This window comes from Triturus cristatus, chromosome 2_2 (genome assembly GCF_964204655.1).
Source record: "Triturus cristatus chromosome 2_2, aTriCri1.1, whole genome shotgun sequence".
NCBI classification, from domain to species: domain Eukaryota; kingdom Metazoa; phylum Chordata; class Amphibia; order Caudata; family Salamandridae; genus Triturus; species Triturus cristatus.
Genome location: NC_140582.1, coordinates 840669693 through 840813871, shown reverse-complemented (window position 1 = coordinate 840813871; position 144179 = coordinate 840669693). Strand labels below are relative to the sequence as shown.

General features: G+C 44.9%; 1 protein-coding gene across 1 annotated transcript; it reads left to right on the top strand.

The window, feature by feature from the left end:
• Positions 1-42203: 42203 nt before the first annotated feature.
• Positions 42204-112184, top strand: SHISA3 (shisa family member 3). Its single transcript, XM_085643315.1, has 2 exons — positions 42204-42927; positions 111150-112184. The coding sequence occupies exons 1-2, from the start codon at positions 42654-42656 to the stop codon at positions 111590-111592; spliced, it is 717 nt and encodes a 238-aa protein (XP_085499441.1). The 5' UTR covers positions 42204-42653; the 3' UTR covers positions 111593-112184.
• The last annotated feature ends 31995 nt before the right edge of the window (positions 112185-144179 follow it).

The window sequence follows — 144179 nt, the reverse complement described above, 5'->3', positions numbered from 1 at the left end:
ACCTAAGTCTCAGGAGTGGCTAAGATAGAGTCATGCTTCATGTATGCTGTGCGTACGTTTGGGGTGAGACGTCGCCCCTTCTTTGACATATAAGATAGGGTTGAGACATGTTTGGGGGGCCATGGTGAGTTTGGTGTGAGAGGAGGGTAGCATTTGGTGGCTGGTGGTTGGGACCTCCCCCATGTTTGGTGGTGAGTGGGTGGTCAGTTGTGGCTCGTGGTCATTTTGTTCACCATGTGGGGGGGCAACGATTCTGGTTAGAACAGCTTGGGTCCATAGCCCTTCTTGGCAGGCAGCCCTGGTGTGATCTGTGATTATATATGGACTGGTGCCTCGTTCATGCCCCTGGGCCACACTCAGACCGAGTTCAATCATCACCTGCTGAATCACAGACCGCAGGCGAAAGTTCCTGTCCATACACAGCTTAATTATGCTCACCTCAAGATCTCTTTGCTTCGACACCTACTCTTCACACAATAATACTATCATATATTATCTTTCATAATCACGTGGCGGCAAATTCAATCATTAATTTCAATTTTAAATTACACGTGGTTGTTTAACACCCATAAATCATCGTAGCAGCTGGAAATAGTGGGCAATGAGAACTTGAAGCTCACTTCTGCTTCAGCACACACTCTGGATCAAAACCAAATTAGGAAGCAGATAAACAATAGAAACTACTTAAAACAGTAAAGAAATCAGCTCAAATACCAATCATTTGAGCCTTTTTATGGGCAAAATGAGGATCAACCAAGATATACAAAGGAATCCCCTCCCTGCAAAAAATAAGGATAAAATAGATAAAGAATTCACTACTAATTTATGCTAACAAAGTCAGCACCATAACCCACGATAGAATGCCCAGCGGCAGCTATTCTGACCGGCTGTCTGCAGAGATCACTTAGCGATAGTGCAATAAGTACCTTCGATGATCAGCTCCCTAATTAGGCATGGACTTCTCAATGCTTTCAATTCCAAGACAATTCCAAGACAGAAATACCCAAAAAACCACCAGCTCTCTTAATACGCAGTCACCCGACCTGAGAGTAAACCCAATTGGAGCAAAAACGGACCAACCCGCAGCTAATAAATCTGGGTCTGACAGCGCATATGTTGCATAAACACGATGGATAATAGTAACCCTAAGCCGTCTACCGAAACTGCACCCCCTCGGTGGCCCTCTCAGCCCACAAATAACAATAAAGCGACGAGGGGACCACACTGTGTTCCCTGCCGAAGTACAAACATCTGAGTTAACTAGGAAAACACAGATGTTCGTTAAATCAGTTTCCCTTCTCTGGAACCCCAGGAGGTAGCCCCCCCAGCAGGTGGGGTGAAAATGCTCAGCTTTCTACAGCTTAGACATGCTCTTCAACCTTATATGTCTGGCACAGAGGAGGTCCCTGAATGTAGCCCTTTGAATCCTGGATGCTTCTTACTCCATCCATCAGACATAAGCTTTCATTCATATATAATTTGCTAGTTATCAATACACCAACTCTTTTTGGGCCCTAAGGGTGACATGGACATGGGATCTCAAACAGCTTAATGATGACGACTGGCGAGAGGCCTTGGATTCCCCGAGAGAAGCAGTCCTTGCGGCACAATACCACCTCAAACAGTTCAAACATCTCCACAGAGCCTACCTTACATGTTTCCAATCATGGCGCTTGAGCGTGATTGTCTCCCCAACTTCCTTACACTGCTCTATCCTTCAGGGTGATTTTCTTCATACAGTGTGGGAATGCCCAGACCTTTTCCATTTCTGGGATGGCATTCTGGTCTGTCTTGTAGGAGTCCTGGTGTGGTCCATCCCACGCAATCCCAAATTGGTTCTGCTCCATGTCACAGAGGAAACTGAGGGCAACACATAGAAGAAAGCACTACTGTGGATCGGTGTGGTGGCGGCGAAGAGGGACATAGCCAGGCAGTGGAAGATGGATGTAGCCACACCCCTGGTGGAGTGGAAAAAAGATTGACAGATGCATATAGCTTGCTGGCCCATGGTAATGGGGACCTGGGGTGGGATACATGCAGCAGTCATTCATTTTCTTTCTTTAGTAATTCACTCAGCAGTCTGGAACACCATGGCTTGGAACGGTGTCTATTTCTGGACAGGGTATTATTGATTTTGCTCGTGTGGAAATGTGTAGGAAAGTAAGATCTGCTTTTATGGTTACCCTCACTTTTTGCCTGGTGCTATGCTGTTTCTGACTAGTCTGACTGGGATCCTGCTAATCAGGACCCCAGTCTCTGTGCTTTCTCCCCTAAATTGGTTATGGTAAGTACTTAGGTACATCCCAGATTGGAAACTTGTGTGACCTTATCAGTCCCTAGTATATGGTACTGAGGTACCCATGGCATAGGTACACCAGGGGTCCGCCATAGACTGAATCATGTATTATGCTTCCCATGGACGCCACTCAAACTGTAACTACAGGCCTGCCACTGCAGCTTGTGTGAGCTGGTGCTAGCACCACTTACGAAAGATATCGGTTTCCTTATGTCTAAGGTCACTGCACTTAAACCTATAAGTCACCCCTAAAGCAGGCCTTTCAATCCTGAAGGCAGTGTGCTCGGTTCTAAGTGTGAGGGTCCCCCGGCATGTACCTACAACCTTCAGACTTCATTCTCCTGGGTTGTAAGTGCATCAGCCATTATGATACATAGAGTGGCCATGCGTCATCACGCGATGAGCATCTCTAAACTGATATCAACCATGTTGGAATTATACTGCCACAGTGTGGGAGGTATGCACTGTAAATCTTCCCCTGGAGGCCCTCAGTGCTACCGGTACCAGTCTTCTAGACCCGGAGAGCACAACATGTCTGCTGCCGACCAGAGAAAAAATTACAAGCAGACCACTTCTGAAAACATTCTTACTTAGTAGATCTTTCCTCAACCTTGGATGAAGTAAGAGCTTTTCCACCTAACATTGCTGACCAAATATTTCATGATTTCTTAAACTTTTGAGAAAGGCCTGTAGAGACTTAGGGCCGGAATTAGATTACGACAGACGACAAAAGTGACGGATATCCCATCTGCCGAAATATAAATCCCATAATATTCTAAAGGATTTATATTTCAGCGGATGGGACATCAGTCACCATTGTGACGGAGTAACCCGTCCCTCTAATTCTAAATCAGGCCCTTTGATTTTATTGAACAGTTTTAATGGCCAACATCCTCTTTATGGCTGGCATAGTATTTGCACAATGTCTAGGCACCCATACTTACCAACTATCCTGACCAGCTGCCCAGTTCCACATTCCACTGACTTCCTACGAGAAACTAACTTTAAATCTTGATTTGGTTTTTGACCGACTTCTGTCTATGTTTACATACATTTGCGTTTATTGAGCACACACCATTTTGCTGAAGGACCTTTACTATTCTGGTCTGCATCTGATGTATAAGAGAGAGATGTTAATATTTCTGTGTTTAATATTGCTTCAATGTATTTCTGAAAGCTTGCTTTTAGTGTGATTTTAGCGTGGTTTGCCTAATGCACTTTAACTAAATCATGACTTGCTCCTTTTAGAAAATACTTTTACAACTGAAGATCTTATTTTTATAACTGCTTGGTTGCAATAGACATTGCAATGCAAAGTGGGCACTTTAGTAATGCCTACAGAGGAAGCCGCCTTTAACCATCTAGAGTAGTCATGGGAAGCAATGAGGAGTGTATTACATCACAAGTAAAACATTCCATAGAACTTAGAAAAACAACATGGCGACAACGTAACTATGCATCATCCTCTTAAGGCTGCGACAAAAAGTTAATCCCATCTGTTTTATCCTGTAGTATTGGTGATACTGTCTGATGAGAATAGAAACTTCACAGTGATAAATTATCTGGAAAAAATTGAGAAAAACGGGTGATATCGACTTATAAGGATGTGTAATTAAGTTATCAGAGTAAGAGTTATACAAGCAAAATAAAGCTATACATTTCAGAAAATACGAGAAGACATGCATAGATAACATTGTGATATAACAAATGTATATACAACTCTAAAGATGTTTATCTTCTTACTCCACATGGGTATGGAGGATGGGATATGATAGCCTTCGTTGTCTTTAATGAAATCAAAATACTCTCTGTATGTTAATTGGAGAATTGCCATTTCATTACAAAACAGGAGGCTAGCATTATACAAGTTTAAAGCTATTTAATGCCACACTGCTCACGTGCTCCACCGGTCTAAAGTAGAAAGTTGCAAAGGTAGAAGCACTGGACCAGTCTGCAGCTATATATCTGAAGTACCTCAGCCCAAAACACTTTGCTGGACATCGCACCTCGCGAAGAATGTGCTCAGAATTTTGTTCAATTCCCTCCTGCTTCTAACATCATTGTTCTTACCCATCTAGAGATAGTAGCTGTAGATATTGCTTTATATGATTTGACAAACGATATCAACAATTGATTCTCATCAACTGGTCTAACATCAGATGTGCTACTTTCGTAAGCTTTGAAACAACTTACCACACAAAGTGTTTTACAATCATTAAAATAAGGATAAATAATACTCTCTGACATTGTTTTGGTTCTTTTCCAAATCTCAAAATTTACTCCGTCTGGAGAGTAGTATCTATTGTAGATTTCTAATGCTCTAACATCTGATACTCTTCTAAAAGATATAAGGCAGAGTAGAGCAGCTAGCTTCATAGACAAGAGTTTTTTCAACAGGTATGGGTTGTCAGGCCAAGACATAAATAAATCAAAGATAAGGTTAACGTTCCATAGAGACTGATATTTAACCCTGGGAGGATGTTAAAGTCTTGTCCCTTTCCTTACTCTGCGGATCAAAGGGTCACTACCAACAGAGAACTCACTTATTAGTGAGTGTCCTGCCGAAATCCCTGATCTATAGCAGTTAACAGTTTTATAACATAAGCCTGGTCTAAATAATTCTGCCAAGAAATTGGCTATGTCGATTATAGGAGCATCCACGGGATCCAAATCCCGTTCCAGGCACCAACTAGACCATTTTATCCATACACCTGTGCATCCTTTCCTTGTTCCTGGTGCCCATGACTTATCCAGTAAGCTTTTGGCCTCTCCTGAAAGACCGGAGTATCTGCTTGATCTCCTGAAATTCTCCAAACAAGAAGGTTCAAGTTTCCTTTTTGTAAGAGAGGATGTTGCTCCCCTTCTTGTCCTAGGAGAAGGTCTAAATTCCCTGGAATTAAATGTGGGATGTCTACTGCTAGTTCCAAGACCCCCGGGAACCATACTTGTATCCCAAAAGGGAGTTAGTTACCAGTATGACATTGTATCTCTCTCTCTGTTCTTTCAGTAATACTCTCTGGATTAGAGCGAATGGGGGAAAGGCATAGCAGCTCTTTGTGTCCCAGGATTGGAGCAGGGCATCCACTCCCATAGCTTTGGTATATGGTCTCCAGCTGAAATATTGTTTCACTTGATTAGTTAATCTGCTGGCACACAGATCCACCTGAATGGGCCTCCAAAGAGTCGGAATTTTTGGGAAGGTTTTGGGGTTTAGTTTCCATTCACTTGAGTCCCTTAGAAACCTTGAGTTCCAATCTGCCCTTATGTTTTGGTGACCAGGAATTAATTCTGCTTTCAATAAAAAAAAATGGGTCCAACACAAATACCAAATGTCCTTGGCCATGTCTGCGAGTACTTTTGACCTTGAGCCTCCTAAGCGATTGATATAGTACACGGCTGTGAAGTTGTCTAGTCTTAATAGTACTACACTGTTCCTTATGGAGGACTTGAAACTCATCAGTGTGTTCAAGCCAGCCATTATCTCTAGACAATTTATGTGAAATAAACATTCCTCTTGAGACCACTTCCCTCCTGTCTCTGTCATATCTAGTCTTACACCCCATCCCGGGTTGCTTGCGTCTGATTCCACTATGTAATCTGGGACATTCCCGAAGATTGCCTTCCCATTCCAACTGTCCAGGTTGCTCTACCACCACAGGAGGTCCTCTCATGCCTCTTGAGACAAGGAATCTTGTCTGAATACCACAGACCCTTCCTCAAACCCAAGGATGTTAGTAAATCAGTAGTCAAACACCCCTTTTTCTTAAAAAGGCTACTACAGGTCTTAGCATCTAGGTCAAGCACCAAGGGGCTGATGAGAGGCCAAACAGAAGACAACAGAATTGATAAATTGTCTCCTTCCCAGTGAAACGTGATTATTTTTGTGAGTGGTAATCCATAGGAATTGTGAAATATGCATCTTTGAGGTCCAATTTCACCAGTCTTTTTAAAAGTTGTTTTAAGTTTATTACGGGCCGCCAGCCCTTATCCTTTTTCTTTACTAAAAAGATTGAACTCACAAACCCATCGTTTGGTTCTAGGGCTTGGCGAATGGCCACTCTTTGTAACATTTGAGTCAAGTCTGATTCCAAAAAAGCCGGCTTTTCTTGATCTAAGATCAGTTCTCTGGCTTGGTATTTTTGGTAGGGTGTGTGGGTGAATTCTATTTTGAACCCTTTTATGGTGTTAAGAACCCAAGGGTCCTTTGTTATCAGGCACCAATTTTTGCTGGAAAGATGAAGTCTTCCTCCTACCTTTAAAAAGGGAGAACCAGAAGGGGTTAGGAGTCTTACCTTGATGTCCAGCTCCTTGGAATCTGTCTCTGCCGCCTCGAGCACAGGGGCCTTGACCTCTATGTGGAAAGAAGTTATTATTTCCACTGGATTTGTCTTCCAGAACTTCGTTGATTATATTGGTAGTAGTGGTACCTCTATTGCCCGCAGCTGACAGCCAGTCCCATCCTTTCAGCCCTTCCGAAAATCCTACTGCCAAACATGCGTCTCTGATTAGACTGAGCTTTGCTACAGGCTGAAAATGTAGAAACATATTTTCCCAAGATTTTAATGAAATTCTCTCCAAAAAGTAAACCATTTGGGTCACCCTTTGTATTTTAGAAAGCCAAAACTCCCAACTTAAGGTTTATTCTCATTAGAATGGCTCTTCTACGCTCTGCCGTCAGGCCAGTGTTAGCGTTTTCCAGGAGGCATAGTGCACGTTGGCTCCAACTGCGCAGTAGATCAACATCTACATGGGCGCCCTTGAGTGAGGCTTCCTCAGCCAGATCTAATATTCTGGAAAGAGGGCCCAGGATATCTAGAACTTTATCCTGGCACTGTTTGAGGCAATGCTCAAGCCCTTTTCTGGGATCCCTTCTAGTTTTAAATAAAAAGGTCATTAGTTCTGGGTCTAAGTTTGGTGTCATCCCAGTTTTGTTGTCCAAGAAGGGTCTAGGTCATTCAGCCTACATTAAGTTTCACATTTCCGTTGCCAGGGAATTGCGGATCCAAAATTTTATGAATTTTAATACGTGGTCCATGGGCCACCAATCGGACCCTCTTGGGTGTGTGATTTGGTTTGTATCAAACATTTCTACCCCTGTCGGGTCTTTAATGGCCTTAGAGTTAGAAGGCTGGTCAAGGGCCTCATCAAGGAGGTCATTAGCTAGAGTATCAAGAGGATCGAAGATATACTCGTCCTCCTCATCCTCAGGGTATATATCATAGGAGTAGGCTTCATTTCCAGTGTGTACACTGGGGTCCTTTGTGCCATGAAGGAAACTTGATCATTTCTGTCACGGTGGACACCTGAACTAATTGCACCAATAATGCTGCTCTTGCTTGTTGTGCCGCTATGGGTACCAAGGTCATTTATAGCACACAGGCTAACCAGAGTTTGTTCTTTCTCTTTAGTAGTGCACTGGCTACCATTATTGGTAATAACATTAGTTAAATGCTTCATTTTTTTCAGTCCCTTACCTCCTTTTCTAGTGGAAGTCTCTTCTTCAGAGAGTGATATTAAATCTTCCTCATAGTATTCTCTTTTTCTTTTGCTAAGGGCAGCCTCAACTGCCTTTCAGTGAGGACTTCAATTCTTTTTGAAAATTATTAATTAGCATACTTTCATTGAGGGGTATGCTTGTACTCCCCTCTACCTCGTTGTCTGACATCTTTTAGTCAGAAGTGTAACACAAAATGGTTTTATCCCTTGCTTTCACTTCCCCTTGTTTTCGTTTTTTTTGTTAAATGGTTGCCAACTAATAAACTAAGAGACTCCTTCGCTTGTTGCCTGCCTCGAAGGACGAATGTTAGTAAATTTGCGTTAAGCCCGTTGTCATGGCAACACAATGTTTGCTATCGTTATAGTAAGAGTCCTCTTCTTAGTTTTGTTGCCGTGCTCATGCGTCATTCCCCCCTCAGCTCACAACTTAGTACGGGTGTCTCTGTGGGACACAGTCCAATGACTTGGCTCCGCTTGTGCGTTCGCTCTCAGGCGTCAGCGGAGCCAATACTCAGGTTTCCCCATCTAGAATGTTCGGGGACATGAGTCGGGGAGCGTTTGGTCGGCTAGCAGTCGGGTTGTGAGAGACTGCATTGGGAGGGCCGCTCGGCGAGCAGTCGGGTTTTTGAGGAAGGGACTGAATTCCGAGGACCGGATCAGGGGCGATCTCCGTGCTTCAGCGGAAATCAAACGGAAAGCAGGCAAGTGCTTCAAAAGCCCCAAGAACGGGCGAAAGTTATTATTAAGTTAAAACGACAATGCTTGTTTATCAATTAATTAATGAGCATAAAGCTGGGTTATAATTTATGAGGTAATGTTTCCCTGCAAAGGTATAAAAGGAAATAGGAGAGGAGGAACCCAACCAAAAATTGGGAGGGTAATTGCTTTAAAGAGAAGAAACAAACCAGATTCACTTACCTTGTGTGGCCTGTTATAGGAAAAGGTTTCAGGTAAAGTTAGATGTAATCAATTTGAAAAAAAAGAGCCACCTAGTGGGAATACTTAAGTGTTGAGGAGCAGCAAACAAAAGAGGATGATGCATAGTTACGTTGTCGCTATGTTGTTTTTCTAAGTTCTATGGAATGTTTTACTTGTGATGTAATGCATGTTCTTTAAAGGGCTGCATATTGGGGCAGCAATAAAAGTTATTGCATAATGGTAGCCTCTGGTCTTCTAATGAAATCAAACATATGTAAATCAATGCCTGGAAAATGTTACATAAGACAAGGAAAGTTACAAGGTGTCCTTCACATATCATCCTTACTGGTAGGCATTATACGTTAAGGGTGCATGATTGAGAGAAACACAAAGTCAAGATTTAAAACATAGTACAGTTAGGGGGGTCTCTGAACTAATAAGACTTTACTACTACCCAAAGGAACCCTATTTAGCAACTCTATTTTAGGTTCTAAACTCATGCCTTGCAATTTGCATGTAGCTTCTTGATGCCGGTTCAAAGCTCCCTGTGCTATATTCAAAATCGTACTGCATGTAACAAAAAGATCTCTGTGTCAAACCCAGTAACCCCCTTACCCATCTAGATAAAATACAAATGTGTGATCTGCATGTTATACAATGTGCTAGGCAGCAGGAACATTAACCCTCTATGCTACTTTATGAGTCAAAAGTCTTGTTTGGGTTTGTAATGACGGAACTTGTGTGGCTCCTGATGGATTGAATAGAACTGTGATATAAACATTTAGAGCGTAATGAAGTGAATGCAGGTTTAGAATGTTGAGTTTACAGTAACACGCAGAAAAATAAAGACGTTCTACTAAGCTCCATGTGTGGTATAGTCATTGGTGAGTACCCGGACTGGGGAGGATACTACAACTGGCGACGAAATAGGGGATAAGTAACCTGAAGATCAACATTGCTCTCCCAGAGAATCTGCTGTAGTCCAGCCAATTGCTTGTGCGTGCCATGTGTGCCTTCGTCAAAGTGTGAAATCTATGTCTGGCTTATGTGGTGTTAAAGTGCAGCCCCATTTCCGTGTAAAGCATTTGAAGATAATGAAAGCTTCATTGCAAAGTCTACACATAAGCGGCTGAGAACCTGTTTTGAAGGCTGCACAAGAGGTACTGCACTACTACCCAACTCAATTTTGTACATTCATATGGAGTTTTAACGCTAGATGCGAATGCAACCAGGTTTAGAAAGAGCCGCTAAGTGCAAAATAACACTGCGAGCAAAAGCGCTGAGAGTCAGAGATCAACCAGGTGTCAATCAGCATAAAAAGACACGCAAAGCCAAGCGAAGCAAGAAACATAACATGTCCTTACCAGTACTGAGTAAAGAGAGTCATCATGCCAAAGCGCTGGAGGGAGTGACCTCAGAGAAAGTGCCCGGGTTGTACTTGCAGAGCTATCCATACCCGAAGTGGCCAATCATCAAAGCTGCAGAGTGGGGCTCAGAACAACTCCGAAGGTCTTCAAAGTGGCAAAAGCAGGGATTGGAATAGTGAAAATTTGCTTTTACAATGGAGGTCAAGAAAGGAGTCACGTTTCCTGTCATTATCAAAGATGACCCAACGATCAGCATGTTTCAAGGCCTCAGAGATGGTTTGCATAAATATGATCACCAAGCAGCGTCAGATAAAACTATACTCTCCACGTCAGTGAGTTCCACCAATGGTTACACTACTGCTGTTTTCTTGAAATCACCACCGCCTTTTGATACCATCAAAAAGTTGAATATTGACAACTGATGGACTGCCTGTATAGAGATATTTGATGATTTCATTGATGCGATTAGAGAGGCTGATAAAAGGATTATCAAATACCTCAAAAACCTAGCTGGTGAAGGTGCAAAAGAAGTTATAAAAGAAAATGCCACAAGCTGACAATATTGTATAGTCAAATCAAGGCAGCCTTGAACCTCAAGTTCAATCCAATGCCAAATGAGAATTACGAAAGGTACATCTTCGTTCAAGAATGACAGAAAGTTGGTGAGACCATCGATTAATTTGTTGAGAGACTGGATACGCTCATTAAACACTGCAAGTTCAATTAATTTAATGATGAGGAAGCTACACGCCTCAGAGTGATTGACAGATGCTTGTCGGATTTGTTCAGACAATGAATGCTGAGAGAAACCCTTATTCTGGGCAAGTTCTTACGGCTGCCAGAGCTGAAGAGCGTGCTGATCGACAAGCTGCTGATATGGAGGCTGGAGGTGTCCAGAGTGAGTCAGTCATGAATGTAAGAAATAAGCTAAAGCACAAGGCCAAGGGACACCAAGTAAATTCTCCACAGAAATAGAAGTTCTGCATCAGATGTGGATTTTCATTTCTATAGGAAGGTAGATGTGCTACCATTGGGCAGATCTGCAAAGGCTGTGGAAAGGAGAACCATTTTGTGATGGTGTGCAAGGTGAAGGAAAAAGTAAGTGCGTCATGGGGCGAAGACAAAATTGGCTCCCAAATATTCCCGAGGTGACATTCGACGCACGCCCATAAGACCAAGCGACTGCATCAGCTGAGGCAATTCGATACCAAACGAAGTTGATTGAATCTAAATCTTTGTCAAATAGCTCTTCTGTATCAATGTCCAGTGAAAGTAAAGAAGATTGTTGGGCTATGTCGATGTTTACCTCAGCACAGCATCCTCCTGTTGGACAGGCCGCATGTGAAGAAAAAAACTGGTCCATAAGAAATCGACAAGTCAAAGCACCAAAGTCAAATAAACTTTGTGCAAAGATCACATTGAAAGTCAATGGTTATTCAAAACCTTTCATTATTGATAGTGGTGCGTCAATAAATATTATGCCTGAGGAGAAATATAATGAACTGTCTTCATTGCCCCAACTTACGCCATCGAAAATGAAAGTGTATACATAGGCTGCATCGAAGCCACTAAAAAGTCAAGGTTCCTTTGTAGCAATGATGAAGCATAAGAAAACACAAGCACCCATTCATGTGCTTCAAGGTGCAGAATCAAGTGTCTGCATACTCAGCTTCAGCACAGCTGCTGATATGGGACTGATATTGATGAACTATTCCATTGGTAATCAATCCTTTACCACGCAACCATTACAACGCGGTATGGTTACATCGTGGTTTTTACAACGAAAGTCGTTACACCGACTTGCACTGGAGGGCGCTCTAGACTGAGGAATAGTGTGAATTACTATTCAAACACCTTCCCTACTGTACGTAGACTGGAGTTGGAATAGTAATTCACACTATTCCTAAATCCAGCGCCCTCCAACGCAAGTCGATGTAACGACTTGCGTTGTCAAAACCGCGATGTAACATACCGCGTTGTGATGGTACGCGTTGTATCATCATACATCCATACCATTAATGCTCCTCACAAAATAGTAAGACAATTCCCTCTGTTGTTTCGTGGTTGGAAAAACTCAAGACTATGAAAGCTCAATTACACATTAATGAGGATGTCTGACCCATTGCTCAAAGACACAGTCTAATTGCCTTTCACTTATAGGAAGCTGCTGAAAAAGAACTTGAATCCTATCATCGAGCATTCCACTGCTTCAACTCCATGGGTTTCTCCCATAGTGCTAGTACCCAAAAAGGACAGTGAAGGAGCTGTACGCATCTGTGTGAATATGCAGCAAGCGAATAAGACAATTGAAAGAGAACAACATCCAGGTCTGCACATAACGACATGATAACACAATTGAATGGTGTGAAGGTATTCTCTCGCCTGGATTTGAATAAAGGATATCATTGGTTGGAACTTGAGGAGAATTGCAGGTAAATTACAACCTTTTGTACATATATTGGTCTGTTCCATTACAAAAGACTACATTTTGGTATGTCATCAGCTGCAGAACTATTCCAAGATGTCATTCGAAGTATCATACAGCCTGTCATGAATGCTTTCAATTATAGTGATGACATTGGTTTTCGGAGCTACACAGAAGGAGCATGACAAAGCTCTCACGCAAGTGTGTCAGTTGCTTTCTGAGGCCGGCATAACTTTGAATGCCAAAAAATGTGAGTTCCATGAGACAAAGTAAAAATTATTTGCCCATATCTTTTCTGATGGGGGCAGGACATCCGATCCAGCTAAAACACAAGTGCTGTCAACTGCAATCTCCCACAAGATGTATCCATGTTACGATCATTCCTTGGCATGGCCAGCTATTGCTCGAGATACATACCAGACTTTGCCACTTTCAGTGCACCATTAAGAGACTTGGCAAAAAATAATATTTTATTTCTATAGTCACATGAATGAGAGCAAAGCTTCAATAAGATCAAGCAAGCTATTGAGAATGCCACTGAAATCGAATACTTTGATCCAAAGCTTCATACTGAGGTTGTTTTTGATGCTGGACCTGTTGGGTTGGGTGCCATTCTTGCACAGCAGACACACAAATGCTTGAATGCAAGCCAAAGCATGTCCCAAACTGAATGTGCATATTCCCAACCTGAGACAGCAAGCTTAGTAGTGGTGTTAGCTTGTGAACATTTCCATGTATTCTTGTATGGAAAGCCTTTCACGTTTGTGACAGATCATTAAGCATTATTGACTATATTTGGGTATCCAAAAGCATAAATGCATCTACGCATTGAACGATGGGGTCTACAATTGCAAAAGTACAACTACCCCATAATGCATTGTCCAAGGAAAGATCAGCACTTTGCCGACTACATCACACATGTGACTCTAGAATGTTCTGACACCCGTTCTAAAACGGCAGTCGCTTACATAAATTTCACCGTGAAATCAAGTGCCCCAGCTGCCATTTTGTTGGAACAAATGGCCACTGCCACAAGTCAAGACAGTGACATGCTGAAACTGAAAGACATTATTACAAATCAGTCTTGGTACCAGCATCCTCGACCTTTTACCAGGGACAGTGAATATCAAAACTTTAAGAATGTCAAAGAGGAACTGTCCATTACTCAAGAAGGCATTATCCTGAGAAGTTTGAGAATTGTCATTCCAGGGAGTCTGTGACAAAAGATGATTGAAGTGGGCCATGAAAGACATTGTGAAATTGCTGCGACTAAAAGATCCAAGATTCCTTGCTCCATCAAGACCAAGTCTGGTTCCCACATCTCGGTGAGAGAGTTGAAAGAGAATCAAAGGCCTGTCATCTGTGCAACTGCCTGTCCTCAAAAACTACTCAACACCTGTTAAATATGTCAGAGTTGCCCGTGCATGCATGGTAAATAATTGTAGTGGACTTCTTCGTTCCTCTTGACAACAGACATCACCTGCTTGTGATCATTGATGAATATTCCCATTTTCTATTGAACGAAGTTCTTTCATCTAACACTCAAGAACGTGTCATTGAGAGACTAGATAGCATCTTCACGACCTTGTATGTTCCTGCAATCTTAAAGTCTGACAATGGCCCACCTTTCAACAGTCAAGAATTCAGAGAGTTTTTCAGTCACTTTAATGTGAAGTATCAGGAGAGCACCCCTCTTTGGCAACAGGCTAGTGGCCTTATTGAGCGTTTCATGAGTACTCTAAAAAAAAAAGCTGTCCAGCGTGATGTGTTAGTGAGGCTCGACCTTAAAGCTGTCTTAAACTCCACTCTTTGAGCTTATCGTTTAACCCCTCACTCGACCACAGGTCAAAGCCTTGCCACCTTGATGTTTGGACGAGCCAAGTTACCTCAATGGACCAACAGAGGAGCAAATACCCAGGAAGAAACGTGCATGAAAGCCTTGGATCATACCTCAATGGACCAACAGAAGAGCAAATAGCGAGAAAGAAACATGCATGAAAGACTTGGATCACCAAAAGCAAAAACTGAAACTCCACTGAACAGGCGACGCATACATAAGCGACCCCAGGGCACAAATAAGCGCAAACTCTAAAATATGTTGATTTGCTGTGGGGGACACCGGAGTAGGGGTAGGGAACTCTTCAAGATATAGACACTAAAACGGAATTTTAATGAATCAGGTCTGTTGGCTTGTTGAAATATGTTTACATTAGTGTTAACATTGTATTGTTCCAATCCACATACTACTGGCAATACAGGCCCAGTGAAACCTATTGATGTACAGTCACCAAATATGTTTGTCATGTCACAATGATGCGAAAAGACTGTGGAGTTCTTCTCTACTCTCTGCTAATCACAACCACAAATTGTAGCAGGCCTCAGTACATCAAGAAGTTTAGAAATGACCTAGTACTATTAATGCATCAAAACTGTTAAGCCTATAAAGCTATGACTACAAGCCAAAACTAGACACTCATCTGTAAAGTATATATTGTGGACACTGTATTTATATATACTGAAAATGCAAATAAAGAAATTTAAACAAAAAATGAAACACTTGGATCATAAGAAAATAATGAAAGACTATGTGGATAAGTGTTGATATGCCATAAATGGCACGTTTACTAGAGGAGATCGAGTGCTTGCTCATCAGCAGGGAAAATATAAGTCTGATGATCCTTTTGATGCTGAACTATTTCATGTTGTGACCAGCAAAGGACACGTGGTGACTGCCCAACATGGTGGGAAGTCCATTATGCGAGACTCCTTGCATTTCCGTCATGTGGCTCATTACTCGCGAGACACTGATGTCATTGCAGAGAGTGGGTCTGAACGGACAATTGAAGGATCCCTGAATGCTGCTATTTCTCCATCATCAATGCCAGTCATGGACATTTCCACTGCCTGCCCCCAACTTCTAAAGACACACTCGGTACATGTGATTTAAGCACCACAAAGGCTAATTGAAGAGCTCTAATTGTATATATTCGTAAAAGAAATTACATTTTTTATTTAACAGAGGGGCGATGTAATATTGTGTGGGTTTGAAATGACGTAAGCATTTAGAGCGCAGTGAAGCAGATGCAGGTTTAGAAAGTTGAGTTCATGGTTACACTCAGAAGAATAAAGATGTGTTATACTAAGCACCATGTGTGGCATAGTCACTGGCGAGTACCCGGGCGTTTAAAAGACGCTACAAGTGGGTCTACACATAACACAGATTTCTCCAGCACGTACATTGACCACTAAAGTTATTCTACCATTATTAGTACCCCCTGAAAATTGATGTGCACACAAAGATCTCTACAGCTGTGCCTTAACCTCATAAAATATTTTCAAATGCAGCCTATTTCTTGCTAATTAGGCAAGCCACAACAGATTTATTGTCATACTGGTGCCAATTTCTTTGTGGCTATGTTTTTAAACAATAAATGAACAAGTTGACCATCAGACTCCACGTTTTATGGCTGCTTCACTCATGACTTCAGCCCCTTCCACCAACCACACCTTGACCCCCAATTTATGGGAGGGGGGGGAAGGAAGTGGAGTCCAGTGATACGCTTCGCAAAAAGACTTAAGGTGCACAGGAAGACGTTTGGGGAATGCCTACAAGATATACAACTTTATTTCCCAATTCAAAGTCACAAACAGTAAAATTAATTTTGTGAAGCAGTCATTAATCTAACAGAAGGAGAACTTCCATTTAGTATCTTAAAAACATATGCTTGCATGCTGATATCAAGCAATAACATGAATTCTTCAGTATGTCGTATGGAATGTGGACTTCTGTTTTAGGGTGCTGTGTATGTGGTGGAAACTAATTTACAAAAATAAATATGCTTTACTTTTCAGTGTGCTTCTTTCAAGGCAGTTGTGATGCGTCTATGGAGAGGGAGCATTTTGGTGAGACATTAGTAATCTTGTTTATTAGGTCTGACCTAGAGACAGCTTTAGCTTTATCGCCAGCCTCATGTATTTTCCAAAAATAAATAGATCATATTGATAGTAGTAACACATACATACAGGGGCCATAAGCCAGCCTCCTGCAGACATTGGTCTGCTGCAGTGTCATTCAAACATTGGGTTAACCCACAGGAAAGCATACATCCAGTGGAGATTGAGCCCACCTCCGAAAACCATTGGCTTTATTGCCGATGTCATTTATTCTTTGAGTCAGTCCCCTTGGACAGCCATTCGGCATCTGAGGCATCAGTAACTGAGAGTGATTGTATTTTGCCCATTTACTCTCAAGTCCCAATGTGGAGATGTGCACTTCAAAGAAACTAAAAAATTGAGGGGCATATTATCAAGAAACGGCGTTAAAATTATCGCCGCTTTAGGGGCAGAAAACTGCTGCTAAAGCGGCGATAATGGGCTTGATAATATGCCCTGGAGAATTCCCATAGAAGCCCATGTTCTGGTGTCAAAATGAGCTTCTATTGGAATTCTCTGCGGCATATTATCAAGCCCATTATCGCCGCTTTAGCGGCTGTTTTCTGCCGTTAAAGCGGCAATAATTTTAACACCGTGCTTGATAATATGCCCCTGAGTTCCTATGCCCACAGCGCATCAAACACTAGTTCTTTATTTATTTAGCTGTTATTTGCACACAGAGGGTGGGGAGATGTCAGCCAGCAGTGCTGCCTTCACCCATCCACAACATCATTTTAGGTGCTTATTGGGGTTCTAGCAGAAAACGTCAGCATAGCTTCCATTTCGTGTAATTTTAAATCACCCAATCCAAAATGTCCACCATAGTCAAAGTGGCGTCTCTTGTCAGGCTTCGGGCCATGAGCCTAAGAGGAAGGCAGCCACGTGCTTGCTTTTGCACTGCATCTCAGCTCTCTCAGCACACCTTAAAAATCTCATGAGAGTATGTTGGTCTTAAAATGTAGTTCAGCAACACCTCTGTACTTTATTTCTATATTTTTCTTCAAAATACCACCAAATAAAGAAGAAATCCTCTAGAAAAGCATGTTATTACAAATGGTTTTCAAAGCTGCCCCTCACCTTGCTGTTTTTCCCCGGTATTGAGCAAAAATTGTTGCAATGTACTGATAGCTTTTATTTTAATATAGCCACTACACACGCAGCACTTGGTGTGTTGCCTTGTCACACGGAGGAGGATATTCACAAGAACTTATCTCCGATTTATCACCACCTTAACACATCAAAAGTGGAGATAGATTTAACACCCCATTCGCAAGCTGGTGCAAACTGCAGACCATGCCAGTATTCCCGCGATAACTGCCCCAAAATTTATCTCCACGGTGGACACCACCAATTAACCCTAATGAGATGCAGAGTAGGCGTTCCTGTGCAAAAACACACGAAAAAACCACAACACCACTTTCACAACGAACTGCCAGATCTGCGATGCGAGTCAAAATCGAGCAATAAGCCGCGGTAGCAGCAGGTATTTAACACCTGCCTCCTGCAGGTGTAAAGCCGGACGATTACCTGCAGTAGGCAACGGAGCCCCGCACACAATCAATCAATCAATCATTAAATCATTTGTAAAGCACACTACATACCCGCGAGGGTCTCAAGGCGCTGGGGGGTAGGGGGCACTACTGATCGAACAGCCAGGTCTTGAGTATCCTCCTGAAGGTCAGCAGGTCTTGGGTCTGTCGTAGGCTCAGTGGGAGGGTGTTCCATGTCTTGGCGGGGAGGTGAGAGAAGGATCTCCCGCTCGGTGGTTGTTCTTCGGATGCGTGGGATGGTGGCGAGTGAGAGGTCGGCGTAGCGTAGCTGGCGGTTGGGGATGTAGAAGGAGAGCCGTCTGTTGAGGTAGGATGGGCCAGTCTTGTGGAGTGCTTTGTGTGCATGGATGAGGAGCTTGAAGGATATCCTCTTGTTGACGGGGAGCCAGTGCAGGTTTCTCAAGTGGGGGGTGATGTAGTCGAGTCGTGGTACGTCGAGGATCAGTCGTGCCGAGGCGTTTTGGATGCGTTATAGTCGTTTGATGAGCTTGGTCGGGGCTCCCGCATAGAGGGCGTTTCCGTAGTCGAGTCTGCTGCTGACGAGGGCTTGGGTTACTGTCTTTCCTGTATCTGTCGGGATCCATCTGTAGATCTTGCAGAGCATGCGGAGGGTGTTGAAGCAGGAGGAGGAGATGGCGTTGACTTGCTTGGTCATTGAGAGCGTTGAGTTGAGGATGATTCCCTGGTTGCGTGTATGGTCGGTGGGTGTTGGGGCTGCCCCCAGTGCCGTCGGCCACCAGGAGTCATCCCATGCTGAAGAGTTGGAGCCGAGAATGAGGACCTCCGTCTTGTCCGAGTTCAGCTTCAGACGGCTGATCTTCATCCAGTCGGCGGCAGCCTTCATTCCTTCGTGGAGATTGTCTTTGGCGGTGATGGGGTCCTTGGTGAGGGACAGGATCAGTTGAGTGTCGTCGGTGTAGGAGATTATGTTGAGGTTGTGCTGTCGTGCGACGTGTGCAAGCGGGGCCATGTTAATGTTGAACAGTGTCGGGCTGAGGGAGGACCCCTGGGGTACGCCGCAGATGATCTCGGAGGCTTTGGAATGGAATGGAATGGGGGGAGGCGGACGCTCTGGGTTCGGCCGGAGAGGAAGGAGGTGGTCCATTCCAGAGCCTTGTCGCGGATCCCTGCGGCGTGCACGTAGTGTGCGGTGGCAGACGTTGTCGAAGGCGGCGGAGAGGTCTAGGAGGATAAGTGCGGCGGTCTCACCGTTGTCCAGCAGGGTCCTGATGTCATCGGTGGTGGCGATGAGGGCAGTCTCAGTGCTGTGGTTGCTGCAGAACCCTGACTAGGAAGGGTCCAGGATTCTGTTTTCTTCGAGGTATCGGGTTAGCTGTCTGTTGACGATTTTCTCGATGACCTTGGCCGGGAAGGGGAGCAGAGAGATGGGCTAGAAGTTCTTGAGGTCTCTTGGGTCTGCCTTAGGTTTTTTGAGTAGGGCGTTTATCTCGGCGTGTTTCCAGCTCTCTGGGAAGGTCGCGGTCTCGAGGGAGAGGTTGATGACGTTGCGCAGGTGGGGTGCAATGGAGCTGCTTGCTTTGTCGAAGACGTGGTGCGGGAATGGGTCTGACGGGGAGCCGGAGTGGATTGTGCTCATGGTCTTGATGGTGTCATCGACGCTCACGCTGGCCCAGGCTAGCGGGGGTCATGGTCGATGGTGTGCGGAGGGTCTGTTGTGTTGCTGTCGATTGGGGCTGTCTGGGTGTTGAAGCTGTCGTGGATGTCTGCTATCTTGCGGTGGAAGAAGGTGGCGAGGGAGTCGCACAGGGCTTGCGACGGCGGGATGTCGTTGGTGTTGGAGCTGGGGTTGGAGAGTTCCTTCACGATGTTGAAGAGCTCCTTGCAATTGTATGCGTTGTTGTCGAGGCGGTCTTTGAAGGAGGTCCTTTTGGCCACCCTGATGAGGTGGTGGTGGTTGCGGATGGTGTCCTTGTGTGCTGCGTGGCTGTCCGGAGTTTGTTCACTGTGCCATTCCTTCTCTAGTTTCCGGCAGGCTTGCTTGGAGGCAAGGAGTTCTGGGGTGAACCAGCTGGCCCTCTTGCTGGTGTCTCTGTGGGGGGGGTTTCTTCAGCGGGGCGAGGGTGTTGGCGCAGTCCTCGATCCAGCATCTGAGGCTGTGGGCAGCGTCGTCGGTGTTGGAGGGTTCGGTGGGTGGGCTGAGAGCGAGGTTTGCATGTAGTTGGTCTTCGGTGATTTTGCTCCAGCAGCAGCGGGGGATCTGTTGGGTGCGGTGGTGTGTGGTGGGTTTCTGGTAAGCGAAGTGGATGCAGCGGTGGCCGGTCCAGAGGAGTTCGGTGGTGTGGCTGATAGAGACGTGTGGGCTTGAGGAGAAGACGGGGTCGAGCGTGTGGCCGGCGGAGTGGGTGGGCATTGTGACGAGTTGCTTCAGTCCGAGGTTGGCGAGGTTATCGATCAGGGTTGTGGAGTTGTTGTCGTTGATGTTCTCAAGGTGAAAGTTCAGGTCTCCGAGGAGGATGTAGTCAGTGGAGGTCAGGGTGTGCGTGCTGATGAAGTCAGTGATGGAGTCGCTGAACTCGGGACAGGGTCCGGGGGGTCGGTAGACGAGGGTGCCTCTGAGGGTGGAGTTAGGGTCTGTGTAGATCTGGAAGTGCATGTGTTCGGCGGTGCTGCACGCGTCATCGGTGCTAGTCGAGACCCTAATGCTGTTCTTGTGGACGATGGCGATAAGTCCTCCGACTCCGTTGGTGAGGTCTCTGCGGGTGATCTTGTAGCCGTCTGGGATGGCTATGGTGATGTCGGGTGCGGAGGAGTCGTTCAGCCAGGTCTCTGTCAGGAAGGCGACGTCCGGGGATGTTGTGTTGAGCAGGTCTCAGAGCTCGACAGCGTGTTTGCGTGCGGGGTGGGTGTTCAGTAGTATGCATCGGAGGTGGTTGGGGTCTTTCTTGGTGGGTGGTTCGTCGGCTCTGAGGCTGGTGTAGCTGCAGTTCCGGCAGGTGAAGGGACCGTGTGTGCGTTTCGGGGCGGCTTTGAAGCAGGTGTGGGTCCGTCCGGAGTTGAGAGCGTGCAGAGTGCTGGCGTCGTAGTGGCGCCGGTCATCGTGGCGGGGGTCAGGGGTTCTGGCGCTGGGCGCGGTCCAAGCGCAAATGGGCTTGCCTTAGGCGCACCTTTGGTGCGCCAGTGGTGCGGCCGTACAGGGGCTGGCATATATGGGGAGGTGGGAGGGAGGAGCAGCTGGGAGGCGGAAGGTGGGGGCAGCGAATGGGCAGTGGGCAGTCAGGGGGGCGGGCCGCAGGGGACGCTGCAGCGAGGGGCGGTGAGGGACGATAAAGGGAACAGAAGGCAAAAGGGCACAAAAAACGAGGGAAAACGAGTGGCACAGAAGGCAAAAAGGGCACAGAAATACAGGAAAAACGAGTGGCACAGAAGGCAAGAGGGCACAGAAATACAAAGGAAAAACAAGTGTCACAGAAGGCAAAAGGGGCACAGGAATACAGGAAAAACGAGTGTCACGGAGGCAAGAGGGCACAGAAATAAAGGGAAAAATCGAGTGGCACAGAAGGCAAAAAGGGCACAGAAATATAGGAAAAACGAGTGTCACAGAAGCAAGAGGGCACAGAAATACAGGGAAAAAGCGAGTGGTACAGAAGGCAAAAAGGGCACAGAAATACAGGAAAAACGAGTGTCACAGAAGGCAAACAGGGCACAAGAATACAGGGGCAGCTGAGAAACAGAAGGCAAAAACGGGCGGAGAGGCACGGGTGCAGCGAGGGGTACAGAAGGAAAAACCGAGCAGAGACACAGGGGCAGCGAGGGGTACAGAAGGAGAAACTGGGCAGAGACACGGGGGCAGCGTGGGGTACAGAAGGAAAAACCGGGCTGAGAGACACGGGGACAGCGAGGGGAACAGAGGGAAGAAAACGGGCATGGACCACGAACAGGCAGCAGGAGAAGACAGAACAACAGCAGTCACAGACACAACAATGAAATACAGGCAATACAATAAAACAATAGAGCGAAGATGAACAAACCTACCGCCTACCACTGGCCACCAGGGATGAGGCGCAGGTGGTAGCCTGCGGGTGGTGGAGGGCCTCGAACTTCCTCAGCGGCAGCTGGGGCAGGGACACACAGGCGGTGCTGTACGGAGGGGGAGCGACCTACCTGGAGGGGTCAAGGGTCGCTCCCACACCCACACCCGAAGAACAAACAACGCCATGGAGCTACTCATCATGCAGCTCGGAGGCCCAACAGGGCCACAACACCCACCGCCACCACCACCGGGACCGCCACCACCCCCAGGACACGGACCCGCCCCCCCCCGGACCACCACAGAGGCAGCGCAGAGTAAGACAGCGGACCTACCGAAACGCACCAGTCTCACAGACCTAACGCCCGAGGAAGTCATTGCCCACTACAGGCTCAAAAGGACAACCATCATCCGCATCATGACCCACAACGGCCACAGGTTGACGGTCCCAACACAGCGGAGAACCAACATCCCTCAACAGACAAATCTGCTGGCTGTGCTGCACCTGTTGGCCTCTGGTACCTTCCAACCAACAACTGCCAGGGTCAGAGGGGTCTCACAGTCAGCCTTATCAAAGTTCATCACACCTGTCCTGGATGCCATCCTTAGCTTCATACCTCAGTACCTTCACTTCCCCCATACTGCGCAGGAACAGCAGGAGACCAAGCAAGGCTTCTACGCCATAGCTGGATTCCCAGCCGTGTTGGGGGCAATAGACTGCACACATGTCCCACTTGTGCCCCCTGCGGATACTGCACACCACTACTGCAACAGAAAGCTCACGCATTCAATCAATGTGCAGGCAATAGTGGACTACTGGGGAATGTTCACCAATGTCGTCGCAATCTACCCCGGCAGTGTGCACGATTCCTACATCTTCCGACAGTCCATCATCAACCAGCGCTTCCAGGATGGCACATATAGAACTGGACTGCTTGTTGGTAAGTGCCAAATCAACACACCACACACCTCAAAGCCACCGTCACACAACGCACAACTGTGGGAATGCACACGTGACCAAACCACATACAACATGTCAATCAACATGCCCACCTACCAGACACGACAACACTACTCCATGGTGATCCTGGGTTACCCCTGCACACAATACAGCTATATCATGGCACTACGGCCACACAACAGCTGAACGTGTGTAGATGCGGAATGCAGCCATGTGCGAAGGATGCAAGTGACCCATGAATGGGAATGTACACAACGACAAGTGAGGCGTGGATGTGCAGGACAGACATGGGTATGCAAACCACAGATATGTCCATACAGACCACAACTGCTGGTGACTGGAGAGTAGTGAACAGTGGACGCAACCATGTCACCCCAGGCCATGGGTAAGATAGGGGAAATGTCGCTCGCTGAGTCCCCCCCTGTGTGCGTGAGGGTAGTGGGTTGGCCCAGAGTACGCCAGGGCTGCGCAGGGGTGTGGACAAAAACCATGTGGTGCAGAGCGTGGTTCTCTCCCAAAGAGGCCAACGTCTCTGGCGGCGCCTCGCAGTCTGCCATGAAGCCAACGCTATGAGCAGCGGTGCCTACGACCCTGTGCGCCTGCTGCAACCCAGGACACTGATACCCAGACCAGGCCTGCCCGCCCCAGCGCCCCATGACCGCACTGCTCACCTGCCGACAATGTCGTGTGTCAAAGAAGGCCCACCACGTGCCGAGGCAAGCTCCAAGCTCCAGTCCCGCGACCTCTGCACCCTCCACAGACCATTGCTGGCACCCACGACGCTGGCCCACATCAATCCTTTCTCATTGACATACTCCACCGGCGTCCTCTTCACACCAGTAGGTCCCACATGTGGAACTGTGTCCTGAGTCCTGAATGGCAGTGACCCCAAGTTCGTGGCAGCGGCCACAGCACCAGACTCCCTTTGATCAGTGAGGCATAATTCCATATTGCAGGCCTGAATCACGTGGTGCCACTAACCGTGTTCAATGAAAGCCTGCAACATGTGGTGCCACTAACCCTGTTCAACGCAAGCCTGCGACACGTGGTGCCACTAACCCTGTTCAACGCAAGCCTGTGACACGTGGTGCCACTAACCCTGTGCGCCGTGTGTGACTGTCAGCCTCCGGCAGAACATTGTTGGTGTCTGAGCCTGTGGCCTGGGGGTTGTCATCAGCAACGGGCAGGAACGGACTTGGTGTCTGGCATGAGTCTGTGGCATTCATATCTGCCATGTTGCCGGACACAGCTGGCATGTGCCCTCTGCATCATGCCCTGGGGGTAGACCTCCCATTCTCCCCCGTGACACTCCGTGGAAGGCACCTATGACACATACGAGACCCTGCTATGCTCTCATGACCCTACCCCAGTCTCCCGCAGGTCAGCGTCCCGTGGCAGTGGGCCCGTGTCGGCCGCTGTGCATCCAGGGCCACTAACCCTGTGCGACTCAAGTCATCCCCCCTTGCTGTTCTGACATTGCATTTCTGTGTGCCTGATGATTGCTGGAGTTGTTGGCAGCACCAGCTACTCCCCGAGGGCTGGCTTACACTCACCCCACACACAGTCAGCACAGGTGTCACTGGATTAGTGAGCCTGCCATCACATCCTGCCGAACCAAATATTGACTCTTTTCTCCCAGCACTGTCACAGGTGATCAAGGATATGCACTCTGCCCTTGGATGATGACACCCCTCCGAGACCCGAACACACCCGCCCAGAGGCAGTACAATGCGGCCAACATACGCACCAGGGCATCGTTGAACGCACATTTGTCGTGTTGAAGTCACGTTTCAGGTGCCTGGACGGCACAGGTGGAAAGCTCCTGTACAGCCCAGACATCGTGTGCAAGATGATCGTTGCATGTTGTGTGTTGCACAACATCTGTGTACGCACCAATGTCCCATGGGTCCCAGTTCCAGAAGTACCGGACGATGATGGGGACGATGGGGAAGGTGGCCCACATCCCACTGCAGCTGCGGCAGGAATAGCCCGTAGGAACATCATCGTTGACAATTACTTCTCATGAGCATGTGACAATGTGGCCGTCCCTGGCAATCATGGGACAGTACTAAATGTCTATAGGCATAGGTGAATAAAACATATTTGCAGGTTACAGGTTGTACTTGTACATTGTCATGTCACAGTTTCCTGCTGTGCCAGATGTGATTTGCCATGTTGTGCACATTTGCGGCACCAGTTGTGTCATGTGCTCCATTGTGGAGGTGTTGCTGTTTGTACTGGGATGTTGTCAATGTCGAGGTGCACTTATACTTATGTTCGTATTCTGCACGGTGGGTGATTCGCTCCTGCGGCTCTGATTTGTCTGTCACTCGTCCCTTTCATGCAGTGTGCCTGTCAGTTTTGTGCTTCCACGGTGCTGAGGTGTTGCAGACTTGGCTCACTTGGGCTCTTTGTCGAGTTGTGACCATTGGGCATGGTTTGTCCACAAATGAGTCGTTGACGTCAGGGGTTGTTTGTGCAGGTGGTTGTGTCCGAGTGTGACCTGCTCCTTTCCGGTTGTGGTCCGCACTCAGCCACCTCAGTGTTGTGCCGTGTACATTGTCATGGTGATTGGACTGCAGCCATGCTACTCATCATGTGGTGTCTCTTGCATTGTCAGTGTGGCTGACGTATATGCATGTTTGCTGTGTTTCACATGTGTGCATGTGTTGGTTGTGTGCTTGTTGATGTGTTGTGTGGGTGCCCCTTTGGGCACATGGTGTACGTGGGACTACTTGGTGTTTGTGTGTTTGCTGATCAGATCAGGGACATGATCCTGAGTGATTGTGGGTGTGCAGTGTGCTCTGCTTAATTGTGCATGTGTGCCATTGGGCCCATCTCCCCCGTCCCCCCACTCCCTGGTCTGTGCGCACCCTGTTGATGTGGTGTCGGGTCATGTTGGACAGTGTCCGGATCCCCGATTCCTGTCACCGTCTCCCGACTGGTGACTGTGGCCACCATATTCTCCATGTCATTCAGCTCCTGGTGTTCTGCTGGCCCCCCTCCTCCGGGGTGCGTTGCTTCTTTCGTGTTGACAGTGAGTTTCTGCTTGGTTTTTGCCATTCACATCAGTCCAGGGCCTCTTGTGCTCTTCCATTGTCCTCCTCTGCCATGCGGCGGCATTCACATGGTCCGAGGTGGTGTGCCATCTTTGCCTCTTTGTTGCCAATGACACGTTGGTGGTGACGTGCAGTTGGTGGTGGTGTTCTGGCTCATCCAGTTGGTGGCGGTGTTCTGGCTCATCCGTGGCGATAATCGGGTTTTCCTGGCGACTGTACCCCGTCTTACTCTTCCTCTTTTCATTGGCCTTCCACAGGCCCTGTATTCCTGGGTGTTCCTCCGTGGGGATTGTGGGGTTCTTGTTGTCCTCTGCAGTCGGTCAGGGTGTATCCGTGGTACTCTGCAGTTGATGTTGTTTTTTAGTGGCATTTTCCGTATGCTGTTCTTGTGCTTTTTCCCACATTACGCGTGGGTATTGCTGGTCTCTCGCTGGTTGTCACTGTTTTCTTATCGCGTTTGGGCACATCACATGTTTTTTCGCGTTGAGGTTTGTGTTTTTATCTCCGTCGAGGTGGTTGTATCGTGGACATTGGCCGTGTTTTCGGCGGACTATCACATGGTACTGCCGTGTTGTGAATTCCACGTTGACACGGGGTTATTTTCCCGCGATAGGCTGCGATGTGTAAAATTGCGTTAACATTTTTTGGAGATGTTTAGCACACGTTCTTGTGAATATACCCCAGGAAGTTATCGGTGTGAAAATTAGGAGAGGAGCAAGTGCTCCAGTGAGGCCAGCAGCACCACTGAGGGAAACTTCGCAACAATCACAGGCGCCCATTCGCTGAAAGTACAAGATTTGAGGGGGTAGAGTCCTGCAAATGTGTTTTATGAGATATCCCGGTACTCTCGGCTGGGGTAAGGGTTCATTGTTTAATATTTTACATTGGTTGTAGTGTGTGTTTCATCACCGGTAGGCCGTTTTACACAGGTGGCGAGGGCCGAGACTCACGTGGGTTGTGCCAGGGGCAGGTGCTGATCAATCATGTTTAAATAGGCCTTAATAAAACAGCTTCCTGTTTATGCTAATGAACTCCCCACCCAAGTAGTTCATCCGTGACATCGGGTGCAAAGGCCTAATTTTACAACAGACAATCGAGCTTAATAAAACGTCTATTTCTAATTGTGAGCACTGAAGCCTTCATTAAAGGGCTTATGGAATTATTAAGTGAGTCGTTGGGGTTCCAATACATGATATAACATAACAACTAGTGAGAGCATGTAGGTCGTTGGACCCGGCTTATTCTGTTTGAATTCTCTTACTTCAAAAGAGGGAGTGCGAGCTGTGCAGTAGGCAAGCAAGCATATGCCATATACCAGAGAATCCTATGCCACGTGCCTGGGATGGGTTCCAACCCTTACTGCAAGCATATCCATTGTCAGTCTGTGGGCTGAATGAATTGACTGGTGCAGTGCAAGGGGCTCCTTAAAATACGTTTCCATTGTACTGTTGTGCATCAGAACCCAGTTTACGATAGTGTTCTGCATTTCTGCATTCTGTCGTGTACTTCAGGGGTCGCAGGAGCATATTTGACAGTATCTTGAAACAGGAAAGAGGGAGATACTAAAAAACTGATGGACTATATTTTCCCGAATTGACTGATATTGAAATCGAGGCAATTTTGGACGAGAGGCTGCTAGAATTAAGAAAGACATTTTAACTTTAGAAGTCGGGAGTCTCTCGCCAGAATCGGGTCTGATGGCATGTATGCGGGTACACTTCGGGCTATGTCTTTTATTATTCTTTTTATTCCTGCTGCTCACAGGTGAGGTCCTGGCCGCTGATAGATTGTCCCTTTCCCTGTCTCTCCAGCAAAGCTGATGGCTCCAGGCTTTTAGAGTGGCTGAGTGGCATGCAGGTGCCAAAAGATGGATTCATGACCACTGGGGGACTACTCATTTCTTCCTCTCTCTACTCCTTACTTCCCGTCACTTTTGAAATTCCTTCCATTTCTCCATGCCATCTTTCATTCCTTTCTCTCTACCTTTGATTTTCTCCTTCCTTTTCTTCCTCCCTTCTTCTTTAGGACACATTGTCCACCCCCTCTTCCTCAAACCCTCAGTTTATTCCTTCTCTCTGTCCTTTCCTAATCTCTCTCCCCCTTCTCCCTGCCATCTTTACTCCATTCTTTCATCACCTCTGCTCCATATTTTCCCTACTCTCGCCCTTTCCTCTGACTTTTCACTTTATTACCCTTCTCCTCCATATGTTTATATATTTACACACTCCCTCTTCCTTGCTGTGTATTGATGTCTTTCTTTTACTGGTGTCTTTCCCCTCTCTGCCCCTCTCTCTCACGTCCTAATATACTTCCTCCTCCCTCGCTTTTTTCACTTCATTCCCCACTCTGCCATCATTTCACCCCCTGCATGTTCTATCAGCTGTCCTCCTCCCTTCCCTCTCCATTCTCTGATATTTAGTGTAACACTTCTCTAGACAATCGATGTATGCCTGTAGTCTCATCTTTAAATACATTACATTCATTAATTTACGATACTGCACTGGGACAAACCAACCCTCCTCGAAATGATTTCCTATACACGTGTATTACATGTACTTATATATCTTATATTGTATTTGCTTGTGAGGAACATGCAGCCATGACTGCAGACACGTCACTGCAGCGCGCGAGGATGTTAGATGGTTCAAATGGTCTGTTAAAAAGGTAGCTCCCTGTGCAAGAGGGCAAAATAATGACTATCATTGTCAGAGTACAGAAATGTATTAACGTAGGGTAATATTCTATTAGAAGATGATTCTCTCGTGTTCTGAATGATTTACAGTAATAATAGTGACTATGAAGAAAGTAAATGCCAGAATTTAAACTGCCTTTAGCAGGCTTTAATATTAGGTGCTGGTTATTGATATTAAATCAAGTAGCAGCTAGCAGTCCCTTGAACTCACATATATTAAAAACAATGTAAATTTATGAAGATAGTCACTGTACTCAAAATTAAGTTAATCAACCATGTACATTTATTTTATAAAAACATATTTTTGATCACATTTAAAAACATACCTATATATTCATTGCTTTTCCAATATACATCCTAAATCTAATCACATACAATATTTCATGACTGACCTGTATATACAAAGAATTTCAAACTGAATAGCACATTTATCTTACACATAACAAATAATAAAACCTATACACGCCCCTATTTTACACCCACATCACAGAGAGAATACAACATAAAAAAGACGAGTTTTGGTGTGTCTGGGCAAGATTCTGGATTTTTTTATGATTGATATAAATATCCAATTGATGCAAGTATATCAAGCGATGCCGGTGAAAAGTTTGTGCTTTTATTTGTTTGGCAGAAAAGAAAAGGGATGGCACAGCCAACACGTGTTTCGCCCTCTAAACGGCCATCAGGCCTAGGGCTTCTTCAGGGCTGAGCAGAGATAGAGTAGCCATAAGGATTCATAACACCCAGTCAAGTGGATCATGTAGTTTAGTACATGCGGGTGTGTTAGGTGGGAATAGAGGTGAAGGGGTGAGGAAGTGAGCAAGTTGTGTAAAGGAAACCAATGAAAGACCAGAAAAAGGGAAGGAAGAGAACATAGTTAGGGTATGAGCGAAGGGCAAGGGTTATTCCCGAAAAAAGGGTGTAGTTGTAAGGAGAGGTATACGTGTGGGTTAGTGTATGACAGAAGTTATGTGGGGGTTAATGTAAGTGTTTGCGGTGGTCAAGCAAGGAGCGGTTAGGTGGTTTTGGAAAGTGGGGGGATGTGAATTCGGTATTTTGATCATTTAGATTGTGAAAGAGAGATAGTTTAGAAAGGTAGAAGAAGATAGGTTGGCATTTAACGGAGGAACATTATATACAATTGGGACATATGCATGAATATTTTATGTTAAGTCAAATGCAAATTGAAAGACAAGTGTAATGATAGAAGGTGAGTAAGTTACAAGGTAATTAAAACACAAAAATAACAAGTAACGGTGGTGCGCGTATGTAAAAAGACATTTCAGAGCAAAAAGCGAATGATAATGTACAGTTTGTAAAGATTTCATAATAACAGTATTTATGAGAGCGTTTGTGTCCAGAACAGGAGTGGGGCAGAGACCCGTTATGTCATGCATTATTGTAATATCGTAAGGTGACGAGGCATTATTTAAATATACAGATTCAAGCGGATATTTAAAATGCCAGGCGAGGAGAGAGCATGTCATGCAAGAAGTCGGGTATTCAGCGCGATTAATAGTAAAGGTACAATATACGGTAGAAAAGTAAAGACACGGTCAAGAAACGTCAAGAAATAGTATAAAAGGTGAATACGATACAGTTTAGTCACAAAGAAACAACGGTAAGATTATAGGTTAAATCAGATGGTAGAAACACAGTAAAATAGTTACAAAGATATTTGGAGTTCAGCGTCAAGGCGGTCCGGTCAGGTATGAGAGGAAGAGAAAGAGGTTGACTTTAGTCACATTATTAGGAGGTTGCGTCAAAAAGGTGAGGCGGTGACAGTTGCTGGCCGCCGGTCGAGTGTGTCATGCGTTCACAAATAAAGTGGTTGGGAAAATTGCAGTATCATGCATATATTCATCATTATTGATCTTGTGATGTCATTAAGCGTGGCAATAGTCATGGGCATTGCGGGAATAACGTGGAGTGTGGCTAGTTTCACGATTTCTAGTGGTGCTCATACGCGCTAGATCTAGGTAAAAAGCGTCGGAATCGTACGTAAATGCCAACCGTGGTGTGATACTGGTGTGTTGTTTTACAGGAGTGTCGGAATTGTGAAACGTACGGATGCACTCGGCGTTTTAAGGTGAGCAAAGCCTTGTGAGGTGCTCAAGGAGATCGAGATTCCCTTACCGGGAGGTCAGGTAATGGGATATCAGTTTGGTTGCGAGGGTTTGTCAACCCGAAGATTCTAGAGGGGGATCAAAACAAAGCAAAACATTATGAGATACGGGTAAGAGGCCGACGTCCAGTCGGACATAGCGGCGGTGATTAGTTGATTCTTACCTATTGTCTTGGCTAATGCCGGTGGCGAAGGGTTTCTCAGGTCGTGGCGCGATGTGAAGCCGGTTAGTTTGCGCGAAGATAAGGTGATCGTGACTAGGGACTTCCGGGTGAACAGGAAGTGACGGTGAGCTGACGACTGGCGCCATATTGGAGCGGGGTGTTTGGAAAGGAGTAAGTGGCCAATTAGAGAGTTGGAAGAAAGGCGGTCGCCATTTTGGATTGGGGAAAGGAAATAGGCACAGATAGACATAGCAATTGGACATATATACGAGGGCATGTTAGTGAAAACATAAATACATTAGTTATTTTGTGGATTTAGTTTTTCCTGTGTGTTCCGTATTATAAGTAGAGGAAGAAACGAGATTTAGGTTCGCAAATGAATATTAGGTTTTGCATGGTGGCACAAGGTTGGTTCTTAGAGAATTCAGGTGCAGTTTCTGTCAGTAGGTAAATGCTGCGTATTCTCTAGTAGTATAGACAGTACACATCTGTGGAGTTTTTTGTTAGGAGAGGCATCGTAGTAAAGTCATTAGGATCAGAGCTACAGATGGACCCATAGGGGAGGGAAGGAGAAGCAGTTAGTCATCTCCTAGCCATACGTGCATTTCCGCATCTTTGTTAAGTCCCAAAGTTGTGGTTTTGTAGTTCAGGATGAGTTCACTCTCGCGTCTTCGCAGTTTCAATTCGCGATTTCCCCCTCGTTTGGTTTGGTGTATAATTTCCAACCCAAAGAATTGAAAGTCCTTTTTGTGGGGGTGAGTGCTATCAAAATGTTCAGTGAGTGGGTGACCGGTAGAGTGTTTGTGGATGTTGCGGTAGTGTTCCTGAATCCTGATCCGTAGTGGTCTGATTGTGCTGCCAATGTATGGAAGGTTGCAGGGGCAGATTATCACATATATACAGAATTTGCTATTACAATCAATCCATTCCTTTATGGTGAATTCCCTTCCTTGTGTTATTGGTACTCTTTTAGTTTTGCTGCAGCTTAGTTTGCAGATGCTGCAATTTTTGCATGTGTGGAATCCTGGAGGTCTATCTAGGAACGTAGTGACTGTGTTGCGTTTGTCTTCAAATTCCGATTTACAGAGCATGTCCTTTAGGTTTGGTGCACGTCTGAATGTGATTTCTGGGTATGTTTTGAGGTCTTGACTAATGTTAGGTGTTTGTTTTAATAGATGCCAATGTTTTTTCAGGCTTTGTCTGATTTGATGATGGCCAATATTATAATCAGTAATGAAACGTAGTGCCGAATCTTTCTTGTTGTCTACCTTTTCAGTATTTTTTCTGAACATCTGTTTCCTCTCCACTTTGGCCACTGAGGTCAGTGTGTTCTGCAGCATTGAGTGGTCATATCCTCGTTGTGTGAGTCTAGATATAACTTCCTCGCCTTTTGTTTTAAAGACGTCATCCTCACTGCAATTTCTGCGTGTTCTCAGCAGTTCACCTTTAGGAATGTTTCTTATGTTGTGTCGTGGGTGGAAGCTGTCAGCGCGTAGGATGGAATTGGCCGCTGTTTCCTTCCGATATAGTTTGCTTTGCAGGGTGTTATCTTTGACATAAAGTGTTACATCAAGAAAGTTGATCTCTTTTTTGGAGAAGGTGTGAGTTGTTTTTATTCCCCAGGGGTTTTGGTCTAGTTGTTTCAGGAACCTTTTGAGCGATGTTTCATCTCCTTGCCAGATGCATAGGATATCATCTATGTACCGTCGCCACATTATAATGTGGGGTGTGAACTCTGAAAATTCTGGGTCCCATAGCCAGAATTTCTCCACGTGACTCATTAGGATACAGGCGTACGGCGGCGCAAATTTGGCTCCCATGGCCGTACCGCGTGTTTGCCGGTATATCTTTCCATTGAAGCTGAAAACATTGTTGTTTAGGCAGAAGTTCAGCATTTCCAGGATCATTTTGTTACTTTCAAGTAGGTTTGCCGATTGTGTCCATAGTGAAGATTGTACTGCATTCAGTCCGTCTTTATGTTGGATAGAAGTGTATAGGCTTACGATGTCTATGCAGACCAATATGAAGTCTGGTTCCCAGGCGATGTCTTGAAGTTTATCCAGGATGTCTTTTGTATCCTGGACGAAGGATGGTATTTCCTTCATCAGTCCTTGTAGTTTCCTATCAACATATTCGCCTAATCTAGAGCATGGTGAATTTATACCTGCTATGATAGGTCTTCCTGGTGGGGGGTGAATACCCTTATGGATCTTAGGGAGGAGGTATAGGGTGGGCATAGTAGGGTACGGAATATATAGGAAAGATTTTTCCGATTCTGATATGAGTCCTGACGTGTACCATTTGTCCAGCATAATGCTGATTGATGTGAGTATATCTTTTGTTGGATCTTTGGTGAGGTGTTCGTAGCAGGATTTGTCCGCAAGTTGTTGGGTCGCCTCATGGATGTAGTCATCTATATGTAGTGTGACGGGGTTTCCACCTTTGTCTGCCTCCTTGATGATTAGATCTTTTCTTTCTTTGAGGTTTGTAATGGCCTTCCTCTCCTCTTGTGTAATGTTTTGAGGGAGGTATTTAGATTTTTTTCGGTATTTGGTGTACTCATGTTCCAGATCATGTGTGACTGCTAGATGGAAAGCATCAATGCTATTACCGGCAGGTAATTGCGGTAGGAAGGTAGACTTTTTAGTGAGTCTACTGTCAATTGTAAGGTTCGTGTCAATTCCAAGTTCAAGTGCCGTTCTGGTCAATGTATCACGGTCGTCATTTGCCTCACTGAGATTGGTCAGAAGGTCCACATGTTCTAGTTCTTGAATTGATAGATCGGACGTGAGAGTTGTTATGGTGGGCTCAGGCCTTGTGTATTGATCTGCAAAGAAAGCCTTGAGTTTCAATCTGCGGATGAATTTAAACAGATCTATCTGTGTTTTGATAAGATTCCATGGGGCCGTGGGGCAAAAGGATAGTCCTTTGTTCAGAATGTTTGTTTCCTGGTTAGAAAGTTGAATATGTGATAGGTTCTTGACTAGGTTTAGTGGTGTTACATCTTTCTTTCCATCTCCTTTTTTCGGGATCTCGTAGTGACGCCTATTGTTGGTGTCTGTTGGCGTCCAAATTGTTGGGAACCTCCCATGGTTGTAGTATTTGTGGTGTTTGATGTTTTGATACCTAGTCGATAACGTAGTACCTCCTCTAAAAAATTGACCTTGCATCTTGAGTTCTCTCCCTCAGGTGCAGGTGCTGGTGAGTCGATATCAGAGCTGGTGGTTCCTCCAGATGGTTCTTCTACGGTCTCGGTGTTGGATGTATCCTGAGGTTTGGCGTCGTATTTTTTAGCGAAGGTATATACTCTTCCAAATTGGTAATCCAAATGATCCCTTCTAAATTTGCGATTTTTTCTTTTAATGATATCTTCTTCGAATTCGTCAATTATTGAGTTAAGTATCTCGTAGTTCTTCTTTGTGAGATCTCCCCAGTTCGAATCTTCTATGTGTTTGCTGAGTTTGTCCACTTCAGTTTTAGCAAGGTTGTATTCTTCTTGGGAATGATCGATTAGTTGTCTAATCATATTATTAGAACATTCCTTGAGGTTCTCTTCCCATTTGCTTATGTATTGGGGGTTAGTGGAGTCAGATGGGGGGAAGATAAGTATTCTGAGTCCCCGTGGAATTCGATCTGCTTCAAGGTATTTCTTGAGGGATTCTGCTTCCCACCATTTGCTTGTTTCTCTCTTGACTGCACGTTCCAAGTTCTGGAAGGTGCTTCGTGCAGATGTTGGATTGGATTTAGAGTTTGTGCTTTTATTGGTTACTGGTTCACTGGAAAAAGTTTCTTCGACCCTTGTTGATCGTTGTGCTCTTCGATCTTGGCAGAAAGCCATGAGGTCAGAGTTGGATTCTTAGTTCTTAGTCTTTGTAGAGGAGTTATCTTTCCTTATGAAGTTCGTTGTTAGATTCAGGCTTGCTGATTTTTCGGGGATGTGACCTTAGTGTTTGTTGCGTTTTAGGTGAGGGGAAAAAGATCCACATCCCTTACTCATCATATAATAAGCATATGTTGTCTTCTGTTTATTCTGGCCCAGAGACAGGGGGAGAAACCCCTATCCCCCTAAAATGAAGTAGAACGAGTTTTGGTGTGTCTGGGCAAGATTCTGGATTTTTTTATGATTGATATAAATATCCAATTGATGCAAGTATATCAAGCGATGCCGGTGAAAAGTTTGTGCTTTTATTTGTTTGGCAGAAAAGAAAAGGGATGGCACAGCCAACACGTGTTTCGCCCTCTAAACGGCCATCAGGCCTAGGGCTTCTTCAGGGCTGAGCAGAGATAGAGTAGCCATAAGGATTCATAACACCCAGTCAAGTGGATCATGTAGTTTAGTACATGCGGGTGTGTTAGGTGGGAATAGAGGTGAAGGGGTGAGGAAGTGAGCAAGTTGTGTAAAGGAAACCAATGAAAGACCAGAAAAAGGGAAGGAAGAGAACATAGTTAGGGTATGAGCGAAGGGCAAGGGTTATTCCCGAAAAAAGGGTGTAGTTGTAAGGAGAGGTATACGTGTGGGTTAGTGTATGACAGAAGTTATGTGGGGGTTAATGTAAGTGTTTGCGGTGGTCAAGCAAGGAGCGGTTAGGTGGTTTTGGAAAGTGGGGGGATGTGAATTCGGTATTTTGATCATTTAGATTGTGAAAGAGAGATAGTTTAGAAAGGTAGAAGAGGATAGGTTGGCATTTAACGGAGGAACATTATATACAATTGGGACATATGCATGAATATTTTATGTTAAGTCAAATGCAAATTGAAAGACAAGTGTAATGATAGAAGGTGAGTAAGTTACAAGGTAATTAAAACACAAAAATAACAAGTAACGGTGGTGCGCGTATGTAAAAAGACATTTCAGAGCAAAAAGCGAATGATAATGTACAGTTTGTAAAGATTTCATAATAACAGTATTTATGAGAGCGTTTGTGTCCAGAACAGGAGTGGGGCAGAGACCCGTTATGTCATGCATTATTGTAATATCGTAAGGTGACGAGGCATTATTTAAATATACAGATTCAAGCGGATATTTAAAATGCCAGGCGAGGAGAGAGCATGTCATGCAAGAAGTCGGGTATTCAGCGCGATTAATAGTAAAGGTACAATATACGGTAGAAAAGTAAAGACACGGTCAAGAAACGTCAAGAAATAGTATAAAAGGTGAATACGATACAGTTTAGTCACAAAGAAACAACGGTAAGATTATAGGTTAAATCAGATGGTAGAAACACAGTAAAATAGTTACAAAGATATTTGGAGTTCAGCGTCAAGGCGGTCCGGTCAGGTATGAGAGGAAGAGAAAGAGGTTGACTTTAGTCACATTATTAGGAGGTTGCGTCAAAAAGGTGAGGCGGTGACAGTTGCTGGCCGCCGGTCGAGTGTGTCATGCGTTCACAAATAAAGTGGTTGGGAAAATTGCAGTATCATGCATATATTCATCATTATTGATCTTGTGATGTCATTAAGCGTGGCAATAGTCATGGGCATTGCGGGAATAACGTGGAGTGTGGCTAGTTTCACGATTTCTAGTGGTGCTCATACGCGCTAGATCTAGGTAAAAAGCGTCGGAATCGTACGTAAATGCCAACCGTGGTGTGATACTGGTGTGTTGTTTTACAGGAGTGTCGGAATTGTGAAACGTACGGATGCACTCGGCGTTTTAAGGTGAGCAAAGCCTTGTGAGGTGCTCAAGGAGATCGAGATTCCCTTACCGGGAGGTCAGGTAATGGGATATCAGTTTGGTTGCGAGGGTTTGTCAACCCGAAGATTCTAGAGGGGGATCAAAACAAAGCAAAACATTATGAGATACGGGTAAGAGGCCGACGTCCAGTCGGACATAGCGGCGGTGATTAGTTGATTCTTACCTATTGTCTTGGCTAATGCCGGTGGCGAAGGGTTTCTCAGGTCGTGGCGCGATGTGAAGCCGGTTAGTTTGCGCGAAGATAAGGTGATCGTGACTAGGGACTTCCGGGTGAACAGGAAGTGACGGTGAGCTGACGACTGGCGCCATATTGGAGCGGGGTGTTTGGAAAGGAGTAAGTGGCCAATTAGAGAGTTGGAAGAAAGGCGGTCGCCATTTTGGATTGGGGAAAGGAAATAGGCACAGATAGACATAGCAATTGGACATATATACGAGGGCATGTTAGTGAAAACATAAATACATTAGTTATTTTGTGGATTTAGTTTTTCCTGTGTGTTCCGTATTATAAGTAGAGGAAGAAACGAGATTTAGGTTCGCAAATGAATATTAGGTTTTGCATGGTGGCACAAGGTTGGTTCTTAGAGAATTCAGGTGCAGTTTCTGTCAGTAGGTAAATGCTGCGTATTCTCTAGTAGTATAGACAGTACACATCTGTGGAGTTTTTTGTTAGGAGAGGCATCGTAGTAAAGTCATTAGGATCAGAGCTACAGATGGACCCATAGGGGAGGGAAGGAGAAGCAGTTAGTCATCTCCTAGCCATACGTGCATTTCCGCATCTTTGTTAAGTCCCAAAGTTGTGGTTTTGTAGTTCAGGATGAGTTCACTCTCGCGTCTTCGCAGTTTCAATTCGCGATTTCCCCCTCGTTTGGTTTGGTGTATAATTTCCAACCCAAAGAATTGAAAGTCCTTTTTGTGGGGGTGAGTGCTATCAAAATGTTCAGTGAGTGGGTGACCGGTAGAGTGTTTGTGGATGTTGCGGTAGTGTTCCTGAATCCTGATCCGTAGTGGTCTGATTGTGCTGCCAATGTATGGAAGGTTGCAGGGGCAGATTATCACATATATACAGAATTTGCTATTACAATCAATCCATTCCTTTATGGTGAATTCCCTTCCTTGTGTTATTGGTACTCTTTTAGTTTTGCTGCAGCTTAGTTTGCAGATGCTGCAATTTTTGCATGTGTGGAATCCTGGAGGTCTATCTAGGAACGTAGTGACTGTGTTGCGTTTGTCTTCAAATTCCGATTTACAGAGCATGTCCTTTAGGTTTGGTGCACGTCTGAATGTGATTTCTGGGTATGTTTTGAGGTCTTGACTAATGTTAGGTGTTTGTTTTAATAGATGCCAATGTTTTTTCAGGCTTTGTCTGATTTGATGATGGCCAATATTATAATCAGTAATGAAACGTAGTGCCGAATCTTTCTTGTTGTCTACCTTTTCAGTATTTTTTCTGAACATCTGTTTCCTCTCCACTTTGGCCACTGAGGTCAGTGTGTTCTGCAGCATTGAGTGGTCATATCCTCGTTGTGTGAGTCTAGATATAACTTCCTCGCCTTTTGTTTTAAAGACGTCATCCTCACTGCAATTTCTGCGTGTTCTCAGCAGTTCACCTTTAGGAATGTTTCTTATGTTGTGTCGTGGGTGGAAGCTGTCAGCGCGTAGGATGGAATTGGCCGCTGTTTCCTTCCGATATAGTTTGCTTTGCAGGGTGTTATCTTTGACATAAAGTGTTACATCAAGAAAGTTGATCTCTTTTTTGGAGAAGGTGTGAGTTGTTTTTATTCCCCAGGGGTTTTGGTCTAGTTGTTTCAGGAACCTTTTGAGCGATGTTTCATCTCCTTGCCAGATGCATAGGATATCATCTATGTACCGTCGCCACATTATAATGTGGGGTGTGAACTCTGAAAATTCTGGGTCCCATAGCCAGAATTTCTCCACGTGACTCATTAGGATACAGGCGTACGGCGGCGCAAATTTGGCTCCCATGGCCGTACCGCGTGTTTGCCGGTATATCTTTCCATTGAAGCTGAAAACATTGTTGTTTAGGCAGAAGTTCAGCATTTCCAGGATCATTTTGTTACTTTCAAGTAGGTTTGCCGATTGTGTCCATAGTGAAGATTGTACTGCATTCAGTCCGTCTTTATGTTGGATAGAAGTGTATAGGCTTACGATGTCTATGCAGACCAATATGAAGTCTGGTTCCCAGGCGATGTCTTGAAGTTTATCCAGGATGTCTTTTGTATCCTGGACGAAGGATGGTATTTCCTTCATCAGTCCTTGTAGTTTAGCAAGGACTGATGCCGATAACAAGCGTCCATGCGGGGGTCCTTCCCCCGCATGGACGCTTGTTATCGGCATTGCTAAGGGAAGTGTAAAACAGGGAGGACGCTTCAGTAATTTCCGGACCTCGTAATAGCCGCAATTGTATCCACTTACAAGTCGAAGCAAAAATAATTACATGCGGGCCAAACCACAAAGGGAAGAAAAAGATCGACAACAATAACGGGGCCAAACGAACAAGAGCTAGAACCGTAGCCTGTTTCCGGAATAAGACGAGCAGTTCTAAATAAATCTATCGATCATATATAGCCTAAAGAAGAAGGAGGATTAATAATTGCTGCTACACAAGAAGTATCATCCAACCATCTGCAAGAGGTTGCGCGAAAAAGAAACTAGGAGCAATATACTCAGAGTTGAACATAAATCCAACACTGAATGAGAGAAAAAAACATTGATCATGGGTCTTGATAAAGATAGTGGCAGAAAGTAAGCCCATCGAAACGCGTCGACGCATAGAACAAATACAATCCAAAGAAACGGATATCCACTTGATAGGATAAACGGGTCAAGATCTTACAAGTGTTTAATCCTCTCAATTGTCCTAAATTGGATGTATACTGTATGACAAAGTAGAGTGTCTTTTTTATGTTGTATTCTCTCTGTGATGTGGGTGTAAAATAGGGGCGTGTATAGGTTTTATTATTTGTTATGTGTAAGATAAATGTGCTATTCAGTTTGAAATTCTTTGTATATACAGGTCAGTCATGAAATATTGTATGTGATTAGATTTAGGATGTATATTGGAAAAGCAATGAATATATAGGTATGTTTTTAAATGTGATCAAAAATATGTTTTTATAAAATAAATGTACATGGTTGATTAACTTAATTTTGAGTACAGTGACTATCTTCATAAATTTACATTGTTTTTAATATATGTGAGTTCAAGGGACTGCTAGCTGCTACTTGGAAAAGTACCCTATTCCCTTGAATTTGACAAGGGGTCTCTCTCTATCTTTAAACACTTATTGATATTAAATCACCACCAATATTACCGCTATCACAGTCATCCCCACTACTGCTACCACTGTCTCTCAAACATCATTGTCAACACCATCACAACTTCTGCACCACCACTGTATCCACTGCTATACTCACCACCATTTCAATCATTTCCCCTATTACCAGCATCACCTGTACCACCACTAAAAGCACCACTATCTCCACCACTTGCCAACAGCACTAATCACCATGACTACAATCACCAGCACAGCTGCCACCCTCACTTCCACTACTACACCACTACTGTCGCAACTGCTGCACTCAGTACCTTATCAAACATCTCCACCACTAAAACCACCACTATCTCCACCACTTGCCAACAGCACTAATCACCATGACTACAATCACCAGCACAGCTGCCACCATCACTTCCACTACTACACCACTACTGTCGCAACTGCTGCACACAGTACCTTAACAACCATCTCCACCACTAAAAGCACCATTATCTCCACCACTTGCCAACAGCACTAATCACCATGACTACAATCACCAGCACAGCTGCCACCCTCACTTCCACTACTACACCACTACTGTCGCAACTGCTGCACTCAGTACCTTATCAAACATCTCCACCACTAAAACCACCACTATCTCCACCACTTGCCAACAGCACTAATCACCATGACTACAATCACCAGCACAGCTGCCACCATCACTTCCACTACTACACCACTACTGTTGCAACTGCTGCACTCAGTACCTTATCAAACATCTCCACCACTAAAACCACCACTATCTCCACCACTTGCCAACAGCACTAATCACCATGACTACAATCACTAGCACAGCTGCCACCATCACTTCCACTACTACACCACTACTGTCGCAACTGCTGCACTCAGTACCTTAACAAACATCTCCACCACTAAAAGCACCACTATCTCCACCACTTGCCAACAGCACTAATCACCATGACTACAATCACCAGCACAGCTGCCACCATCACTTCCACTACTACACCACTACTGTTGCAACTGCTGCACTCAGTACCTTATCAAACATCTCCACCACTAAAACCACCACTATCTCCACCACTTGCCAACAGCACTAATCACCATGACTACAATCACCAGCACAGCTGCCACCATCACTTCCACTACTACACCACTACTGTCGCAACTGCTGTACTCAGTACCTTAACAACCATCTCCACCACTAAAAGCACCACTATCTTCACCACTCGCCAACAACACTAATCACCATGACTACAATCACAAGCACAGCTACCACCATCACTTCCACTACTACACCACTACTGTCGCAACTGCTGCACTCAGTACCTTAACAACCATCTCCACCACTAAAAGCACCACTATCTCCACCACTTGCCAACAGCACTAACCACCATAAATACTCCAATTACCACCACAACCACCGTCATCGTTTTCACTACTGCACCACCACTGCCTCCACTGCTATCTTCACCATGATAATAATTATCTGCACCATAACAGCCTCACCCGTACCACCACTAAAAGCACCATTAGCTTCACCCCTCTCCAAAAGCACTAATCACCATGACAACTATAATCACCACCACAACTACCACCATAACGCCCGCTACTGAAAACCATCACCAAGATGTTCTTTTGGACTGTGCATGGGTGTTTATAGAGAAAGAGCAATGCGGCCTAGTGAGAGAGATATTATGTGTATGTTGTAAATGAGAGAATAAAGGCCAGACCTTTGCCAATGCTTGAACTGTATAGCGCACATATAGAACTGCTTCTAAGCGCTTTCAGAAAATAAAGGAATGCGCAGTGAGATAGTATTGATCAAGCAGAAAGCCATAGTTGGACTTTAAGAACTTTCATTAAAGTACAGGTCTGCGTGTTCGACTGAAGCGAAAACTGGAACTTTGAAATATTAAAACAAAAACGCTGAAGATGATGTTTAAGCAGCAAGAGAGCGAAAAAGTTGCAAACTTTACAAGAAGTAGCCTAGACGTTGGGCAGAGTTACGCAAAATAATGGACAATGACAAGCTTGGGCTGGATTGACATGAATGAGATATTAAAAATAGACCCCTGGGCGTTTGTGGGCAGGAAAGCCACAGCAGACCATAGGCTAAGATGCTACGTAAAGCAGCAGGAGGTTTGGGGAGAGAACGAGGGGGGCTGGGCAGAGACGGGCCGGGAGTCTGTGATTAGCTGCCTTGTGACCCAGGCTCTCTGTGAGAGGGCACACTGACAGCCAAAGTCAAGGCGAGCGAGGAGGGAGCGCAGCCGAAGCACGGTCTGTGAGCACATGGCCAGCAGGCAGCGCTGAAGTAACAGCACAGCCTAGCGCCTGCTCCCGGGCGCTTCCTCTTCAGTGCGCACCTCCTCGTTCACACAAGCAGCGCGATAGGGGACGGAACTCAACCGCATTGTGTGCATCCTCAGTTTCAATACACTGCTGGACTCGGGCGCCCTACGAGAGCAGAGCTGAATTTAAAGGATTTTGGCGGAAACCGGCTGCGTTTCGCTCCGCGGAGGATGGCGCTCCCTGTCTGACTGAGATCTCACACCGACCCAGAGCAGTGACTGAAAACTCCGAACTGTAGCGGCTGGGAGGTTCGCCTCTGCGGGGGCTCCTGTGCAGCCCTCTGCCCCATGCACCTCTTGACCGCAGTCCGGGGCTCTAGAGGGACCCGCTGAGGCCATGCAGGCGCCGCCGCTGTTGTTCCTGCTGCTCCTGCGCTGGCGGGCGGCGGACGCCCAGGGCGAGTACTGCCACGGCTGGCTGGACAGCGGCGCCCGCTACCACGAGGGCTTCCAGTGCCCCGAGGCCTTTGACACCGCCGACGCCACCGTCTGCTGTGGCTCCTGTGTCCTGCGCTACTGCTGCGCCTCCGTGGATGCTCGCCTGCAGCAGGGCAGCTGCACCAACGACCGACCGCCGGGCGAGGAGGAAAGTCTAGCCGCACCCGCTGCCCGTGAGTACCGTGCGCGCATCCTGCCAACGCCTGCCAGAACCCTGTGCGCGCAATTCAGCGGAACCGCGCACTCCCACCACAAATCCCCCAACACCCAACTTCTGCAGACTTCCTCCACCCTCGGTACAAACACTAACCAGAGTGCACCCTGCCCACAGCCATCACCTGAACACATCATGACCCGCACACACGAGGGCGCATCCGATCCGACCCACAGCCATTACCTGCACATATCATGACAAGCACACACGAGGGCGCATCTGGCTCAAGCCCCCAGCAACTGCTTTACCCAGCCCCACTTCCAGGGGTAGATCTTGCTCTCACCCACCAGCACCCTAGAGACACCCTTCTTAGACACTGATCCATAGGTCACATCCTGCTCACAAGGACGTGACCCACGTTTCTAAGGCACATCGTGCTCACATCCAAGAGCACTATACACACAGCCTGCGCAAAAAAAAGCACCCCATAGGGCTCATCCTCTTCACATCCACCAGCCCCGGTTGACCCACACAGACAGCACATGCTCCTATAACCCTACTCACACAGTGAGCCACACCTATAGGATACATCCTGCTCACACTCTCTACACATACTTTGCTCGCACACTGACCCACACACCCGCTCAAACAGTGACCCACAGCCATAGGACACATCCTGCTCACATTCACCCGCATTCTATATACCCGCCCTCCTCATACACTGACACACACACATCCTCCTCACACAGTGGACCAAACCCATGGGGACATCCTACTCACACTCGCCCACACTCTACACACACTCAGCTCACACACTTACTCTCACACACACACTCCTAAAACCCTGCTCACAGTGACCCACAGCCATAGGACAAATCCTACTCACACTCGCCCACACTCTATACACACACCCAGCTCACACACACATCCTCCTAACACCCTCCTCACACAGTGACCCACATCCATAGGGCAGATTCTGCTCACATTCACCTGCACTCTATACACCCACCCGCCTCATATACTGGCACACACACATCTTCCTAACAGCCTCCTCACACAGTGACCCACACCCATAGGACACATTCTGTTCACACTCACCCGTATTCTATACACACACCCTGACCCACACCAATAAGATGCATTCTGCTCACGCCTGTCAGCACCCTACACGCATCTTGCTCAAACATCGACTCACACTCATGTGTACCCCCCCCCCCCCCAGCCCCCACCCGTAAACCCACAAGCATCGTGACCCGACACACCAGTGGAACATCTTCCTTACAACTACCTCAACCCTTTGTACACCGTATTTTCGGACTGACCCAGACGCACGTAGTGTTCACACCTGCTTCATGATGAGCACATCCTAGTCTTAGCCCCAGCTCTGCACACTCACCATCACCCCGTTAACACCAACAGACGCGTATGCACAACAATAATACCATGTGCACACTCCCCAGAATCCTGTTCATACCGCCAGTACACTGTACCCCTCACCCCCACCCTGTTCACTCCCTCAGCACCATGTGCACAAGCACCAGCGCTCTGCTCACACTCTATGACACAACCGCCCACGTCCCCTCACCTTCTCATTGGGGTTGTACATGCACTGCTCACAACCTTCGCACCTGACCTGTTCACAGCCGCCATCACCCTGTGCAGTGTACGCAGCCTGCTCACATCTCTGAAGCACGTAGCGTGTGTGTTGTGAACTTCCAGCGTTATGTGCGATGCTACAACATATTGTAGGCACTTCACGAGCAGCGTAGGCTCTCCAGCACCTGCAGTGTTCGTACCCAGCCCACACTATGGATACGCACTACGCACATCCTCCAGATGTGTCTGCATGCCTTCACACCGCCCAGTACCCCCTTCACACCCAACTCAAATCAAAAGGTGAGCAACACACCATCCAGAACTCTCTGCAAAGCCTCCTCACACCATCTAAAGCCATATGTATACCCTCTCACACACCAGAGGAGTACAGCCCCCAGAAGCTTGTGCACGCCCCTCACACCTTCCAGTGCCCTGTGCACGCCCTCTTACACACCCAACAAGGGATACAGCCCCCAGAACCCCATGCGCACCCTGTTCACACTATCTAGTGCCCTTTGCGCGCGCGCGCACACGCACACTAGACCTGGGGCACAGCCCTCAGAACCCTTTGCATGGCCTACTCACACCATCTAGTGACATGCGCACACACACCAGACGAGGGGCAAAGCCTCAAGAACTCACACCATAGGGCACCCTGTGCACACCCTCTCACGCCAGATGAGGGATAGTAGGCCTTCAGTGATAGTACCAACACAACTACTAACCACCACGCTCTTGCAAGTGTGACAATTCGGACTATTCCGGGTCCCCAAAGCTGTAAGAATGGCTTGGGTGGCAGGTATTAGTTATTTCTTGGGTCTTTTGAAATAAGAAACAACTTGTGCTCATCTCTAAATTAGACAAGGAGCGCTGCCATGAAGTGCCCATGTCGAGCACTGGAAACTACTGGCTCAAATTAAGCACTGGGGATATAGCCTCCAGAACCAGGTGCATGCCCTACTCACTCCAACCAGTGCCCTGTGCACATCCTCTCATACACCAAATAAGTGAAACAACATTTTGCACGCCCTCTCACACCGTCTATTGCCATGTGCACACCCTCTCACATAGCAGACAACAGATGCAACCCTCACAACCCTTTGCACGTCCTACTCACACTGTCAGGTGCCATGTGCGCACCCTCATATACACACCCCAAACAAGGGACACAGCCACAAGTACTCACGCCATCCAGTAAATTGTGCATAGCCTACTCATGCACGGCGTCACACACACATACATCTACCAGACGTCCCTAAAGTAAACATGAAACGTGCCTACTCTGAACGGAGAACATATGACACCTTTGGCGTCCAATCCAATTAAACTTACTTCCTGCAGTGGCCTGTGTGGGAAGTAGCCTGCTACGCCAGATTCCTTGTTGTCAAAATGGCCACGCTTTAGAACTGCCCCACAGCGTGACTACGCAGCCGACGTGCTGATGACGTAAAGATCACAGACTCCAATAAACTGGCTCAGTTCAACCACAGGACCCCTGCCTGTCACGTTCCGATGATTGTACTTCCTCGGGGAGCGTTCTTCTCCCTTGCAGATATGCCACTGTCGCCTGCACGCATAGTCCTCCTCACCCATGAGAGATGCCACACTGCCCTGCATAAAGTCCTCTTCGCCAATTAAAGATTCCACACTGCCCTCTAGGCAATTTCCTCCTCAGCCATTAGAGATGCCACACCGCCCTCTAGATATCTTCATCCTCACACAGTAGAGATGTCACTGCCCTGCATGCACAGTCCTCTTCACCCGTTAGAGATGTCACTGCCCTGCATGCACAGTTCTCTTCACCCGTTAGAGATGCCACTGCCCTGCATGCACAGTTCTCACCCGTTAGAGATGTCCCTCCCCTGCATGCACAGTTCTCTTCACCCGTTAGAGATGTCACTGCCCTGCATGCACAGTTCTCACCTGTTAGAGATGTCACTGCCCTGCATGCACAGTTCTCTTCACCCGTTAGAGATGTCCCTGCCCTGCATGCACAGTTCTCTTCACCTGTTAGAGATGTCCCTGCCCTGCATGCACAGTTCTCTTCACCCGTTAGAGATGTCCCTCCCCTGCATGCACAGTTCTCTTCACCTGTTAGAGATGTCCCTGCCCTGCATGCACAGTTCTCTTCACCTGTTAGAGATGTCACTGCCCTGCATGCACAGTTCTCTTCACCCGTTAGAGATGTCCCTGCTCTGCATGCACAGTTCTCTTCACCCGTTAGAGATGTCACTGCCCTGCATGCACAGTTCTCACCTGTTAGAGATGTCCCTGCCGTGCATGCACAGTTCTCTTCACCCGTTAGAGATGTCCCTGCCCTGCATGCACAGTTCTCTTCACCCGTTAGAGATGTCACTGCCCTGCATGCACAGTTCTCACCTGTTAGAGATGTCACTGCCCTGCATGCACAGTTCTCTTCACCCGTTAGAGATGTCCCTGCCCTGCAAGCACAGTTCTCACCTGTTAGAGATGTCACGCCGCCATCTAGGGACCTTCCTCCTCACAGACTAGAGATGGCATACCGACCAGCAAGCACCTTGCTATTGACTTCTAGAAATCTCGCCCTGTCCTGCAGAAACCTTTCAACTCATGGATAAAAAAATCGCACTGATCTGCAGGATGCTTGTTACTCGCTCATAAAGATTCTACTCATCCATATAGATGTTACACTACACAGCAGCAAATTTTTGCCCACCCTTAGATATGAAATACTGTCCTGCATAACGTTCTGCTCACCCACAGAGATGCCATATGCACTAAGTGAAGAAGTCCAAATTGTAGGCAAGGTGGTAGGTTCCAAGATGTAATTTATTATATTAAGTTCCAGGTAGTAGATAGATGGTAGATTGTAGTAAGATGGTAAATACTAGTAATAGCTGTAATAGTAGCCCCACCAGGAGCAGCCTCCTTCTGCTCAGCCTCACATCTCCGACACTCTCAACCAGTCCCCACACCAGCATTCCATGACATCATACAACATTCTCCAGTCATGCAGGCTGAACAGAAGGAAGGGTATTGGCGTAAAGAAATAAGTGAAGAAATACTGTCCTGAAACAACTTTCTGCTCACCCACAAAGATGTCCTGTCCTGCTGCAACTTTCTGCTTACCCACTGAAATGCCATACTGTCCTGACGCAACTTTCTGCTCATCCACTGAGATGTCATACTGTCCTGACTCAACTTTCTGCTCACCCACTGAGATGCCATAGTGTCTTGACGCAACTTTCTGCTCACCCACTGAGATGCCATACTGTCCTGACGCAACTTTCTGCTTACCCACTGAGATGCCATACTGTCCTGCAGCAATTTATGCTCATCCAGAAAGTGGTCATTCTATATTGCATACTGCCCCATGGAGACGCCCCGTCGGCCTGTAGGCGTCTTCACACTTATCCATAGAAACGTTACTCTGCCCTTCCTACTCACTTAGAGATATCCGGCTGCCCTGCAGAGTCACATTTCTGTTTACCAACAGAGATGCAGCTCTTCCCTGCAGGCAGCTTCGCCCTCGCCCATTAGAGAGGTCACATTCCCCCAGTTCAGATTTGTAATTGCCCGTCTGGGAGACGCACTTACCAGCATGTCTGCCCGATGCACTAACGAGAACACGGGCGCCTGTAAACAAACAAACACATGGCTCGCGAGAAAACCATGTGACTCCACTTAAATCTTGAACTTCCTCAAGTTAGCCTTACCTTTTAAAAATGATTTATAGTTATTAAAGCGTTTATGTCAGTAGCTCTTGTGACCTGTTGGACATGACCCTTGTTCCCGCATTCCGACCCCCCCCCCCCCCACCACCACCCTCTCCCTCCAAGCACCTCTCCGGAGCTCTACAATTTCTACTCGAAAGTAACCCTCTCTCCCTGTCCTGTGGGACATCTCCTGAAATCCGGCGGGCTGGGAAAGGGATGCCGGAACACGTCTTGGGTCTCTCTACTCGTGTGGCCTGTACTACTCCATCCACCGCCCCCCCCACTGTGTGACCCCACAAGTGCCGTATGTTGATGCTCTCTAGTCACGCACTGTGTGATCTTGTCTGTGAGCAATGGAGCTAACTCCAGGCTCAGCGGGGGCCTTTGTGCCTGTCAAGAGAGGTTTTCTGTGGGGTCTCGGGAGCAAGGCCTCCACTGAAACAGACGGGAGGGGAGGGGGCGGGGGTACGGGTGATAAACGAAGCAGCCTTTGGGACAGACTTCAGTCAAAACATCACTCTGCGCTCAACATCACATTAGCAGCACAGCTCGCGCTCCCACTTCTCACAGGCAGAGTAATACTCATCAAAACACACACACCGTGTGCGCGTGAAGGGGCTACGTCACAGAGGCTTAAAAGAAACTCTTCCCGAAGTGTAAGCTGCACGCATTTCCTCATTCGTATATAGTCCACCAAGATTTGCAAGTAAAACCCGTAGTAAACGCTCACGCATAAAGTAATGTAATTTCAAAACTTTCATTTTGACCCCAATCCTGCCGAAAACCTCGCGCACTCGGCCAAGTAAACGAACGCTGACTTTCCCTCAATGGTTTCTGAAAGAGACACACTTCTCCGTTTCAAATGTAGGAACATCGGGCAATTTTAGCTTCCCGACTGACAAAGAAAACCTTTTATGTACAAAAGTGGACCTATTCAATAGGAGGGAACGTTCTCGTTCAGGAAAAAAATGAAAAATATTTTTATGTCTCAAATGCTGAGGTAAACCTCATGACGTAGACCAGGATGAAACGAATGCTTCTGAATTTTGTGAATGAGCTAACCTGACTTTAGATTTGTTCCTTAAATATGCGCAGACCATGCGTCAGTTTCCTGCCCGGAGCCATGCACTGGGCTCGCTCCTGGTTACACCCACTTTATCTTAATTTAGGTTTATGTTAAGAATGAGACGTTCAAAATTGCACGTCATTTGCATTTCTGTTTACTTTTGAGAGTCGGCAAGCGCGAGTCTTGTGCAAATGACTCATAGATATAGAACTTTTATCATTTTTGTAATCCGGGGAGTAAGTATTTATTTTGTGGTTGAGCCAAAAATGATCCTGTTTCAATTTTCGAAGAACAGGTGAGTTTTAACAATCATATATTCCGCAATGGCAGTTTGCAAAGTTCTGCTGAAGGGTAACAGTAACACGTATAGCTTGCTTTCGCTACTGAGAGGAAAGTTTTATGGATATATTTATATTTACAAGACTCTCAATAGACCTAATGTGTTGCCTTTGGGCCACACCAGTACACCCCAGTTCACAATTTTATTCCTTCATAAATCTCTGATTTTCTTCAAGCTGGAGCGCACTGACGTGAACAGGTGATGTGTTGGCACTATATAAAATCAATAATATGATATCTTACATCGATATAAATACATACGTGAATGCACGTGCCGAGTAGGTAAGGGGTGGGCTGGGACTGTCTCTGGTTGAGGTGGTGGCGTGCCCTTGTGAGGCTAGGGTGAGTGCCAGGTGGATGAAGAGTCAGGCAACCGACCTCTGCAGTCAGGACAGTGGCTCGAGCCTCTTCCTTGGGACCTTTCAGAGGAGAGGGGATGCTGGCAGGCTTGATGTTCACATGTGGAAGGTGCGACTCATTTTGAGCCTGAATCAATCTGAATTTCTTAATATGTAAACAGCAAAGGTCAAAATAAGCTTGCTCTATTTTGCCTTAGCGAAAAAAGAATATATGTATTTAATGTGAATTAGAGCCTAATTTGTATACTACCTCCCGTATAACAAAAGCAGGAAAACAGTGTAACATATAATTACTTCTTTTTTGAATTGGTGCTAAATTGATATAATATGACTAGTTTCTGATGCGTTGCACTGGGATTGTCTGCAAGGTTGCACGACACTGCTGTACACAGACGTGACTCGTCTACTTGTACATTATTATTTATGGGAGAAGAGGCCATATTTCCTTGTCAACTGTCAAAACAAGAATCCTTACTTCTAGCTGTGCTTTCTCCACCTCACCACATCGCGCGATCCAGGAAAATCCCCTTCTCCACCTGTGCATTAGTGTATTTAGCTGCCACAAAACCCCGAGATTTGAATATCAATTATCCTCTGGCACAGAAGCCCTCCTGGCCTCCTTTCCAGGATGGGGCATGCTTTAAATAACCCATTTCCCAAAGAGTGAAGAATCTTTTAAAAGAGGTTTTAACAGTAATGTCTGTCCTCTGCACATTGCTGCATATACCCAGAGCCACTAGAATTATGTGGCATGGGAGAAACAAATTATGTGGGAGGGATGGCTATATTATGTGGCAAGAAAAGGCAAATTATGCAGAGTAATGGGGCACATTTTGTAATAGTATCACTTCATTTTTTATGATAAACAATTTTTATTCGTATTTTTCCACAATTGAACAAGATAAACCCTAGCACATCATGATAAGCATCACCCAGCGCACATATGAGGATCATTACAGCATTACATGGTCTCTCCATTCGGTACATCAAGCTGCTCCATGCCATAGTAGCTAAACCATTTGCCTTAGATCCCTATAGATAGGCTCCTCCAGCTTGGCACGCCAGTCCATGCCCACGTGCCACTTGTAGAGGGTCGGCAAGGCTGTGGATCGCCATCTCCAAGCAATATCTCGCTTATCGGCCACTGTTGCCATCCCAATCAGGGAGCAGTCTTCCCGGCATTCACCCTCCTCGCCGAGGACCCTAGTGATGCTTGTTTCGGGGTAAGGTCAATAGAAGTTCCCAGAATCCGTGTCACGGCATGCATGATACGGCACCGATAGGCCACAATTGGAGGGCATTGCCAAACCACATTATTTTGTCATTTTTATTACTAATAGTAACTGCCACTGTCTGAGCAAATATTTCACCCAATTAATACCAGTTTAACAACCAAATACAGCAATAAGCAACTGAAAGATGACCAGTCAACTTTTGCAAATGGCTTTTCATGCGCAGGAAGGCATCGCAACAGTTTTAGTAGCTTTGGTCCGCTTGAAAAAAAACGTTGAAGTTACAATCTGCAGATTATACAGTAGATGATGGATTATGTGGCATATGCAGCCAATCCATAATTATCTGGAAACACCTGGCTGCAGAATCGCATAATTCCGGTGGCTCTGCATATACCCCTTCACACCAAGGGAATCAGAAAGCCCCATATTTGGTCTGTAGAACCATACAACTGCTGTAGGAGAGTGGAGACCTTAACACACCAGATACTATGGGTTTGAACCTCTGTCAAAACAGAGCAAACCGTTTTGCTCCATTAAGCTTGTATTGCAATAGGACATGGAGTAAACGGCCACGGTATGAACAACATTGCATCAGGGGAAAAAGAGGAGCAAAATGATTCTCAATTCATAGAGCACGAGCCATTCATTTTCCTGTAAACAGTTAAAGAAAACGAACCTGCACTTTTATGCTGCTTTGAGTACCATTGGATTTACAGCCCATTACTTAGCAGGACAAGAAAAACAGACTGACCAAGTCTGAAATCGTGATTTCAGATTGGAGCAGATTAATTTCTTCTCTCAATAAACAGATGGGACTAAAATCGTCTGCAGCCTTTCCCCTGTTCCAGTATGTGTCAAAGAATCAAATTATGAGAGACAACAACCACTTTGCTAATCATAATCCCGAATTCTGCTGCCAGCCACCTTTGGCTAGCATTGCATTGCACTGCAGCCTATCACAGGTTCTGCAATTTTAGGGTCGATTCGAGGGTCGTTTCTCCCCAAAAATGCACCCAGCCAGAAGCATCCTGGCTGTCACATTAAAATTGAAGCATAAAGTTTGTGTTGATAATGTGTCGTTCCCTAGCAATTTTAAAATATGACTCTGAATGAAATTGTTTTATTTTACAAACAATGAAAAATATAGTTAACAAACCACAGAGGAGTGTAATTAAAAATTCACGGTTTATTAAAGTATGTACTTTTAATACTAAATAATAAAGTAAAGGACAAACTTTATCCACAGCACAAAACTGCTAAACTTTTTTGTACAACAAATTGAAACTTACGGGATCCAAAAAGTGATTGTCAATATACATTTTTCACACCCTGATTCAGAAAAACAGGGATTGGTGGAACATCTCTGTGATAAGATGCTCCAGTGAAGGTGAAAACCCACTAGTAGGGCGAAATCTCCCTTTTCTGAGAAAATTGCAGAAGCACATTTTGAAAAGTTAGATTACCAAGGCAGATGCTGGATTGCTATAGATTTCTAGGAACACCCTTGGCATTATTTGTGAATTCCCACAAAGGCAGAAATCCTCTACAATTCTAGAAGTAAACTAGTGGAAGCAGATTGCAAACATTTTGTAGCCTGCCTTAGTGAATTGGCCTATACATATGAAAGTACAGTTCTTGTCATAAAAGTAATTTTACATTTTAGCTCCCAACTGTTTGTATCTGTAATAGATCTGTTGCAGTGGGAGCGCACAACTAATTATGTATCGAAAATGGCAGGCAAAATTGGGAAAGAGTTAGTGCAAATTATTGGCTGAAACAGCTTGCCCGAGCTGGGCCAGTGCAGGAGTGAGACACAGTATTTCTTATTGCCTGCACATTTCTGTCCTGCCATCTGTTTTCCCTATTAATGCACCAAGTGCTGGGTAGAGGGGCCTTTCCCTTTCATTGTTTATGATGTGGAGGTGTTTTCTCCCCTCCACTCTCTCCTTGACGTAGTGGTCACAGTAACTGGCTGTGAAGCCATCCTCCAGGCAGCAGTGAATCACACTGCTTCTGCCCCACAGAGGAGGCAGGCAGTGAATTCTCGTGGACAGCTCGCCCCTGTGTTGTGGAACCCAACAGCCCAAGGCATGAAATGAGCACAGGGTACATTAGCAGAACCTACTCGTGATCCTTGTGAGAACTTATAAGTTAGCTCTGCTTTGTTCTCTTCTGACAGCAGTCCTGTTCATTGAAAACAAATGCGCCTTTTAAAACCCAGTCAAATCTGAATAACCAAGACCTTTTAGTAGTATATACCTCATGGCGCCCCAGACTTACTTTAAATGTACTCTGCACGAGTTAAAGGTTATGTTTGGATTTCTACACCATGCATTCAAATGCATTTCATACCCACAGCAAAACAATTGAACACGCTCACATTAACGATTCTTTCCCTAACAGAGATTCCCCCTTATACTTATACGTACTGAACTGAATTTCATAATTGATTCATAGGAGAATTTTCATATTTGATCGATTTACTCTTGTAACCTGTTACCGTTACCAATTAAACAGCTTTTTCAACATAGATTGCAACAGTATAGTTATAAACCAAATTATTTTGTATCGAAAAGATATATAGGATAATGTACCTCCTACCATATGTTATCAGGATATTGCATATCACTGACGAGTTGAATGACATACATAAGTATAAAGTTAAGGGCCCAGTTACTTGGCAAGTTAATGGAACGTTGAGGTGACTTTTAATAGCTCTTTTACATGTGGACGTGGGTTCCCAATTCTTTGCAATGTATGGAGACAGTCCTGCTTCCTTGTGAGATGATGACTGTAGCCCATCAGGGAATGGACGTTCACACAAGAAGATTTTCTGAACAGTCATCACTTTAATCAGGCGCTCCCTGGCAGATGGCATTGATCATTGAAAGCTCCTATCAAGATTCTGCTGGCTCTGTGTGCAAACATCCTGTTCTTGTACCCAGTCAAAGGATAGGCTTCCTATTTACTCATACCAGTTATATATTTATTACCCAGGCTAATGACCAGCTGTAAAAATACCTTTTACCACGTGCAACTTAATTCTGGCTCTACTGGGAGCAAGGAACCTTTTTGATTACTTTTATGACTTCGCCCTTGCTTGGTCGCTTTAAACAACAATCCAAACCAGCTTCCAGTGTTTAAGTGGTAATGTTTTAAATTCTTTCCTAGTTATTAGGAGATTTACCAAGTACTCCCTATAAAAACAGCAATAACCCTGCAAAAGTAATACCAATTGCAAAGGACTGCCTTCAATAAGCACGCACGTGCAACTCATCCTGGATAGCGACGCTGTAGCCTGGCTGCTTTATTGTTCTATTCGGAAAATATATCACTTTTTACATGCTATTGTGCAGTGAAATGTTATGTTTTCTCTTGGTCCCACACAACGTGTTTCTTTTTCTTCTTTCTTGAGAAAACTCTTATTGGCAGCAGGGCAGGAAATAATTGATGACTTTATTATATTGCAAAGTGAGGCTTTCCTTTAAAAACTGGTTTGTTCTTGCAACTTAGGATCAATACCAAGGGAGTCACATGTTTTTGCAGGCTTTCTCTGAAATGGGGCTCCACATAAAACACTTTCACTTTCAAAGAGCCAAGAAAATGTGCTTTAATGATAACTGTTTTAATTTTGATTTTTTTTCTAACTGCCCTGAAGAAGTTAAATAGGTAAATATTATCCCAAAGGGAAACCTGTGGTGACTGAAACATTTATGAATATAACAACCAGGATGAGATTAACAATACATTCACAAACAAATGGAATAATCAGCATAATTGCCTCAATGTATTCATTTCAAGGTGCAGTTTTTTAATGATCCAATTGGCAGACTAATGTTTTTATGATTAATAATGATAGATGACATTGATAAATAATATCCTAAAACCATGAGTGATTGTAGGCACAAAAAATGGTAAAAGAGCCTATTGATACCAGTAATGAAGCAGTAAAATGACTATTATATGGTATGAGAGATTTTGGCAATGAAACAATAAAATGCATGAAATATTTATCACATGTGACTGAAGACAAAGAGTGCTTACTTCCAGCACAGACTTGTAATTCAATTAAAACTTGGTAGGAAGGCCATTCCCAGAGGGGTCTTGGCATTTTTCTTGAAATACTAAAACACGGAAACAGCACATTTCAACTGTCTCACGGCTAGTCTAGTGCTTACAAGCCTCTTTCTGTAGCACACCCACTTTATTTGCATCTACTGAATAGATCATGCATATTAGTGTTATATCCTTCCTTTAGAAACAATAAAACAACAAGAAGCAAAGTGAAGAAAATAATCACATTTCGTTTCTTGGAAATGAAATCAAGATAGGTCACAAAAATCATATTAGATAAGTAAATGCATTCTTAGTTCACAATATTAATCAAATAGCATTCTAGGATATTAAGATCAACAAGATCAAATAAAATGATAAGAGATAAATGATTCCTCTCTAGTTCACTTAAGAACATATAGCATAAATAATTGTGTTCTTCATATAGAAGGGTAATGAAACATGTAAGGTCACATAACAAAAATTGCACATGTTTCAGGCAGGATGCAATCAAAACAGATTGCAAATGTTTCAGGGAAAATGCAATCACAACACTTACCCAGTACACTCTGAAGAACACCACAACACACCCATCTCCCTCTGCCAAAGAACATGAAAAGAAAAAAACAAATTGCACATGTTCCAGCATGGATGTAATAACGCACAATAAATGACATGCGAGGGAGAACAAAAATGAAATGCACACCGAACATTACAGCTTAAATAGCTAGTGCACTACCAACGCAACCTTGACATGCGAGGCAAAAGATAAAAATAATGCACACGACAATTACAACACTAACTCATGAGTACTCTGCCAATGCAACCCTGACGTGCGAGGCAAAGCACCTTCCCAACCCAACCCTGACGTGTGAGGGACATTCCCCACGCAACCTTGAACTGCAAGGAATATTGCCAGCGCAACCTTGACGTGCGAGGCAAAGCACATTTCCAACACAACCCTGATGTGTGAAGGACACTCCCAATGCAACCATGACGTGCAAGGGACACTGCCAACGCAACCTTGACATGCGAGGCAGAGCACATTCCCATCACAACCCCGACGTGTGAGAGACATTCCCAACGCAACCCTGACGTGCGAGGGACACTGCCAACGCAACCTTGACATGCGAGGCAGAGCACATTCCCATCACAACCCTGACTTGTGAGAGACATTCCCAACGCAACCCTGACGTGCGAAGGACACTGCCAACGCAACCTTGACGTGCGAGGCAAAGCACATTCCCAACACAACCCTGACGTGTGAGGGATATTCCCAACGCAACCCTGACATGCGAGGGAAAAGCAAAAAAAATACAACACGGGGTACACGACCCACAAAACATGCTTAGACAAAACACGGTACATACCCCCAGGCCACGTATAGAAAATCTCAGCATGTAAATAACAGTAGTTGCTAAAATAATATATAAGTACATTCACATTAAATTTTGGTTGAAGGGTCTTGCATAACATTACCACAGTACAACATGCATTAACTGTGCAGGTAAAATATGTAAATTTCTTCTTGCTTGTTTAGCAGATTTTTACAAAAACAATAAACTAAAACAACACAAAAGTAGTCACCGTTGTCGTCAATTCAAGAGTAGTTTGAACACCATCCCAACTAGTTGGCGATTTTTTAAATAATGTAGAGGAAATCGTTGGTCCACTGTTTTCATAATCATGCCATGCACCGATGAGGAACTCAGCATGCGGAAACAGAAACCTCTTAAAGAGCAGCCCTCAAGACAAGTCTTAGTAAGTTATTCATCAGATGCAGCAATATCGTGGGCAAATCGAGTTAAAAGTTGAAGAGCACACAAGGCTGGACTGTAACAACAATGCTTCCAAAACTTTACTGTCCTTGACAACCTAAAAAAAACGTGGTTGGCAAAAATACGTAGGGCACAAAGGAAATCAATGACTGCAGGCCTCCACAAGATGGCGGCATGTTACAAACGCAGAGGCGGAGGGCTCACGGCACAAACGTGCATTCACTGTCCCTGCACAACGATGCAGACGTCACAAGGAGACAATAACGCAGGAGGCACACTGGAGCAAGGTGAAGGTCAGTGGTGCGTGCACCGAGTCCCTCTCGGATTCAAAAGGAAATAGTACTGTTTAAATGCCGCAAAGAGAAAATGTTAGAGCATAGGCAACTTCGTTTAAGGAAAATAAACATACTCGTTGTAAACAAGACTGAGGACACAAGCACTCCTCAAAGTACTTAGCAGTTGCTTCCCCACATTTTTCTCCATATTGCCTGCACTAATTTTGCACAAATCTACACGTGTCTCCCACGCAGTAGACCAACCTCGCAGCCAACTTCCCCATGTGCCTGTCTTAACTGCACATCCCCCGGTTGAAAAATGCTCGACAGTCTCTTGGTTGCGCTCTTGATGCTGAGTAGGAAAACCCCTTCAAATGCCGCTCCTTCTCACTTATATTACCCCACGTTTCATATCTACTCTCCATTTACACTGACTTGGCCAGCATCACGTGAACAAACATATGGCCCACACTGTGCTCCGCTCGCCCATAGTTTTCACTATTTCAGTTATTGCTTTACTTGAAACAGGTGGCACAGCTGTTAGACTAGAAATCTGCTTCCTTCACAGCAGATATGACATGCAGGTTGGCTGCACCGGGTCAAACTGTGCACAGCACAAAAAAATTCACACTTTGAGCATCGGCAAAGGACTTTAACTTTATGTAACGGCATTTGGCTGTAAATCCTCATCCAAGTTGTACTGCCAAATAGTCGAACTGGACACAGATCACCCTACACCAAAACATATTTATCTGAGGAATCATATTACAGCAGCTCCCTATAAGAATAAAACGATCCATTTCTTATCAGCTAGTTTCAGGCATCCGGTCATATTAAAATTAGATGGCTAAACTCTAATGTGTAAGCAGACTATAAAGTGGCCAAACAGGATCAGTTGTCCAAAATATTCAAAGTTAGCAGTCTGTGAGTAGGCAGGTTCCAAGCCACTCCAGCCAGATAATGTCCAACGCCCAACACATACCTCTGTGGACTGTCTGTTGGAAAAGACACCGGTGGGGCATCCAAGGCGTTGCACAGGCTTAGTTTCCAGGCTTCTTTTCAGGCTCTGGCCATCTGCTCTAGTTCACTGTGCAATCTCACTGCTCTTCACGCGTGATTCTTTTCAAAATCGTCGCCATTTTTGTAATTGATGAAAGTGTTGTTGTGATATGTAGACCAGGAGCCAGAGATGTAGTTAAGTAGATTTATTGGTTCAGGTAAGTTGGTACAAGGTGCCCCACCTGGAGCATCATCCTGCTGATCAGCCCCACTCAATCTAACTGATCACTCATTCCAAGCATGCACACACACCCAACATTCTATGACATCACACTCATGCAGGCTGAGCAGCCAGGACTAAGAAGCATAGGATATAACAATTAGCTTCAAGTATATGTTTTTTGATGTACAGTACAAAAGTCTAATAGTACATGCATTACTTGAATTCTGTAGGAAGACCTATATGAGAGACTAAAGCTGCAAGAGATGGTTTCAATACAAGTGTAAAAGGGTCAGACTTGAGTAGAAAATCACAGTGTAAGAGCACATTTATGAAAATGAAAAAAAAAACTGTTTGGGAGCATTGGTTGGGCTCATTTTAAGACAATTATTGAGAGAAACAACCTACTTGAATTATGAAGTACTGAACACAGTTATCGCACAATTTAAAGACTATTTAATAACACAATTTAAAGACTATTTAATTAAAACACTCAGCACTCACAAGCAACTTCAGAAGTTAACTCTTTGCAAAGTACACACAGAAACCAATCAGATCAGATAAACTGGCCGATTTCTCAGAGGAGGTATAACCTTACAGACTCTGCAACTGTCTTGGGAAAGACATTTAGTATTGGAACAAAATTAGACTTGGAAAGAGACAGGAAAAGGCAAACCGAAGAAACTCAAACATGAGTCATGCAAAGCTCAACAAGCCATGGCTAAGCCTTTAGAGCTGGCTGGTCTATAAATGAAAGGGCTTCTTTTTTGATTGGCAAGTATGAGTATGCGCTTGTACGGGCAGCAATTTGGTAAATGTGGGAGTGAGACGATTATTTGATAGGCTAGTATGTAGATGGATTAATGTGAGTGAGAGGTTAAAGGCAAGGATAACAATTGGATGAATGAGTGCACAGATGAATGGTTGAATAAGTGAAATGATGAATGTCTAGGTGACTGAATGAACGCATACATCATAGAAGATGTGGCATCACACAGCAGAAGTGATAACATCAAATCAAAAATACTTTATTTAGACAATCAAGTCCATTAAAGTGCAAAAGTGCCAAGTAGAGACAAAAGAATGATCAATACCTAATTTTTGCATTATTATGTAGATGATTTGTCAAAAAGATAAAAATGTCAATCACATAGGTTCAATCAATGTAAGTAAAGTGAATATTTTGAAATTAATTTCGGTATGCAGCTTGTGATTTAGTAATGTGGACATTTCATAGTTTTATTGCGCTGTTCATATTACGGCCATGTGGTTTAAGATAAAAATAATAAAATCTTCAAAATTAGACCATGTAAAAGCTAGTTATTTCTGTTCATGCTGCACTAATAAATATCGGTGATTTGAGTAAAATAAGCTGTGTATCACATATTACATAGCTATATGAAATTTATCTTTGGCTCTAAAGAAGTTCGCAACTAGGCCACTGCTTCTTTTAAGGTTCTGGCCCCTCTTTAATCCACAGATGCAGAAGAAATATTCTGTGATCCTCAAGGAGGGTGGGGAGTATGCAGAACAGGTGTATTATTGATTCCTGAAATAGACCAAATAGTCGACATATTTTAGTCTCGGTTTTAGTTGTCCATGGAGGTAGTAAGTCTAGTGATGAAAAGTAGCCCACCCGTAAATGCAGGAATTTTATTTTGTAATATGGTGAGAGCGGTTCCATGATGTATTTTTGGAGACCTTTCCTATCATAACCGATGGGGACCAGGGCGGTGTGTTCTCTTTTAGCAAATGCCCTGTGATCAAATTTAAAGGATTTGATTTTCACTTTTCTGTTAAGAGCTGTTTTAAACTGTGGATGTGGTAGGTTTAAGTTCCACAGCTCCGCCGAGCTGGTTAGCTCCAGTGCTTCAGAGAGGGCATGTGCCCAAACGTTTGGATGACGTGAGCTGGTGGCGCATGATACTTAAAGCCAAATTAGATTTTTCAGTGATCCTTGTTGTGCTACATGTGCGGATTGCAGGTACTTTATTATACAGAATATATATTCTGAGTGATCAGTTGGTCCCTTAGTGCAAATTCCTTCTTAATCTGGGCTGGTGAGTTGTTATGCGGTTATTTAAATAGAGTTCTGAAGACTGCCCTCTGTGAGTTGTTCAAGAACTCCCCCAATTTCCTCAGGAAAGCCTCTGACCCGTATGCCAATTTTGGGACTAGTTTGGCAGACTATTTATAGCAATGATTGAAAGGCAAATTTTTTAGTGCTTGTAAAAAGTGTTCAGAAGGCAAATTGCAACAAAGCTAATTTTGGTTTTCATGAGTTTAAATGTAATAGTTGGTGTACCGGCCATGTGTACTTACACATGCATGGCTTAGTCTTTGGGACAAGCATATGTTACTGGCAGGATCAACCAGGTAGTGATAACCAGAAGTGATAACATACAACTTAAGAACTTGCTGAGCGAGCACACATAGATGGAATCTTTGAGCAGTGATAGCCAATAAGGTGATGAACAGCCTTAGGGCCCAGCAGAAACATTTTGGAATTGGTTCCACTTCATGAAGGGGCTGACTGTGCACCAGCAACGCACAGTGTGGAAGATGCCAATCAGCTGTCGACAAGTGGTGGATTGAAAATGTAGCCCACGAAGAGCAGGATCACCACAAAAAACTAAGGGGTATATTTACAAGGGAAGTGGTGGAGCGCAGCGTTAGCCTTCTTGGCATAGTGCAAGGGTGCCTGCGGTGGGGGAATGATTGTTTATGTGAAGGAAGGTGTCCCTTCCTGCACATAAACAATCTTAAATGCAGCACACATAGAAGTTGCAACTCGTCATTTTTAAAATTATTGTTTATGTACAGGAAGGGACACCGACCTGCACATAAACAATTGTGCTTGGCGTTTTACTGTTTCTAAGTGTGCGGCACAATGCAGCACACATAGAAACAGGGAAAACGAGGAGAAATAAAGCATTACTCCCTGTTGCACCATTTTAAGACCAGGTTTTTTTTGGTCTTAATGTTGGCACTGCCCCATATTTATGCAACCTTTGTAAATATGGGGGGGGGGCGTCCAAATCAATGGGCTTTGCAGCAGAACGCCCACCGCAACACCCATTGCCCTCCCCTTTCACACCAAGTATTGCGTGAAAGGCTGCCTTATTTACAAGGCAGCATCAAGCAGTGTTAAGTGGCTTAACACTGCCTTGTAAATAAGGCGAAGCCCGTATCGCCACAGGAACATCAAAAATGTGATGTTCCGTGGCTATAGGGGCATATAAATTTGGCCCAAAGTGAGTGACTGTCTGTAGTTCAAGGCAGAGGCAGGTGAAGGTAAGAGAAGAAATGCAGCCCACCGATGGCAAGCAGAGGCACCACCACATTAAATCAAGCACTGATAGAGCTAATAGCTCTGACTTTTACCAACTGCCGCTTGCCTTCATTTTACTGCAGCCTTGGGATGAACAGATTGAGGGGGAGATAACTTCCTGTACTAGACACTGTGGTCTGTGATCTACTAAGCAGGGAGGTGAGACTCACACCAATTTGGAGACCTCCACTAATGAGAGTAACATCCTGGACATATGGACTGTCACTAGCTGATACACAACCCTTGTCCATGGCGGGAGGCTGTGATCTCATGGCTCCTTCAATTGGTAAATCAGCTGCTGTTTGGAAGAGCCTACTCTTCGCCTGGCCTGTGGGTTGACGTGATCTGTGGGGAGCGGCTCCAGCTGGACATGTGGGATCTGCACCATATGCGGGCCTGATGGCTCTGTTGATCTGTGGAGATCTCTCACCTGCAGTGCCAAGGAACTCCTCTTCACTCCTCCGGGCACTCTCCTGACTCTGCCTGCACATATGACACCTGGAAACCCCCTGAGATAAGACAGCTTTGATCCGCTGTGCCCTCTCAGACTCCACACGCTGGAGACAACGGGACCAAAGAGATGCAGGCCAACCCTACTGGCGGCATGACAGCACTACAACCACCCGATGAAGACAAACTGGACATAGTGGTGGCGGCAATTGAGAGGTCACGTGTCTCCATGGAAAACAAGATCAACTCCCTGGCGGTAGACTTCAATATCCTACATGGCGAACTAGTGGAGAGTGACTAGCACTGAACGCGAGATATCTGATCTCCAACCAGTGTCAGCGGATACTCACAAGAGACTGTAATCATTGCAAGAATGTATTAAGTTACTGAAGGCTCAAGTGGACAATGCAGAGGAACATTTGTGTAGGAGCAATCTCTGTGTCGTGGGCCATCCTGAAAATGTGGAGTAACCAGACGCTGTTGCCTACATGGCAAACTGGCTCAGATCCTTTGCGCCTTCTGACGTCTTGTCATCCTTCTTCTCCTTTGAAAAAGCGCACAGGGTGCTGACTATGAGGCAGCTTTCTCTTCACCCGTCTTTGACGGCACTACAGTATCCCCCAAGCACTGGTGAGTGCACAACCGCCATGGGACATCCTTGCAGCCGCGATCTCTGCGTTCTCCCAACCCAGAGCAGGTGATCCACAAGGGAAAGCAGGCCCTGGAGGCTGTGACATCCATCCATGTCATTGATCAGGACACAGACTTGGGCACTAGCCACCAGCACTTCTCTAAAGGAGATAGTGGCTCTACACAGTCATGCTCTCCTCTAGGAGGCTCAATCACACTACCGCAGTCACGACACAGACAGCGGACGATATCCTTAGAATGTATTGCAAACCTCTCCCCCGTACCCTGCTTTCCTTTCTTTCTATCAATACTGAACTGCACAAACCCCCTGAACACCAACAGGCCTATTTCCCACATTGGGACATGGACTAGCACTCCCTGCAGTATACAGATCCTGTCAGCCTGCCTTTATGTGTCACGCACTCCCCTCCATGTGCTATTGTTCCCCTCTATCCCTTGCTGTGCATCTATTGCTGAAATATGTGTTGTGCCAATCGCCCTACACACGGACCACAGTTCACTACATTCAGTGGCACTTGTCATTCGCTTTTTCTGTCTTATGTAGACTTGCCTCTGTAATAATGGACTCCTCTACTTTTATTACCTTCAGATGAGATCCCCCTCGCCCACCAGGTCTTCCCTGTTGCACTGGTAACATGGTGTATGGTTATGCTTAGTTTGGACGGGGCGCTGTTTGCGCCCTGCCTATGGTATTTGTAACCTAATTCCTCTGCCCTAGGCCACACAATGCTATCAACACAAGACACAACTGTATTCTATTTCCGAACTCTGTCGCCTTCGCAGCGAGAGGTGCCAGCCTGAAGCCTCAACCTGACACCTACTGCTCAAGGCATTAATGTAATCACATGGAACATCAGGGGGGATGCACTTCCACTCTAGGAGGTAGTCAATATACTCTTACCTGCTCCACTGCAACACAAACATCACAAGATCCTACAATAGAAACACATCACTCAGGCAGAGTCCGTACTGGAGAGGCTAGGTTTTGCGACCTACGCCAGGGGAGTCATAATTTGGGTTAGAGCGGGACCCTTTTAGTGGCCACTGACTCAGTTGTCAATCTGCAAGGCCAACACCTCATCATGGAAACAATGCTAGACAGTCATCGCTTGCTGCTTGGAAAGGTATACGTCCCACCCTCGGAACAGCCTGCCTTTCTTAACAGACTCTCTGGCACGATGGGGAGGCATTCACTGGATGTTAGGTGGAGATTTCAATACCATCTTGAACGTGCTGCTGGACAGGTCCTACTCCCTGCTTCCCCAGTCTCCCACACACTCCAATGCCAAACACCTGGGCAATTGACTCCATCACTGGGCATTAGTAGACATAGGGCACCAGTGCAACATGGTAGAAAAGGTTTACTCCTTTTTCTCTCACCCACACAACCTACACGTGTGCCTTGACCGCATCCTCTTTTCCACTGAACTGACCACGTTTGTGACACAAACTGATTATGTGGGGAGAATGCACTTGGACCACAATGCCCAATGTGCTCAGATCCACTGGGACAATGAGCCCCCCATACTGACATGGCAACACTGCCCTGAGGCGCAGAAGGATGTGGCTCTTCACGCAACCCTGAGCAGAGCATGCCTAGAATTCTTTGATGCAAATACCAGTACTGCGTTGTCCCACCTTGTGGAATGGGATGCATTTAAAGTTACTATCAGGGGCCACTGCATGAGCGTGGTGACATGCACAAGAGAGCAACTGGATCAGTATATCACGAGAGCGGAACAGGGACTCCTCTGACTTGAGAAACCGTCTGTCTCTTTGTCAGAGGGCAGGCACCAGCTCATTGGCGGGCACAGAGAACACACAGCTCTGTTGAAGCGCCTACTTTGACTTAATTATGCCATGCAGTCTACCAGGACCCACTCAGGGGCTGACAAACCTGGCCCTCTACAGGCGTGATTAATTAAACAGAAAACACCCTCAACACCCCATTCTGTCCATCACTGTGCTTACACAGTGCAAGATGCATGTGGCTTTCACGTAAAACTATACGCGCCTTTATGCGACAGTGGCAGAGAACGCTGTCAAGGCTTTCTTGTCAGCCATGGACCTTCCGCGGATCCCGCCTGACCTGGCTCTAGAATTCAACGGAGCAATCACCCCTTTTGAGCGTCATGAAGCCAGCCGGATGCTGCCAAAAGGAGAAACTCCGGACACAGATGGGATCCTTCAAGAGTTTTAAAAAACATATGCTACGTCGCTGATTCCTTGCCTGTAAACCTTATATGACTACCCGCTCTTGCACTCCTGCCTCCCCAGTCACTCCAGAATAGTTTGATTGTTTCCATCCCAAAGCAGGTGACAGTAATAGGTGGTGTGACAGGAGTAATTGGAGGAACAGTTTTGTTTGTAGCCCTTGGGCAACTGCTGTCAGTTTTCCAATGCCCAGGAGTTTTACACTCATGGCAGTAAGGCTTTTTACCTGTGGTAGAGGAGGGAGCTTGGGACCCACCACCCTGTGTGGAGTTTTGGGGCCCTGAGGAAGATTTCTCTTTTGCCTTATCCCCTCCCTTCTCTTGAGGTTTGGTGGTATCTTTCTTTTGGTCACCACCCTGATTCTTAGGCCTGATCCTGGTCCTGACCCATTTATCTGCCCTCTTTCCCAATTCTTGGGGAGAGGTCAAATCTGAGTCTACCAGGTGTTGATGGAGGAGCTGGTTTTGACAGTTACTTAAAATCTGTTCTCTCATCATCAAATTGTACAATCCTGTATAATCAGATACCTTACTTCCCAGCAACCAACCCTCCAAAGCCTTAGTGGCACATTCAACATATTCAGACCAGTCCTGAGTCTGTGTCTTCTGGGTGTCTCTGAACATTAACCTGTACTGTTCAGTGGTTAAGCCTAACCCATCAACTAGGACACTCTTCAGGGCTCTGTAATTTCTGACATCCTCCTCCCTAACAGTGAGGAGTCTGTTTCTGCCTCTTCCTTCAAAGGAGAGCCAGATTATTGCTGCCCACTGGTCTTAAGGAACCTGCTGTACTTTGCAGGCTCTCTCAAGAGCAGTTATCCATTTGTGGATGTCATCCCCACTTTTGTAGGGGGGCACAACCTTAGACAGGTTCCTATTATCAAAGACCCTATCTTTGTCCTTAGGGACAATGCTGCCACCAGTGGGTATAGACCCACTCTCTCTAGGTTGCCTAGCCTTGTTCAGTTTTTCTTCCATCAGGGCTACTTCTAGCTCCTGCTTCCTGATCCTCAGCTGGGCTTCCTGCATTCTGGCCTCATGTTCCCTCCTCTGAGGGGTGGTCATCCTTTTCCTGGAGTGACCTTGAGAGCCTCTAGAGCCATGAGAAGCATTGGAGTCACCTGAGCGATTCCTTTGCCTCCCAAGCCCTGTGTTAAGTACACTGGGGAGATCCAATGGGGTAAACCCATTGTCAGTCCCCAATAGCCTTAGTTTAGCTGGGCCAAGTATAACACTTGGCACTGGGCTAGTTCTCCCTTCATCATCACTACTTTCTGTATCAGCACCTTTATCACTCTCATCCTCTGTGGTATTATTGCCATCTAAGGGGTGACTATTGGAACTGGGTACCTCTGTAGCATCTTCAGAAGGGGGGCCTCCTGTTCCTGTCCCTAAGGGGGCTAACTGGGAAGCTTTCTTGAGCTCTCTCTGATTCTCATCATTTTGCAAGAGTTCTCTGAGCTCAGCAGAGGTAGGGTTCTTGGGCTGTTTAAGGCCTCTAAGAGTTGCCAAATGCCTGAGCTCATTCTGATTAAGGGTAGCAAAGATGGATGGTGCCCTCTGGGGGTCACTCTCAACAGAGATGGGTACAGTGGACCCCTCTGCCCCAGCCATTGCTCTTAAGTGTGGGTGGATGTGTTGCAATCTACCTACACTTGGGTTTACCTACTAAACCTATCTAGTAGTTGTAGTCAGGGTGTGCTACTCCCTTTGCTCTACAACAACTAAGTTCAGTAGAACTTATGTATATCTAATCTTGTTTTATATGTACCTACAGGTACCTATGTGATCTTTCAATTGGTAACCAAGAGATTACAATGGTAAAACACAGCAAGCTCAAATCCAACCGCTGCTCACCAATGTGAGAAGTTGGCCTGGTATATGATGCTCACTAGTTAAAGTGATCACCTTGTACCATGCCAAGCAACCCTTATGGTGTGGTTGTAAGTCAACCTTTTCGGACTAGCTGCCCTAGTGGTAGCGTAGGCTAAGCAGTCTTTGAGGCTAAACTCGTGAAGCGTGTTAAGCCAGCTGTTTTACCAAATGCAACCCCCTTTTATACCAATGAAAGGACACCACACAGATATATATTCAAAATATATATGTATTTATTTCTCAAAGTAACCCCTAGTCTCTTTATGAACACAGGAGCACAAATCGTCAAACAAGATTACAGTAGAATACACAGAAGTTGCACTTTATATGGATAGGCCCTGGTGGCCGCTCAAACCATATACTAAAATAGTGGTATAAGTACCACGAACAGAGAAGGGAAAAGGCCTAGGGCCTCTAGAATCGCTGGGCCTACAAGGAGCTAACTTCAGTTAGCGACCAGGAGGTCCACGGGTGGCGTGTGCAGAGCAAATAGTCACACGCGTGCTCCCATAGGTTTCAATGGGTGCGTAAAAAGTACAAAGTTACTGCAAGGAGGATCTTCCGGATGGACTAGGAACTCAAGATTTGGAACACAGGCACTAGAGATGTAATACTACACTTGGGCACAGGTGTGCCAGCTTTACCTCACCCACAGGAAGCGGGTGCATAGGCCTCGAAGTGCGTCGGGTTTCTTCTATCTGTTCCGTGGAGCTTGAAGACAAAGATGCTGCAGGCGGTCGGTCCGGGAGAGATGCAGTGGATCCAAGAGTGGATCGGAGATGTTGAAGACCTGTAAGCAGAGGGGACAGTGTTCACAGTCACTAGCCAGTGACCAGCGTGGCACCAGGTGGGTACCAAGCAATGTCGGGTGCAAACAGGAAGAAAGGTGTAGCTTGTCTCTGCAGCCACGTGGTCCCTGGAGGTCGACGACGTCCAGGAGTTGGTTCACGAGCTGTCCCACGCAGGCTCTCGCTGTCGGCGGTGTCGGCGACTTGATCGAAGCAAACAAGCCTTGGCAAAAGCAATTGTTGTAGGAGATGAAATAAGCTGATGGTTCTGACCAGCAAGGTCAGAAGGACTGCTCCTTTGGAGGGGAGCAAGGGCCAGTCTGGGGCAACCAGACCAGTGGTGTATTTCTTGAAGTTCGTCGCCAAGATGGCCACTAGCCAACGGGCCAGCAACCGGTTAGGCGCGTCGAGTGGCAAAATGCAGAAGGGCCCCACGCAGATCGTGGAGATGCTGGAGGGCTCACCTTTGGTGCAGATGCTGCTCGAGGGTTGGGCTTCTCAGATCCCAAAGCACAACTTGGAGGGAGCCTCGGTTGTTGCACTTGTCAGCTTGTCGTGGTCGTTTCAAGATGGCTGGCTCCACGTGTCTCGGTGCCTCCACGGGTCTCCTCTTTTCAGGGACTGTGGATCGGGCGGTGAGAGGTCTGGAGGTCCAGGTCTTGTCAGTCTCTGGGCTCGGGCTCCGGCGGGAGGCGGCGGCAAAGCAGACGTTGATTCGCTGGATGGTGCTTGCGTTAGCAAGGTGGTCACTCCCTGACCACAGGGGAGATTTCCTTCAGTCTTCTGTGCAGCAGAATGTCGAAGTTCCCGTATTCTTCTTAGTTTCAAGTTGATTCCAGGATGTCTGAAGTCTTAGGACACAGCTCCTACCTTTAAGCGGATTCTAGGGGCCGGACTACCTGCTAGGTCCCTCCCTATGGGTGGGACCAGGAAGGGGGGTGGTTACACCCCCAATCCTTTGTCCAGCTCGCCCCAGGTCCAGGGCTGGTGTGCCCCAGGACCGGTTTGAACTGGCGTATGCACCGAGGCTCCTTGTGAGCCACAGGCATGTCTGGTTTCTTTCAAGCCCTACCTGACCAATACACAAAATCCTGTCTGGGGTGGTGCATGCACCTCCCCTGGCAGGAAACCCTTTGTCCACACCTCCCAAGCTGGAAGGACTCCCAGCAGCAGGAGGGCAGACTTGTGTCTGTGGTGGCAGCATCCATTTTGTGGAGCTGAGGCTATGTCTGATTTTACCCGGGTTTCAGGTACTGTACATGTCGTGTCCCTCTAGAAGGGTGGAATGCTAACCCCGTCGCCAGAATTGGCGAGGGGTTAGTATTCCAATTCGTATGACACCTTACTCGACATGTTTTGATAAAGCCAAACCAAAGTTAGCATTTAACCGCGAGGTTCATAATGCACTTAAGAGTATATGGTATGACGATATCTGGAAACAGTAGAAGGAAGTTGTTCCGACCACTGCAGACAGGCTCAGCTCATGCCAGAGCACTATCTCACATGGAACCAAGCACTCTGCCTTCAGGATTGTTAAGGCCTGCCATAGGAGTGACTTATAGGTTAACATGTGTCCCATTTAAGGTTAGGTATAGGTATACTACACCTAAGTAAGAGGTGGTTACACCAACTTACCCCAGCTGAGTGATCAGCCAGTTGTGTCAAATTTGTTAGGCCAGGTCAGGGGTGGCACAATACATGCTTCAGCCCCTGGTAGGCCTTAGATACACCAATGCCCTGGGTACCTAGTGTACACTGGTACAGGGGCTCACAGGGTGATCCAACCAATTGGGTATGTACCTAGGGTACATGGAGTCCATTTTAAAGAGAGAACAGCCAGGCTGAGATCCTGAATGGCAGGATCTCAGGCCAACTAAGTCGAAAAACCAGCTAGACACTAGGCAAAAATTTGGGGGTAACCATAGTCAGATATCCACCTTCCTACATAACCCCCCCCAAACGAAGGGAGATAAGGCTGACCTTGACCAGGTAAGCCTATATTGCCCAAGTGGCCATATAAGGAGGAACCAGCACTGGCATGGTTACCCCCTGTCTCATGGTCCACTAAGCAATCCCTCACCCTAAGGGTATCAGAGGGTCTCCACCATAGGGAATCTCTACCTTTGGTGTGTCTTGGCAAAGTAAAAGGCTGGTGTTGAGATGGAGTACTGAAGTGAGTGTCCTCAAAGTGAGGCCTCAGCTTCCTCCAATCATCCTCCACCATGGATGCCTTTCTTTCCTTAACTGAGTTGCACTGTGCTCTCAGGGTCAGCCTCTGGCTACCTAAAGCTGGAGGCTGGGTCCCTTTTGTGGGCTTACTGGAGGGACAGGTCAGGTCTGGGGCCCTAAGGTCCCATGTTTGCCAGTACCCAACAGAATCCCTCTGGGGGAGGTCCCTAACTACCTGTAAAGGAGATCCCTCAGGAATGTTTTTACCCATCACCTGACTAGGGCTACTAGCCAGGCAATCCTCATTCTTTTGATGGGGGGGTTCTTGTGGACAGGGGCCCTCTTGGGGTCCACTGGCCTCCCTGACCTCTGCAGCCCTGGGCTGACTGAGGCAGGGTAGAGAGAGGCAGGCTACCTGCACCAGACTGGGTCCCACCTTGGAAGGGGCCACTGACATCAGAGGCTCTGCCAGGCCAGGCCTGGCTACCTCTGGGGCAGTTCCTTCACAAGGGGTGAGGTCAGCTCCCTGAGGAGGCTGACTTTTTCCTAATGTCTGGGGAGAGGGAGACTTTTCTTCCTCCCCACTACTCTCTGTTTGTGTGGAGTGATCCATAGTTTCAGGCTTCACTACACCTATGTCAGTCTGAGTATAGGCTGAGACCATTACAGCCTTGCCAACCTTTTCAGGGGGGCACTCAGTTTGTGTTTGAGCTGTGACTGTCACAGCTCTGCCAGTCTCTACAGGGAAGTCTGTCTGTGCCTGGGCTGTGGCTACCACTGCCCTTCCAACCTTTCCAGGGAGGAAATCTATTTGGACAGGGGTTGTGAATGGCACAACCCCACTACCCTTTTGTGAAAGGCCTACCATTTTAGAATGGGTGTCTTGTTCAACTCCAGCCCAAGCTGAGAGTTCTAAGTCATTCCCCAGTAAGCAGTCTACAGGCAAGGTTGGGGACACTGCCACCCTTTTAGGGCCAGTGACACCTCCCCAGCTGAGACATACCTCTGCCATGGGATAACTGTTCTGTTTGCCATCAATGTTGGTCACCTGGTAGGAGAAACCAGGCAAAAGCTGCTCAGAGGGAACTAGCCAATGGGCCACCATTGTGATGCTAGCTCCAGTGTCTCTGTAGGCCTCAGCTTTTGTACCATTGATGTAGGGCTCCTGTCTGTACCTACCCAAAGTGTTGGGACAGGCAGTGAAGTTGGCAAACCCCATGCCACCATCACAGACAAGAGTATCTCCTGCAGGGGAATTGGCTAAGCCAGGGTCCCCCTGTGTTCCCCAAGTAAACCCACCCACATTTTGGGGGGCACTCCCACCACCTGGGGGATTACTGCTGACAGTAATAGGTGGTGTGACAGGAGTAATTGGAGGAACAGTTTTGTTTGTAGCCCTTGGGCAACTGCTGTCAGTTTTCCAATGCCCAGGAGTTTTACACTCATGGCAGTAAGGCTTTTTACCTGTGGTAGAGGAGGGAGCTTGGGACCCACCACCCTGTGTGGAGTTTTGGGGCCCTGAGGAAGATTTCTCTTTTGCCTTATCCCCTCCCTTCTCTTGAGGTTTGGTGGTATCTTTCTTTTGGTCACCACCCTGATTCTTAGGCCTGATCCTGGTCCTGACCCATTTATCTGCCCTCTTTCCCAATTCTTGGGGAGAGGTCAAATCTGAGTCTACCAGGTGTTGATGGAGGAGCTGGTTTTGACAGTTACTTAAAATCTGTTCTCTCATCATCAAATTGTACAATCCTGTATAATCAGATACCTTACTTCCCAGCAACCAACCCTCCAAAGCCTTAGTGGCACATTCAACATATTCAGACCAGTCCTGAGTCTGTGTCTTCTGGGTGTCTCTGAACATTAACCTGTACTGTTCAGTGGTTAAGCCTAACCCATCAACTAGGACACTCTTCAGGGCTCTGTAATTTCTGACATCCTCCTCCCTAACAGTGAGGAGTCTGTTTCTGCCTCTTCCTTCAAAGGAGAGCCAGAGGATTGCTGCCCACTGGTCTTCAGGAACCTGCTGTACTTTGCAGGCTCTCTCAAGAGCAGTTATCCATTTGTGGATGTCATCCCCACTTTTGTAGGGGGGCACAACCTTAGACAGGTTCCTATTATCAAAGACCCTATCTTTGTCCTTAGGGACAATGCTGCCACCAGTGGGTATAGACCCACTCTCTCTAGGTTGCCTAGCCTTGTTCAGTTTTTCTTCCATCAGGGCTACTTCTAGCTCCTGCTTCCTGATCCTCAGCTGGGCTTCCTGCATTCTGGCCTCATGTTCCCTCCTCTGAGGGGTGGTCATCCTTTTCCTGGAGTGACCTTGAGAGCCTCTAGAGCCATGAGAAGCATTGGAGTCACCTGAGCGATTCCTTTGCCTCCCAAGCCCTGTGTTAAGTCCACTGGGGAGATCCAATGGGGTAAACCCATTGTCAGTCCCAAATAGCCTTAGTTTAGCTGGGCCAAGTATAACACTTGGCACTGGGCTAGTTCTCCCTTCATCATCACTACTTTCTGTATCAGCACCTTTATCACTCTCATCCTCTGTGGTATTATTGCCATCTAAGGAGTGACTATTGGAACTGGGTACCTCTGTAGCATCTTCAGAAGGGGGGCCTCCTGTTCCTGTCCCTAAGGGGGCTAACTGGGAAGCTTTCTTGAGCTCTCTCTGATTCTCATCATTTTGCAAGAGTTCTCTGAGCTCAGCAGAGGTAGGGTTCTTGGGCTGTTTAAGGCCTCTAAGAGTTGCCAAATGCCTGAGCTCATTCTGATTAAGGGTAGCAAAGATGGATGGTGCCCTCTGGGGGTCACTCTCAACAGAGATGGGTACAGTGGACCCCTCTGCCCCAGCCATTGCTCTTAAGTGTGGGTGGATGTGTTGCAATCTACCTACACTTGGGTTTACCTACTAAACCTATCTAGTAGTTGTAGTCAGGGTGTGCTACTCCCTTTGCTCTACAACAACTAAGTTCAGTAGAACTTATGTATATCTAATCTTGTTTTATATGTACCTACAGGTACCTATGTGATCTTTCAATTGGTAACCAAGAGATTACAATGGTAAAACACAGCAAGCTCAAATCCAACCGCTGCTCACCAATGTGAGAAGTTGGCCTGGTATATGATGCTCACTAGTTAAAGTGATCACCTTGTACCATGCCAAGCAACCCTTATGGTGTGGTTGTAAGTCAACCTTTTCGGACTAGCTGCCCTAGTGGTAGCGTAGGCTAAGCAGTCTTTGAGGCTAAACTCGTGAAGCGTGTTAAGCCAGCTGTTTTACCAAATGCAACCCCCTTTTATACCAATGAAAGGACACCACACAGATATATATTCAAAATATATATGTATTTATTTCTCAAAGTAACCCCTAGTCTCTTTATGAGCACAGGAGCACAAATCGTCAAACAAGATTACAGTAGAATACACAGAAGTTGCACTTTATATGGATAGGCCCTGGTGGCCGCTCAAACCATATACTAAAATAGTGGTATAAGTACCACGAACAGAGAAGGGAAAAGGCCTAGGGCCTCTAGAATCGCTGGGCCTACAAGGAGCTAACTTCAGTTAGCGACCAGGAGGTCCACGGGTGGCGTGTGCAGAGCAAATAGTCACACGCGTGCTCCCATAGGTTTCAATGGGTGCGTAAAAAGTACAACGTTACTGCAAGGAGGATCTTCCGGATGGACTAGGAACTCAAGATTTGGAACACAGGCACTAGAGATGTAATACTACACTTGGGCACAGGTGTGCCAGCTTTACCTCACCCACAGGAAGCGGGTGCATAGGCCTCGAAGTGCGTCGGGTTTCTTCTATCTGTTCCGTGGAGCTTGAAGACAAAGATGCTGCAGGCGGTCGGTCCGGGAGAGATGCAGTGGATCCAAGAGTGGATCGGAGATGTTGAAGACCTGTAAGCAGAGGGGACAGTGTTCACAGTCACTAGCCAGTGACCAGCGTGGCACCAGGTGGGTACCAAGCAATGTCGGGTGCAAACAGGAAGAAAGGTGTAGCTTGTCTCTGCAGCCACGTGGTCCCTGGAGGTCAATGACGTCCAGGAGTTGGTTCACGAGCTGTCCCACGCAGGCTCTCGCTGTCGGCGGTGTCGGCGACTTGATCGAAGCAAACAAGCCTTGGCAAAAGCAATTGTTGTAGGAGATGAAATAAGCTGATGGTTCTGACCAGCAAGGTCAGAAGGACTGCTCCTTTGGAGGGGAGCAAGGGCCAGTCTGGGGCAACCAGACCAGTAGTGTATTTCTTGAAGTTCGTCGCCAAGATGGCCACTAGCCAACGGGCCAGCAACCGGTTAGGCGCGTCGAGTGGCAAAATGCAGAAGGGCCCCACGCAGATCGTGGAGATGCTGGAGGGCTCACCTTTGGTGCAGATGCTGCTCGAGGGTTGGGCTTCTCAGATCCCAAAGCACAACTTGGAGGGAGCCTCGGTTGTTGCACTTGTCAGCTTGTCGTGGTCGTTTCAAGATGGCTGGCTCCACGTGTCTCGGTGCCTCCACGGGTCTCCTCTTTTCAGGGACTGTGGATCGGGCGGTGAGAGGTCTGGAGGTCCAGGTCTTGTCAGTCTCTGGGCTCGGGCTACGGCGGGAGGCGGCGGCAAAGCAGACGTTGATTCGCTGGATGGTGCTTGCGTTAGCAAGGTGGTCACTCCCTGACCACAGGGGAGATTTCCTTCAGTCTTCTGTGCAGCAGAATGTCGAAGTTCCCGTATTCTTCTTAGTTTCAAGTTGATTCCAGGATGTCTGAAGTCTTAGGACACAGCTCCTACCTTTAAGCGGATTCTAGGGGCCGGACTACCTGCTAGGTCCCTCCCTATGGGTGGGACCAGGAAGGGGGGTGGTTACACCCCCAATCCTTTGTCCAGCTCGCCCCAGGTCCAGGGCTGGTGTGCCCCAGGACCGGTTTGAACTGGCATATGCACCGAGGCTCCTTGTGAGCCACAGGCATGTCTGGTTTCTTTCAAGCCCTACCTGACCAATACACAAAATCCTGTCTGGGGTGGTGCATGCACCTCCCCTGGCAGGAAACCCTTTGTCCACACCTCCCAAGCTGGAAGGACTCCCAGCAGCAGGAGGGCAGACTTGTGTCTGTGGTGGCAGCATCCATTTTGTGGAGCTGAGGCTATGTCTGATTTTACCCGGGTTTCAGGTACTGTACATGTCGTGTCCCTCTAGAAGGGTGGAATGCTAACCCCGTCGCCAGAATTGGCGAGGGGTTAGTATTCCAATTCGTATGACACCTTACTCGACATGTTTTGATAAAGCCAAACCAAAGTTAGCATTTAACCGCGAGGTTCATAATGCACTTAAGAGTATATGGTATGACGATATCTGGAAACAGTAGAAGGAAGTTGTTCCGACCACTGCAGACAGGCTCAGCTCATGCCAGAGCACCATCTCACATGGAACCAAGCACTCTGCCTTCAGGATTGTTAAGGCCTGCCATAGGAGTGACTTATAGGTTAACATGTGTCCCATTTAAGGTTAGGTATAGGTATACTACACCTAAGTAAGAGGTGGTTACACCAACTTACCCCAGCTGAGTGATCAGCCAGTTGTGTCAAATTTGTTAGGCCAGGTCAGGGGTGGCACAATACATGCTTCAGCCCCTGGTAGGCCTAGGATACACCAATGCCCTGGGTACCTAGTGTACACTGGTACAGGGGCTCACAGGGTGATCCAACCAATTGGGTATGTACCTAGGGTACATGGAGTCCATTTTAAAGAGAGAACAGCCAGGCTGAGATCCTGAATGGCAGGATCTCAGGCCAACTAAGTCGAAAAACCAGCTAGACACTAGGCAAAAATTTTGGGGTAACCATAGTCAGATATCCACCTTCCTACACTTGGGTTTGCGAGTCAACTGAGGGAAGTCTTGCCTCTTGCCACTGTCCACCACAGCGGCCAACCATGCCCTCCGGCTGGGCGAGGTATTGGTGCAATGGCAGCTGGACATGATCCGCTACCTAGGTATCAAGATTTACCATAATGCAGCGGTGCTGGAGGATGGCAACATACGGTGGGTACTTTTCTCCCTTCTTGGGCAAATAGCGTTCTGGAAGACCCTGCCTCTGTCGTTGACAGGAAGTATCACATTATCCAAAATGATGGTACTCCCACTCTTACTGTATTACTTCGTCAACATCCCACTATACATGCAGAAACCCCTCTTTGTCACACTCGAGCATGTGCTCTGCGAGTTTATCTGGCACAGCAATCGCTGCTGAGTAGCACTGATGAAACTTGTGCCTGCTTACCGACAGGGGCGAACTAGGGGCTCCCAACTTTGAGCACTATTGTCTTGCTGCCAAGTTGCACTGGGTGGAGTGGTGGTTTGCCGAATGCTATCGGGACAACACAAGAACACTGACATCTCCCCCATGGACTTTAGAGCACCTGCTGTGCCTCTTCCACCCACTTGCTTGTGTGCCCATTCCACCCATGCATATACTGTCCGTAGCACTGCATTGGTTTTGCCACTGTCTACATCTCACTAACACATCGGTGCCGTATGCCCCCTTGCTGCAGCTAATCGGGATGCCCAGGGAGCGCACACATGTCAAAACAATGGCTATCGACCCTTGGTACGCAGTGAGCCTACATACCCTGGATGACCTTTTTTCTGATGCTGCACTCATCCTGTTTACTGACCTGCAAGACCAAGCTGAACTCCCCCCGGGCAGTTTGTCACATACAACTCGATTATTGATACACTACAAACACATGGGGGGACACTACAGCCTGAGCCGAACACCCATCAGGTGCTTCAATATTTACATCTGATGGGTACATGGCATCACTTGGTCACATGGATTACCAAGGTGCTGCGCAAACACACCTGATTCTCTCCTGATGCTTCGGGATCACTGCAATGAGGATTTGCGCAAGTTGTGCAGTGACTCTGAGTGGAGCTACTGTCCTAGCCTATCCCGCCACTTTTTCATAGAATGTGCTGTTCACACTAATACAATTCTGTGTCCTGCATGGATCCTTTCTCACCCCTATGTAGGTCATTTGGTTCTTCCACTGCCCAGGTGCCCCCCCCCTGTTCCCTACATGAGGATGCTCATCTTTTATAATAGAAAGCAGCCTTGCGATGTGCATATAGATTAGTAATGTTATGGATATGTAGATATTTCTGTCGCCCCCTGGATGACAATAATGATGACATTTGTATATAGTGCGAAACGAAACCTTGTACATGATGTTCACGGCTTTGTGATAATGTTGTGTGTAGCTAGATGTGTAAACAAGTTTAGTTTCAGGGAAACGAATCCAACATTTTCGTGCACGCAAATATGTGCAAAAGATCACAGCTGAAAATGTTATTTGTGAGGACAGTGTAAGAAATAAGCTGCTTCGCTACATGGGCCTAACTTTGGAATATAACAATAGATTGGATACATCAGAATGGTGATAACATGTTGGTTATATTAGATGTTACAAGGCTCTAAACATCCCCTGGCTACAAACACAATGTAAATGCAGTCAAGAAGTGTCCTCTGACTAGCTCAGCCCATTAGTTCCTCAAAATGATTTAAGAGATGCTTGAGTTTTCAATCAGAAGAAATGTTGTCCCGTTCAACGGTGAAATATACTTATAGGTGCCAGGATAGCTCCCTGATTGATGACCTCTTTATGAGTTGGCAAGAAATGGAGTGGGCGTGGAGGGATCCATTGATATCATTTTAATATGTAAAGTCCCTGAACAGGAATGAGATCAATATGTGTATTGAATCAGCTCAAACTATTACAATAGGAGATTTACCGGCCCGCCAGGAAAGCAGCAATAACTTGCATAACATTGATTTCTATATCCCCAGGATTACACCATCAACCACTTAGACCAATCACTGCCTGCAACGCAGTGCTGTGTGCAAGTAGCAGCCACATCAGAAATAAGGCTTTCCTGTATTTGTCTTTTGTCTTTGGAAGCCAGACATTGGGTGTTGGGTAGGGGATAAGAATCATGACGTCATCATACTGCAACGTCATGCCTTCCTTTTTGAAACTACTTTTGCAATTCAGCAACAATACCTAGGATGTTACATGTTTTTGCAAGCTTTCTGTTACTCTAGAGTAAAACAGGCGTTGGCTGAAACCTTTATGAATTTTAAAGCCTTAAATGATGTTAACAATAAAATCTTGACTAAATTAAATAATTATCAGCAGTGCCTAACATATTTATTTCAAGGTGCAATATTTAATACATTTGATTGGCGGAGTAATGCTTCTTTGATTACTAATCAAAAACATATTTAACGAATGACATACCAAAATTATTGACTGTTCTCCAAATAAATTCTAAGAACCCGTTGATTCCATTAAAGAAGCCGTTACATTAACATTACGTTATCATCAAAATAGCTTTATTTCGGCACTAGGCCATAATTACAGCAGAAATAGCAAAAGTGCATACATGGTATAAAAGAGAATATAAATGTGGACTGTAAAAGCTATACAGAGATTCTTGTATGAAAGCGAATGCATCACAGCATACACGCAACTAGCAGTGCTTGAGGATGAGCCATGGTCTATATACACATCACTGTTGCCCTGTGATTTATAAAAGGCAATCCTACATTCAAATCGTGTTTCGTACAAACAGAGAGCATAAAATAGACAACCTAAAAAGCTACAATAAGATAAGCTATAAAATGTTTTGGCTAGAAACGATATAACATTATATAATACGACTAGCATAGGGGCCGGCAATGGAACAAAATACATGAAATATTTATAGCATATGAGGCAAGAAAGAGAAAGAGTGCAAACTCAAACCATGGACTTGTAGCTTCGTTAAAACAGGGTACACAGCCGCTCAAAGACACGTTTCTACATTGGTACTAGATCCTAAAGTACCCCCTATTTGTTTTTAACTCCCACAGGGTGGCTCAGGGAATTTGAAGTTGTGTTATGTGTGACACTGTATCATGTGGCCTGGTACAGCTAATGTGGCATGACACGAAATAAAGGTGTTGCAAGTCAAATCGTTATTTCCGGTAGTGGGTGTGCTGCTGGTTGAGTGGTGCAGTCATACCGTGTGGTGAGGCATGTCGGAAGGTGAGATGACGCATGGTGACGTGTATAGCAAGCATGGCAGTGTTACACCTGAGCCAAGAGCCTACCAGTGATTGCGAACATTAGGGTGTCGATTCCGATCCGGTAAAACCCGGGTACGAACCATCGGACGGAGCGTTTTCTCCTTACAAACCCGCAAGTACGATGCGTACAGAAACACCATTTCCGTACGAATCGTAAAAAACACCGACCGGCTAAAACACCGTACATACGGGGAGTGGGGGTACGCACCGTACATACGGGGGTGGGGGTACGCACCGTACATACGGGGGTGGGGGTACGGCACGGACATGGGGGGGTGCTGGGGTACGGTGTGGACATGGGGGGGTGCTGGGGTACAGCGCGGACATGGGGGGTTGCTGGGGTATGGTGCGGACGTGTAGGGATGGGGGTACGGTGCGTACCGGGCACCCTTTTCGCCATGCATCGTGGCGTACTTAGCTTTTCTGGCACTTTTTGGGTCCCGTAAAAATATTGCCGTGCGAAGTGCTATGGGTACGAGCACCCCAGGGGGTGGGGGTACGCACCGTACATACGGGGGTGGGGGTACGCACCATACATACAGGGGTTACGCACCGTACATACGGGGGTGGGGGTATGCACTGTACATACGGGGGTGGGGGTACGCACCGTACATACGGGGGTGGGGGTACGGCGCGGACATGGGGGGGTGCTGGGGTATGGCGTGGACATGGGGGGGTGCTGGGGTATGGCGCGGACATGGGGGGGTTCTGGGGCACGGTGCGGATGTACGCGGGAGGGGTGGGAGGGTGGGGGGGCCATACGACTCGTACCCCTTGCCCAGGTGTGCCCGGGGTAGGGGTGGTACACAGTTTGCTCCGTACGGGACGTTTTACATACGGTTGTATATTCGGACGGAGCGTATTACCTGCGTTTGTATATTCAGACGGACGGTACGGATCGTACTTGTGCGCTCGGACTTCAGTTTTACGAATCGTACGTAAAACTGTCCGGGGACGTGTCGTAGACTTTTCCCGATGTCATTCGTATGTATTTTCCACGTACGAATCGTACTTGCCCGTTTGTACGGGACTTGTACGATTCGTACGTAAAAAAATACAGATACGATTCGTACGGGAATTTTTTTTACCGGATCGGAATCGGCACCTAGATGTGCTCCTCACGTGGCCAGGCAGAATATTTCTGGCTAAGCATCTTCATCGCCAGACTGCACTGGCATTTCAGGGCTCGTGGTCAACGGAGGTGTTCCATATGTGCAGGGGCATTGGACATGCCGCGCAGCAGTGGCACTGTGGTACTCAGCACTGGGTAGAGGATATCAAACTCTCTGCTTGAACCCTACAGTAAGGAGACATTCAGAAGTGATGGGTGTGCCTCAACCTACTGTTCCCTTATGTTATTTGTTATGTTCTTTTTCTGCTTTCTGCTATTAGAATTGCTACTGGATCTATGTCTGGACATTCTTGCTCTGCTCGTTCCTCTTTCCTGGCCTGGTGTATGGGAAGTTTGGTGCTTTGTTAATAATTTCTGTATTGTTCTTTAGCTTCAGTCAAGAGCTATAAGATTGCCTTTGCTGCTTTTTGCCTCCTAACTGGGATAAATGGGACCCTCTTAAGAAGGCATTCAACACCTTTCACATCCTTGACAAGCAGATGTGCTGTGCTTTGGTGCTGGCACTGAGCTAGCAAAGTGAAATCTGATTTTCAGTGTCATTCATCACTGGTCTCCCGACCTCGCCACTGCAGTGTCTGCATGCACAGTTTTAAACTGCCATGTCAACCTGGCATGTGCACCCCCATGCCAGGCCCTAACCTTCCCTTTCCTTACATTCAAAACACCCCTAAGGCAGGCCCATGATACCCATATGGGCAGGTTGCAGTCTATCCACGTAATTCTACAGCACACCATCCCACATAATTACACTACACAAAATGTGCTCCACAGCACACAAATCTACTCCACAGAACTCCACAACTAATCCAATCCAATCCAACCCACATAATTCCATTACACACCACATATACACACTCCATAGTACATAATTATATTCATTGCCCTTTACAATGCCAATAGTTGTAACACAAAAATGTGAGACCTATAGCATTTCCAATGCCAGTCAGTCAATGAAACTTTATTCGGATCAGTAATAATCCATAAAAGCACAGTAAATAAAGGAAAACATACACAATGCACAATAAAGTGCTATTTACACATAAAAACAGCAGTCCATACAAATTTTAAGACATTGTTAAACGAGCACGAACCACAGTTTTTAAGAAGGAGCTCACACGAAAGACAAGTTCATGGTCATCCAGGGTCAAAATCATTGAAAATGCAAGTTCCAGGCTAATTGGTTTTAGTTTTTTAAAATACGGAATTAAAAACCATTTGATATACTTCATATAAAATTTACAAAAAAATAAAAAGTGTAAAATTGTTTGCTTGCTCCGACAGTCACAAGGACAAGGCTCAGCACATTGCTCATTAAAATTCCATAAAGGAAAACTAAGAGCATATTTAATGGTACCTGCCCTAAGACGGAATATAAGGCCACGCTCCCAATGACTCAGTGGGAGAGTTAAATAACTGGGTGTAGGATAGGTTAAGAGATTACAGGCTAGATATCTGGAAACACGAGGTTTCAAAGTCTCCCTCGCTGCCCTTTCAGCATTGAATAACATATAAAGTTCTTTTTTAAGTTCACATTTTGAAGGGAGCGTATTGGTGGTGGGTTTTAGGAAAACATTTTGGGAGTTCACTCTGCGAAGTGCACTCAGCACCCCTGATAACCAGGGGATAGCCATTCCCTTATCGCAGCGTAAACAGTCCTCGACAATGTCCCTGGTCAAATTGGCGGCAGGGTTTTTCCAAATCGCCAGCCAAAAAAGGGCCGGACGAGCACGAATAAAATCCCCTATAAAATGCAACCCCAATTCCTTATGGCATATAAAGTGTGGGGAAGTAATGGGGACACAGAGGAGCTTCCTACAGAATCTATTTTCCTCGGCAATTATGTCAGAACATTTCCAATGCTTGTTTTTTAATGAAGTCTTTCCAGGTTTTAGATTAAATCTTAAAATGGGATACAGTTCACAGGATTTCTGCTTTGAGAGAAATTGGAAAAATGTCTCCGCAAAACAATTCCTGAGAGAGCACAGCTTTCTTACTGTATCTACACACATTCCATCTTGGAGTGCAGAGACACCCTTCTGAATTAAGGGTAGGTGTTTATGGCATGAGGTGAAATTGGGGATGGCTAGGTTTATGGGTAGCATATCTAGAGGCACGATGAGCGACATGGAAGTGTGTGTCCATGTGGGCACATTATAATAAATGGTGACACAAGAGTAGTTATTGCTGATATAATGTTTTCAGAGATATGAAGTAACTGAAGGTAGGATATTAATACAGAGACATGGACGGGAGTACCCCTGGTCCTACTCTGACGGAACAAATAGAATTGAAGGGGTGTGTTGACTGAAATGAGTTTAAACCAGGTCTGTTGAGGTTGATGTGTGCAGTGCTTATTTTGCAAAGGTTTTATATCAAAGTCACAACTTGTAACACTTAATGTTTGAGTGTGTTGTTACTTTTTTATAAAGTTTGTTCATGTCGAAGATCTTAAAACATAACATAGCATACAGTTTAAAAACAAAGTTAAGAATAAGACAGCTTCACACTCAAGGTTCATCTTTTACAGCATTTAAACAGTATCCCGAGAAAATTGCATCACATAATTTCATGTTAACTAATGTTTAAAGGACATTTTCACAATGAGAGGGACCATATTTCAAAAGCAACTACAGAGAGGATTTGGTCTTTTTAGAAGAAAAAAAGAATAAAAGGATAGTCTAGCAGAAAATGTTTTCTCAACATTTGGAGAAATAGTTGGCAAACCCGCTTCCACCATGACCAATAATGCATATAAACCTTGTTCTGCCAATCGAGATGTAACCCTATTCTAAATAGAGTGAACTGCCACATTTCTTCCCAGATTCCCATAACAGTCAAAGGGCACTTAAATAGCTTGGCCTTTCTCAGTTTCATGTATTATCTTTGCAAATTGGAAACTCTGTTGTGGAGAACCTACCAAATCTTAAAATGCCCCCAAGAGATTCCAAGAAACGATATTTCACATCTTCTCAATGTTCATCCCAGGGTCCATTCTCGGAAAATCTAAACTCAAACTTTTTGTACAAATCCACCAGCTCAGGTTTTCTAACCCGCAAGCTATCAGCAAAAATCACCTGTGAGAGAACTTACATTTTAGAGACTTCAGGACGTAGTCACAGAAAAACCTGTATCATTGCCACGTGATAACGAAGCCTGTGGCACATACCGAAACCTGCCTCAAAGGACAAAGAGTCTCATGGAAGTACTGTCATTAATATGTTGGTCAGGGCCCATTATGATCTCAGTCGTCAGGCCTCCGACCATAGGTCAGAGGCCTTATGTCCAAGATCATCGGTTGCAATTCTGAATGGCTGATTACAATACAGCTGGACGTAATTGAAACCGGCCCGTCATTCTGGCTGGCTTCCGACTGGCTCCAGGAGCCCATCTGCCAGTCGGAGACTGGCCGTAATCCAAATGGAAGGCGTTTCCGCCTTCTGGATTATGATGTCCGGGTTCTGGCAGGGTTTCCATGCCGACCATTCCGACATGGAAACCCTGTCGGAAAGCGTGCTTGGGGGGCCTCTAGCAGGGCCCACTCTGTTTCCGGCTACCAGTTGGGAGCCAAGGGTCACCATACCATAGGTGCCCCCTTGTTGATCCCTGCACCCCGTGGCAGGTACCTTAAGGTGCCTGCCACGGGGTGCAGGGATGAACACAGACTTACATTCCTCTATGGGAGCTTGTGTTACAGCTGGTTTACGGCTGTAACATGAGCTCCCATAGAGGAATGTGAGTATGCGACCGCACATTGTGCAGTCGCATCACGATTAGGTGGTCGGGACCGCCGACCGGAGGTCGGTCGGACCCATTTCCGCGACGGTGTCCGACATCGAAATAAGTGCGTCCGTTTAAAAGAATGTCACTCCCTCACCCACACTAATCAGCAAGCATCTTCACCAGGTCAGCTCCTCACCTTGGTCGAATAAGAAGGTCAATGGTGTGCTTCACAGGAGCTCTTAGCAGAGCAATGTGGCTCACATTCAGGCTGAATGTGATTTTTTCCAGTCTTTCAAAGGGTATGTCAGGACAGTGTCACAGCTCACAGTCTTGCAATAAAAAAGAGACGTAGGAACAAACTAGATTAAAATTGTGTCATGGTAAATTCCATGTCAGTTTATTAGTACTTCCCTGATCCCTTAAGGTCTAGTCATCATATGAAAATCTATAGAGCCTATCTGCAAAACCAAATATGCATGTGCAGATTTACTCAGGTTTATATTTACTACTACACCTAGGAGTAATTAAACACCTTTTTGCTATAGTGTAGACTTACAAGTGTCCAGTCCTGATGGAGTCTCCTACAATGGGATTTACAAGTGTAAAGTTATTAGTAGTTTTTCTCAGGTAGGTGGAGATCTCCAGCAATATGTTGTATGACAGAATATCAATATCAATTTACCAGAAGGTTGTGTCAAAAATAGTCTACAAAAATATTGAGATTATATTCTTTTGAACGCAACCTGCCAATATATTGTGTCGTAAAAATGCAAGCATATCAATATTTTAATAAATATAGCATTATAAGTAATTTATTTAAAATATAAGAATACAAAATAATAATATAATGAAAAATAAACAGCTTTAATAAGTAATGTAAATAAAACAATAGATATTTTGTTTAAATCATTTATTAAATTGAAAAACATATCAGTAACTTCAAAGCAAAAATTAGCAAACGTATATCTAAATAAAACATATATGTAACCTAATTTAGATATTAAAATTAATAGAAACATAATATAAACAAGCATTGGCATAGACAATAGGTCTAACTTTTGGGACCTTATAAATATTTTGTTATGCAGCACAATATCCTTGGTGCAACAACAACTGTTGCATGGCAAAACACTTATAAGGTCCCAAAGGCGAGACCTATTGGCTATGAGGTTGTGTGTGTGTGTGGTTGTGTGTGTGTGGGGTTGTGTGTGTGGTTGTGTGTGCTTGTGTGTGTGTGGTTGGGTGGTTGTGTGTGGTTGTGTGTGTGTATGTGGTTGTGTGTGTGGATGTGTGTGTGGTTGTGTGTGTGTTGTTGTGTGTTGTGTTTGTGATTGTGTGTATGGTTGTGTGTGTGGTTGTGGTTGTGTGTGTTTGTGGTTGTGTGTGGTTGTGTGTGTGTGTGGTTGTGTGTGTAGTTGTATGTGTGGTGTGTGTGTGTGTTTGTGTGGTTGTATGTGTGGTTGTGTGTGTTTGTGTGGTTGTCATCTCAAAATAAAGGAACACAAACATCGAGTTTGGAGAAAGAGAAAGCACGTTGTAAGTCAAACAGGCACAGCAAAGCATTGACACAACAAAAACAAAACAAGATAACTTAGCGAAGACTGAGTGCTGATAATGGATACACACAGCCCATCATCTTAAGAGTTCGATTGCAACCAATGTGCACTCAAACCTGCCCCCTCCTTGTGAGTTGCACCCCATATTTCATGAGTTATAACTGCTGGACCCACCATAGCGCTTTGAGATAAAAAATGCAACGTAGGTCTAATCGACTAAGCAGTCGCCAACATGCTGTGCTTATAAAGAGAATGTGCCAAAAGTTTCCAGCTTCCTCATCATGTCCTCATGAAAGTGCAAACGAAAGGACTCCCTGAATGGTGCAACGGACATGAAGCAGCCGCTGCGATCAGAAATAAACACTGTGAATGTTGTCCAGTTTAACGGTAACATTTCCTTAATGTTCCTTAAGTCACAAAACAGTAATACTAAAAGCATCTCAAAATAAAGGAACACAAACATCGAGTTTGTGGAAAGAGAAAGCACGTTGAGGCAGCGATGGAAGATACATTTAAGGTGGGCGTGATATTGCCTGAAGGAGATGCACCCACTGGGAGAATCCCGAACGCTTGTAAGCACGAAGGCAGGGGGAGGGGCGGAGGCAGGGAGCAAGCAAGAGGAAAGACAGATGGCGCTGAAGGCTGGCGGATCTCACGTGCACGCTCGCGTGAACGCAAGCTTGTCGCCAGCCAGCAGCACTTTGAAAACTCACCTACAAAAGTCTCTCCGAGCAGAGCATGCGCGCTGACTCAGCGAGACCTAAAAATGGTTGTAGAAAATACTGTGAACTAAACATGCACATTAAATATATAAATATGTATTTAAAAATAGTAAAAATAAATGACATTAGTAATATTAACAGTAACCAAAAATAAATTAAAATTAGCAAAAATATATTAACAATTACATATATCAAAATAAATATTAAAACATAATTTGATATAAAAAGATACAATTTATATATTTTTTAAATACTTTTGCAAAAGTATTACATAAAAAATAAAAAATACCAAAAAAATCACAGCAAACAAAAATAAAGAAAACAAGCAAAATTGTTGGGCTTCAAAGGTGTCAGCTTAACTAATCTAACTCCAACATAAGCAGAAGCAGGGAAAGTGTTAGACCTTGGAAGGGTTAGATTTACTATTCCCACTCAAATCTAAACACCAGTAAGGAAAGTGTTGCACTTTATAGAGGGTTTGATGTATTATTCTGATTCCAAAGTAAGAAAAAGCAGGGACAATGAAGAACTTAGGGCCCCATTCCATTCTTGTCATTAACATTGCGGCGGGCGGGGCTGTAAACAGCACCCGCCGCAATGTTAAAGGTGCATGTCGTGCATTGCAATGCACAACATGACAGGCACCGCACGGTGCCTGCCACCTTGTGTATGGCAATGAAGGGGGGTGCCATAGGTACCCCCCAGTGCAGCCACCCCCCCCGGGAGCCCCCCAACAGGCCCCCAAAGTCATTCTCCGCATGCCTTTCCATGGCAGAGTCTCCGCCATGGAAAGGCATGCCCACCCACTCATCATAATATAGATGCCACCATATTGTGTGCCTTTTCCGACCGGCAGGCAATCGTGACGATTGCCTGCCGGCAGACGATCTTTCCGTCCGCCGCGGTACCCCCCGCCATGCTAATATGGCGGGGGGTAAATGGCGGTCGGGCGGGGAGTTACGGCAGGCGGATCACCACCGCCAGTCGGGCGGTGGCGATCCGCCCGCCATTATAATAGGCCCCTTAGTTAAATGTATTATTCCCACTCCAATCTAGGCAACATTAGGGAATGTGTTGGCCATTGGAGGTGTTAGGTGTACTACTCCTTCTTCAATCTAAAGAACATTAGGGAAAGTGTTTGACTTTAGAGGCATCAAATTTACTATTCCTACTCCAGTGCATTCAACAGTAGGGAAAGTGCTGGACTTTGGTGGGGTTATATTTACTATTCCCACACCAACCTGAGCAACAGTAGGGTAAGTGCTGGACTTTAGAGGTACTATTCCCACTCCAACGTAAGCAAAAAAAACAGGGGAACCTTTGGACTTCAGAGGAGTTAGATTTACTATTCCTACTTCAATCTAAACAAAATGTAGGGAAAGTGTTGGACTTTGGATGGGTTAGATTTACTATTCCACAGCAGTAGGGAAAGTGTTGGACATTAGAGGGGTTTCTTTTGCTGTTCCCACACCAACGTAAGCAAAAGCAGGGAAAGTGATAGGCGTTTGTGAGGGGTTATATTTACTACTCCTACTCCAACGTGTGGAAAAACATGGAAGGGTTACGTATACCATTCAAACTACGAATCATTTTTAAACAAACATTTAAATAGCTAGCAACATCAAATTGTTAACACATATTTAAGATAAAAATATATACAATATAAATAAAAAAGTAAATGAAATGATAAAAATAACAATTAAAAAACAAAATAAATACATGTAAAATATTGCATTATAATTTAATTTATATAGTGCTCGCTACCCCTGATGAGATGTTGAAGCCCTTTTCGGTGAGTAGCACGCTACTCCAGATCTCAAAACGGATTAGTAGTGGATTAGTATAAGGAAATATAAGTTCATTTGAGTGATGGACATGCACGTTTTTTAGTTGAATGAGATAATGGAGGGATGACTGAGGGAAGTGTCTAGAAAGGGTTATTTGGGAGATCATAGTAGTAAGATGAGGTTTGAGATTAGGTAAAGGAGAGATGGAGGAGGGAAGAGTCTCTAGAAATTAATTGGGGAGATCATAGCAGCAAAATAAGGTTTAGGATGAGTCAAACGAGGGATACGTGAGGGAAGAATTCAGAAAGTGTTGTTTGGGAGATCATAGTAGTGGAGTGAGGTGTGGGATGAGTTAGAGAGTGGAGGTAGAGGATATATTGAGAGTTATCCGTGGATCTTAAGTTTAGGGGTAATGAAATCCATAGTTTCGCTGCTTGAACTGAGAAAGGTGCACTACCTATGGACTTTTTCTTGTATAGTGGGATTTTGAGGCGGGGTACTAATCTGGAGCGGAGTTTCCTTTGATTAATGTATTTGGTGATTTTATTCCTGATGAAAAGTAGTCCTGTTCCATGTTTTGATTTGTGGGTGATACAAAGCAGCTTGAAGGTGGTTCTTCTGGCAATCAGTAACCAATGTAGAGCCCTCAAAGCAGGGTTTGTGGCTTTATATGTAGGAGTTGTCTGGCAGCAGTGTTCTGAATCCATTGTAGTCTTTTCATTGTTGATAAAGATGATCCGTAGTAGAGGCCAATGGCATAATACAGTTTTGAAAGTACAAGAGAGATGGTAGCCTGGACCCTGTGTGGAAATCCCTGGTTGGGGAAGATGCATCCATAGTAATGAAAGTTGATCTTTCTAATTTGTCCACTTGGGCATTTATTGATAACTTGGAGTCCGTGGTAATTCCAAGGTTTCTTAGTGCCTTAGATACTTTTGGAGATGGATCCAGATCGTCTGACCAGGTTCAGACTGGGTCAAATGTTTTCTAATTGTGACATTTGAGCATTTCAGTTATGGAAGCATTCCATTTGAGATGGCTCTATATCATCCACTGATTGATGGCTCTGAGGCAATTGAAGATTTTGATGTTTCTAATGTCTTTGGGGCTTTCCAGTTTAAGGATTACTTGTGTGTCATCTACATAGTTATAGCTTTTGAGCTGAAATTCATTGATCATTGGCAGTGATGATTCATGTAGATGTTGAAAAGTAGTGATAGAGACTTGAGGGACCCCAGCTTTTGTGAAGTACGGTTTGGATGAGGAAGGGGGCATGGATTACATTTTTCAGTTTTGAAGGTAGGATGAGATCCATTACCATTCCTACCAGTAGAGGACAGCATTTTTACCTTGGGGGGCACACAAGCTCACATACACCTCACTCACACCCATCAATTCACACACAGCCATTCACAACACTCACTAACAAATGCACATACATTTATACATACATGCACACACGCACCAAACAAAAAAGAATCTCATAAAACTTACCTCAACAGCAGCTCTGCGACAGGGAAGTCTTGGAGGTTCCAGAAGGATTGGGCAGTTCCAATCTCATCACAGAGTGGGATGGGGTCAGTGGGACTGCTGACTCCACTCCACTCGGTTGCGACGTGTTGCTGATTGACACTCAGCCCTGGGCACTTCAGTCCTTAAAACTGAAGTGTCCAGATCTGAGGCAGTTAGTGCCCCCCCCTTCATCATGGGGTGGGAGGGCCACAAGGCACTTTTGCCTCACACAGGGCTGCGAGATCCTCTGCCTGGCAAAGTTTAGTTCAGGCCGCCAGAAGCCTGTGCATTTAGGGCATGCCTAGCTTCGTGCGGCCTGACCTGAACCAGAAGAGTGTCTGTGAGGCTGACCTTTGTTTAGCCTGACAGACACTCTTCTTACCTGGAAAAAGGTGCGGGGTGTCCCCTCAGCCCGTATGGACGGTCCGCTACTGCTTCCTACTACCCAAAAAATCCACGTACCATAACAAATTTAAATAAATTCCATATAAAATATTAATATTAAAATAATAATTAAGTAAAATACATAAATTTAAAGCCAATAATAAATATAAAATATATTTTAGAAAATGTGTTATTAAATAAATGTATTAATACAGTAACAATAATAAAAATACAACAGATAGTTTACATAACAAGTAATGTACATAACAATCAATTAACAAGTTACATAATTACTCATTAATACTCAACTAGCATAGTAATAAACTTGTAAAAACAATATTATAATTATATAAATTTCCAACTTATTTCCATGAAAACCCAGGCAACAACTAAAATATAAATTAGTATTTAACATATCCAAAAATAAACTGTACATTAAAATCACAAAATACACTTCAACAATTAAAATAATAATTTATATATTAATTTAAACATTTACATATTTAATCACCACTTAAATATTTAACTAACATAAGAAATGTATTGAAAATAAAAAGCAATATTTTTAATTTAAATAACTTCCTACACTATTCCCTTTTAAACCCAACAACCAGATGTTAAATTATAAATTAATAGGTGAATGTAAAAAATGTTAATTACACAAAAGACAAACTGTTCTAAACAATCAATAACAGTAATACCTAAAATTAATATGATAAGCACTATATGTTATATAAATTCAGAAAATATTATTAAATAAAACAGTATTAAAGTAAATGATACTATATACAACATTATTTAAAAAAAAATGTGTTTTATACATAAAAAATGATATTCTTATCTTCTTTTTTCTGTTTCTCGATATTTTAGTACTGGCAATATTTGTGTCATAATATTTAAGTAATATGTTATTATTTAATGTGTCATTCATCCTCTATGGGAAAGTATAAGAAACAATATTAAAGTCTATCTTTAAAAAAATTATTAAACATATTTTTATATGAAATAAACATGTGAAGTAATAAAAAATATAAATTAGTAACCTAGAATTAATAAAATAAGGCATTTCAGCACAATAACTCTCTAAATTAAATGTGTATTAACTAATTGAAATATATTTATTTAATTTATAAATAATATTTCTTAATGAATAATTACAAAATTCCCCCTCACAGTAACATTTTTATTTAATATGTATTTAACTTTTGTTAAAAATGTATGTTGAATTCATTTAAATTATCCTAAAGCTTTATTTAACATTTTCAAACATTATTTAACAAAAGTTGAAAAGTAAAATTCTTTTTTCCTTTTTATTAGGGGCCAATAATTTGCATTGCAAGTACATTAATTCAAAGATATTATTCATGCTCCAACAATAAATACTTTAATAAATACATATTTCATCGCCTAATACATCCAGGATTAATTAAATATATGGTAATTTCTAAGAACTCCGCATAGAGTAAATACCCCCCCCAAAAAATACAGCTGCCCTTTGAAATGAGCAAATACGAGTTCATAAAGTGCATCAAGAACTAAGGGGCAGCTTATTATGTTGGTCGGAGTTGCCTCCGACCGACATCATCGCGTAATTGGGACCCACCGACCACCGGTTGGTGGTCCCGACCGCCTAATTACGATGCAACCGCACATGGTGCGGTGGCATACTCACATTTCCCTATGGGAGCTTGTGCTATGGCCATAAACCGGCCACAGTAAAAGCTCCCATAGGGAAATGGGAGGTTGAGTTCATCACTGCACTGCGTGGCAGGCACCCACGCGGTGCAGGGATCAACAGGGGGTCACCATAGGTGTCCCCTCAACTCTCAACAGGAGGCCGCAAGGAGAAGGGGGCCCTGCTGAGGACCCCGAAACTCACTTTCAGACAGTCTTTCCATGTCAGAAAGCCCGGCATGGAAAGCCTGTTGGAAACCGAGCATCATAATCCCAACGGCCCTCCACTGGGATTACGGGTCAGTCTCCGACTGGCCAACGGACTACTTGAGCCCATTGGAATCCATCCGGAATGACCATCTGGTTGCAAATCTGACCACCTACCTTGTAATTATAATTATAATTGAAACCGACCTGCGGTCAGAGGCTTTCTGACGAACATTTTAATAGGTCCCTAAGTGTGCAAAAATATCAGAGAGGCATACTCCAGTCATCTGACCTGACTCCAGCTTTCAGTAAAAAAAAGGCCCCCACAGTTTTTCAAATTTCTTGAACCCCGTTTTGCATTGCATATAACCGTTCATTGTTTCTAACTTGCTTCATTTTTCGCAGCCAATCCCCCATTGGGTGGACGAGCTGTGTTTGCCATTTTTGAAGCAAAAGGGATCATGCCACAGCCGATGCTATGTATAGTAAGTGTATCCATTTATTATTAGACCGAGAGCAGAATCATATCCCAAAACGTTCCGCCAGGTACTAGGAGCTAATCTGACCTGCCATTCAGTCTCCCAATACTGAAATATTTCATGCCAGAATCCCTGGATAAGAGGATACTGGCAGAGTATGTTCACCCAATTGGCAACAGACCCATCAGACCATCGAAAACAGTGACTCGGCAGGTTGGGGTTGACTTGTGCAAGAAAATGCAGGGTTCTATATAACAGCCACATTCAACGCCAATATTAACATTCTCCCACATCCTTGTTGTCAATTCAAACATTCATATTTTCCTATTTTTTAATTGCTTTTTTAATAAGATCGGAACATTTCATAGAGGCAAAAAATCTTTTCCATTCCCTGGGCCTTTTGTGTTCGCCGGCTTCAAATATTTCAAATACCACCTTTCTGCTTCTATTTATCTGACCAAGTTCCAAGTTACTTGGATCTAAGTTTAATAAAATCGTTAATTTTAAATCAAAGTTTATCACTGCTATTTAACATAAAATAAGTATTTAAATGTTTTAACAATAAACAAACAAAATATAATTATATATATATATATTAGTTCATGTGCTGAGAAAAACACATATCACAATTCAAATATCCATGTAAATTCTTTTATTCCAAGTTTGTCTTCTCTTTATACACTTGAAAATATTATTTCTTCATTTGGTGTAAAATTTGCGTCCAAGCCTCCATACACTTAATCTTCATGAAATATTCTAACATATACAGTCAAGCCATCACGTGTTTCACGAAGGTTTCACATCTTCAGGGCTTTAATCTGTATAATCCGAACCTTTCCTTTCAGTTTTCATATTCCACCCATTCTTTTATTTCATAAACATCATTAATAACTTCTGGAAATGTCCTCTATTATCTTTTATCGGCTGTAGCCATTATCATTAGAAACTCGTAATCGCAAGTTATTTTTTACAGCATGAAGTCGCAAACATTCAAATTTTCTTTCAAAAGCAGAAAAGTATAAAAGTTTGTAACTGTGAAGTTGTAAAACATCATCAATAATATGCAAAAGAAACTTTGCACTTCGCACGCTTTAGACATGTCTCTTAAGTCCCATTCCTTTTATCTACCAGTATCCTAAACACCACTCCCACGATATCTTGTGCCTCGAGGGTGTGTGCTTAGATGTTTTGTGTCAGACTGGAGAATTGTAATCTAGTTGTTCTAAACGTGATTTTCTCCCCTCTGCTAGGGTGCAGAAGCAGCATGAAGCCACGGTCCCCCAAAAGCACACAGGCCCCAATCTAATACCCCACATAGTCGGCAAAAGGAGCACTCCCAAGGCGAAGCAGGTTGGGAACAAATAATAAACTAAAAAAACAATCTAAAATAATAAAGGTGACACAATGCACATTTACCTGCAAAGAAGATAAAAAAAACAATACAGGGGTTTTGCTTAAGCAACTGCTGTTCACTTCCCCATCCTATTTGTAGTGTCCTACACACTGCTCTTAATGGGATTGCTAGCTTCGCCTTTGTGTATCCTGCTCTTCTTTTGTAGGCTAACCTAAAAGAGACACATTGACAGATTTTGTCCCTACTGTGGTGCCGATTCCGATCCGACCGAGTCGAATCCGGAGTGTTTTCTGACCGAGCTGGACCCCTACAGTCCGACCGAGCGAGTACGATGCGCACGTATGCTGTCAGACTCGGTTTGGTCGGACTCCCATAGAAGTCAATGGGAGCCAGTTGTACGACACGTACATGTGCTCCCATTGACTGAATGGGTACATCTCGAACAAGTGCACCCCTATAGTGGGTACGCGTCGGTGCCATGCATGCCTGTGTGGAGGAGACCCACGGGTCTCCACCTGTGTGTGAGTCGTACGGCTGTGGGTGTCGGGGGTCCGACGCAGACCCCCGAAGTCGGACTCCGGGAGCTTTTGCGAGCTGGATGCTCCGACTCGGTCGAGCTGTCCGATTCGAGCATCGTACTCATTTGGTCGAGAATCGTCTCCATTGCGCGCGTCGGTTTGCGTGCGACCGAGTCGGACGGATCGGGTTGGAGCCAGGAATGAGTCGGTCAGAGAATTCGCGCATCTTTGCATCGTACTTCGTCGTCCGGACCCGTGTACGGATCGGTTGGAAAAGAAGCATCGGAATTGGATCCGGTACAGCCAAACCCGATTCGGTGCCCTTCCGACCGAGATCGGAATCGGACCCTGTATGTTTCTTCTCTTGTGTGTTTTTTGCAAAGGATGCCTGCCTTCCCGAAGACTAGCTTCTCCATTCAGTTCCCTAACAGCTCCCTTTTGTTGGCCTGTATTATCTGACAATACACATTGGCCTTCTCTAATACTCATTTATTAGCAGGCCTCTCTTTTGGTGTACAGTTCTCAGCCCATAGATTCTCATATGGTTTCAAGAAAAATGCACATCTATCAACCTGAGCTTTAGAGTATACTTCACCCCTCAGATTAATATGTTTTTATAGTGATTTAAACCCATCAAGTGTCCATTGTTCACACAAATGTTCATTAACGTGTAAGAGGAATGAGGTCCTAAAATCCACCTTATTGAGTCTGTGATCAAAAGTTACCATTGTGCATCAAAGATCAAGTTTAACCAATTCAGACAATCACTAAAGGTCTCCCAAATTCGTCTCAGCTCAACCAGGGGTGTAACACAGGCCCCAGCATACCCCGCGGTGCGGGGGGGCCTCGTAGCTGCACGGGCCCACCTCAGCACAATACTTAGGCCTGAGCGCTCGTATTAAATCTGGAGCGGGGGCCCCTCTGTGTACATTAAAGGGGGCCCTCTTAAACATTTGTTACGCCACTGAGCCCAACACAACTCAATTGACCACTTGTCTGTAATCAGGGTTGTCTTCAGAACCTCCACTCAGCAACCTGCTCACACACAAGAGATCTCGTGGATCCAACTGGTTGACGCACCGCAGTGCAGAGACGCAATACCTCAAGCTTTGAGAATCCCAGGGGTGCGGTTTAAAAAAGCACCACTCCAACATGAAGGCACTCTATTGGGTAAGACTGTAAAAGATTTCTTTCTAAGGGTTAATTTAGAGCCTCTACTCTCCTGTGGTGTGTAAATTATACACTAGAAGCCATAGAGTGGAAACCAACGTGAATACGTTCATTTCAGTAAGCAGAAACCCACAACTTGGAACAGCACTGGAATATTTAAGAGTCTGCCAGCAACTGACTGAAAGGCATGACCACAAGTCTGGCGGTCCATGGACCGCCAGACTTGCGGTGGCGCAGCGGTGGTGGTCTCCCAACCGCCCTATTACAATTAGGGTGCTTGGACCACCATTGCCCTGCTGTAACCGCCAGGGAAACGCCGTTCCCTGGAGGTGGTGTGTCAGTGTAGAGGCAGTAATATGTTTTGCGGGACCGCCATGGTCCTGCCAAGCATATTACAAGTTTCCTTTCCATCACGGTTTTCATGGCAGTTCCTCCTCCATGAAAACCGTGGCAGAGAGGAAACAAAGGGGGCCCTACAGGACTCCCTGGCGCCTCATGCCATGTGGACGCACACAGGGGGGCACAACATCTGTCCCCCTGTGTGCATGCACACTAGTTCCTGCATGGCATGGACTTAACAGTCCATTCTGTGCAGAAACTGTTTTTGGCAGTCTCATTGTGCTGCCCATTTTTAAAGGCACCGCCGTGGGTATGCCAAAATAAGCCTGCCATACAGGAGGAAACTCCTAATCTGGTGGGCGGCCCACCATGGCTTTGGTGGTGTGGTGGCAGGGCAGACCCGGCATTACCAAACTCGTCATCAGCCCTAAATCAGATCGCTGTAGTGCTTCAGAACCTCCAGTGAGTTCCAAGAAAGAATTAAAGTGTAGGGCAAATGATGAATGAACGAAACTCCACATGCAAATGAAGACTGACAAACACAAATCAATGGAAATACAATAAGTTAAAACATAAGTATACCACATCCCTATAGCATTTCTTGTAGAAGAAAGACAGGGTTTAGGTCCGATTGCATACATATATATATATACACACAAAAATATGTATATGCTTGTTCCCCAATATTTTGATGCTGTCGCAGGAATATTGTTATTTCAATCAAATCATGTTACTATTTATTTTTGCAACAAGACAACCCCACAGCGTATTTGCTATTTAGTGACAGTCTGTGTGCTGCTACCATTGCTCTGTCACTCACGAGTTTCTATTTTATCTGCTTCTCTCTGGGAGGGGTGGTGTAGCATGAGTGCCTGCAAAACAAAGCAGAACTGGAAACCCTAAGCAGCCCTGGCAATTTTGTCGTATCAGTCCCCAAACGGTGCATAGTGACTACAAGGGGAGCTTGGGGGGTGCAAGTGTGAAGCTGGAAACAAAAGTGCGTAGAGTATTCTTGCTTGCTGCTTTTGTTACTGGGGGTCGTTATTGCAGCACAGCTACAAAACCGACCCCCAGTAACAAAACCGGCCAACACCTGTCCAGCCATCAGGGGAAATGCCAGATGCACGGTACAGCCTCTGGCCCTGCTGCAAAAGAAAGTTTTAACTGGATGCATATGTGTTGGGGTAATTGAGGCAAAGGCAGTGGTCCAGCGATTGGTTAAATGGCAACCAAGACCTCTTTTTAAGCCATGACCCGCAGACGCCTCCTGTCTGTGATGTACCCTCCTGGATTTCTTGTTTTTCCTACGAAACAAAGCCTCTGCTAAGGATTGGGGTGGCGGTTTATGATATAATGCGATTGTTGCTTTAATGAGGACAGGCTGTTTAATTGATATATTTTGATCGAAGTCGGCTCATACTTTGCCAAGGAAGTAGGTGGACAGCTTTGCTATCCCACGCAAAATTTTCCTACAAATCGGTTGTCTTCAGCCTGGAAATCTGGGCTTTGGAGCTCTGTTGTTGATGGAATGGGCAGAGAATATTTATGTCACTGTTTCTAACCCTTTCATGGGTGCTCCTTTTTAAAGCCCAAGGAAAGAGAGGAGATGAGTTGCACCAGAGGACCGTGGCGGCCTGCATTGGTTCGCGGGTGGCGGGGCAGGTGAGGGTGGGGAAACTGTGCACAATTAAAACAAGCATTGGCATACCCAATAGGTCTCGCCTTTGGGACCTTATGCGTTTAGCCATGCAACAGTTGATGTTGTTGCACCAAGAATATTGTGCTGCATAACTAAATACTCATAAGGTCCCAAAGGCGAGACCTATTGGCTATGCCAATGCTTGTTATTAGGCATGGGGAGATTAAGTGATTTGCCCAGAATCACAGAGAGTATATAGCCAAAACAGACCATTTCCCTATGTGCAGCCTGCTGTCGCTCTTTGCAAAGGACAGAATCTATTTGCCTGTGTGCATTCCGCAGACTGCCAAAGTTGATGCCTGGGTAAAGAGGCACTGGTGACCCGGGGTGCGCTGAATGTGCCCTATCCACTCATTGTGCCCTTTATCCAAGTGCCTTAAGGGAGCCCCTGGTGTGGGAGAGGTCACTGCCCTTCCAAAGGGAAGCCACGTGTCCATATCCTGACGTTGGTAGTCTATCGGGGCCAGACTGTGAGCATCTTTTCTGGGGCACCCTGGCTCTTGAGAGTGGGGCGGAAACCCATATGATGGTGGGTAACGGGGTGCTCGCGACCTCAGTTCTATGGTGGCTACGGATTCCCTTCAAGAGTTTTTTTGGGGGGCGCAGCGTGGGGGAGGGGGAGGCTCCTGCGCACACAAAACACAGAAGTATGTAAATTCCCGCTCCATGTCTGTGTGAAACACGCTGTTCTGTGCAAGTAACCGGAAGTGCGTGTGCAGAAGACTGCGCCCACCTCCTGAGATGTAAAGCAGAAAGGAGAAAGTCTTATTGATCACAAGTATGACATCATACATGAAGGCAAAAGTAGCAAATAAAAATCGGTACTGAGTAGATACAATAGTGTAACTGGTGAAAGAGTTACGTTATGAATCCTCCAAACCCAGAGGTGCTGCAGCGCTGTGCATCGCGACATAGGAGCTATATATCACCCGGAAGGCTGACGCTTTGAGGGTGGTATGCTGTGGTCGCCTGCGCGCAACTCGATCTGTGTTTACAGCCTGTCTGTAAATCAATGTTAAGTTGTTGAAGTGTCTCGGATTTTGCTATTTCGGCTTGTCTGAGGAGAATGTCACGTGACTGGGGGGGGGGAGGGGCTGCCAGGCGTCCGGACAACAAAGAGAGCAGGAGAGGACAGGTTGCAGTTGTTTACTTCCTGCATATCTGCGCCGCTGGTGCGGAGTAGATACAATAGTGTATCCAGTGAATGAGTTACGTTATGAATCCTCCGAGCCCAGAGGCGCTGCAGCGCTGTGCATTGCGACATAGGAGCTATACACCACCCGGCAGGCTGAGGGTGGTATGCTGTGCAACCTAAAAAGTGAGCACCTTCTGTTTCTAATTACCGCCAACGCGATAATTGGAGACGGATGGGATTGAAGCTCGCGCCCGAGGACCCTAGGACATCGAACAAACAAGGCGGGACAATCACCCACCTTGCACCAATTGTGTGCTCTGTTTTTAAAAAAGACACATGCACAGGCCAATTGCGGGCTAAGAAAGGAAAAGCACACACGCGAGCGTGTGTTCAAAGCTCAAGCCCTTACTTAATGCCTCACAGAGCGGTGCATGCGCGCTGGCTCAGGCGAGACCTAAAAATATATATACATATATATATATTATTAAAAAAAACACTTGCCGCACCGGGTATTGCGTCTCTGCTCTCCTCGTCAGACAGGCACAGGAAGTACAGCCAGGCTCCCCTGATTAATCACAATGCTGCAGTGCAGCATTGTGATTGGTGAGCACCCAGGCTCCCCTGACCAATCAAAACGCAATGTAGCGTTGTGATTGGTTTTGAGCGTCCTGGTTCAAAGCTCAACCAGGGAATGGGGCCCGGGGGTGTTTTCGATGCAGGCTGTAATGCACCCTGCATGGAGAACAGGGAAAGTGAGCATGACTGGTTTGGGCGGCCCTAGAGGGACGACCAAACAGTCACTGCACACTTAGGAGTGGGCAAACCATTCCTCCTCTCCCCTGCTCCGAGAGCAGAGCGGCTCCACCCGAAAGAGGCAGGAAACATAAAGGGGCCGATTCCGATCCGGGTCGGAAGGGCACCGAACGCGATCCGGCCGGAAAAACAACAAGCCATACGTGTGTTTTCCAGCCGACTCGTACAGCTGTACGAGCGAGCAAGTACGATGCGAGCTACGTGAGATTCACCGACCGAGTCATCTCCGGGTCCGAACCGCTCCGTACGTCTCGGTCGGAAGCTAACCATGGCTTGCAATGGATGCGATTTACAACCGAGCCAGTACGATGCACGCGTCGGACAGCCTGTGCGAGCCGGAGTGTCCGGCTCGCAAAAGCTCCCGGAGTTGGACTTCGGGGGACCGCGTCAGACCCCCTGACACCCGCAGCCCTACGACTCGGACACAGGGGGAGACCTATGGGTCTCCCCAACACAGGCATGTACGGTGTGGATGGCACCGATGCGTACCCACTGTAGGGGTGCACTTGTTCGAGACATACCCATTCAGTCAACGGGAGCCCATGTACGCGTCGTACGACCGGCTCCCATTGACTTCTATGGGAGTCCGACCGAACCGAGTCCGACAGCATACGTGCACATCGTACTCGCTCGGTCGGACTGTTGGGGTCCGGCTCGGTCGGAAAACACTCCCGATCCGACTCGGTCGGAGTGCTTTCCGACCCGGATCGGAATTGGCCCCTCAATGATAATAACTATGTTATTATCATTTTATGTTTCTTCTTCCTCGCACTGCTTAAAAGCAGTGGGGTAACGCTCTTCTGCCATAGCGGAGGAGCTGCCCCTTCCAGAGGACCAAGTTATGTCCCGACTGCCCAGGCAGATTTCCCAGAAGGATGTGGAGCTGACCCTAATATGGAGACGTCTAGCATGGTATCAGGTTCGCATCAGAGCAGGGCCTGGCTCCCCAGTTGAGATACTGAGAGTTTCATTAATTTCACAAAGGGGCCCTTAGTTTGTTGATGGTGCTAGATCATGTGGTGCCAGCAAGACCTGCTATGGGGCAGTGAATAAGCCTACAAAAGGTTTTATATTTCATGGTGATCCTGGTTTGGAGTGGTAATGTCTAGTTTGCACTGTAAATATGGAATCTGCAAAAGATTATTGTTCTGATGTAAGATTGTGATAATTGTGTCTTTTTAATAATTTGTTGTAGGCAACACGTTTGGCCTGGGAATAATTCTCTAAACTAAAAACCAAGGTCTGGGGGTCACTACTTTCTGTGGTGCCTTGCATTGGGGCTCTCCCCTGAACTAATTCCAATCGTAAGGCCGGCTAAAACCACCCACCTATAAATGAAACCACTCAAATCCATCCCTCTTTTAAATGTCGTTGGCTCTGTGGGAGAGATGAATGGATTTCTAGCAGCAGCTGTTGCAAGAACAACCAGAGAAAGAATGGTCTTTACTGCGCAAATGGGATTACTCTTTTTTCAATATGGTTACTTATTGTCTCTTGTTTTATTGTTGACTGGTTTTATGTACCTCACTCCAGTGCCTCACAGTTGAGTAAATGACTACAACTCTGCTTCGATTCTCCTGGACTTCGCATACCCACTGGATAACCCCAACATCCTCTCCTCAGTTTCTCATCTACTTCCTACTTGAAATCTAATACACCCCGTGAAAGGCACTATTTTCCATTTATACATTCATTCTGCCCTTGCTGATAAATTTTTAATTGCGATCAAAATTCTGCATCCTGATTTGCAGATCCAGCATAAGGGAAATTTTAGGCTTGTAAAGTGCGCTTACAATGGTGGACAATCGTCATGAAGGGGATTTCTTTACCCCAGGTGTAGACATAGGTGCAGGAACTGCATGAAGTAACCACAAACTCCTAGGTGCGCGTGCATCCACAAATGTTTTCCATGGCTAGACCCACCCTGGAAAAACGTGTACAGTTATTGTCGAAAGTGGTTGCTGAAACTGGGTTTCAATGGTGGAAATAGGAAAGCAATGCACTCAAATTTCATTGGGGTTTCCTCTGCATGAAAACAGTTAAAGGTGCAGATCCAAATTTCTGCCATAGTTTTAGCAAAATTGGTGCCCACTCTGAAGTGTATATGAGAGCAGCTTCTGGAAATCTTCAACCACGGTTTTATGACTCCTATGCCAGACTGAAATTTACTCCAAACATAGGAGAAAATCTCCATGAGCAGATTTTTGCTAAATTCTCAACACAAAATCCTCATGAACCTTTATACAGCAATGAGAATAATAACCACCCCAGAAGTTCTTAGTTTAAAAAGCATAGGGTAATGGACACGGGTTTCACACTGGTTGCGGAGCTGATGTTGAGAGCGTGAAGGTGTTGGCTGATGTCACCATATGCTGGAGGGTGGGGATATCTGGGCTTTAGGGCTGCTGGATCTCTCAATGGATTTCAACACTGTCAACAATGGGGTTCTGTTAAACACCTTTCAGGCTACCATGGGTTTAAGCTGAGTGCTGTCTTGACTATCTTCTTAATGATTAATTGCTCCTCCTTGTGATGAAGGACCTACTGTCCTGTGCAGCATCGAGTGTACGAGTCTCTAGGAAATCCAGAATTTACTTTGTATGTCTGGGTTTTACTGTTATTTGCACCCTGGCCCATTTCTTTGTTGGCCTAGTATGCACATTCCCAGGGTTTGTTTGTTCTATTGCCAATTCACTATAAATACTTATGTGCAGTGGTCAAGGTCATTAACCAGAATCTCTCCGACATTTCATCAACATTTGCATTTGGCTTAAAGTTTTCTGCCTTGCTCCTCAGGCTTTTGTGTGATTCCGGCTTGACTAAGTGAATAACTTTCTTGGTCGCCTGCCTCAAGGTACTCTTGATACACTGAAGGAAACCAGGACCATGGGGGCAAACATGTCCTTGCCTTTATTAAACAATGTGTTGAGAAAAGGGACAACAGTCTGCACTTTCCATTAAGTCTGCACATTCTGCTGCAAGACATTTAAATTGGAAGTTTTTCGTGAGGTTAAAGGTTGTGGTTGTACTACACGTGGATACTGTAAGAGGTCTGTCTGCAAACCTGTAATGATTGTACACTATTACATACTTCAGAAGTAGCCTTCTATGGTACTTGTAACCCCCTGTTCTAAAGGAGGGGGCTGCAGGAAACACACAATCATCTTCAGAGGGGGCCTCCTCCAGCTACTCTTAGGTCACTCATTGAGGGAAAAGATAGTGTTCCTAGTTAGATGTGCTATCTTACTTTGACTACATAAAAAAAAGAACACATGCAAGATTAAAACCATAACTTGTTGTATATATAGGACCTTTTCTCATTGAACACTTGCCACTAATTATTAGTACCCAATTTAATATTGTACGCATTTCCTTAACCACGAAAGGATGCTAGGCTGAGGCGGAGCTAACCTGTGATGTGCGGGTTACAGAGAGATCACAACACTGAATGTATAGCCACGTCAGGGTATAGAGTCATTCGAACTCTTTGCAGCTTATGGCTGGGCCTCAGTTTTGCACAGAGTTCCAAAAATACCCGAAGTCACAGTACCACTGTTCAATGCAAAAGGGGAAACCAAATACACGTCACTGGGATTAAGAACACGTTGAAAAGATGTATCCAAGAAAACAAAAACTGGAGAAGGTGACCAGCTTCCCCTATTTGGGATTACAGTTCATTACCCTGCCGAACTGGAAAACGTATTTTGCAAAATGCCCTGAGAAAGCGGATATCACAGCTAGAGTTAGTGCCAGGTTTGCACATCGCTTTGTTTGAGACTCATTTAAACAATTGCCGAATTCTGCAGAGTGAACCTATGATTGTATAAGGTCCAGAAATCTTACCCGCCCCAGCCCTCCCCAACACTCTGGGTGACATGGGGAGCTCTGTGGAAGAAGATACTGCACCTTCCATATGTATATCCTAAGGCATCTATAGGGGACAATTGCCCCATCAGGAGCCTGTTGTGCCTGAAGCGAGCAATGTCAACACAAGGCAGATATCCAAGGCAAACACAGCAAAACAAGCACATAATTGATCAATGCTGCTAGGAGGGGCTAACTGCAACAAGCAATTGATATAGGAGACGTTTGATAATTGTGGAAGTGCAATTTAAAATGAAATTGTCCTGGCACATTACAGAGTACACATCACACAAACAAACCTCTAATGCAAAGCTTTCAAGATCGAGTGCTTGTGCTGAATGGCAGGTGACACTTATTGAAGGCCAAGGGACATGTGATCCCAGCGAGTCAATACCAACATATGTGACCGGCAGGGGTGTTGCACAGGCCCATGCAACCCCCTGTGGTGAAGGTGGTGCACCCATCCTCCAGAAGGCCCTCAATTGAGTCTAAGGCCTATGAACATTCATGAGATATGGGCATCCCAAGGGCCCTTCACCACACGGTGTGGGCATCATTGTGTGTTGCACCACTGGTAGCGTGCAGGGACAATCCAGAACTGGGGTGTCTGGTCACCTTAGCCAGGGGAAGCCTAGTGCAAACCATGCCACATGGATAATTGGTGATGTTTCGGGTGTGATACCGGCCAGTGTCCAGATGGTGAGATGGAAGCGCTCTACCCTGCCTTGTTTTAGTCCTCATTTTACATTGAGAAAGACAAAACACCTTAAAGAAAGGAATCACAAAGTTGCCCACAGAGGATCCAGATGACATGACTTGTCAACCACTGTTAGATCCTGTCCTTGTAAGTTGTACCATCATTGCTGCGGGACCACACGGAGAAAAGAGATGCACAAAATCCGGCTAAGTCAATGATAAACAGGGCCACATCAAAGTGCAAGCTTGGGAAAATCACAGGAAAACCAAATAACACCAAAAGTGAAGAGAGAAGGAGGGCTCAGCTCTCCTGGTAAGTGTGCCAACCAACTTGTGTGTCCTTCAAGCACATTTGCAGGAATAGCATCACACAGATACTGAGCGAGAGAGGCATACCCACTAAAGGAACAGTCTACTGCACTGTGCGTAGGGTTGCCACCCCAAAAGACCGGATTTCACTGATTTTCCTAATATTTATACGGACTGGACATAACACTACGGCCATCACTGTAATTTCAGAGAAGAATCTTCTTTTTTTTTTGTTCTTTTTGTCAAGAAAATTATTTTACTGTCAAAGCAGGCATATGAAAATACATCCATGTCGCCAATTTAGCATTGAAGCTCATAAAATCCAAAATAGATTATAGGTTTGTGACTTCTGTCTGTGGAGGCTAAAGCAGGCATTTGGCATTTACCTCTCTATCTTGCACTATAGTATTTAAAAAATGTGTCCCCCGCATATAGTTAATGTAGAAAAATAGTTCTCCGTCACCGCAATTTGCACCAAGTAGCAGAAATCCAACACTGTCTAAATCATCATGAAATACATTCTGTCGACCTCGCTGCCTGAGAAATATCCTTGATTTATCAATAAAGTATCAATGGGGATTTGCGATGCGACCTTCAGCTCTCCAAGGCGCTTGTTAATAGCACTGTTCTACATCTCTGGCTTTGTGGTGCTGTTGAGTGGTGATGTGCATTCTTTTTTTTATTTTTTATTATTTTTATGAAGAATACAATCACAACCGCTGTTACAGGGTTAGCCAAGAATGAGTAGTAGTCGTTTTTACAGTGGTGAATAAATAGCTAGCCCCTTCTGTCTGTACTGTGAGAGCGAAAGAAAAGCAAGAAGGAAAGGACAGAAACATTAGTGGTGAAAACAAAAGAGGTATATATAGGACAGGCACGGAGAGAGGCACAATCGCTGTACATTACATTTGGCATCAGCTGTACAGAAGGGAATCTTCTAAAAAGATACTTGTGTTAACCTTTTCGATGACACCACTCATTGGTAAAAGGGCGACAATCAAAAGAAATACCAAATAGAAGGTGTATACCTTTATGGTGACATTTTATATCATAGCTAGAATCAGAAATTAGATAAAATGGCCGCACGGTGTGGGCGTCACAGTATGTACTAATCTGTACTAATTAGGACTTCCCTATATGACATTTTGTGTCTTTGAAGCCCTGGAAAAGCACACCTACGCAGATCAAACAGAACGTGGTGGGCGGGAGGGACTCCTCGTGAAACAGAGATGAAAGGACCCACTTGCTGCTAAAAAGCATTTTCAAAGACATTTTTTGAGTCATCAGCTCTGAAGGAAAAAAAATCCCAGGGAAGTCACGCCAAGCTACCTTTAATATTTTAAACTAAAAACAAACACAGTAATCTCTTTGAATATATACAGTGAGTTTAGGTATAACTAGGAAATGTTTATAGCACGTTTTCATGAAGCATGCTGTAATGGTAAGATGATATATTAAATGTAAATTTCCAGCGTTTTATGTAAATACGGTTCATTGGAAAGCACCATGATGATACATATTAAAACTGTATTCTCATGGGGTAGGAGGGTGTTTGGGGTGTCACACCCCTCTAATAAGTCTATTTTGTGATAAATGGTTGGGTATAGGTGCTTTCAGTCGGATATGGTGTGGTGTCTGTCGGATTTCACCAGGAATTTTGACACACACAGACTAAAAATGCACACACACACTATCCCTGTTTGGAAAGAGGATGGAAAATGTTGGTTATTTCACAATATAATGTGTTTTCTCTCACTTTGTACCCCTACCAATCCACATTACTCTCCCTTTCCAGTGCCCCTTAAGCCCCTCATTTGTCCCCTGCTTGTCATATGATGTATGTTAATGGTATGGGGTATATTTACAAAGATTTTGTGCCATGTTTGCATCCCAAAAATGATGCAAATTGCCACAATTTCTTTTTCCTAATTTACTTTTCAACTTGAAAGTAATGCAAAACAGTGCATAGCGCTGCTTTGCATTACTCACCACCATGGGGGCATTCCATGTGTGGTGCATGGACGTTTCCACGCAACCACCCATGGTTTTTGACGCAAAACTCTATTTACTAAAAAAAAAAAAAGTAGACAAGAGTTCTGCGTGAAAAAATAACGCCCATTTCAAATAGGCACTATCAAGAAGAAATGCTTTCATTTCTCCTTTCTTTTCTGACTTTGCATTATTGCTGCACTGTACAGCACACAGAAAAAGTGGGAAAAGTTTTAAAGTTAGTCTAAGCATTGTATTTTTTATTGGAAGGATTTACTTCCAGTACAAACCAATGCTAGACTCACACAGCCATCCTTGCACCATAGTGCAAAGGTGTGTGCGTGGGGTGCACAACTACCTAGGACAAGGGGATGAGAGTGCCATATCTCTGTAACTATGACGCTCTCCTTCTCTCCACTTCTCACACAGCGCAGCATTTTTGGCTGCTGCACTACATGAGAATTTGGTGACTAGACCCCTATGTGTCACCGCGATTGTTGGCAAATCTGCAGCTCACAGCCCTCAATCTTACTGAACAACGTACAGCCCTGTGTATTCTACAGAAAAAGCTTTTTTTTATGCAGGCCACACATGAGTAGTTTAGCTAGAGTCTGCATCAGAATTTCACCCCTGCAATCGGTGTGGCCACAGTATGGAATCAGCAAAGCATACTATCTGTGCACAGTCTGCACTACAGCTAAGGTGACAAACATTTCTAAACACAGGAGGAGATGCTGACAACCTATTGTTATATCCTGCATTTCTTAAATGAATCATGACATTTACTTAGTGTTTGTTTTATAAGTCTCTTAACAATGGTGAATTCAAATTTAATTTTGTTTGTGTTTTATCAGTATGCGTCTAACAATGATTCTTTGTGCATAAGGTTATATTTTAGCCAAAACATTTAATTAACTACATTAAAATAACTGAAAACAGCTCTTTCAATCTAGTAGGTTTTTTACAGTGGAAGTTTCTAAGAGCATCTACCTTTGCCATGGCATCGTCTGAGGATATCATTTTCTGAGGGTATTGTCATTTTAAGGCAGAATGTCTGATATCAGATTTTAGACGTACTTTTGCAGGTGATTAGGCAGAAAACCTTACTGTGTTTTCCAAGTACCCATCTAGTGTAACAGTGAATAAAACAGAAACCGTGAATTCTAACCTTAAAAGATAAAGACACCAGCAGAAAAACACGAGGGATTTTAAAATGATGGCTTCTCCTTCCCCGTGTCTCAAATAATTAATGGAATGGGCATTGCAACTAAATCATAGTAATGAATATATTTTGGTTGGAAATCGCTTTTACGAGTTACAGAGCGTTATTAAACAGACTCCTTTAACAGGCAAAAAACGTCAGAAACTAAGACAACAGTCTCACTGAGTGAAGTATTAGATAACTGATAGAACTGACTTCATCTACAACTGCTCCGAGGGTGCAAACGGCAGCAATGAGGACTAATGCAATCTTTAGTTGCACCCACCCAGCTAATAGACCATCCCTCATCAAAGACCCCCCAGGTCTTGCAAGTAACAGCCTAAATATCCATCATCACGTCCCCTTGCCCAGTGACCCAGCTAAAGAGGGCATATGATAGGAGCCGAAAGGCAACACATAACCGCTCTACTTAATCAGTGGCCCACCACACACCCGCAAGAGTAGGGCGTATGACAACCAACCACAACCAACATCAAGACTACTTGTCCAATGACTAGAGGCAAAGTGAGACGATAATTAGCTATAATCAACACCAGTTGTTAAGCTACCGGGTCAAAGTGCTCCAACAAGCAAGTTCTTATAAGACCACTCAAGGCACTACCAAGGCGCACTCAGACCCCCTTTCTTCCAACACCAATGGGCATTGAAGTCTCTCTTCCTTCAACTGGGTGAAGCCACACACGTATACACCACAGACCAATGTGAATTGGCGTTTATCTCACACTACATCCCGAAGGGTGCCCACGATATATGAAAAAGAGGCAACCTGTTCCAACATATCCCAATAATGAAGGACCTGAGTTCACCCTAATTAATCTCTGTAAAGTTCACTCAGATTCCAGGTAAAGGATCGTCAGACAATAACCACGTAGCAAAGAGCTGAGCTCAGAGAGGCTATCCTGAGGGAAACAATGACCTTTGAGGATTGGGGTATTGAACTGTTGAACCATTATGCACTAAAATATCCCAATGTCTTAGTGCCAAAGGAGCCCACCACGCTGCACAGAAGCGTCCTCAGAGGAGCATGGTGCCCTACACACGATTGACTCCCAAGTGCATCCAAACCCATCAGAAGTATTATGTGCCCTCACCCAAAGCAATGTAAGATACAGGACAAGAAGCAGTGACCACGACTAGTGGAATCAGTTGGACAACTTCCAAGGGAGCTCCAGAGAGGATTATTCCTAGCCACCAACACCCAGACCATCCTCAAGCCCAGAAGCCCACGACGGAGCCCACGATCATACTCACGTCATGGAACATGGCAGGCATGAGGTCAATTCTGACAAGCAAATCAGCAGTGGCTTTCCTGAATAAAAGTGACATAATTTGCTTACTGAAAACCTGGTAGCTCACTCTAACAGTCCTACACGGCTTCTACGAGCTTTATAAGTCAGCAAATTGCACCAACATAATTGGCTGGCCCTCGGGAGGTCTCTCAATTTTCATCAAACTGGCAAGAGCAGAGTTGTACTCCTCAACCAATACTCTCCGGCCTTCCAAGAGGCGACAGTCTCCGGGCTTACAATTTGTCATAAAAAGACTCCCCTGCTGCTGATAAACTGCTACCATAACGACCAGAAAGCATCAAAACAGTGCACAAATGCTGACCTCTGTAGATGCTTAGAAGCCATTCTTTTGTACCACGCCTCACATGAAGTCCTGCTTACAGGTGACTTCACTATGGGCACCAGGAATTTCTTGGGGCCTGAGCTCTGAGTCTAGAACATGCGCAGTATTCAGGTATGAAGAAAGGTTTTCAACTGCCCAGGCATTTTCGTAGGTCTAGAACCCACCTGGAATTCGGCATGTCAAATCAAACGGTAACCTGTGAGGCTGACATCTTGAAATACTATATACGTATACTGAAAACACCAGTGTATTCAATCAATACCTACCTGAAAGACATCTTCGAGAGCTCAGGGAATCCATGGCTTAGTCAACTTCAGAAGACAATTACATCTTTCTAAATTGTAGTACCTGTATTAACATCCTACTCCATCTCTTTCCTGACCTGGAAGAAGGAAATCAAAAGGCAGCTGCGCTCAGCCACATTTCAGCAAGACATTGCGTCCCTAAAGTTCTCAGACATTCTAGTCCCTTTGAATACCTCTTATCTAGTAGGGAGACCCCAGCCAGACCTCTCTGAAGTCATCAATCGCCGAGTGTGTAGAGACATTATGTACAAGCGGCTCTTTGGTCTTCCGATAGCAGACTTTAATCCAGCCTGGGTCAACCCAGAAAAGGAGGGGGCATGCAGATTAAGTAATTTCAAGCAAGAATCATGGCTGCATTTCCTGTGCTGCTGCCCCTGTCTTGATGCCACTGAAAGAGCTCTACTGAAACCAATCTTTTAGATGAAGGGGGCCCGCACTTGTCAGGTGGCCTCTCCGATATGCTTCTCTCAATCGGATGCAAGATTTTTATCAAGGTGTGGTAAATTCATCAAAGAAGTTAGAGCTCACCTCCATCCTCGAACTAATGACTCTCAGCCTGTCAATAACACTCAAAGGCTCATAACTGACTGCTGTATTCTGAAACCCAGAAAAGTCTAACCACATGGTGAATGGTCTACATGCTATTTTATTCAACTTTCCTACTAGCTAGCCTGAGACTACTATCTTGCACCACCTCACTTCAATCGTTTTTGCCACTTGGGTTACGGCTCCATCCGCAGGTATTGTTGAGATTGTTAGCTAGTACACATGCATAAATCACTTTTTTTGGTACAGTTTCAACAGGCTGAAACGATGGGGAAAACAACTCAGCCAGGGCATCTACCATCCACAGCAATTCTTTGTACATGATGCATTACATTTAAAACTAGGCTCTAGCTGTAAAATCTTTCCACCACCTAAGTTATGGATAAGAAATATGCACTACAGCTCACATGCAATCTCTCATCAAAATATTTGCACATGTTTTGTTGACAAGAAATTAATGGTCGCAAGTTAGCGGTTTTTAGATTGCCATCTGTATTAATCGAATGTGACTCGTTACTTTGCGATTCATTGCATCGCGTGGCATTACAACACGGTCGTTACAATGACCGCGTTGTTACCATGCAATGCCATCACTACGCAAGTCATTACATCGACTTGCAGTAGATGGCGTGCTGACATTAGAAATGTATAATTTACTATTCCAACTCCAGCCTACGCAAAAGTGGGGAAGGTGTTGGTATAGTAAACTATACTATTCCAAAAATGTTAGCGCGACATCTACTGCAAGTCGATGTAATGACTTGCGTAGTAATGGCATTGCGTGGTAACAACGCGGTCGTTGTAACGACCGCGTTGTAATTTCATTGCGATGTAATCACCGCGATGTAAAGGTTGTTTCCCTATTAATCCTGTTGATAAGGTAATCTACCTGCTCAGCAATAGGCAAACTGCACTTTCCAGATATTCCCATTTACCATATCCTTTCATCTGGTGTGAACTACTGGATAAGAATGACTGTGTTCTGTCTTTTAATTCTTTTTTTATATACTGAACTGATGTTCATAATAATGCTGTACTACACTTTAGCTTATGGTCTTTTTTATGGTATGGCCTATTTATTATGTTCCAAACGATTGTAATTATTGAAATTAATCAAACAATAAATTAGCTCAGACTCAAAGTATACAACTGACTATTTGAACAATATATTATATTAAAAAAATGACTGATATTGTTTGAATGTACACATTGATGGTATGATTTATTTGGCCACAGCTGCATTTATCTATTTTTAATAAAAACTCTTTTTTTCTATGCAGAGCCTGCCTACGTGCCTTTCCTTATTGTGGGTTCCATTTTTATTGCCTTTATCATCGTTGGCTCACTGGTGGCAGTTTACTGTTGCACGTGCCTGAGGCCGAAGCAAACGTCACAGCAGCCAATCCGCTTCTCCCTGCGCAGCTACCAGACGGAGACACTCCCAATGATCCTGACATCCAGCAGCATCAGGACTCCTTCGAGACAGTCCAGCACCGCCACCAGCTCCAGTTCCACAGGGGGCTCTATTCGCAGGTTCTCCTTCGCCAGAACAGAGCCTGGCTGCCTGGTACAATCATCGCCCCCACCTTACACATCCACCCACACCATCCACTTGACAGCCCAGCCTGCCACCTTTCTGGTATCTCCACAGTACTTCTCCTATCCTCTCCACACAGACTCTATGGGATCTGGAAAGAACTGCCCAGAATTTTGTCAGAGCTGAAACAGAGAACTAGAGGAAGGATCCAGATCACAGGGATGGATGGTGCTTACAAATCAAATAGATACTTACTTCCTGCTGTAGGGCTCAACATCTTATAAACTGGATGATCTGCAATTCAAGAATTTCATGTAACAATCTTGAAGCCACATACGTGATCTGACCCATGACAAAAAAACATGAAGATTGGTAACGGAACCTGTGCACACCCAAATTAAGACAACTAACAAAGTAATGCTTAAAAAAACACGCTTTCATTTTTAAAATGATTTTCAACTTGGGATCATGCACAGTGTTCATTAATTCAATGAAAGAAGGTGTAAACATGCAATCAGAGTTCCAATGTTCAAACGCAAGATATTTTCTCCTAGCTTTTATTTATTGTTGGTGTGGGGCCACACTAACATCATAACAATTTGGATCCACTGCACCTAACTTTTATATATTTTTTTTAATGAATAATGTACAAATGTAAAAAAATGTAATATAAAATGTATTTACTAGATAATGACGGTACTAAATATTTAGTGGTTCCCCAGAAATGTGTTTTTATTAATAAAAGTGTGTGGGTGAGATTCACATTCACATTTACGGTAGCAGGTGTTGCTTATAATGAAGATATTTATATGAAGTATTTACGTTTATTGCGAAATTGCATAGACAAATGAACGCCCAGGTTCTTTGCCTATGCTGGTCATGACCATTTAGAATAATTCTTCTCTGTGTGGATCCAGTTAAGTAGGAAAATTCCAAATCTGAAGTGGCCTCTGGCTTGGTTGTTCTATGTCATCTCCACGGATCCATGGGACCTGTTTCTTCAGAAATGTTTTTATGCCCCCAACAGATATTAGATAGATTCCCACAAGGCCATCATGAAGCAGGCAGATACGAATATCCACACAAGCAACACAGCTCTGGGATGTAACATTATATCTAAATAACTTCTTTATTCTCTACATACCATTTACCTTTTAGAATTGATGTAGAGGCAGAATTTTTCCAAGCGATGATAGTCGAGTGGGTGAAGGACGTGAGCAGGTATGGGTCGGAGTATTGTGGGTAATCTAAATTGCTCAGCTTTTACAGAGAAGACCAGACACACAGTAATAACTCAAAAGAAGCCTGATAAGAAAATATACATAGAGGAAGCATACAAAGGTTCTGAGGTCTTATATGGTGAGCACTAGCACATCAGTGTTAATCAGAAAACATCAATCAATCACTTGAAAAATGGCCGAGTTGTAAAGCAAGCAAAACCAGACAAGAAAAAGGGGGGCTGACAAAATGGTGTCTTTTTGTGCAATGTCTTTATGGAGTGATCGCCAGAAGGCAGCAATCATGTATTTATTTTATTTATGCAATTTTCTATAGTGCAATCTAGAATTGAGGGTGTCAGAGTGCTTTTATAGCGAAATCAAAAAGCTACATATCATAATCAGGTCACAACTAATGCATCAGACACAGAGTGCTACAGGAAAATGTAAAGTGGGAACTGTCTCAACGCGTGGAATGCTATATACATCAATTATAAAAGTGCACAATAGTGGGGCAAGGTCATAAACAACAGACTTCCTTGGGACACGGGGAAGATTCAGCTTAATTCAAAAGGTATCTCTGGATCATGAGCGATTTTAGTTTTCTTTGAAAGACTCAAAGCATGGGTTTCTGCCATATTTTCCGTGTATATCCCAAGAAGGAGTGAGAGATTAAGTTATTGTTCCCTGAATTTAGGCCACTCTAGAAGAAGAATGTTTGCACTCTGCATGGTGCGGCATTCACCAGATGTTGTGAGCTTTTGTGCCAGGTATTTCGATGTGCCCATATAGAGAGCTTCATTGGTACCCCAAGTACATTTGAAGACACTTTTGGCTACAATAGGGGGCCAGTTATGGACAATGAGATTTGGGGAAATTTGATCAGATCATCTTGCGCCAGTAAAAAGACTTGCAGCAAAGTTCAGAACAGCTCTTATGGGGACCAGGTGCATCTCGGGAATTTCCCTGAGAAGGGTATTATGATAATCCAGCCCAGCTTGGATGAGTGCTTGCACTGCCTGTTTAAAGTCTGAAATGAAAGGTTTAATGTTTTTCAGAAGTCTACATTGCATTTGGGTACTCTTCATTATATTTGTTATGGGTGTTTGAAGATTGAGCAAGAGTAATCCTGAAAGATTTGGAGCATTTATCAATTTTGGAGACACAGTTTAGCACATTTAACAAGTCTAGCCATTGTTGCACCAGTGTTGAGCATTGAGGGGAGAGAGTAGGGGGAATTCCGTTCTGAGAGTATTTAGGTGTGGGTGGTTAAGAGACAGCCATGCTTGGATGTCTGTGAGGATTTGATTAAGTTGAGGGATAGCCTCTAGAGATGCAACTTTGAGATAAAGCTGTGTTTCATCTGCAAAAAGATGACATGAAATGCTTGCTTGCTTTGGTACGGCGGTTAGAGGTTGCATGTACAGACTGCAGAGAATAGGTAAGAGAACTGACTTCAAGGATTTCGCTGGGCAAAAGTGGCCGGATCTGCTAGCTACCTCTCCAATTGGCCATTTTAATGTTGGATGCTAAGTAGGTTGAGAATCTGTTAGGTACTGTTTAACTTATCCTCATTCTCTCCTCAAGAGTATTTAGGAAGAGTGTGTGGTTAACTGTATCGAAAGCCAAGGATTACTTCAGGAATATGAGCAGGTAGAAGTCTCCCTCGCCAGGAGGTGCAAACATTGTCCATGATCTGGAGAATTACTATTTCTGTGCTAAATCCAGTCCACAACCTGCTAGATAACTTAAAGTTATCTAGCAGGTTGTGCTCCTCAATGTTTTGCTTTGATTGAGGTTTGATGCAGTTTCAATGATTTTTTGCTAGGAATGCAAGAGTAGTTCAGGTCCTCAGGATCGGCTCATGTTTTTTGGTAGCGGTGTGACTTGACCAGTTGACAGTAGGGGCATAGCTTGGTCAGTAAGATTGGGGGGGGGGGGGGGGGGGGGGGGGGGGTGAGCTTCAGATTTCTGAACAATCACACTGGCACACAGGGGTCTATTTACCACATTTTCACGCCACACAGCAGCCAAAAATGCTGCACTGCGTGAGGAGAGAGCAGGAGAGCTCCATAGTTACAGAGATATGGCCCTCTCGTCCACTCACCCTAGCGCCGGCGCACAATCAGGTAGCCGTGTGCCACTCACACACCTTTGCACCATAGTGCAAGCATGGCTGCGTGAGTCTAGCATAGGTTTTGTACTGGAAGGATGCCCTTCCAGTACAAAATACAATGCTGAGACTAACTTTAAAACTTTTCCCACTGTGTATGTGTGCTCTACAATGCAGCAATCATGCAAAGTCGTAAAAGAACATCCTTGAGGTAGCTTGGCTCAGGTCAAAAAGCTTTCATCCCACTATGGCACATTGTGTTTGCATCACACCCAACTCACACCGTAACGCCACACCACTTAAAAATGACACTACACCGGAAAATTATAAAGTTTACCTGAAGTCTTTATCTTTCCTTCTTAACCGTGGTTACTCAGATTCACATAACAGGGTAAACATTACAATGCATTTAAATTGACAGTACTATTCCCTTCTTGACTTTTTGTACAGCAGCTACTTAAACGCCCACAGAGATTCCCATCCTGCCTTGACTCAGGAGCGCTAGGTTAAATCCCCACAGGGAGCGCTCCTAACAACATTGGCATATTACACAATTTAGAAAATCATTTGGTCTACACAGTGTTCTTCTGGCAGTTGGTTTCTCTAACGGCTATTCTTTCTGACTCTTATACTGTCGCATATTATCAATATTTTACATTTAGGTGCTATCTTTGAAATGTACTCTGCTGCTGTGAATCAGGCGGTTACATCTAGGCAGTATACATGGAAATCACTCTTTCACTGGAAGACAACTATTACATATAAGCATCCTACATGAAACTTCCTCTATTCCTGGGATTTAATCTGTTAACTCTAGCGCTATTCTTGACAGTCTCAATGGGTATACTACAGTCTCCTGAGTGTTTACAGCTTCAGGCCGGTATTGTTATCTTAAAACCTGGCTTCCCCTGAGACCGGCACTCGGCTTTACCCGGACATTCTCTGGCTGTAAGTCCGTAGCATCCTGTGCTCTCCCCCCCCCCCCTTCTTAACAGGCCCAGCTTACTGTTTCACCTCGGTGTCCTCCTCTCTGGAAGTTCGGCGAAGCCTGGTGTTGAGTTCCCACTCCTTACGGGACAACCGGGCTCACCACGCTGACAACAGAGATCTCCTCAAGGGGGCGATATCCGGGCACACCCACCGACCACCTCCCCCAAGGACCACCCTGCTGGTGGGTCTCCTTCGCTGGTGGAAGCCTCGCTCCTCCGCTGACAACAGCGCGCTAGACTCACTCTCTAGCGGTCTCCACGGCCCAGGTGCTTTCCCAATTCACCTCTGCCCTCAGTTCAGCGCTCCCGCAGCCGCCGGTAGCAGCGCGGCTTGCGGGGGCGCGGCCTCCTCTCTCGACTGACAACAGCGGGGCGGCGCTTCGGTGTCTGCCCCACTCACGTGACTCTAGGCGGCGGCTTCAACGCCGGATCCGCCCCACGCTTCCTGGATGCAAGTCTCCTCAGCCGACTGACACGATGCCGGCCAGCGCGCCCCAAGGGGTCCCGACACCTCCTCAGACCTCTCGGCGGTCCCAGGCCTCACCCTGGGGCCACAGGCAATTCCACGGACCCGGCACTACGGCGGTGAACGTTCCAGGTAAGGCTCAGGCAGGGGAGGGGCAGAAATTGAGGGAGCTGGCTCACCTGAAGCGGGTGAGAAGATCTCTTATTTACTGGCCACGGACATCTCCCCTTTAGTCAGGGACTATGAACAATCGCTAGGGCCAGCCTGATTAAACATCCCAGGCCCCACAGGGATGAGGGAAAGGTAGTCCCAGACGGCGATTCTTCCCCTAATCCTCCTTCAGGGATACTGACTACATGGGAGCCCCCATGGTAACGATGTCCTTAAAAGTCATTGGCTGCGTTCAGGGACCGGTCAGGAGGTTGAGGGTGGTGTCAACTGATGAGGGAAGTCGTGCAGACCCTAAGACCTGTCCATTCCCTATCTAGTGCAGCCACCTCCCCACTCAGGTGCCTTACTCCTGACTACCTCACAGCTCAACTACCTCCTAAAATGGCCGCCCCGCCCTCACCTCTATTTATCACCTGGGGCCTGACTGGCCAGAGTGGCCCAGAAGGTTCCGGAACCTCTCATGGCAGTCTATGGCCCAGGTGCTGAGGTGACAGTTGAAACCACCATTTTGTGAGACTAACCTCCCTCTTCCTGTTTCTTCAGTGGAGCACCTTGCGCCTCTCCCTCAGATAGTAAGATGAGGGTGCCCAGAGCCTCTACATCAACACCAAAAATATAGTTAGTGGACAGAAAAAAATGAGAAGGAAAAGGGAAAAAAAATAAAAAGAGGAGGGAACAGCCAAAAGGGCTGACAGGTCTAACATTTTCCCACTGTGTATGTGCGCTCTACAATGCAGCAATCATGCAAAGTCGGAAAAGAAAGGAAAAATAAAAGCATTTCTCCTTAATAGTGCCATGTTCGAAATGGCTGTTATTTTGTGACACATAACTCTGTCTACTTTTTTTAGTAAATAGGATTTTGCGTCAAAAAACTTTGGTGGTCACATGGGAATGCCCATGCATCACCCATGGAACGCCCAATGATGCTAAGTAATGCAAAGCAGCGCTATGCACTTTTTGGCATTATTTTCAAGTGAATTTCCAGCCCAAAAAAAGTTTTGCGCTGAAAAGTGAATTGGGAGAAAAACAATGTAATTGATTTGCATCACTTTTGTGATTCAAATACGACCCAAAATCTTTGTAAATACATCCCATAATGTTAACATACATTATATGACAAGCAGGGGACACATGGGATGTTAACGGGCACTAGAAAGGGAGAGTAATGTGGATTGGTAGGGATACTAAGTGAGTGAAAACACATTATATTGTGAAATAACCAACATTTTTTAATTTTATTTCCAAACAGAGAGGGAGAGTGTGTGTGTGTGTTTTTGGTCTGTGTGTGTAAACATTCCTGGTAAAATCCAACAAGACACCACACCATACCCAACTGAAAGCAACTATACCCAACTATTTTTCACAAATAGCTATATTAGTCGGGTGTAACACCCTAACAAACACCCTCTCTGAAGCTACGCCTCTGGCTGACAAGCGATCCAGAACACTTCCCTGGTCCAAGGAGGCTTTCATTAGCTGAGTCCAGTAAGGTGAGGGGGCCTCACTGAATTGTTTGATTACCATAGAGGGCAACAGGTGTGCAAGACAGGAGGATGATTTTGAGTTTGTAATACTCATGGCAACTCCCCTGGGTTTTGCAGCAGATTTGCTTTTCAGTAGGATGTATTTGAGGTTGATTTTTGTAGGTGTAAGGTTCGGGTGGGGAGAGTGGAATCATGATGAAATTACTGTGGGTTTGTTTTTATCATAAATAGAGTGCCATTGATTCGTGTTTCCTACTCTAGTGCAGATTCTGATAGTGGCTAAAGATAGACGTGGTTGATGGGGTTGTAGTCTCCCAAAATTGAGGTGATGTCTTCTTCTGCAAGATTGCAGTAAGATCTTCTCTGCCTGTATTCTTTATTGCTTCTAGGGAGTGATGGCATGGGATGATTGAGAGGGTTGCCCAAATGGAGCATAGGAGTCGTAAAGGAAAGCAAATTTTTAAAATGTACAATTCTGAGGTTTTTGAGTTTCAGTTCGATTGGCGCTGCTTTGATTTCTTAATAATAATAATAATAATACTGAAACTTATACAGTGCAAACAGCTACCTCAATCAGAGGTGTCCCGACGCTCTAACAGCAGGCATTACGTGCATAGAGGTCCAAGCACTGCTCCCAAGCTTAGTCAGGCCTAACGAGCCATGTCTTCAGCACTTTTCTGAAACAGGTCTCTGAATCAGCTTGGCTGAGGATAGCAGGCAGGGCGTTCCACAGTTTGGCCGTCCTCACTGAGAACGCTCTACCACCCAGACGGGCTTTCGCAAAGCGGGGGTACAAAGCAGATTTTGTGAGTTTGACCTCAGAGACTGATTTTGCTTATACCAACATAGCCTATGTTTAAGGTATCCGGGGCATTTTCCCTTTAGTACCCAGTATGCCAGAGTCATGGCCTTGAATTTGATTCTTTTGGCTACTGGGAGCCAGTGAAGTTTGAGTAAATGCGGAGAGACATGATGCAGAAAAGGTATGCGTCTGATTGGTCTCGCAGCTGCATTCTGCACCATCTGAAGGCGTTTAATCGAATATTTAGTAAGGCCAAGATATAGACCATTCGCGTAGTCCAGCCTAGATGTCACTGTGGCATGGACTACGGATTTGCGGAAATAAAAAAAATGCCGGAGGTTTCTCAATTTGCTAAACCAAGTAGCAGAGACCTGCTGAATTTTAGCCGAGAAATAAAGGTCAGCTTCCCACTTCACGCCAAAATTATTAATATTAGTGGCGGGAGTAGGGGGTGAGTCCATTTCTGATGGCCACCATAAATCTGGTGCTGGTGCTGGGCCATTTCCCCAAAGCAGCACCTCTGTTTTTCCCGCATTGAGTTTTAGCTTGCTTTTATTCATCCATAATGCTATCTCTCTCAGACAACCTTTAAAGTTCTTAAAGGCATCTGCCGTCTGCTCTTGAAAAGGGAAAACCAACTGGGTATAGTCAGCGTAAGAGATCGACTTCACCCCCCAGTTGGCAAAAAAAGCAGAGCCAGGTACAGATTAAAAAGCAGAGGGCTCAGCGCTGAGCCCTGAGGAACACCCCACCAAAGGTGTTTAGGCTTTGATTCAAATGGCTGTAGGGTGACTCTCTGAGTGCGACCGCTCAGATATGATTTCAGCCAGGCCAGCACCTTCCCCCCAAAGCCCATGTCTCATAATCTCTTAATCAACGTGGCATGATCGACTGTGTCAAATGCCGCGGACAGATCCAGGAGCACCAGCAGCATTTCTTAGTTAGGTAGTCTAGTTTGGACCAGGGACTATATCTTAAAGAGGAACGATTGCTGGTCTATAGGCTCAAGGGGGGGGGGGAGGGGGGGGGAATTAAATGATCATCCTTCATTTGGTTACCATGACTAGTATGGGTCTGGATTGATGAGAAGAGTAAAGATCTTGTTTGAGGTGGAGATTGGTTTAGTAAATGAGTGGTGGGAAAAGTACTATGGGAAAGGGAATTCATATTTATATTCAGGGTTAGCAGTGTGAAATGAGATGGAAACAAAGGGGCCTATTACGAAAGTCCGCCCGCCACCGCAACGGAGCACGGGACTGACCACTGAAGTTGCGGCGGTCCCGCCAGGCAAATTAGAATGCGCCCGCCACACTGACGGGCGCATCCTCGACATTAACATTGCGGCGGGTGGTGCTCTAAGCAGCACCCACCGCAATGTTCATGCCCATGTTGTGCATTGCCATGCACACGTGACAGGCACCGCGCGGTGCCTGCCACCTTGTGTATGGCAATGATGGGGGAGCCACACACACCCCCCGTGGCCCCGCAATGGGCCCCCAAGGTGATTTCCCGTATGCCTTTCCATGGTGGAGTCTCCGCCGTGGAAAGGCATGCATCCTAATATGAATGGCGGTGCCTTGCAGGCACCGCCACCATTACATATACCTTTTCCGCCCGGCCGGCAATCCGACCGGCGGAAAAGCGGCAGACGGTCTTTCCGTCCGCCGCGGTGCTCCTTGCCATACGAATATGGCGGGGGTGAAGATGGGTCATTTGGTGGGCGGATCGCCACCGCCGGGCTAGCGGTGACCACTGGCGGGCCGGCGGTGGCGATCCACCCGTGATCATAATGGGCCCCAAAGTGTGAAAAGGTCGTGTGAGAAGGTTGCATGACCAGTTGTGAGACTGACAAACGTGTTTAGCGAGAACTACTGTTTCATCAGGGTCAAATTAGTATAGCTCAATTATGTTTCTAAATAATAAACACACAAAAAACATTAAATATAAGTACAAATTAGTAATTCACATCACTATACAACATAAAAAACCTCTTTGAACTGGGATTACTGCATGGCTTCAGCATGCATGACTTATTTACACTTAATAAATTAATTTGCACCAATACAACATTGCTATTATTATATATATTTATCTGAATTTACATTTTAAAAGGCACCTTGGATGTGAAGTTTCACTAGACATGTACTGTTGGTTTTCAGTGTCCTTCAGGTCCACAACCCCCATCAAGTGGGATTAATACCTTTCGGTACTGTTTATAGTTTATATAATCCATTGGGATTTTAATTAGAGCTGTCTCTGAACTCGAACTTTCTCTCTTCGATGAGGTCATACTGTAGCAATCCCTGTGAATTTAATCTGTGATATCTTTGTCTCTTTATGCTCTTTCCAAAAATGGCTCTTAAACGTTCTTGCCATCTTATTTTAAGCTTTCTAATCGTTGAGCCTACGTAGAGTAATGGTGTATATGCAAAAAGTAGCATTGCAGTTAGAAAAACACTCTGATGTCATAGACCTTATTATTGATACAATCTTCAAATGTAGTACTCTGGTGTATGTATAGACACATCAAGTACATCGTCAACATTTATAGAAGCCTGATTCTTGGGAAAGTTAGTGCTTGGCAGTGTCTTAATATTCATAAGTCACAGTATCACTGGGAGTCAAATAATATTTGATAGTACGACTTCTTTTATGAACTATCAGTGGTTTCTCAGTAATATACATTTTAAGGTGTGTATTTCTATTAAGTAAGTGCCAATGTTTCTGTAAAACCTCATAAATCACTCTATTATCACTCGTATATTTAGTCACCACTTGAACTTTCGCTTCCCTAGTTTATTTTGTTTTATGTGTCTATTAGTAACCGCTTTCTACTCACAGAATTAGTTCTATCCATAGCTTTTGTAATCACTGATTTAGAGTTTCCTCTACTTCTAAATAGTTCATTAATAGGTTTAGCTTCCTCTAAAAAGTCTTCCTCATTACTGAATAATTGCTTAGCATTTAATAATTCCCCATATGGGATATTTCTGATCTGATGTTTCGTGTGTAAGGAAGTGGCATGAAGTAAGCTGGCTGTTTTTTTTCTATATAACTGACAGCACAGTACAAACAATTAATTCTCTCGTTTTTGTGATTTAGACTTAATCATTCATAGTCAAAGCCGGATGAAAAGACCTTAAGTTCCCTATAGTGCCCTTCGATATTAAAAATATGTTGTCAATAAAACATCGTAAAGAACAATAAGAGAGCTAGGGAAAAGAGTGGTGCGTCCGTATCCCCTATAAATATGTCAGATTTATCAATGGTGGACAAACCCAACTATGTGTGGTACGAACTCTGTGAGATAGTGTATGGGAACCCACAAGGTTAGTTAAAAGACCCCTCACACACCAACCTGGTTGGTGTCATGCTTCATCATCGGGGTCCCAACCGGGTGGCCGAATGCCCCCCGGTTGTGCTACAACGCCTGACTACAGCGGAGCTGGTGTGGTGCAAGAGTGTGATGATGTGAATGCTAAAAATATCTCTGAGAATCCTTGCCGTAGGGAATTTATTGCTGGCGGCTCAGGATATGAATAAAAACAGGATATGTGATGCAACTACGGAAGAAATAATTATCTACTAGTTGTCGGTGTTGTAGGGCTACATGTTTCAGCTCTCATGGGGAAATATGGAGCTTTCGTCAGGACCAGTGAAGTAAGTGAGTGGCAAAGTGAAAGGTGCCACGTGATAAGTGAAAAGGTTGTTTACCTACACACTCGCTAAGGTGTGTAGACCCAGTGTCTGCGATGTTGCGGACACTGCAGCGAAAAATACCTGTGGAAGGAAACAAGACAGCACAAGAACATACATAAACTGCCACTTTGGTGTCGAAAATATAAGCAACTATAAAATGCAATCTTCGGTGCTGTGATGGAACAGGCCTATCTATAAGAGGAACGTACCTGTGGTAACACACAAAATAGGGAAGTGTTTACATGCTGCTAAGTGAATGGTAAGTCGGAGGAAAGTCAATTAGAGTTGCTAGGTAATGTCGCTCGGTGAACTATGTGTGCCAAGTGGTCAGCAACATCCTGGAAGTCTCGGAGGCGATAAAGGAGGTGCTGGATTCGGGTGGGAGAGCGATGTTGGTGATGTTAGACCTGTCGGCGGCCTTTGACACCGTCCCTCATGAGGGTCTGCTCGCTAGACTCTCAGAGATTGGTCTTCGAGGGACGGTGCTCCAGTGGTTTCGATCTTTCCTGGCAGGCCGTCGACAATCGGTCTGGGCTTCTGCTTGCTCCGCCGAGATGTCGCCATTGGGTGTAGGAGTTCCTCAGGGCTCTGTCCTGAGCCCAACTCTATTTAATATCTTCATGACCCCTCTGGCGGCCCTGGCGGAGTCTTTCGGGGCCCAGATCGTTTCTTACGCCGATGACACCCAGCTCCTCTTCACCTGTGAGAGGGGTGCGGACTTCGATGGAGGTAGGATCCAGGGTTGCCTTTAGGCTGTGTTTCAGTGGTTCCATCATAACAGCCTCAAGTGCAACTCGGATAAATCCGAGGTCCTCTTTTTTGGGTGCAGCTCGGACCCGGAATGGAAAGTGTGGTGGCCGGAGAACATGTCTCCACCAGCAAGTTCGTCCCAGGTAGCTAAAAACCTTGGGATTAAGATCGACAATGGCCTCACACTACGCTCGCAGGTAATCGGTCTCACAGGCACCTGCTTTGGCTTACTCCGGATGCTTCGCAAGTTCCTTCCCTTGTTATCGGAGGAACACAGGAAGATCACGGTGCAGGCGATGATAGGCTCGAGAATAGACTATTCCAACGTCCTCTATCTCGGCCTGCCAGAATACCTGCTTCAACGATTACAGGTTGTTCAGAATTCGGCAGCACGTGCTATTTTTGGACTATCTCGCCGTGCCAGAGCCTCGGGCCTTTTGGAGGCTCTGCACTGGCTTCCTGTCCGGAAGCGGATAGTTTTTAAAACTCTCACCCTGGCACACAAAGCCTTGCACACATCTGGAGCAAAATATCTTCAGAAAAGGCTGTCCTTTTACCGTCCTGCCAGATCGCTTAGGTCTGAAGCCTTGTTTCTTGCTGCGGTGCCCCACGTGAAGAGAGCTCGCATCGGTGGCCGCTCCTTTAAATTATTAGCGCCTCAGCTGTGGAACAAATTGCCTGTGTCCCTGCACAGCTCCCCTAACCTGTTGGCCTTTAGGAAGGGGCTTAAAACTTGGCTTTTCACTTCTTAGTTTCAGGTCCTATCCGGTTTCCTCTTTTTCTGTTTTTGTTCATTTTTCCTGTTGTGTTTTGAGATTAGTATGCAATTCAAAGCGTCGGGACACTCTTTCGAGTAGCCGCACGCTATACAAAAAACCTGTATAACATAACATAACATAACATCATAATCACAAGATATGTTATATACAGTTCATTTAACATGCACTTAAAAGAACATTCCCTTTGATAGCATCATAAATCCTATTTATGTTAACCGGGAAATAAGACTTCAGTAAGCATTTTAATAACCAATGCTATTCATATAACTCAAGCCCTTCATGGTTTCCGAGCAAAGAGTCATTGGGGTCATATTACTGGGTGAATATCTAAGAGATATTCGGTTGTTCTGGATACTCATAGGTTAAAGCCTCTAGGTGTGTCAAAATTTCCTTCTTCCTATGGCTATTGTGCTGTAGATTATAACAGACAGGCAGATATCACTTACCTCTTTTAAAAAGGGGGGCTAAAAATCGTTTCCTAAGATCTTTATAAAAACTACAGAATAAAATAAAGTGCATTGTGCTCTGTCGACATGGACAGTTTGGGCGGTTTTTAGATCATGCCCTACTTTTTGGGAAGGCAAACTGTACATGGAGTATGTCTAAATGCAATCTAGTGAGATAAAATCTTTGTTTTTGTTTTTAATAATTATCAGATAGTTAGGCTGGCCCTCACACATGTGGTGTTGTCGGTAACCTCATGCATATTAATAAGGTAGGTCGAATTGTGACTCACTACGAATTGGTATTTTGAGAACCAACCTGTTAATACATAGGTCGGTTCGTAAAATACCAATAGATTTGCACATTGAGACCAGTAACAGATCCATTTTTATTGCATTTCATGTAAGGAATGGTAATTTATGACTCCTTTAAATGGAATCTTTATAGATGAAGGCCTTGAAGAGGATCAATACAGAGAGGATGCCTCTCAGAATGTGTATTGGAACCATATTTACTAATTATGTGTCCCAGACTTAGATCAAGATCAGGCCCAGGCACAGATAGAGCCCTTTTATGATCTTCTTTTCTACACATCTGTTCAGGAAACTAGTGGATTGAATACTAACCCTTAAATTGATATTGATCCAGCCCCCTGTCCAGCTCCACCAGAAATGGCTTCTTTCATTTGGTGTTAAGAAAGGCTTCAGACACCTTAGCACTCCCACTTCCCTCAGAAGAGCATTGTCCAAACATCCTGACAGACATTCTATAAATGTCCACTCTATCTAATGAGCACCTTCTTCCACTTACCAAAGCTTTAAAGAAACTTAAGGAATGCTGGTCACTCCAGCGACTACTCCGGCAGTTAGCTGTTCTATCGCTTGCAGATGTAGGTCTGGGCCTAATGATTTAGCTTTTCTTTCCCTTAATCTTTTTCCTAAACACTTTGATATTCAAGCCTCATCCACTAATAAACTAAACCCTTTTGCCTTTTCCTCTTAACCCCCAGGTCACGGAGTCCAAAAACCTAGAGAGTGTTGGCAAGAATGTTGTTATACTCAGGGAGTTTAGGACTGTAATCCTTTAACACAGCATGCATTATTGGCCACTACAAGTATATCCTTTGTGATATAGAAGCTATGGTAATTCCCAGCCTACCTGACCACCTCAAACCCCACTTTACACCATCGCTCATTCAATTTGCTCATCAGTCTCCCTAAGGAGGCATGGCATGCCCATTTCCATCCCTCAGACTATTTTTGGAGACGTCCAAAATACTCTAACAGACATTCATTTATACGAGGAGCGGCACAACATTAGAGATAGGAAGGATGAGCTACAGCCACTGCAAACAAATGATGGCCACTTCCTTAGGTCACCTAAGACTCCTCTAGAGGCACTTTTTGTAGACCAAGACCTCTTGCTAGAGGCTGTTTCTACAGGCAGCGTTAATTTTCATCAACCTCCCAGCACTATCTGCCTAGTCCCCTTACGCACCAGCACAGAGGCAGCGCAAAACAGCTTCAGTCCTCCTCCTGCTCCTCCTCCTCATCCCCAGCATTACCAGGAAAGCCATCGAAGTTTGGCTGTGCAGACAAATGTATAGCCGGCTGGGGTATTGGCAACATCTTGTCTGCTGTCCTAGAGAGCCATTACTTTAGACCAATGAGGTTTACAAATATTTTAAAAGGGGTATAGCTTATCCATTTAGAAGCAAACCCTCCCCCCATCTCTCCTCCCGGCAGTCCCTTCAATGCAAAGAACATATAAGAATAGAATACTGCAGCAGGAGGTGACAGCCCTGCTGCACAACGTAGCAATGGAGCTGCTGCGAGAACAGGCAAAAGGGCATGGGTTCTACTCTCTGTGCACCCTGATCCTCAAGAAGAACGGAGGTCATCATCCAATTCTACACCTCAGACTCAAATTTCTTCTTATGGAAGTAGAAATTCGAGATGCAGTGTCTAGCTCAGATTCTTCTGGTGCTACATACTGGATGGTGTCTCTAGACTTGCAGGATGCCTACTTTCATATCCCAGTCACACAGGAAGTATCTGCAATTTGTGGTGGGTTCCAATAACTACCAGTTTGCAGTCCTTCCATTTGACATTTCATCAGCACCGCAAATCTTCAGCAAGGTGATGGGGGTGGTGGCAGCTCATTTTAGGAGGTCTGGAATTGCAGGATTTCTGTACCTCAATGGCTGGCTGCTAAAAGCCAGTTTGCAACAGGTGGAGTAATGCCACCTGCAAAAGATGTCGCTGTTGTTCAACTTGGATTTTCAATCAATATACCCCAGACTGACCTGGAGCCCTCCCATCGCCTTCTGTTCATGGGGCAATACTGGATACCACCTTTATCTAAGTGTTTCCTTCTCCACAGAGGATTCAGGACATTTGGAATATGATTCTAATGTTTCAACTATGGGCTCTGATTCCGATCCTGACAGTTCTGCAACTGCTCGGTGTGTTTGCTCCTGTGTTCTCTTGGTTACTCATCCACGATAGCATGAGGGCTTTCCAGGCGTACCTTTGAAAGTAGTGGTTCCAGCACCAAGGAGATCTAGCTAAAAAGTTATGCACTGTAATGGACTGTGCAAGCTATACTCATATAATGATGAATGCTATTTTAACCAACTTAACAATAACATTTCCAATTGACAACATGGGCAATCCTGCTTCTTATTTCACCACTCTGCCAGACCCAGGATATTATTATCCTGTACTGAAAAGGCATATCACATATTCCCTGACAGGTGCTCTACATGCTTTATAAGTTGCTCCCCAAGTATGACTCTGTTGGCATTTAGTAGTCCACATTTAATGGCAATTCTTTCATTATGAATAAAAGCATTAGCTATGCCAAGATAATGAGATGACTAACGGTTTGTGGTATCTTATTTATTGTTGTGGTATACAGGCCTTTTAACCTACACCCCAAATTGGGTAAATGGCCTGCAACATGTCATAGTAGTTATCAGAGATGCCTTCTCAATGGTAACATTGTGCTATGCTGTATGCTCCGGCACCAGTGGTAATCCATACAGTGATGACTGTATTGGTAAGTGTTACTTCCCCTCATCTGACAGTGCCCCTACAACCCTTCTGGACAGAAGCAAACTGTGGTCCAGCTCTACCTACAAAGACCAGAGGTCATTATACCCACACCCACCACCCTGACCATCCTGAGCCAGCGGTGGGAATGACCAACCACGTGGAATTTCAGTCCGAGCACAAAGTTCCATTTTCCTTAATCATCTTGGCACATAATGCACAAAAGAGGCTCATAAACATACGTGAATTCTGCAAAACCAGCCGAACGTTCTAATCTAAACCAGACAAGCAGCTCTTAGGACACTCACAAGAAACCACTACACTTGTTTGCCTTGCTAATGACAGCTGGGCTTTGAGGTTCACCCACCATGTTTCTTGTATTATCAAGATACACATTTTGTAATTGCTATCATGGTGATTGTGATATTAATTAGAAAATGAGCACTACCTGGCTTGCTGTCGCTTTCTGGCCACTGGCAAAATACATAGATGTATTTCTGAAGCCATTTGTTCCTCTTACACAAGCATACATCAGAGATACCATGGACTTCATTTCCAAAATTGAACTCTCAATGTTCGATGGAACCCAGCAGCTGCTGGTCTCCTTCGACATTGAGAGTTTATATACTAACATACCACAAGACGAAGCTTTGATAGTCATGCGGGTGGTACTTAATCAACGGCCCCGACCGCATCAGGTGCCCACTGAATTTTTAGTTGCTCTAGCCCAGATTTGTTTAAAAAATAATTTTTTCACGTTCAAAACAGATTTATTTTTGCAGATTAAAGGCGTAGGGATGGGGTGTTGTTTCGCCCCTGAAATTGCTAATTTGGTTATGAATCAATTTGAAATGTCACACATCTTTGATGTCCTGTCCCCCTTTAAAGATCATATCCTGAAGTGGGTGCGGTTCATAGACGATGTGTTTATGATATGGAAGGGTACACAGGATCAGCTGACACAATTCCATTCTTGGCTCAATGCAAGGACACCTGATTTAAAATTCACTATGTCATCAAGTGATAAACGTATCAACTTCCTGGATGTGTGGATTTTTGAAAAAGAGGGGAAACTGGAGGTGGACTTGTTTATCAAGCCCACCGATAGGAACACTCTATTAGATTATACCTCTGGACATCCACGTAATCTCAGAGACAACTTGCCCTACGGCCAATTTTTGAGAGTGCGACGTAATTGCACTAATAAAGATGATTATTTCAGAAACGCCAAAATGCTCCAACAAAAACTTATAGCACGAGGGTACCCAAAGAAATTGGTTAAGGGAGCATTAAAGAGAGCTTGGTACACCCCGAGGGAAACACTCCTTGTACCTAAAACGAAACAGGAAAATGAGCAAATGGTTTGTGTACTTACATTCAACCCTAAGGCTAATAAGATCAAGCAGATTATTCTAAGAAACCTCAAATTGGTGGAACATTTGAATATCTCTAAGCCATTATTTGCGTTCCGCAGAGGGAAGAATCTTAGAAATCATCTAGTTAAAGCCACCCGCCTTTCCATGGTACCCACTGACCTGAGAGGAATGATGGGCCTTCCGGCCCTCATCGGACATTTCCGGTGCAATGGTTGCGGGGTATGCATGCAAACAAAAAACTCTAAGTGTGTGGAAATCAATAAAGTAGTGCATTCACAGCTAAGTTTTTCTAATTGCAACACCAAAAATGTGGTGTATGCAGTCACATGTCCATGCGAAAAAACATACATTGGACAGACGACTCAGGCCGTAAAGATGAGGATTTTACAACATAAATCCCGTATACGTTGTGGAACCATAGGGGCTCCTATGGTACAACATTTCATTGAAATGAATCACAATGAAGATGACCTTTACTGGACTGTGTTAGTGGTGGTGAAAGCATTCACTAAAACAGCACTACAAAATAAGCTTAATCATCTTGAGGCACGAATGATCGAACGTTATCATACATCCAGATTAGGTTTAAACGACCGCGATGAAATCTGGGCGTTGATATAAGTACCGTAGTCCCGTATCTCTGTCCTCTCGATACTGTACTTAGTATAGGGTTATGGGCCTTGTATTACAAGGTCCAGACTAGTGTGAATGCCCTATTACATTTCCCGTTACACTTTTTAGTCATGTTTTTATTTATTTGTTTTGTATTAATAGATTGTGCATTGATCAAGCATTGTCTGAGCGGTCGCCTGTGTTGCCCATGGGGAGTAGTTTGCGGTGGTGGTGCCATGTGGGATGTCGACCCCTAGATATTGTATATACGGTCTTGTCCCCAGTAATAGACTCTGTGAACAGTATGGGAATACCTCTTCTCTTGGCAGTTCTGTGATTGTGTTGCACCTGGGTTTCACTTCTATCTCTGACGATCTGATGTTGTCTTGTGATTCATACCCTAGAGGTAGATGGTAGCGCCAGCAGAGATGCACCCCCTGTTTAGATGACCTTTGTGTTCCCTCCTTTGATTCACTCTTCAGAGGTAGAGGGTATCGCGAGTTTAGACTAACTCCGTGTTAAGATGGCCGACACGTTTTACTTACTAGTGGTATCCTTTCTCTATGTTTATTCCCCTCGACCAGCGCCGGTAATATAGGAACTGGTGCAGCTCGCAGCCTCACGCAGACCGGCGCCTTAGGGATTGTCGAGTGGAGTGGCTGTGTGTTCCGGACTTTTTAGTCGGATAACTGTCGAAGTAAGTGCCGTCACGCTAGTTGAACAGGATTTGGACTTATGTGTTCTGTTTGCCCCCGACGAGTTCTCTAAGGTTCTTGGCTTTTTGCCTCTGTAGGTAGCGATCCTATTGGAAAAATTAAACAAGTCGTCGACATCCAGTGTGATCAGGGAGGACTTCCTGTTGAAGGAAGGTAAGCCCCCTCGGACTCAGTACCCCATAGTGTATTCCCCTCATTTACATTAATTGCGCCGCCATGTGTGTTTAGCCTCTGGTTTCCTTGTCGATAGGTTCGGCACCCTTTTGGGTATCTCGGGACCCGGATGACCCGCACGTTGGAGCGTCCATTGGGCCACCATATCTCTGTGAGTGCCATATGTTTGTCTACACCCAAGAGACACGTAGTAGTAGCACTAAGCATGCGTGCTTTTTGACGGTGTATTTTAGCCATGGGTGAGAGAACGTGAGATTGGGTCCCCCCGAGGTCCGTGCACTCCTTGTGGTGGGGGCACCACCTGCAACGGTGGGCTGTGCACTGGGTCTGTGTTGTGACACTATTTCCGCCAGTCTTAGATATTGACACGCTGGTGGTCATATAATTATAGTCCCTTTGCTATGAATATACAGATTCCCCTCGGGTATCACTTTCAGGTGTAAGTCCCTGGTTCACCTTTGTGCCCCTTGGTGACGGTCACCGACTACAGGCTCCCCGCAGGGCGGCATGGAGAACTGCTACGACTTTGCTTGTGATTAAGTTCATGTGTAGGCAAGATGATTTATTTTGATATTCATATTTATACGTGTATATACTTCTTTTTTGTAGTGTGTGTACATTCCTTGTATTAACCCTGTCCTGAGGAGGCCGAGGAGAATGTATGGCCGAAACGCAATTGCGTAGACCCGGTTTTGAAGGAGGAGTCCTTGAAAATAAGCACAGTGTGGTTATTCACTGTTGAGTGTGCTGAGAAAGTCCGACAATAATTTGTTGAGTCGCAGCGCGCTCTGTGGACTACCTTCCAGTGGTTCGTCCTGAAATTATTAGGAGGACACTAACAGAAAATTATATGTTTGTTTAGGGGTTAACTTTTTTGTGTGTATAAGTCTTTCTATGTTTGTGACGTTCTGCACATGTTCAATTTATGTATATTTGTAATGTTGTATTTTTTGCTTTGTTGCTTCCATCAAGGTCCGTTGTCATTTTTTGATGCAGGAAAGTCCAAATATTTTGATAAAATCTGTCTAGATTAATAAACTAGATATAGAGTTAATTAGCGTGCTCTTGACCAAAGTTATTTCCTTATCTCTTCCTTTTGTACCATTTGTTGTTTGCACTTTATTGTTCCTTACCCAGGTATTAAAAGGGTCAATTGGGTATAACCCTGTTGTTTGCCAGATGTCTTTTACACTTCGTCAAGTGTGAGGTTGTGATTTAAAATATCAGTATACGGTACATGATAAAATGTGTTAATCATCCTGCACTAAGTGACCGCTGATCATTGTTGGATTGTATATATTCATTGTTGTTGTTTTGTTTAAGTTTTTCTATGTGGAGTGTATGTAAATTTGATTTGTGTACAGAGAAATGTCTGAACCATACATGGTCAGTTATTCAGAAGAGGACATTAACAAGCTGAAACAGATCCCGTCATTATTAGGGGGTGACACTTCAGGGACTAGCAATCTGAGTTATAATTCAGACAAAGGGGAACGCCTTATTCAAATCAAAAAGAAGAATACTAGGACCCAACTCCATGCCCAAGTTTTGTTGGAATACCTCAAATCCAACACCATACCTGTAGGATTACAGGTTAAAAACATCCCAGTAATCTTCATAAACGATAAAGCATATCTGGTGGACTTCAGTGGGGTGGGAACTAAATGTTCACGTGATTGGATCGTGTTGTCAATTCAGAGGGCATTAAGAATAAGCGAAGAAGAGTTAAAAGAAATCAAACAATTAGAAGAGGAAATTGGAGGAGACACCTCAATATCAGATGCGAAGGCACTGCTAGAAAGTATAGAGAGAACCTTAGCTGACTTCAAAACGCATACTGTAAATTTAAAAACATCAAAGGTGGTGAAAGACATTAAGAACTTTAAATTAGAGTGGGTTTACCCTTACCTGAAAGAAGATTTCTTTAAGAATAATAATCCGAGCAGTCTGAACCTACAATACAGAGGAAGGTCTCGAACTAAATTTGTGACCTTCTCTGAATCCTCATCTTCCGATTCAGATCAAGGAAGCGGGTACTTTTATCCACCGTATCCGCCACAGCAGCCGTACTATCAATATCCCAGAACCCAGCCCCCCCCTCCTTTTTTAGACAGAGGCGGGCACCGGGGACGGGGTTTCAGAAGGGGATGGCAACCCCCGCCTCAGCAGAACCAGGAACAGGGGTTCTTCAGGACCCGACACAGAACTTACAGGAGGTAATTCCGAGTGATATGGAAGAGCATTATCCAGAGAGAGTCACTTTGCCAATTTACAATCTGTCGAAACATTCGTTATCAGAAACAGAAATAAAAGTATTGCAAAAGGGCTTATCCTTTGTCCCTACAGTGTTGCAGGATCCTGTTGCAACTAAAATTGAAGTTCTACAATTTCTCAGAAAAATCAGACTTAGGGTCTTTTTTTCGGAGTATAATGATACTGACGAAATCAATATCAGCGGGCTAAAGAAAAAATCTACTTTTTGCCCTCAACGCATGGCTATGCCTGAGGAGGTTCTTATGTTTGAAGATCAGGTCTTGCGGGAAGTTGATCAACTGAATACCAAACAAATCAGTTTCAAATCTAACTTTTCCAAACAAGAACTAGTGGCTTTAAAACAACTTGCTTTGAACCCTTTGACGGTCATTAAACCGGCCGACAAGGGTGGGGGGATCGTATTGTGGGACAGCGAACAATATGATGTGGAGATCCAGCGCCAACTGGATAATAGAGACCATTATCGTCTCATTACAGAGAATCCCACGGCCAGATTAAAAGCTCAAATATTATATCTGACTACTGAAGCAATGGACCTGGGTTTTCTTTGTAAAAAAGAATATGAATATCTTAACTTCACCGACCAAAAGATCCCTAACATATATGTATTGCCGAAAATACACAAAAACAGTTCCCATCCTCCCGGGAGACCCATCATTGCCTCCTGTGGGTCCGTGCTGGAGCCACTGGCAAAATACATAGATGTATTTCTGAAGCCATTTGTTCCTCTTACACAAGCATACATCAGAGATACCATGGACTTCATTTCCAAAATTGAACTCTCAATGGTCGATGGAACCCAGCAGCTGCTGGTCTCCTTCGACATTGAGAGTTTATATACTAACATACCACAAGACGAAGCTTTGATAGTCATGCGGGTGGTACTTAATCAACGGCCCCGACCGCATCAGGTGCCCACTGAATTTTTAGTTGCCCTAGCCCAGATTTGTTTAAAAAATAATTTTTTCACGTTCAAAACAGATTTATTTTTGCAGATTAAAGGCGTAGGGATGGGGTGTTGTTTCGCCCCTGAAATTGCTAATTTGGTTATGAATCAATTTGAAATGTCACACATCTTTGATGTCCTGTCCCCCTTTAAAGATCATATCCTGAAGTGGGTGCGGTTCATAGACGATGTGTTTATGATATGGAAGGGTACACAGGATCAGCTGACACAATTCCATTCTTGGCTCAATGCAAGGACACCTGATTTAAAATTCACTATGTCATCAAGTGATAAACGTATCAACTTCCTGGATGTGTGGATTTTTGAAAAAGAGGGGAAACTGGAGGTGGACTTGTTTATCAAGCCCACCGATAGGAACACTCTATTAGATTATACCTCTGGACATCCACGTAATCTCAGAGACAACTTGCCCTACGGCCAATTTTTGAGAGTGCGACGTAATTGCACTAATAAAGATGATTATTTCAGAAACGCCAAAATGCTCCAACAAAAACTTATAGCACGAGGGTACCCAAAGAAATTGGTTAAGGGAGCATTAAAGAGAGCTTGGTACACCCCGAGGGAAACACTCCTTGTACCTAAAACGAAACAGGAAAATGAGCAAATGGTTTGTGTACTTACATTCAACCCTAAGGCTAATAAGATCAAGCAGATTATTCTAAGAAACCTCAAATTGGTGGAACATTTGAATATCTCTAAGCCATTATTTGTGTTCCGCAGAGGGAAGAATCTTAGAAATCATCTAGTTAAAGCCACCCGCCTTTCCATGGTACCCACTGACCTGAGAGGAATGATGGGCCTTCCGGCCCTCATCGGACATTTCCGGTGCAATGGTTGCGGGGTATGCATGCAAACAAAAAACTCTAAGTGTGTGGAAATCAATAAAGTAGTGCATTCACAGCTAAGTTTTTCTAATTGCAACACCAAAAATGTGGTGTATGCAGTCACATGTCCATGCGAAAAAACATACATTGGACAGACGACTCAGGCCGTAAAGATGAGGATTTTACAACATAAATCCCGTATACGTTGTGGAACCATAGGGGCTCCTATGGTACAACATTTCATTGAAATGAATCACAATGAAGATGACCTTTACTGGACTGTGTTAGTGGTGGTGAAAGCATTCACTAAAACAGCACTACAAAATAAGCTTAATCATCTTGAGGCACGAATGATCGAACGTTATCATACATCCAGATTAGGTTTAAACGACCGCGATGAAATCTGGGCGTTGATATAAGTACCGTAGTCCCGTATCTCTGTCCTCTCGATACTGTACTTAGTATAGGGTTATGGGCCTTGTATTACAAGGTCCAGACTAGTGTGAATGCCCTATTACATTTCCCGTTACACTTTTTAGTCATGTTTTTATTTATTTGTTTTGTATTAATAGATTGTGCATTGATCAAGCATTGTCTGAGCGGTCGCCTGTGTTGCCCATGGGGAGTAGTTTGCGGTGGTGGTGCCATGTGGGATGTCGACCCCTAGATATTGTATATACGGTCTTGTCCCCAGTAATAGACTCTGTGAACAGTATGGGAATACCTCTTCTCTTGGCAGTTCTGTGATTGTGTTGCACCTGGGTTTCACTTCTATCTCTGACGATCTGATGTTGTCTTGTGATTCATACCCTAGAGGTAGATGGTAGCGCCAGCAGAGATGCACCCCCTGTTTAGATGACCTTTGTGTTCCCTCCTTTGATTCACTCTTCAGAGGTAGAGGGTATCGCGAGTTTAGACTAACTCCGTGTTAAGATGGCCGACACGTTTTACTTACTAGTGGTATCCTTTCTCTATGTTTATTCCCCTCGACCAGCGCCGGTAATATAGGAACTGGTGCAGCTCGCAGCCTCACGCAGACCGGCGCCTTAGGGATTGTCGAGTGGAGTGGCTGTGTGTTCCGGACTTTTTAGTCGGATAACTGTCGAAGTAAGTGCCGTCACGCTAGTTGAACAGGATTTGGACTTATGTGTTCTGTTTGCCCCCGACGAGTTCTCTAAGGTTCTTGGCTTTTTGCCTCTGTAGGTAGCGATCCTATTGGAAAAATTAAACAAGTCGTCGACATCCAGTGTGATCAGGGAGGACTTCCTGTTGAAGGAAGGTAAGCCCCCTCGGACTCAGTACCCCATAGTGTATTCCCCTCATTTACATTAATTGCGCCGCCATGTGTGTTTAGCCTCTGGTTTCCTTGTCGATAGGTTCGGCACCCTTTTGGGTATCTGGGGACCCGGATGACCCGCACGTTGGAGCGTCCATTGGGCCACCATATCTCTGTGAGTGCCATATGTTTGTCTACACCCAAGAGACACGTAGTAGTAGCACTAAGCATGCGTGCTTTTTGACGGTGTATTTTAGCCATGGGTGAGAGAACGTGAGATTGGGTCCCCCCGAGGTCCGTGCACTCCTTGTGGTGGGGGCACCACCTGCAACGGTGGGCTGTGCACTGGGTCTGTGTTGTGACACTATTTCCGCCAGTCTTAGATATTGACACGCTGGTGGTCATATAATTATAGTCCCTTTGCTATGAATATACAGATTCCCCTCGGGTATCACTTTCAGGTGTAAGTCCCTGGTTCACCTTTGTGCCCCTTGGTGACGGTCACCGACTACAGGCTCCCCGCAGGGCGGCATGGAGAACTGCTACGACTTTGCTTGTGATTAAGTTCATGTGTAGGCAAGATGATTTATTTTGATATTCATATTTATACGTGTATATACTTCTTTTTTGTAGTGTGTGTACATTCCTTGTATTAACCCTGTCCTGAGGAGGCCGAGGAGAATGTATGGCCGAAACGCAATTGCGTAGACCCGGTTTTGAAGGAGGAGTCCTTGAAAATAAGCACAGTGTGGTTATTCACTGTTGAGTGTGCTGAGAAAGTCCGACAATAATTTGTTGAGTCGCAGCGCGCTCTGTGGACTACCTTCCAGTGGTCCGTCCTGAAATTATTAGGAGGACACTAACAGAAAATTATATGTTTGTTTAGGGGTTAACTTTTTTGTGTGTATAAGTCTTTCTATGTTTGTGACGTTCTGCACATGTTCAATTTATGTATATTTGTAATGTTGTATTTTTTGCTTTGTTGCTTCCATCAAGGTCCGTTGTCATTTTTTGATGCAGGAAAGTCCAAATATTTTGATAAATTCTGTCTAGATTAATAAACTAGATATAGAGTTAATTAGCGTGCTCTTGACCAAAGTTATTTCCTTATCTCTTCCTTTTGTACCATTTGTTGTTTGCACTTTATTGTTCCTTACCCAGGTATTAAAAGGGTCAATTGGGTATAACCCTGTTGTTTGCCAGATGTCTTTTACACTTCGTCAAGTGTGAGGTTGTGATTTAAAATATCAGTATACGGTACATGATAAAATGTGTTAATCATCCTGCACTAAGTGACCGCTGATCATTGTTGGATTGTATATATTCATTGTTGTTGTTTTGTTTAAGTTTTTCTATGTGGAGTGTATGTAAATTTGATTTGTGTACAGAGAAATGTCTGAACCATACATGGTCAGTTATTCAGAAGAGGACATTAACAAGCTGAAACAGATCCCGTCATTATTAGGGGGTGACACTTCAGGGACTAGCAATCTGAGTTATAATTCAGACAAAGGGGAACGCCTTATTCAACTCAAAAAGAAGAATACTAGGACCCAACTCCATGCCCAAGTTTTGTTGGAATACCTCAAATCCAACACCATACCTGTAGGATTACAGGTTAAAAACATCCCAGTAATCTTCATAAACGATAAAGCATATCTGGTGGACTTCAGTGGGGTGGGAACTAAATGTTCACGCGATTGGATCGTGTTGTCAATTCAGAGGGCATTAAGAATAAGCGAAGAAGAGTTAAAAGAAATCAAACAATTAGAAGAGGAAATTGGAGGAGACACCTCAATATCAGATGCGAAGGCACTGCTAGAAAGTATAGAGAGAACCGTAGCTGACTTCAAAACGCATACTGTAAATTTAAAAACATCAAAGGTGGTGAAAGACATTAAGAACTTTAAATTAGAGTGGGTTTACCCTTACCTGAAAGAAGATTTCTTTAAGAATAATAATCCGAGCAGTCTGAACCTACAATACAGAGGAAGGTCTCGAACTAAATTTGTGACCTTCTCTGAATCCTCATCTTCCGATTCAGATCAAGGAAGCGGGTACTTTTATCCACCGTATCCGCCACAGCAGCCGTACTATCAATATCCCAGAACCCAGCCCCCCCCTCCTTTTTTAGACAGAGGCGGGCACCGGGGACGGGGTTTCAGAAGGGGATGGCAACCCCCGCCTCAGCAGAACCAGGAACAGGGGTTCTTCAGGACCCGACACAGAACTTACAGGAGGTAATTCCGAGTGATATGGAAGAGCATTATCCAGAGAGAGTCACTTTGCCAATTTACAATCTGTCGAAACATTCGTTATCAGAAACAGAAATAAAAGTATTGCAAAAGGGCTTATCCTTTGTCCCTACAGTGTTGCAGGATCCTGTTGCAACTAAAATTGAAGTTCTACAATTTCTCAGAAAAATCAGACTTAGGGTCTTTTTTTCGGAGTATAATGATACTGACGAAATCAATATCAGCGGGCTAAAGAAAAAATCTACTTTTTGCCCTCAACGCATGGCTATGCCTGAGGAGGTTCTTATGTTTGAAGATCAGGTCTTGCGGGAAGTTGATCAACTGAATACCAAACAAATCAGTTTCAAATCTAACTTTTCCAAACAAGAACTAGTGGCTTTAAAACAACTTGCTTTGAACCCTTTGACGGTCATTAAACCGGCCGACAAGGGTGGGGGATCGTATTGTGGGACAGCGAACAATATGATGTGGAGATCCAGCGCCAACTGGATAATAGAGACCATTATCGTCTCATTACAGAGAATCCCACGGCCAGATTAAAAGCTCAAATATTATATCTGACTACTGAAGCAATGGACCTGGGTTTTCTTTGTAAAAAAGAATATGAATATCTTAACTTCACCGACCAAAAGATCCCTAACATATATGTATTGCCGAAAATACACAAAAACAGTTCCCATCCTCCCGGGAGACCCATCATTGCCTCCTGTGGGTCCGTGCTGGAGCCACTGGCAAAATACATAGATGTATTTCTGAAGCCATTTGTTCCTCTTACACAAGCATACATCAGAGATACCATGGACTTCATTTCCAAAATTGAACTCTCAATGTTCGATGGAACCCAGCAGCTGCTGGTCTCCTTCGACATTGAGAGTTTATATACTAACATACCACAAGACGAAGCTTTGATAGTCATGCGGGTGGTACTTAATCAACGGCCCGACCGCATCAGGTGCCCACTGAATTTTTAGTTGCCCTAGCCCAGATTTGTTTAAAAAATAATTTTTTCACGTTCAAAACAGATTTATTTTTGCAGATTAAAGGCGTAGGGATGGGGTGTTGTTTCGCCCCTGAAATTGCTAATTTGGTTATGAATCAATTTGAAATGTCACACATCTTTGATGTCCTGTCCCCCTTTAAAGATCATATCCTGAAGTGGGTGCGGTTCATAGACGATGTGTTTATGATATGGAAGGGTACACAGGATCAGCTGACACAATTCCATTCTTGGCTCAATGCAAGGACACCTGATTTAAAATTCACTATGTCATCAAGTGATAAACGTATCAACTTCCTGGATGTGTGGATTTTTGAAAAAGAGGGGAAACTGGAGGTGGACTTGTTTATCAAGCCCACCGATAGGAACACTCTATTAGATTATACCTCTGGACATCCACGTAATCTCAGAGACAACTTGCCCTACGGCCAATTTTTGAGAGTGCGACGTAATTGCACTAATAAAGATGATTATTTCAGAAACGCCAAAATGCTCCAACAAAAACTTATAGCACGAGGGTACCCAAAGAAATTGGTTAAGGGAGCATTAAAGAGAGCTTGGTACACCCCGAGGGAAACACTCCTTGTACCTAAAACGAAACAGGAAAATGAGCAAATGGTTTGTGTACTTACATTCAACCCTAAGGCTAATAAGATCAAGCAGATTATTCTAAGAAACCTCAAATTGGTGGAACATTTGAATATCTCTAAGCCATTATTTGCGTTCCGCAGAGGGAAGAATCTTAGAAATCATCTAGTTAAAGCCACCCGCCTTTCCATGGTACCCACTGACCTGAGAGGAATGATGGGCCTTCCGGCCCTCATCGGACATTTCCGGTGCAATGGTTGCGGGGTATGCATGCAAACAAAAAACTCTAAGTGTGTGGAAATCAATAAAGTAGTGCATTCACAGCTAAGTTTTTCTAATTGCAACACCAAAAATGTGGTGTATGCAGTCACATGTCCATGCGAAAAAACATACATTGGACAGACGACTCAGGCCGTAAAGATGAGGATTTTACAACATAAATCCCGTATACGTTGTGGAACCATAGGGGCTCCTATGGTACAACATTTCATTGAAATGAATCACAATGAAGATGACCTTTACTGGACTGTGTTAGTGGTGGTGAAAGCATTCACTAAAACAGCACTACAAAATAAGCTTAATCATCTTGAGGCACGAATGATCGAACGTTATCATACATCCAGATTAGGTTTAAACGACCGCGATGAAATCTGGGCGTTGATATAAGTACCGTAGTCCCGTATCTCTGTCCTCTCGATACTGTACTTAGTATAGGGTTATGGGCCTTGTATTACAAGGTCCAGACTAGTGTGAATGCCCTATTACATTTCCCGTTACACTTTTTAGTCATGTTTTTATTTATTTGTTTTGTATTAATAGATTGTGCATTGATCAAGCATTGTCTGAGCGGTCGCCTGTGTTGCCCATGGGGAGTAGTTTGCGGTGGTGGTGCCATGTGGGATGTCGACCCCTAGATATTGTATATACGGTCTTGTCCCCAGTAATAGACTCTGTGAACAGTATGGGAATACCTCTTCTCTTGGCAGTTCTGTGATTGTGTTGCACCTGGGTTTCACTTCTATCTCTGACGATCTGATGTTGTCTTGTGATTCATACCCTAGAGGTAGATGGTAGCGCCAGCAGAGATGCACCCCCTGTTTAGATGACCTTTGTGTTCCCTCCTTTGATTCACTCTTCAGAGGTAGAGGGTATCGCGAGTTTAGACTAACTCCGTGTTAAGATGGCCGACACGTTTTACTTACTAGTGGTATCCTTTCTCTATGTTTATTCCCCTCGACCAGCGCCGGTAATATAGGAACTGGTGCAGCTCGCAGCCTCACGCAGACCGGCGCCTTAGGGATTGTCGAGTGGAGTGGCTGTGTGTTCCGGACTTTTTAGTCGGATAACTGTCGAAGTAAGTGCCGTCACGCTAGTTGAACAGGATTTGGACTTATGTGTTCTGTTTGCCCCCGACGAGTTCTCTAAGGTTCTTGGCTTTTTGCCTCTGTAGGTAGCGATCCTATTGGAAAAATTAAACAAGTCGTCGACATCCAGTGTGATCAGGGAGGACTTCCTGTTGAAGGAAGGTAAGCCCCCTCGGACTCAGTACCCCATAGTGTATTCCCCTCATTTACATTAATTGCGCCGCCATGTGTGTTTAGCCTCTGGTTTCCTTGTCGATAGGTTCGGCACCCTTTTGGGTATCTGGGGACCCGGATGACCCGCACGTTGGAGCGTCCATTGGGCCACCTTATCTCTGTGAGTGCCATATGTTTGTCTACACCCAAGAGACACGTAGTAGTAGCACTAAGCATGCGTGCTTTTTGACGGTGTATTTTAGCCATGGGTGAGAGAACGTGAGATTGGGTCCCCCCGAGGTCCGTGCACTCCTTGTGGTGGGGGCACCACCTGCAACGGTGGGCTGTGCACTGGGTCTGTGTTGTGACACTATTTCCGCCAGTCTTAGATATTGACACGCTGGTGGTCATATAATTATAGTCCCTTTGCTATGAATATACAGATTCCCCTCGGGTATCACTTTCAGGTGTAAGTCCCTGGTTCACCTTTGTGCCCCTTGGTGACGGTCACCGACTACAGGCTCCCCGCAGGGCGGCATGGAGAACTGCTACGACTTTGCTTGTGATTAAGTTCATGTGTAGGCAAGATGATTTATTTTGATATTCATATTTATACGTGTATATACTTCTTTTTTGTAGTGTGTGTACATTCCTTGTATTAACCCTGTCCTGAGGAGGCCGAGGAGAATGTATGGCCGAAACGCAATTGCGTAGACCCGGTTTTGAAGGAGGAGTCCTTGAAAATAAGCACAGTGTGGTTATTCACTGTTGAGTGTGCTGAGAAAGTCCGACAATAATTTGTTGAGTCGCAGCGCGCTCTGTGGACTACCTTCCAGTGGTTCGTCCTGAAATTATTAGGAGGACACTAACAGAAAATTATATGTTTGTTTAGGGGTTAACTTTTTTGTGTGTATAAGTCTTTCTATGTTTGTGACGTTCTGCACATGTTCAATTTATGTATATTTGTAATGTTGTATTTTTTGCTTTGTTGCTTCCATCAAGGTCCGTTGTCATTTTTTGATGCAGGAAAGTCCAAATATTTTGATAAAATCTGTCTAGATTAATAAACTAGATATAGAGTTAATTAGCGTGCTCTTGACCAAAGTTATTTCCTTATCTCTTCCTTTTGTACCATTTGTTGTTTGCACTTTATTGTTCCTTAACCAGGTATTAAAAGGGTCAATTGGGTATAACCCTGTTGTTTGCCAGATGTCGCTTTCTGATCGTCACGTGACAGAGGGTCAGGCAACCAGGCACTTTGCATAGACACATGCACTAGTGCACATATACCTTCCTGAGCTACAAAAGCCTTACCTTCTCTAGTCCTGGCCTGCCATTCTTCAATGCTTCACGGTAACACCTCTAGATGAAGCTCAGCAAGCACCATTTTCTAATTTAGCCTTAAACGCCTTCAGCTTCACCTTTTGGCTGCCCAAGGCTACCTATCAATCACTGACACCTCAAGGAGATGGCAGGGTGTAGCTTTAGAAGCTTTGTTTGGGTTGTTACAACCACCTAATAAATGCATTGTCCACTTGATAGCTGGGTTTCAAGATTCTCAGTCAGTGTGACAGTACCTCTGTTGGATTTCTCTTCTCATTAGCAGCACTGGAGACACAGTAGGGTGTCTACTTTAATGTTTGAAACACGCAGGTCAAATTCTCACCTCCCTCCCTAACCACACACATATAGAAGGAGAATTTTTTTTTTAACACCAAGACTACTGGGAGAGGCCCAAGCCATTTAGTCAGAGCACCAAGAACAATGCCTCATGGTGTACCTTTACTCCCTTCAGCGAAAGAGACATTAACAAGATTCTACTGAGTATCGACCCATCTAATCACTTCAGCGACCCGCTGCCACCATCCGTCTTCAAAGAAATCAAGGATGCCTTCATCCCCCTTTGGACAAAGATTGTCAACGCCTCACTGTCACAAGGCACGATCCTTGATTGCCTAAAAGCAGCTCAAGTTTCACCTATTCTAAAAAAAAAGAATGCAGATTGAGCTGACCTTAACAACTTCTGCCCTATCTCCAACATTCCCACTCTGGCCAAACTACTAGAAAAATGCGTCCAATCACAACTCTGCACTCACATTGAGAATTTCCAACCTCTGGACCAACATCAATCGGGCTTTCAAAGTGGTCACAGTCACGTTATGGATGACATTTTAAAACCACTAGACCAAAATGAATCTTGCCTCCTAATCCTCCTTGACATATCCCCTGCGTTTGACACTGTTAATCACGGCAACCTCTTATCCATTCTGGAGCACAGGATGGGCCTTTCTGGTCTGGTGTTGCAATGGTCTCGTCCTTCCTTCACCACAGATCCCAAAGAGTCAAGGTGAATCAATCTCTATCCCAGCCCTCGCCAGTCTCCATGGGGGTCCCACAAGTGTCCGCCCTATCTCCCATACTCTTCAACTTGTTCCTGAAACCATTAGCTAATGTACTAAACTCCACGAACATTCTTTTCCATATGTATGCGGATGACATGCAACTTTACCTAAAGATCACCTCCTCTGAAAACCTCACATCACTCAACACTACCCTAACGAATACTCTAAACTGGCTAACTTAGAACCACCTCCTGCTCAACACCTCCAAAACAGAATTATTTATAATTTTTCCTCTGAATCACACCCCCAAGTTAGACCTCTGGATGAAGCACCTCACAGCCTTCAACTGCTCCCCCAACATCATTGATTCAGCCAAATCTCTCAGAATCACCCTGGACAAGCACTTGAACATGAAGAATCATATTAGTAAGGTGTGCAAGGGTGCTAATCACCTGATGAGACTACTGACGAACCTCAAACCATTCCTGCCACAAGGTGACTTCAAGCAGGTGGTCCAAGCGATTGTTTTGCCGAGGCTAGACTATGGCAGTGCTACGCTCTGTGTCCACCCCAAATATATCTGGACCTACTAAGGGCTTCCTTGAACGCTGCTGCCAGATTGATTACGGGTACAAAAACAAATGCTCACATATCCCCAGTCCTAAAATCCCTAAATTGGTTGCCCTACAAAGCAAGAATACAGCTATGGATTGCCTGCTTGTCTCACAAAGGCCTCCATTTCAAAACCCCTGGGTACCTGGCTAAAAAGCTATAAATATATGGAGGCGGTAGACCTTCAAGAAGTGCAAACTCTCTCTGCTTGAAACCACAGATTTTTCACAAAAAGAGAATGCGTCACAGAGATTTCTCAGGCTCTGCCCCGAAGAT

Excerpts from the sequence above, each read along its gene's own strand:
- SHISA3 (XM_085643315.1), top strand. The coding sequence starts at position 42,654 with ATGCAGGCGCCGCCGCTGTTGTTCCTGCTGCTCCTGCGCTGGCGGGCG. Across the intron at positions 42,928-111,149 it reads TCTAGCCGCACCCGCTGCCC|AGCCTGCCTACGTGCCTTTC; the intron begins GTGAGTACCGTG and ends TTTTCTATGCAG.